Source organism: Sceloporus undulatus, chromosome 7 (assembly GCF_019175285.1).
Source record: "Sceloporus undulatus isolate JIND9_A2432 ecotype Alabama chromosome 7, SceUnd_v1.1, whole genome shotgun sequence".
Lineage (NCBI taxonomy): Eukaryota > Metazoa > Chordata > Lepidosauria > Squamata > Phrynosomatidae > Sceloporus > Sceloporus undulatus.
The window spans coordinates 28,256,900-28,381,997 of record NC_056528.1 but is presented as its reverse complement, the minus strand read 5'-3'; the positions used below and the strand labels follow the sequence as shown (position 1 = coordinate 28,381,997).

Below are 125,098 nucleotides of genomic sequence, written 5' to 3'. Positions count from 1 at the left end.
TTTCTCTTCAGTCTGCATGTCAGAACTGATCTTTTTCAATCTGTTTCCTTGAGCTCGGATGAGGTCGGATTAAAAGCAGGAGCGGAGGCCCGGGAGGAGGGGAAATTAAAATTAAAATAGATGCCTTGTCATTTCAACTGGGATAGCAGCGTGGCTCTGAAAAGAGCCAAAGTGGGTTTTATTCCAAAGTCTGGCCCGGCTTTATTTTCCCCTTTCCGTAAGCTTGGCGGAAAAACCAGAGGTATAGAGAGCGGAGCAAGGGGGGAATATTGATCTAACTTTAAAATTTCAACACTTAAAAACATCTATACCAATATCATCCAACCGACATCTAAAATGTTATCATCAACGTATTGATCCAAAAATTTTGACGAGATTTAATATCGAGAGTGAATATCGGCGCAGGAACATTCTTTTTGGCATTGAAAATTTTGGCAGGTATTTCGCTTGGGACTTGTGCCTTTCCAAATGGTCATAAAATCTGCATGGAATTGAACCGAGTAGCTTTGCAACATCTATATTCACGTAGGAGCTGCCGCGAAGTAACAATGTGCAGGTGTCCATTATTACAGAATGACTGGTGATGTGCCATGGTTTGGTGTGCAACGGGTACCAATGATGCTCCAAAATGTGCACCAGGACACTGGGAAGTGGTGGAAGCACCCAATCCACACCAAAAGGGCTTGATGCTCACCAGAACTGTCCCATGCTTACCAAAGGTGTTGGATGCATACCAGAAGTGCCTGGTGTGCACTAGAAGTGCCCAAGACAGCACTTATCAACGGTGTCTGAGGTGCAATGTAAGTGCCCCATGCTTACCAGAAGTGTCTGATGTGCACCAGAAGTATCTGATGTGCAGCAAAAGTGCCCTATGCTTGCCAAAGGTGTATGGTGTGCACCAAAAAGTGCCCCATGCTTACCAAAGGTGTCTGATGTGCCCCAAAAAGTCTGGAATGCTTACCAGATGGGTCTGATGTGCAGCAGAAGTGTCCTATGCTTGCCAAAGGTGTCTGAGGCACACCAGAAGTCCCTGCTGTGCACCAAAGGGATCCTGTAACCCATCTGAGACTAATTGAAAGAGAAAAGTTGGTCTCAAAGGTGCTTCAAGATCCCTTTGCATACAAATTTCCCCAACTAATGTGGCTATGTGTTCGGATACAATTTAAAACATACAAAAAGTGAAGATTAAAACAGAATTAAAATCATCGCAGTATCACAAGAATCCAAACCTCAAGTGAAAGAGTTAAATGCACTTAGGTGAAGCTGTCATGGGGTTTTCTTGGCAAGGCTTGTTCAAAGGAGGTTGGCTATTGCTTTTCTCTGCGGCTGAGAAATGGTAGCTGGCCCAAGGTCACCCAGTGAGTTTCCATGGCTGAACAGAGATTTGAACCCTGATCTCCCAGTGTCCTAGTCCACCACTTAAAGCACTACTACACTATGCTGGCTCTCTCTGACCTATGTTACCTATCCTCAGTTTACAATCTGCAAATCCATCAACAATCATATTTTGTGCAATAAGAATTCTGGCCCCAAATAATGTAACTTAGTGATGCTTTGACCAGGAGTGGCTTCCATGGCATTGGGGCAGGGGATCCACTCTGGGGTTTAATCCAAACTGTCGAGGAATAGATCCTGAGGTGCTCTGCTTTGGAGAAAACAGGCAAAGGGTTGGCGTTATCCTCCGTTAAGTTACTATAGCAATGAAACTGAATTAAGTCATGGCCTGTGGCAGCTTGGAGGTCATTGGCTAAAAAGGAATCCGCTCTGGGATTTAGTCCAAACTGTCAAAGACTTGATCCAGAATGGTCCGTTTTGTGCATAAGGTCCAGTGTCTTGGATAACTCATGATTTTTAAATTGCAAATCTTAAATGTGTATTGTTTCAATATGCAAATAGTTTCTTTCTCCTTTTAAACTGATGTGTGTTTTAACTGGTGTTGCTGTCAATTGTTGTTGTTACCCACCTCGATCCATGGGGAGAGGCGGGTAAGACATTGTCGTTGTTGTTATTTCTTACCGCCATGGACCGAGACGGGGAACAACGACAGTGAACCACAACATCAATTAAAACATATCCGTTAAGACACACATCTGTTTAAAAGGAGAAAGAAGATGTACACGCATTCAAAACAATCCACATTTAAAACTCTCAATTTATAATCATGATTATTTTTGTGGTTGTTGTGGTTGTTGTTTGGCCCAAACCCCAGAGCAGATTCAGCACTGACTGAATTGGAAGTCACCAGCATTGGCTTTGGCAATTTCAAACAGGGACGGATTGGAAGAAATCCACACTTTGCAATGCATCAGATTGCATCTTGGCCACTGTTCGAATAATCTGCTGGTTTGGGGAGATCTTCACTGGTGCCCAGCATGGCGGGTGAGTTTGGGGCATGGAAGCTTAGTCCCATAGCCTGACCCAGGGCCAAAGGGCATAGCTGAAGATCCCCATTTGCACCGAAAATGTGCCCCAAGAGAAAAGCAATTTCCCCTTCTCCACCCGCACAATGCAACAGCAGCTTCCATTGGATCCCTTGAGAAACACACTCAGGAGGAATACCTTCTCCATGGATGGATTTTTCAAAACCAGTTGCCTTTTGCAGAGCAAATCCATAGCTGTGGGCACATTGCCCTCTACTGACAGCATCCTTCAAATGCTCCTTTTCTGCCATGCACAGAAAAGCCCTTTATAAAATGTTGTCAAAGTTCGCTTCCCAGTTGATCACGCTGGGGCTAATTTCGGCATTGAAGCGAGATGAAAGTGCATTTAAAGCATCCGGCAAATAAAGCAAAAATGGTGAGCAATTGCACAAATGATGATCACACGCAATTGCACAAATAATGTGATATCGGAAATGCATTGCTGCTGAAATCCTGAAAGTAAAAAGTGATACATTGACTTTCTTTGTGTGACTTATCCACAGCCACCCAGTGGGTTTACATGGTCAAGCAAGGATTCGAACCCTGGTCTCCAGAGTCATAGTCCAATGTCCAATGTCCAAACTACTACACTATGCTGGCTCTCTCCACTTCTGTACAGCTACACAATGTACATCTCAACACCGCCAAACTGATCACTATACATGCCTCCAGTTTCCACACTGGACACACCACCAGAGCCATAGTTTACCCCCAAGCCCTCTGACACAACTGCATCTGAGTTAAAGTACATGACTTACATTGACCCATGGATAAGGTGACCCATGTTTTTGGGTCAATATTTTGACCAACATGTCTAGATTTATACATGCGTATATACAGTACAACAAGCATTCCTCAAACTATGGCATCCACCAGGGAAACAAATGGGAAAACCAGTGCAGACCGGTGTTATATGGTCTCTAAAATGCACACCCAAAACCACTCTGGCCACTGCATTTTGCGCCAGCTGCAGCTTTGAAACACGTTTCACAAGGGCAGCCCCACAAAGTGCACATGGCAGTAATATAACCAGAAGGTTGACCCAACCAGTACTGTATTGGCCATTCAAGTTGCGAAAGCAAAGAGGTTTTCATACGTGTCAGGATTTGGACAATCTGTTATTTAATACAAGGAGGGAGCCCACCCGGAATACTGTATCCAGTTCTGGGCACCACAATTCAAGAAGGATGTGGACAAGCTGGAGTCTTGTCCAAAGGAAGGTGACCAAAATGGTGGATGGTCTGGAAACCATAAAGCTCTATGAGGAACGGCTTAGGGAGCAGGATATGTTTAGCTTGGAGAAGAGATGGTTAAGAAATGAAATGATAGCCCTGTTTAAACATTTCACAGGTATGTCCTACTGAGGAGGGAGCAAGGTTGTTTTCCACTGTTCCAGAGACTAGGACCCAGAGCAATGGATTCAAGCTACAGGAAAGAAATTCCACCTAAACCAGTGGTTCCCAACCTTCCTAATGCTGCGAGCCTTTAATACAGTTCCTCATGTTGTGGTGACCCAAACACATGAGATTATTTTCGTTGCTACTTCATAACTGTAATTACATAGGTGTTCTCCAGTGGTCTTAGGTGACCCCCATGAAAGGGTCATTCGACCCTCAAAGGGGTCCCGACCCACAGGTTGGAAACCACTGACCTAAACCTTAGGAAGGACTTTTTGTGATGGTAAGTGATGTTCAGGAGTGGAAGACGCTGCCTCGGAGGGTGGTAGAATCTCCTTCTTTGGAGGTTTTTAAACAGAGGCTGGATCGATTGGGAGTGTTTTGACTGTGTCTTCCTGCACGGCAGAATGGGGTCCCCGCATGGCCCTTGGGATCCCTTCCAACTCTAGGATTCCATGAACTTCAGTTAGCCACGGACCATATATCATGGGGCACACTCTGTGAGCTTCACCGTGCTTGGAAATGTTTTTCCCCCTGCAAAACAAACCCAGAATGGACAGAAGTCCTGGTTTTCCTTTGAACCTGGACAGTGGGAAGGAATTGGCTCGTGTTTGGAAATGAAATGCACACAATTTTTTAAGATAAATCATCCCGGGAGGGATTCATTGAGAAGATTTTGCAGGGCAAAAAAATATCTGGGGGCCATTGGTGGTCCACAAGCCCCACTATGGCCACCCCAAGGCAGACGCAGATGGCCCAGAGGAGAAGCATGAAAGAGGCACCAAAGCATCACCAGCCGTTGTTGTTCTCCTTGGGTTCCTCTTCAAGTTAAACAAAACTGCCATGTTGGCGACAGCGTTCTGGATCTCTGCCTCCACTCCAGGAATATGTTAATGTTTTCTCTCCCCCTGGAGCCTGCTGTACAAGTCTGTCTGCACACGTTCTTCGCCCTCCTTCGCTGCCAAGAACCTGGAATGCACCGCGGTGGCCAGGGCCTTTTCCAAAACACCATCTCTTCCCCTGAGCAACTTTGCCTTCTTCTTTTGAAACTAGCAGATCCCAAAAGAAATCATGTCCAGGTTGCCGATTTGGCATCTCCAGCCGAATATATCCAGACCTTTTGGCTCTGGCTTGAAAAATCCAATCATCCCATGTCTCTTGTGTTACTGCTCAGCTACCAATAGTTAGCTACTTACAGGCATACCTCAGCTTTAAAAGTCTCTGGTACATATATACACTTGTCCCTCCGTATTCGCTAGGGTTAGGGGCACAAGATCCCCAGGAATATGGAAAAACCACAAATAACAAAAACACCATGTTTTTTACCTGAGAGGACATCTCTCTAGGAATCTCTAGGTCCTCCAGCGCAACTTTGTGGTCAACGTCCGATAGACACTGGCCATAGAGTTGCGCTGGAGGAGCTCCAAAGGCCTAGTAGAGCATTCTCTCTAGGAATCTCTAGGTCTTTCAGTGCAACTTTGAGTTAAAGTTGACCATAGAGTTGCACTGGAGGACCTAGATATTCCTAGAGAGGACATATTAATCAAATCTGTGAATAATCAAATCCACAAATATGGAGGGATGTGTGTGTGTATGTGTGTATCATATATGTTTTTAAAAGTCTTTTTACACCTGTTGCCATCTTTCCTTCTTTTCCTCTGTCTAGCTGGAAAGTTGGGTTTTTAGCAGCGTCAGCATTCAGAGCCTAGTGATAGAGGATTGGAGAAAGACAAACTTTGGCTGCTGGGTTGCAGCATCCTCTCTGCACAATACAATAAAGCTTGAGTTGGGAAATAATGGGATTTTCCCTCTAGCCAGTCCTCTTGTATTGCAACCGGTCCTTTATAGTCCCTAGTTGAGGTGGAAAGAGGCGATACAGGTTTTAAAATTCCATTATTTACTCTTCTCCCACCCTTTCCCACTCTTTCCCTCGCTCTTGGGATGACTCCCTTGTTCTTTTTTAAACAAATATGTCATGGGCAAAACATCTCTGTTAATGGGACGCTGTTATAATAAAGCCTCCGAGAGAGGAAAATCCGATGCAGCGCTATCCCTCCAGGCTCCAAGCGAATAGCAAGAAAGGACTTGAATCAGCGAGTCTTTAAGGGAGGATAGACATTTCATTTTAAAGAGGAAAACAACCAAGAGAAAAAAGTAAGAACTGTGTAAAAAGGGGCCGGAGATCCAACCGTGCAAATAGTCCACATATTTCGGCAGTGCTTTTCAATCTCTGTTCTGTTACCTTCAGTGTGTGTGTGTGTGTGTGTGTGTGTGTGTATATGATGTGTTGTTCTATGCCGGGGTTTTCTTGGCAAGGTTTGTCCAGATTGGTTTGCCTTTGCCTTCCCTAAGGCTGAGAGAGTGTGACCTCCCCAGGTTCACCCAGTGAGCTGGGAATCAAACCCTGGTCTCTAGAGAAATAGTTGGGCTATGACTTTGGAGACCTGGATTCAAATCCTTGCTCGACCATGAAAGCCACTGGGTGGGCCTTGGGCAAGTCACATTCTCTCAGCTTCAAGGGAAGGCAATGACAACCCTGCAATAGAGTCGCCATGAATCAGAATCAACTTGAAGGCACAAATAATTTTTATATATGTACATTTATTTAATCTAGATCCTGTTCTCCCCGGCTTAAAGGAAGACGATAGCACAACCTGAACAAAATTCAGCAAAAACCAGTCAACTACAAAATCATTTAGAGAAATGATCCTATTAAAACGAAACACTGAATTTACAAGTTTGAAAACAGAAGGAATTCAAGACATATATACACACACACAGGTTGTGTTTGCACTGCAGAAATAAAGCAGTTTGATGCCGCTTTCACTTCCATGGCCCAATGCTATGGGATTTGTAGTTTGTTGTGGCCCCAGAGCACTCTGACCAAGAAAGCTAACTATCTCGCAAAACTACTACAAATAAATTGTGCCGTGGCAGTTAAAGTGGTGCAAAACTGGATTGTTTCTGCAGTGCGGATGCAGACACAAATAGCATTAAAAGACTCTTCTGTAGAGTTAATGGCCAAAAGCTCATCTGAAATTAAAAAGGTATCTTCCAACCAGCAGAAGGAAAGCAGAAAAGGAGTCAGCTTCCTGCAGCAGGGTTTGAACATTAGACAGTGACTCTGGTGATGGGTTCGAATCCTGGCTCGGCCATGTAAACCCACTGGGTGATCTTGGGCAAATCACATGCTCTCAGCTTCAGGGGAAGGCAATGGCAAACTTGCCAAGAAAACCCAATGATAGGTTTGCAATAGGGCCACCATAAGTTGGAAAGGATTGGAAGGCACACAACAAAAAGGGCTTTATAGGCCATGAGCATTTTTTAAATGGAAGAGACAGTGGAATTGTTGAACAAAGAAATAGTGGGGACTTGAGAAAGAGTATTAAAACAATATGTATGTTCTATTGCAATTCCAAATTGCAATAACAATACATGAATTGGGGGTGCGGGTTTTGAAGTTAAAAAAGAAAGAAAATCATTATATTGCTGATCAGAATTTGGATGCACACAGGAATTTAAACACATATTGTTACATGTGTGGAATGTTGTTTATCGGATGTTTGGAAATCAGAAAAGTATTGAAATCCCTAGGAAAACTCCCGGGGTTAGGAAGCAATTGTTGTCGGGTGCCTTCATTGCGTTTCCGACGTGTGGCAATGGGGTTTTCTTGGCAAGATTTGTTCAGAGGGGGTTTGCCACTGCCATCCTCTGGGGCTGAGAAAGTGTGACTTGCTCAGAAATGATATGTAGGCACTCAACAACCATAGCTTCCTCTGAGCTCTTAAACCCTGAGCGTTTTCCAAGGGATTCCAAGTGGCTGTCCAGGGCTGAGCAGGGATTCGAACCCTGGTCTCCCAGCTCAATGCTCAAACCACTACATCTCTCTAAAGGAGGCAAACAGAACCCTAAAAAGCTGCCTGATAGCCTCAAGGCACCAACTGAGGACCTTTGGGGTTTAGCATGCCCTTCGTTGGTACATGTTAACTCTCACATATTATTCAGAGACATAGCCATGTTAGTCTAGACCAGTGATGTCCACACTCTGGCCCTCCAGGAGTTTTGGACTTCAGTTCCCAGAAGCCTCAGCCATCTTGGCTAATGGTCTGGGATTCTGGGAGTTGAAGTCCAAAACACTGGAGGGCCAGAATTTGGACATCACTGGTCTAGAATATCCATATGTAAAGGGATCTTTTGCTCAAAAGATCCCTTTGCAAGATTCTCAAAGATTGCTTGTTGCAATGGGTCAACCGTCCCACCGATAAGGGATGTCGATCTGGCAAACAGCGGGAGATGAAACAACTTGAAAACACACAACACTAACCACAAATCATGCCTCAACTTTTTCCTTCTTAGCACACCAGTCTCAAAGGGTTGTTAATTCTTCCTCTTCGGAAAATGGCTCCTTGGATCATGTTGGTGCTCTAATAATCACAATCAAGATAATACAAGGAATAAATAACCCAGGTGCAGGGATGATGGTTTTCTATTTTATTGTATTGTATTAAAAATCCCATCAATGCAAAACTCAACTCCGACAAAGGTGCTACAAGATCCCCTTGCGTTTGGAGGGTGAAACGTGGGATCCGTTTTAATGCAAGTCGGGATCTTGTTGCTCCAAAAGGCCACCTCAATCCACTCTCTTCCTGCCTTCCCATCCTGGACCCAGTTTTCAAATATTTAGACATTGTAGGTGTTTATAAAGCTTTGTGATGTGACCCATTTTCGCACCCAAACCCAGATTTCAATCAAGAGAAAAGGAACATTAGAGTTACTCTGCGTTTTAACTGCCTTGGCTCAATGTAATGCAGTTCTGGGGGTGGTAGTTTTGTGAACCTTTGAGCCTCCTCTATCAGAGGACTCTGATGTCGCAGCAAACTACAAATCCCAGAATCCCCTAGTATGCAGCTATGGACGTTAAAGCGGTGTCAAAGTGGATTAATTCTGCAAATGGAGCAGAATAGAGGTGGTGAATCTTCCCAATAACCCTGCAACATACATAAATATCTGATAATGTCCAGCTCCATTGAAACAGACCTCTGAGTGACTCCAATCCCATCAGCCCCTGCCACCTAGAAAGGGTTGGGGATGATGGGGATTGTAGTCCATTAACATCCAGCTGTGTTAAAAGCTAGGTTTCAGTTCGCTTCAAATGCAAACTGAACTGAAAACGATCCCCGACAGGGATGCCTCTCTTTGGAACAGAGCTTGGAAAAGTTACATTTTAAAGATCCTAGACTCCCCCCAGGTCTGATTTCCTGCATGGCTGGCTGTGGCCATGTTGACTGCACGGCAAAAAATAATCCAGTTTGACATCACTTTAACTGCCATGTCTCAGTGCTATGGAAATCTGGGAACTGTAGTTTGTGGTGGTGCCAGAGGTCTCCGACAAAGAGAGAAAGCGATGCTCAGAAAACGACAAATCCCAGGTTTCCAGGGCATTTAAAGTGGTGTCAAAGTGGATTATTTTTGCAGTACAGAACTTTCTTGTAATCCAAGAAAGTAACTTTTTTCCAAGTTCTCACCCATAAAGTTTTAAAGCACACGCACACACATCTTTGCATATATATATATAGATACCCACAGTCTGTGAAAAAGTGATAGTGAATTCCCACTCCTTCTTGAATTAAGGGAGGGAATAAAAAGTCCAAAAAATACACCATGCAGTTATACAGGGCACAATAATAAGACATAAAGAAAATCTTTTTAAAAAACGCACACAAGGATGGAAGGAAGGACCCCACCGATCTCCCATTTGTTCAGGCAAGTCCAAAAACGATGTACAAACTCTTGCTGGGAGAGGAGTTAGAAGATTTTTTCGGGGTCATCGGCAGTTGTGTTTCTCTCCATCACAAAACACACACACACATACACACACAGCAGTTCAGGTAGGAGAGCGGTAGCTGTAATGGTTGTGATCCGGTTCGCTCAATGAAAGAGGGATGCTGGCTTTGTGTCCGACGGCATCCTTCTCAGCGCAAGGCAACGGGGGGCGCTCTTTGAAGAAGTCAGAGACGTAGCGGACCTGGGTGCAAAAAGAAAGGAGATCAGGAAACGCTCTGCGCATGTGCGCATGACCGTCTTTGCAGTAACGTACACTTCCGACTCATGGCAATCCTAATTCCAGCGGATGTTGACCACAGAATTGCACTGGAGGACTGAGAGATTCCTAGAGAAAACACTCCTCTAGGCACTTGTAGGTCCTCCAGTGTCAGTCTATGGTCAAATTCCAGTGGATGTTGACTATATATAGCCCTGAAGTGTGTACACACACACACACACACACAGAGTTGTAGTGAATACAGGACTTAATAGGAGATCTTTCATAGATAGATAGATAGATAGATAGATATAGATATATATGAGACCTCCTCCTTTCATATTATGTCTTATTAAGTCCTGTATAACACACACACACACACACACACACACACACACACTTGTCCCTCCCTATTTGCTAGACCCCCATGAATATGGAAAAACAGCAAACAACAAAACGCCATGTTTTTACCCAAGAGGACACCTCTCTAGGAACCTCTAGGTCCTCCAGCACAACTCTGTGGTCAATGTCTGACAGACACTGACCATAGAACTGCACTGGAGGAATACAAATGCCTAGTGGAGTGGTCTCTCTAGGAATCTCTGGGTCTTTCATTGCAACTTTTAGTTAAAGTTGACCATAGAGTTGCACTGGAGGACCTAGATATTCCTAGAGAACATATTAATCAAATCCGTGAATAATCAAATCCTCCAATATGGAGGGATGAGTGTACACACACACACACACGTACACATGCATATATATATATATATATATATATAGTGGTGTGCCTATAGTACACTTGTCCCTCCATGTCTGCAGTTTTGACTTTTCATATTTGATTATTCACAGATTTTATTAGTGTGTTCTCTCTAGGAATATCTAGGTCCTCCAGCGCAACTCTATGGTCAACTTTAACCAAAAGTTGCACTGAAGGACCTAGATATTCCTAGAGAGGACACTCCACTAGGCATTTGTAGCTGCTCCAGCGTGAATCTATGTCAATGTCGGGCAGATGCTGACCACAGAGTTGCACTGGAGGACCTAGAGATTCCCTAGAGAGTTGTTCTCTTGGGTAAAAACGTGTTTTTCTTATTTGGGTTTTCCCACATTCATGGAGACCCTGTGCCCCTAAACCCAGCAAAAGTAGAGGGATGAGTGTATTTACTTTTCCTTTGTTACTTATGGGGAAAGAAAACACTAGAAAGTTACAATAATGTTGCTGGCTGTAGTGTGCACGAATATGTGTGTGTATATATAAAAGAAATGGCTACGGAAACTACAACTACAACCTAAATCCTGGTTGTAGCCCTGACCCAATTGCACCTATTGACTCAGTTGGATTTCCCTATGTACGGATTCATTGAGTTATGGTGGGGTCATGGGATGTTCACAAACTTTCTACCTAATGAGGCGGAAGCCCTTTGAAAAAAGAGGAGGTTACTTTGGAGAGGAGAAAAAGGATTCACAGGAGACGGAGACTCGGGGGACCAGGGTTCGAATCACCGCCTGGCCATGAAACCCACTGGGTAGCCAAGTCACACTCTGGACTAAACTGGAGACTTCAGAAATCGGAGGCTCGGGTTGAAATTCAGCCCCCCGTGTTCCCATGTTTAATAGGGTGTTGGAGATCTAGGGATCCCATGCCTACTTGGCGGAGTTTACGTACCACAAGGATGGCGATGAGCGCCCCCTGGAGGAGGCCCACCAAAACGTCGCTCCAGTGGTGCTTGTAGTCCGACACGCGGCTGTAGCCCACGTAGATGGCGAAGGAGATGAGGAAGAACTGGATGGTGGGGCGCACGAGCCGAGCCCATCTCCCAACCAACCGAGCCTGGATATAAAGCTGGAATCAAAGCCGGAAGAGGAAACGGGGAATTAGACTCAGAAACAAACGACGTTCTACCGCCTGATTCCAGGGCATCTACTTGGACAGTCGTCCCTCCACATTCACAGCTTTGACTTTTGCGGATTTGATTATAATAATAATAATATAATAATATTTATACCTTGCCTCTCCAATGATATCGAGGCAGCTTACGGCGTTAAAATATAATTACGATACAATAAAATCTCCCACGAACCCATCCATCCATCCAACATAAACCCAAAATTAATAACATTAACTATAATAAATAATACAATTAAAATTGTTTTTCAAAAACCTATGTCCTCTCTAGGAATCTCTTAGTCCTCCAGCTACCAGACGCTGACCATAGAGTCATGCTGGAGGATCTAGGGATTCCTAGAGAAAACACTTCTCTAGGCATTTGTAGGTCCTCCAGAATGAGTCTATGGTCAAGTTCCAGTGGATGTTGACCATAAAGTCGCACTGGAGGACCTAGAGTTTCCTAGAGAGGTATTCTCTTATATTCGGTTTTCTCACTTTCATGGGGGTCCTGTGCCCCTAACCCCAGTGAATGTGTGGGGCCCGTTGTATTTAGTAATAATGCCCCCCTTCCAACGGTGTATGCAGCAATTTGGAAAGAAACAGCCCACATACCGCTAGGAACATCATGCAATACATCCCGAACGAGGAGTGCCCCGAATAGAAAGATAACCTGGAATGGAGAGAGCAAGAGAGAAAGCATTGATTTACATTCCATTGTTTCAGCCCATCTACTCATAGTCTAACAGCACAGGGAACTATGGCATGGGAATGAACCTTAGCTGCATCCACACTGCAGAAATAATACAGTTTGACACCACTTTACCTACCATGGCTATCCTACAACACAACTCTATGGTCAATCTTCACCAGATGTTGGCCATAGATTTATGCTGGAGGACCTAGAGATTCCTAGAAAGAACACTTCTGTTGGCATTTTTAGGTCCTCCGACATGATCCTATGGTCAGTTTCCAGCAGATGCTGACCATGGAGTCATACTTAAAGACCTAGAGATTCCTATAGAGAAGACTTCTCCAGGCATTTTTGGCCCTCCAATATGATTCTATGGTCAATGTCCACTGGACATTGGCCATAGGGATGTTGGCCATAGGGACGCAGGACCCCTAACCCCAGTGAATGTGGAGGGGTCCCATTTTGTTAGCCCTTTTCTTGGGCTAATGTGGCTCCTAGCCTCCCTAGTTGAGAGTCAGCTTGGTGTAGTGGTTTGAGCACTGGACTGTGACTCTGGAGAGCAGGGTTCGAATCCCAGCTTAGACATGGAAAGCAAGCATTGGGCAAGACATACTCTCTCAGCCTCAGAGGATGGCCATGACAAACCCTCTCTGAAGGTACTTGCCAAGAAAACCCTCCAATAGGTTCTCCACCTTAGTCGCCATAAATTGGAAACTTGAAGGCACACAACACTTGAAGGCGCACAACAAAGCCTCTCCCAGTTGACCGCCACTAACACAAACCAAGAAGGAGAAGGAACGACAACGTAACTACAACAGAGATGATATTGAGCGTTTCCTGACTCCCAGTCCCTTCATCCAAACCTGGATTCAGTGATGTTCTTGGCTTCGCCCCGGCACAGTCCTTCCAGCTGGACATAAACCGAGCAGTTGACTTTCGACCAGTCCGGATCGCAGACGGCCAAGAAGTTGGGTCTCAAGCGGCCGATCATGTACTTGGCGAGATCCGTCAGAGACTGGCTGACGGCACCGCCAAAAAGGAAGGTCCCCACGACTTTGTAGAGAGCGGCCAAGTAATTGTTAAACTCAGACCGCGAGTAGAGACGCTCGGTGTAGACAAGGTAGGCCTCTCCGGCGGAAATCTGCAAAGGAAATTTATCGAGACTGAATGAACGGAGGAAGGACGTCAGCTTCACTTCTGGGGACAAGAGCACCCAAACGGAAAGAAGATTTGGGAAACAAACCCAGACAAAAAGGTTTCCAGCTATTGGAAGGACTGCATCTCCCCGTATTAGGGTTTTACGATCATCTGGAGAGGGCTTTCTTGGTGGCTGCTCCCAGACCTTGCAGCTCCTTCCCCAGAGAGACCAGCCTGGTCCCAACCTTGCTTTTATTCCGATGGCAGATTAATTTTTGTGCCACCAGGCCTTTGCAAACTTGCGTTTGGGCTCTTAATGTCGTATGATGCTGGTTTTGAAGTTTTTTAAAGGTCTGTATATAGTTTCTTTAAAATTGTTTTCATGCATTTTAGTATTCTAATTGTTTTAATATAGATCTATAGGATATACAGCTGGTCCTCCACATTCACTGGAGTTAGAGGTACAGGACCCTCATGAAAGAGGGAAAACTGCAAATAAAAAACCCCTGAAAGAACCCCTCTCTAGGAATCTCCAGGTCCTCCACTGCAACTCTATGGTCAACATCTGCCAGACGTTGACCACAGAACCATGCTGGGGGATCTACAAATGCCTAGAGAAGTGTTTTGTCTAGTAACAAGTCCTCCAGTGCAACTCTATGGTCCATTTCAAGCAGAGTTGCGCCGGAGGACCTAAAGATTCCTCGACAGAAATATTAATCAAAACCGCAAATAATCAAATTGGCAAAAGTCAAAGCTGCAAACATGGAGGTCCGAATGTAAATGCTGATGATGCTAAATCATCATCATCAACAACAACAACAACAACAACATCATCATCATCTCATTGTTGGTTCTTGGAAAGAGCACATTACAAGTAATGATGTAGCATGTTAACCTGGGGATAACAAGGAGAATAACAATTTTCCTGTTGAAAATAGGAAACTCTTCAGTCTAGCTAGGGAAATTGTGAACCTCAGGAAGCATGAAGAAGATGAAACATGCAAAAAATCTCTTCTGTCTGTTTCTACCATGCTCTGCAATGAACTCTGTCTTCCCTAGCCCTGAGCGCCTTGAAGGAAGGGAAAGGTTAGTAATGCAACAAAGATAAGATATACTGCTCTTAGTCATGGAAGCTCTCCCTTTTTTGTGGGTTCCTTACAATGATAACAGTGCATGGGATGGTCACCCCGGCCATCACTCCGTGCGTAATGGTGTCCGGCTTGTACGGGTAGCGGATGGAGTCGTCGTCACAGTAGAAACCACGCTTGTAGGGAGAGTTCACCAGGGTGAGGACGATGAACGGCAAAGAGGCTGGAAGGCAGAAGAAAGAGAGACGGGGCATTCAGATTTGAACCCCTGTAAAAACAAAACCGAGCCCCTGGTATCTTAAGATGGTGGTTGCTTGACTCCCCAATTGGTTGTTTTGGAGGCATGTTTTCATTAACTTTTTCTAAGGGTGACCATGAAGATGGCAAAGCTGACCTTTTTAATGCAGAGGAAATAAGGGATGGTTTCTTAGAGGGCAAGCAAACAGTTACCATCACTTTAACAGAATCACAAAATTCAAGGATTGGAAGGGATGCCAAGGGTCTAGTCCAGCTTCCTGCCAGAAATACACAGCTATAGTATTCCCAGTATATGAGATTTTGATGATGGTGATCATCATCCTTTTGGGTGATGGCATGATAATGTTCATTCATTCATTCATTGGGTTTCCATCCTGCCTTTCACTCACTCACTTGACTGATTATCTTGCCTTTCTCCCAATCATTCAATCAATCAATCAGTTTATATCTGGCCTTTCTTCCAAACATCATTAATTAAACTGCTTCTTCAAGCTATATTCTACCTTTCTCCCAAGCATTCAATCAATTAATCAATCCTCCAATCAATTTATATCTGGCCTTTCTTCCAAGCATCATTAATCATTAATTCAATTGCTTGATCAATTTATATCCTGTCTTACTCCCAATCAATCAATCAATATCTGGCCTTTCTTCCAAGCATCATTAATCACTAATTCAACTGCTTGATCAATTTATATCCTGCCTTTCTTTCCACTTGTTCAATCAATTGATCACATCAATCCATTTATATTCTGCCTTTCTCCCAACCATTCGTTCAATCAATCTATATTCCAACCCTCTCCCGACCATTCAATGATTCAATCAATCAATCGAGCAATTCATTTCCCACCTTTCCCCAACCGATTGTTTAATCAATCACTTGATTTATCAATTCATATCCTGCCAATCATTCACTTGGTCTCTCATTCCATCAAATTATATCCTTGATGGGCACTCTGAACTTTAGGAAAGAGAAAGGTAATTTTTTGATCGCTCGAGGATTTGGGGCATGCAACTCTTTCAGGGCTTGCCATCTTCTGGAGAGGCGAGTCTTGAACCCAGATCCATGTTCCAACAGAGGATCTGGGTTCAAGGGTCACCTTTCCTTTCCCTAAAGTTCCAAGAGCTCTTCAAGGATATATATTTGATGGACTGATAGATCAAATGAATGATTGGGAGAAAGGCAGGATCCATATAAGTGGATGAATCCATAAATGGATAAATGGATGAATCAAGTGATTGATCAAACAATTGGTTGGTTGAATCATTGAATGGTTGGGGGAAAGGTGGGATATAAATGGACCGATTGGGAGAAAGGAAGGGTATAAATTAAGGCTATAAATGGATGAATCAAGTTATTGATCAAGCAATCATTTGGAGGAAAGGTGGGCAATTAATTTCTCAACTGATTGATTGAATCTCTGAATGGTTGGGAGAAAGGTGGGATATAGTTTGATTGAACAAATGGTTGGGGAAAAGCTAGGATATAAATGGACTGATTGGGAGAAAGGCAAGATATAAACTGAGGATATAAATGAATAAATCAAGTGATCGATCAAATCATCGGCTGGGGAAATGAAGCTGGGAAATGAACTGCTCAAATGATCTGGCTAAATATTTGAATGGTTGGGAGAAAAATAGTATATAGCTTAATTGAACGAATGATTCGGAGAAAGGTAGGATATAAATGGATTGATTTGATCAATTTGGAGAAAGGTAGGGTATAAATGGATAGATTTGATCAATTTGGAGAAAGGTAGGATATAAATGGATTGATTTGATCGATTTGGAGAAAGGTAGGGTATAAGCGGATCGATTTGATCAACGTAGGATCTGCCCCCTTCTGCAGATTTTTCCTTGTTCCGGTCACCAAACCTGGCAGAGCCGAAGGCTCCCGTATCACAGCAAAGATCTCTCTGGTGCTTCCCACCCACTTTTATGAAGGCTCAACTCAACCCTTGCGCTAATGTACTTTGTGCCCTTGGAAAACTGGAAGAACTGGTTCGGTACAGAAGAAGAAAGGGGAGCGAAGCCAGACTGATGGTTTTACTTTTGCTCAGCAAAGGAGGCTGGGGTTTCTTTTTGCACTTCCTTCCCAAGGAGTTGAGGCAGTGAAGGTGGAAAGAAAAATGAAAGCAGGGCCCTTGCAAAATAAAAAAATCTGTCCCCTTGGATTAAATTTCCCTCCAGTCCACAAATTTCCAGCCTTGCAGGAACTCAAAACATTAGGGGGTGCGTCTACATTGCCAAGTTAATGCAGTTTGACACCAATTAAACGGTCCCGGCTCAAACTCACCTAAGAGTTTGTTACACTGGGGCTAATTTTGGTATTAAAGAGACATTAAAGCACATTGAAAGCATCCCGCAAATGAAGTGGAAATGGCGAGTAATGGCGCAGATTATTATCACACGCAATTGCGCAAATAAAGTGATATCGTAAATGCATTGATGCTGAAATCCTGCAAGTAAAAAGACACATATTAATGCTTCTTTGTGACCACTTCAATGGTGGGTTTGGTGCGACGTCATGTGAAATTGTTACACGTAATTACGCGACTTTTCTGAAATATTCGCAGGATAGAAAGCAGCTCTTTACCTACTTTTTTTAAAGGTCAGTTTTGTAGACTCAGAGAGCGGGAAGAGACCGCAAACCTCGGCTTTTGTTTCTTAATCTGTCCCCCCAAAATTAAAAATACTACAGATACCGGCAAAAAGTGTGGGGTGGACCATCTCGGTTGTAAATGCCCACCTTTTTTTGCGCCGGATTTAGGTGCAAAAAGGGGGTGAGCCAAGGAGGCGAAAGAACCGGTTGGCTCTTTTTAAGGAAAATTAAAACTTTGGAGTTCTTTTTTAAGGACAACGATGGTGTTTTTGTTTAAATTGCGGACTTCTCAAGGGCTATTTTAAGGGGGAAAGAGAGAGGTGTCTGGCTTTTTGTGTGTTTCCTACTTGGGTGGAAAAGGGTTCGAGGTGATTGTTTGGGAGAGAGCTAAAAACAGAAATAACATTTCTAGCCAACGTTTTCTAAGGACGGTGTGGATTTTGCAGGAGCGAAAACCCCAAATAAGAAGATGACATAGTGCGAGAGGCCATGGAGAGGAAAGAAGAGCCCTGTTTCCCCAAATGCAGGCCAGGTGATCAAATTTAGCAAACCAATGTGAAGTCGAATACACATATACAACAATACATATGCAAATCACTCCTGCCTTTCCAGATCACACAATATATACAGTATAGCCAAGTCTTTTCCAGGCAAACATTCTCTGAAGATGCCAGCCACAGATGCTGGCGAAACGTCAGAAAGAAACTCTGCTAGAACATGGTCACAGAGCCCAAAAACCCCACAAATAACCAAGCTTTGGGCAAGTCACACTCTCTCAGCCTCAGGGGAAGGCAATGGCAAACCTCCTCTGAGCAAAACTGGCCAAGAAAACCCCAGGATACCTTTAGGTCACCATAAGCCGGAAATGACTTGAAGGCACACAACACATACATGGATTCAAACCCATCCCACGGCTTAAAATAACGGGCGCCCACGTTATACGCAGCGTGCTTTATGCGGACTTCAGCGTACGTGCTCGAGCTGCAAGGAGTGCGTGGGGCGCAAGGGGCGGCCCGTTCCATTCAAATGAATGGGGCTTGAGCATAGGCGGAATTCGCCTTACGCGGGGGGGGGGGGGGTCCGGAACGGTTCCCCCGCGTAAGGCAAGGGCCCACTGTATTTTGAAAAAATAAATGAATTCCCAGAAGCAAACCTTGATTTTGCCATTTGATATAAAAGACACTATTTTACTGTCTTACATAATGCAACTTGAACATCTGGGGATTGTGGTATCCACTGGAGATCCTGGAACCAAATCCCAGCAGATGCTGAGAAATACCACCTCACTTCCAGAGAGAAAGAAAAAAAGAAAGAAAGCTAGAGTTGGAAGAAACCCCAAAAGTCATCCAATCTGCCCCCCTTCTCTCCCTTTCTCCTGAATATATTGAAAGCAAACTCCTTTTGCACTCTGAATTCAATGTGCAGCAATGGAAGTAAGCTGAGGACCAAGGAGGGAGGGAGGAGAAAGAAACCGGGACGTTTTAGCAACAGCTGGAAAAAGTAGGACAGTATAGGATTAATCAGGACTTCTTTCTTTCGTTATTATTTATATATTAAAACTCTGACTATCCTGACCTATTGCACAAGATCTCAGGATAGATGCAAGCATGTTGGAACCACTTAGAAGGATAAAAACAGTCAGAACAGACCGTAAACATTATTCATTGGCAAGTTAAAACAGGAGGAAAAGGTGCAAAGAGCTTAGAAATGTGGTGCATAAGCATTTAGATCAAAAGCAGCATTTGGGAGGAATCCACCCCAAGACTCCTTCCGAGAATGACGCTGTTGGGTTGTCATGTTTTGAAATCTATTTCTTCCCCTCTTTCTCCTGGGCATATATTTACGCACCTTTATTACGTCTTGCCTTTTCTTTCCAAGGCTAAAACGGGGCCAAAAATTGTAACCCTTCTTGACAGAGGAGCTGTTTAAGGCTGTGGTAATTTTAGCTGCTCTTTTTCTACATATTTTGCAATGCTTGTTTTTGTTTTGTTTTTCAGTTGCTGTTCTAGAAGCGAACACAACACAACTTTGACTTTGGCTGCATCCGCACTGCAGAATGAATGCAGTTTAACGACGCTTTCACTGTCATGACTCAATATTATGGACTCCTGGGATTTGTAGCTTGGTGAGATGTTTAGCCATCTCTGTTGGAGTGCCCCTGACAAACTACAAAATCCCACAAATGTGCAACAACAGAAGAGCAACACAATAATTTATTGTTGTTGTTGTTATTGTTGTTGTGTTCTTTCAAGCAGCTTCTGACGTATGGCAACCTTAAGGCAAAGCCACTATAGGTTCAGCTTGCTACTTCTTGGCAGGATTTGTCCTGAGGAAGTTTGCCCTTGCCTTTTTTGAGCCTGAGAAAGTGTGACTTGTCCAAAGTCACCCAGTGGGTTTCATGGTCAAGCTGGGAATCGAACCCTAGTCTCCAGCGTCCAACGCTCAAACCACTCACAAGAATACATTGATGCAAAACACAAAGAGAACCATGGTTTCTTCTTTTTGCTATCTTTTCCAAAAAGCAACATTTCTGCAAAACTGAATGAAACATTGCCATTGTTGCATGGGCCACATATGGCCCACAGGGCCGCCCAGCAGCTGACCCCAGGATCAGAAAGCAGGGAATTGAAATCGCTATCTTTTGCAAAAGTGAGACATTAATCCAACTTTCTCAGTCTATTTTTTCCCTTGGCAAAGAAGTGGATTCGCATAGCAGGCGGAATGAAAGTGACAATCCTTACTCAACCCAAGTAGAATATCTTCATTCCTTTATACCGGCCCAGCCAAATTTCTTGCAGAGCAAAGCCGCAAGGTAAATTTCAACCTAAAAACAATCTCCGTTGGAGCTTCTTAGCCGTAGCCGAAAAACAAACCGCGCCCTGGCACACGATGGGCCGCGGTTGGGACGGGCAACGCTGGATCGGAACAAAACGGAGAATAATGCACTTTCCTGCTCTAAACCTCTTCCTATAAAAGCAAGTCAGGAAACTTAGTGTTCATTTCCATCTCTGATCTGGTCTCTCCGACTTCGTACTCTCAAAATGGCCGCTCTGGAAGCAAACGAGGGCTGCATCTGCACTGCAGAAATGATGCAGTTTGGCACTGCTTTAACCGCCATGGTTCAATCCAATGCAGTTCTGGGATTAGTAGTACGGTGGGCGATTTTGCATTCTCTGGTCAGAGAGCACTGGTGCCACAACAAACTGCAAATCCCAGGATTTCCTAGCATGGAGTCATGACAGTTAAAGCGGCGTCAAACCAGATTCTTTCTGCACTTTTGCTTCTCTGCAGTGCAGAAACAATACAGACACCACTTTAACTGCCCTGACTCCATCCTGCCGGATCTTGGGATTTGCAGTTTTGTGAGCTATTCCGCCTTCTCTGTCAGAAAGCTCTGGTGCCAACAACAAACTACAAAACCCAAGATTCCCAAGCATGCAGCCATGGCAGTTAAAGCAGTGTAAAACTGCATGCATTTTGCAGTGCAGATGCATCCTTTCACTGCCATGGCTTCCATTGGATGGCATCCTGGGATATGTAGTTTTGTGCGGTATTTTGAATTCTCTTCCAATCTACAAACACTAGGATTCTGCAGCCATAGCAGTTAAAGTGGAATCAACTATAATTGTGGCCTATAAGAAAAAGCTCAATAAGCATAAAAATCACCATATATATAACTGAAACTGAAATCTTTCTCATTAGGCATCCTTCCAAGCAAACGCACAAAAGGATGGAAGGAGTAACCAAATGGTTAAAGATTATAGCCAGATCATTGTTAATATTAACCAGAACTGGTTTCCAACCCTCCCTTAATGGAGACTGGGAAGGAAATCAAGGCATTTTCCCTCTGCTGTATTAACCTTACGACAAACGTACAATTTTAAACATTTTCTTTTGGACCACAAGCCGGTTTAGGGTAACGTCTGGCTTGGAACGGCCCCAGAAAAGATGTCTAAACTAGAACAAGACGAATAAGCCCCGTCTAAGAGAACATTCCTTTTTGTATTTTGCCTAGTAAGGATTCAAATCCGGATCTCCCGGAAGTCTTAGCCCAGCGCTCAAACCATTACACCACACTGCCTCTCCTAAAGTTTTCTTGGTAAGGTTTTTTTTTTCTTCTTCCTTTCCTGACAGTGCGTTTTGTCCCAGAAAACACACACAGAGACACACACAAGTGAATTATCCCTTTCCAAAGAAAACCTGCCATTTGCAAACACACTTTTAATTGTTTGGTAGTAAGGAGGTATTCTGAGTACAGAGGGCGCTACCCACCTACGCATCCTCTGAATATATATATATATATATATATATATATATATATATATAATTACTCACCCCTGACTTCCCTCTAGGTTAAAAAATAAAAGTAGCATATACTTAACTTTCAGGAAGGAGTGGTATTTTTAAACCAAAGTTCGGCCAGAGAGTGGTCACAGGACCTAAAAGGTATCCCTCTCCAAATCTGCAGAGTATTCTATATATGCATGTGTGTGTATATGTGTACATATATATGCGTGTATGTGTATATATATATTGGATTATGACTCTGGAGACCAGGGTTTGCATCTAAGCTCAGGTGATCTTAGGCAAATCACACTCTCTCAGCCTCACTGGAAGGCAATGGCAAACCTGCTCCGAACCGTTCTTGCCTAGAAAAGTTCGCTTGCGTGTCTGCGCTGTGTGCCTTCGAGTTGCTCCCAACTTATGGCAGCTCTAAGGTCAACCTATTCTGGGGTTGTCTTGGCAAGATTTGTTCAGAGGGGGTTTGCCCTGGCCTTCCCCTGAGGCTGAGAGAGTGTGACTTCTTGCCAAAGGTTCCCCCAGTGGGTTTCCATGACTGAGGCAGGATTCGAACCTTGGTCTCCAGAGTTGTAGTCGTAGCTGTAGGGAAAAAACTGACTTTCGTACAAAACTGAGCGGACCTTATCTTTCTTTGAGTCTCTTTGAGCATCGTAAACGGAGAGCTCTTTGCAACAGGGCAAAGGTAGATAACCGATTCCCATCTTCCCAGGAGGAGAAAAATATGGTCTTTGTTCCGACGTGCCACGACTTCCTTCTCCTGGCAAACGCAAGCGGGCAGTGCCAACCCCCAAAAATGGAGGCCAAGATTTCTATCTGCTTCCCCAGACCCCATAGTTGTGTTGTTATTGCTGGCCAAATTGAGTCCTGCTTATGGCAACCCCAAGCCACACTTTCTCAGCCTCAAGGAAAGGCCACGGCAAACCTCCTCTGGACAAATCTGGCACAGACAACCTCACGATAGGGTCAACATAGGTCGGATATGACTGGAAAACTGACCACCGCAACAAAACAGCATTATAGCAGAGTGCCAGTGTGGTATAGTGGTTGGAGCATTGGTCTATGACTGCAGCGCCGGGTACAAATCCTCCCTCAAACCCACTGGGTGAGCTTGGCCAAGTCACAATCTCTCAGCCACCAAGAAGTAAAGCCACTGGCAAAGAACTCTGGCCAAGAATCTCCCAAGATAAGTTTGCTTTAGGGTTGTGGTAAGTTGGAAATTACTTGAAGGCGCACAACAACAACAACAACAACAACAACAAGCATTACCGCAATAAGATATAAGACACCAAATGTCTGAATGTAAGGGTGCATCCATTTTGTAGAAATGATGCCGTTTGGCGCCACTGCAGTTGCCATGGCTCCATCCTACACAATCCTGGGAGTTGTAGTTTGGGGAGGTAGAGGCGGCCATGGAGCTTGTCAAACTACAGATCCTGGGATCCCACGAGACAGAGCTCCAGCGCTTAAAATGGTGCCTGACCGCATTCTTTCTACATTGTCAATGCACCCCAAATCTCCGAATGTAGGTCTGTTTGTAAGTTGGGTCGAGAGATCACTCCGGCTGATGCGAAGCCATGTTAAATCTACTCTCCATTCCTGGAGATGTCAAATCTGGGTATGGTGACACATGCTTGGATTATATAGCATTTCAGTTACTTCAGGAAAGATAAGATCCACTCAGATATTGCAAAATCTTCCTCAACGGGAATCTATCAATCTGGAATTTGGTCTTCCTTTTTTCCTATTGCCTTCTACCTTCCCAGGCATTACTGCCTTGAAGGACCAACATTTGAGAAGCGGTCTCAATGAGGGATGACCCACTTGTGGCCAGGCCTAGCCCACACAGCCATAGAGATGAATCATGGGAGTTAGAGTCCAATGATAACCAGAGAGCCAGAGCTGAACCCCCAGAAATCTATCTAAAAAGGAGTGGGAACCCAGTAGTCTCCAACCAAATTTTGTTAGACTGCAACTCCCAGTGTTCCTCACCATTGTCTCTGCTGGCTAAGGATACTTGGCGTTGCAATCCAACAACATTTGGAGCTCTGTCTCAGAAACCCAGAAGGCTGGGCCATACTAAGTATTTAATGGAAAAATAGTGAGTTATAGTGTCGTGGGGGGGATTATGGTTGGTGATGGGGCATGTTTAAACTCCTGGCTCTCCAAACGTTCCTGGACTCCAGTTCTCATCATCCCCAGTTACACAGCCTTCTAGATGTGGCAGATGAAAATCAGAATCCATGTGGCCCAGTCACATCAGAATGCGGTTATGATGGTAAAAGCAAGGAAGATGAATAAACTGAGACCATAATACTTTGAACGTATGATGAAACAAACATGACTCATGGGAAAAATGATCATCTTTGGTCAAGTGGAAGACAGTCAGAGAAGGGGAAGAAGAGACTCAATGCACAAAAAAGAGCTGGCATGGTATAGTGGATGTTGGACCAAGAGTCCTGGGTTCGAATCTCTGCTCAGCCATGCCCAACTCCCTGGGTGACCTCAGGCAAGTCAAGCAGCGGTTCCCAAACTGTGGTCCTCCAGGTGTTGCGGACTTTATCTCCCAGAAGCCCCAGCCAGCTTGGGCAAAAGTCAGGAATTCTGGGAGCTGGAGTCCAAAACATCTGGAGGATCAAAGTTTGGGGACCGCTGTCTTAGAGGAATGGAACGACGAACCCCAATCTGAACAGATCTGGCCAAGAAAACCCTGTGAGAAGTTCGCCATCGGGACGTCCTAAGTCGGAAACCACTCAAGATCAACCAAGATTTGAACAAGGAAGCCCTGGTTGGGGCTGATGGGTGCTGGAGTGCAATACCATTTGAAAGACTGCAAGTTTCCCAGCTTTGTTTTAGGGGCCAGGGAGCACCCTGCAGCCTTTATATCTATTTCCAAACACTTTATTGATTGAAATCAATTTATTGATTAAAATGTGTCAGCGTGCGGAAAAGGCAACCGTGTGCGATTGTGTCCTCTGAGTGGGAAAAATGTCACCCTTCCTGATTCATGCATGACGGACCGGTCAGACCTCATCTTCAAGGACTCTGTGGCCTTCAGCCCTCAAAACCACCCAAAGTTCATGGAGCCTCCATGCATAAAAACAACAACGACGACAACAACTCAATTTAAATTGTGCTGGGACCACAAAGTGAAGAGAAGGCAGCAAAGGTTCGTCTCTAGATTAATCCAAACCTAGGTTTATGAGTAGGAAAAAACCAAGTTCTGGCTTCAATCCTGCTGGGTTGTGGTGTCCAACCTGTAGACAAACCATGGTTTGTGAACTCACAATCCATGGTTTGTTGAAGCCATGGCTCATTGCCACTTCAAAGATCATGGGTGCGACAGATGGGATGGGACAGAAAGGAAGTAGGAAGAAATTGCGATTTGGCTTAAAATCTGCTTCGTTGTCATGTCCACCCAACTCCTCTAGACAAACCATGGTTTGTTGACCCACAAACCATGGTTTGTTGTTGGTTTACAAACTCTAGTTGATTTACGCCAGGGCTCTTTGTCACTGTTTGAACCCAGAGCTGTGACTTTTCCCTGGTTTCTTTCCCTAACCACCACCCTGAGATTGGACAGAAACAAAGTGAAAATAGGGGAAACAGGTATCAGTGGAACAATTCAGGGCTAAAGCAACAGACCATGGCTTGCATAAACCATGGTTTAGCGTGACATGTCAATGCAGCCAATGAGTTTGAAAAAAACAAACGCTGCAGATGCTTTGTGTACTTCATAGTACTGGCACTGCCAAACATTTTATAGTGCAGTCTTCAGATGTTTTGGACTACCATTTTCCAGAATCCTTGGCTGTTGGCACAGTGGACTGGGGATGATGGGAATTGGTCCAAAACACGTAGAAAGTACCATGTTGGGGGATGCTTTCGTAAGGTGTATGTCTTTTTGTGAGCATGGAAGGAGTGGGCCATTGTTTCAGTCATCCATTCCGGATTATTGTCATGGTATGGGACCAGGGTTCGATTCCCAGCTCGGTTGGCTGAGCTTCAGCAAGTCACACTCTCTCAGCCTCGGGGGAAGGCAATGGCAGACCTCCTCTGAACAAATCTTGCCAAGAAAACCCTGTGATATGTTTGCTTTAGGGCCGTCGTAGTCAAAAACAACTTGTAGGCACACAACAACAACAAACTCCACTGCTGACACCTGCATCTACACTGTAGAAATAATGCCGTTTGATACCACTTTATCCGCCATGGCTCCATCCTCGAAAATCCTGGGATTTGTAGTTTGGTGAGGCCCCTATCCTTTTTGGCAGAGAAGGCTAAAGACCTGGTAAAACTACAACCCCCAGGATTCCATAGGATGGAGAGACAGCACTTAAAAAGTGGTGTCAAACTGTATTATTTCTACAATGTAGATGCTCCCCAAGTCTGTTTTTTGTAGCTTCACAACCAGCCAAACATGTTTAGCATCGGTCTAACCACACAAGAGTTGTTACCAGAGGCATAAACACAAACCAGATGCAGAAAAACCGACTTGGAATGAGAAGCAAATGGGAAAGGAGGCTTCAAGTGAAAAAAATGTTCATTTTAAATCTTGTCTTGGGTTCAAATTCTGAACATGACAGTCTGGATCCGCTGTGATCAACTTTGTAAATCTTTATATTTGCAATAGAAAAAAATATAGATCACATCTTGAAAATTAATCCACAAACACAAATTAGGACTACTGGAAACGCCAAGAACGTGGAAAGTTGCATTTCACAGAATCCGAGAGTTGGAGGATACCCCAAAAGTCATCTATTCCAACCCCCCTGCCATGCAGGAATACACAATCGCAATTGGAAAACGCATTAGCTGTACGTCAAAAATCCAAACATTCATTACTCTGCCTTTTTTGGGAATCTGGTGACATTTCCAAATAAAGAAACGTTGGGTTGCAACTTTGAACGAACGTCTCTTTTCCTGCTTTGAAAGCAACCGAAACGGCGATGTTTTTGGAAATCTTTAAAACTCTATTGTAGCCAAACTGATACAAATTGCATTATAGATGCACCTTGGATTGATTTCCACAAGTCCTGGGATCAAATCTTCTGTTTCCCCCCAGTAATATTTTCCTAGCTTGGGGTGAACTTATTTTTAGGAGAGGATACATGGGGGGGAATTTAAATTTGTACGGTACAAGGGTGTCGACGGTTAGGTTTTGAGAAGCTTTTCTTCATTTTCTGGGGGTTTTATTCAAGGAGAGATAAAATTGGGGAGGTCCAGAAGATGCTGAGAAAGGTGCGAAAGGGGGTTGTACCCCCCCATCATCCACTTATAGGGGGGATGAATAACAATGTGGTCAGGACACCCCTCTCACAACGGAAATGATGGAAAACATTCAACTGGTTTGTACTGGGGCCGCGGAACGGAGGCCTGTAGCCGTGAATCCCTGCATTGCCAAGGTTTCAGTTAGATTCATTTATTTATTATGGTAGTTATAGATGACCTTTGGGGGTCCCTTCCAACGCAACTTTCCTTCCAGCTGGTATCAATAATATGTATTTTAAAAATGCTTGCGGGCGGATTTGTGTCAGCAAAGAAGACGTCTAAATTGGTAAAATATGGGGTTTGGGTACCGACGTCGTCGCTGGAAAGAATGGCTCCGACTTTGGAATTTGTATTTTGCAACTGAGGCACAAAGCCCAGAAACGGGGAGCTGAAATAAAATTGGCAAATGAAATTGGCAAATAAAATTGGCCGAACTGTTCCTCTCTTTCCCCTTCCCGAACCCTATGCCACGCAGTTGCACAGATTTCCAGGGGCCCCGAGCCAGCGATGGAGGAAAGATTGCAAAACAACAAAATGAAATACATAAGGTACATAAAATAAAATACAATGGGGTGACCTCCCAAATTTTGCTTTCCATCCCCTCCAAAAATTGCATCCCCAAAGTTTGGAACAGAAGGCCTTGGAAGAAATAACAAGCCCAGAAAGTTTTTAAAAACCACGATCCCTGTTTAAATCCTGGGTCAAAATTGGGGTACTTTCAATTTGGGAGTGCTATTAAGGGAATTTTAAATTCTAGAGGTACCAATGGTTGACATTTCCATTTCCGTGGATTTTGGACTCAATTTTTGGAGATTTCGGACTTCGGGGAAAGATAAATTGAGGGAGAAGGAGGCTGAAGGGGTGTTTTGGGGAGAAAGTGGGTGTACCCCCATTTTATCCACTTATAAAGGGATTGGATGAGGGGCTTCACCACACTTTTGGGGTGTGGGTCCTAAATTAGGGGTGTTCTGAGCAGAAAAGTGAGGTTTGTTGCCTCTCCCTCTGTGACGGTTGCTTTAAAAGGACTCAAAATTTGGGGTGCCTTTGAGGGAAAAGTAGGGGTGCCATCCTGTTATCTGTTTATAGGATGTATGATGGGAATTTGGGGTGTCACCCCATGCCTTACAAATCTGGGAAGACAAAACTTTGGAGTGCTTGTGGGGGGAAAGTAGGGGTGCCATGCTCTTTATAGGGTGCTATGGGAGTTGGGATGTCTATTGGGTGCAATGGGGTGTCTATTTAAAATAGAGGTGCCTATCCTCTTCTCTGTTGATGGGGTGCCATGGGAATTTGGGGTGGCACTTCTTGCCTTACAAATCTGGGAAGAGGGTGGCAAGGGAGACTTAAAATTTGGGGTCCTTTGTGGGAAAAGTAGGGGTCCAATCCTTTTTATCTATTTATAGGGTGCAATGGGAATTTGGGGGTATCGTCCCTTGCCTTATAAATATGGTAAAGAGGGTGCTAAGGAAGACTTCAAAGGTCTGCTCAGTTGAGAAGGGCACTCTAAGTAAATGTGGGGTGCGCTTTTTCAAAATCTACTTATGGGGTGCTGTGGGGCTTGAGGAACTCTCTCCTTGAGGAGATCTGGAAGGGGGTTACTAGAGAAATTTGGGGGTGCTTCTTTTGGAAAAATTGGGGTACAAGCCTTCTACGCACTGGATGTGGGTTGAAGCGGTGCTAAAGAAGCCTTAAAATTTCGGGGTACCTACTCGACTTAAGAGGGGTACTTTTGGGGGGAAACTTGGGAAACCTTTTTACATTTAAGAGTATTACATTTTGGGGGTACACCTTTCACCTTTGGGAGAAAGTAGGGCTTCCCCCTTTCTCCTGTTTATTAAGGTCTTAGGAAAAGGGGGTTCACCCCTTTTACCCCCCATAAATAGGAGGAGACAGGATGAAAAGAGACTTAAACTTGGGGGTGTCTTCATTTGGGAAAAAGAAAAGCACCCCCTTTTTTCTGCGGCAACGGAAGTGGGAGAAGGGCATGCAAGGAGGGGTAAAGCTTTTAAGGATGCCATCCAGAAAACTTGGGGTACCACCCCAAAAACTACCCCTTCCCCATAGATGTGGGATAAAGGTATTCATAGAGACTTAGATTTGGGGGTACACCAAACGTTTGGAGCTTTAGCCCTTAGAAGAAGGGCCTCCAAGATGGAGTAAAGGGTTTTGGGGTCTCAGCTAGAAAATCTGGAGTGCCATCATGAAAGTTCCCTCTTCCCCATAGATATGGAATAAAGGTATTAATAGAGACTTAGATGTTGGGGTACACCCAAAGTTTGGACTTTTAGCCTATGGAAGAATGGCCTCCAAGGAATAATAAAGGGTTTGGGGTGTCACCCAGAAAACTTGAAGGGCTCACTCCCTCCTCCCCACAGATGTGGGATAAAGGTATTAATGGAGACTTAAAATTTGGGAGTACACCAAATGTTTGGACCTTTAGCCTTTGGAAGAATGGCCTCCAAGGAGGGGTGAAGGTTTTTGGGGTGCCACCCTGAAGACTGGGATAAAGGTATTAATTGAGACTTAGATTTGGGGGTACACCAAAGGTTTGGACCCTTAGCCTTTGGAAGAATGGCCTCCAAGGAGGAGTAAAGGTTTTTGGGGTGCCATCCTGAAAACCTGGGGTGCCACTCAGACAATTGAGATAAAGGTATTAATGCAGACTTACATTTTGGGGTACACCAAAGATTTGGACCTTCAGCTTTTGGAAGCATCTTGAAAACTGGGGATAAAGGTGTTAGTGGAGACTTAGATTTTGGGGTACACCAATTGTTTGGACCTTTAGCCTTTGGAAGAATGGCTTCCAGGGAGGAGTAGAGGTTTTTGGGGTGCCATCCTGAAAACTCCCCCTTCCCCACAGATGTGAGAGAAATTCATTAATAGAGACTTAGGTTTTGGGGGTGCACCCAAAGTTTAGAGCTTCAGCCTTTGGAAGGCTGGCCTCCAAGGAGGGGTGAAGGTTTTTGGGGTGCCATCCTGACAACTTGGGGGGAGGGTGGGGAAACAAAGGGTGCCCCCTTAGTTTAGGGGGGGAAGGAAGAAGAAGCAGAGTCTTTTCCTTACCAACCACCAGGCAAAGGCAGTCCAAAACCACGAAGATCTTAATGCGCTCCATGATGGGGGGCTCCTTGGTTTTGTTTCCCCGGGTCCTGGGTTCGGATTGTGCGCAGCAGGGCTTCACATCCCAGCCCCAGCGATCCAGGCGGAGGGGAAAAGAAAGCTTCCCCAAAGAGTAGAACCGAGGCAGGCGATCCTGGGAGGGTCTGGAGGAGGCTTTGGGTTGGGAAGAAGGAGGAGTTGCTTTGGATGGAAGGAGGGAAGGAGGGATGGATGAAGGAAGGAAGGGGCCGTCCTGGGCTGGGCTCGGCTGGCAGCCACCCTCCGCCTCTTCCCCCGCCTCGATTGCATCGGGAAGGCCTCTTGAACCCAGGACCACAGAGCATGTGCAGAGTGCCTCCAAGTCTGCAAGGCAAAGGCCTTCCAGGAGGAACGAAAAGGTCGGATTGGCTTGAGCTGGGGGTTTCCAAGCTGCCCTTTCAAAGAATTTAGCCTCTTTAGGAACCAAAAGGGTGGGGATGGATGACCTCGAGGAGACCCTTCCCCAAAAAAGAAGGCTCTGCAAAGGGAAAAGCATGCATTTTTGTGCATTGAGGGCAAAGCCTTTCTCTGACCCAGAGATCCAGATGGAGCTTCCACCCAGGTCTTTGGACAATCCTCCTTTCCAGGACTGCAACTCCCCAAATCCACAGACTGAGGGGGGATGCTGGGAGCTGCAGTCTGGAAAAAACACTCCCACTTAGATCTAAAAATGCTCAACAAAACAAGTCCTTCCTTGTCAATAGGTTTATCCAGAAATCCTTATGGAGTTTCCACTCGGTTCTTTTGAGCACCTTCCTTTCCATGACTGCAGTTCCCCAAATCCAGAGACTGAGGGGGATGCTGGGATTGGCAGTCTGGAAAGAAACATTTCGATCCATTCTTTTTTGTCTAATAAAACACTCAACGAAACCTTCCTTGTAACTAGATTTATCCAGAGATCCAGGTGTAACTTTTACCTTGATCATGACAATCTAATAACAATAATGACTACAAATCCACAGAGCGAGGGGATGCTGGGAGTTGCAGTTTTAAAAAACTACTTCGATCTATTCTAAAACACTCAACCAAACAGGATCCTTCTTGTCACCAGATTCACCCAAAGATCCAGGGTCTTGACCCTCTTCCTTTCTAGGACTACAACTCCCCAAATCCACAGACTGGGGGATGCTGGGAGTTGTAGTCTGGGACAACAAATAAAACCTCCCAAACTCTGCTTCTGCATAGCCATAGCCTCAAACATTCAACAGAACAGCTTCCTACAAACAAGTCCATCATCCCTGATCTCAAGCATTTCGATGTTTCGTTCCTTCCAGAAATTAATAAAATTGAATTAAAATAGTCATTTCAGGAGACAAATAGACCTCTTAGGATTGTTTGTAGATTTACTCAATGTTTATGGTGGTTGTATTTTGGAGGGAGGAAAGAAAACATCAGATTTTGCCCAAGCTTGCAAGATTTCCTTGGTTCAAACCAAAAAAGATGTTTTTGTTACAAAAGGATATGAAAGGCTGTTTATCCAACTCCAGGGTGTAGTTTAAACAAACAGAGCCCTTTCCCATCACAAAAGCTGGTTTCCTTGTTCTTTCCTTAGGCCTCACGGTATGAGCAAGATGGAAACCCATGCGGCGTGAAGTTGGGCTTTGGGAGTCCTGGGTTCGAATCCTGACTCGGCCATGGAAGCCCATGGAGTGACCCTGGACCAAGTCAGCCTCTCTCTCAGCCTCAGAGGAAGGCAATGAACCTTGCAAAGTAAACCTAGGAGAGGCCGTGTGGGGTAGTGGTTTCGGTGGTGGCTAGGACTCTGGGTTCGAATCCATGCTCAGTCATGGAAAGGTGACTGTGGGTAAGTCTCACTCTCTCAGCCACAGAGGAAGGCAAAGAAAACCCAAGAATAAAGGGGTCCTCAGACTCAGAGGGGCAGGGCAGCAGAGAAAGAGTGTGGCGTAGTGGTTTGACCATTGGACTACAACTCTGGAGACCAAGGTTCGGATGTCCATTTGGCCACAGAGACCCACTGGGGCAAGTCACACTCTCTCAGCCTCAGAGGAAGGCCATGGCAAACCACTTCCGGAGACATCTGGCCCAGAAAGCCTTAGGAGAGGGTCACCGCAAGTTAGAATAGCTGCCATCAATCCCTATACTAAGAGGAAGATGGATTATAACATAATACTACTACTACTACTACTACTACTACTAATAATAATAATAATAAATAATAGATACATATTTGGATGGTTTGGATGCTGAACTTGGACTCCAGGAGGGGAAAAACAAACCCCAACAACCTGAAAGCAACACTCTTAGATTTCATGATTCCTAGTCACCGATCTTCTGGGTTGCAAAGGGTTCTTCATACATGCGAAATTCCAATTAAAATTGAATTAAAATTAAATTTGCACCACAGTGTGAAAAATGCAAGGTGAATCTTGTTGCAGAGGCTTTGAAATGGTCACCTGTGTTGCTTTAAGGCCCACATTGTGGCAGGGGACCCAGAATGTGGATGCATTTCCTTTCCAAGCCAATAAGCCTTGCCATGCAAAGGAGGTTTCTGAACATTTGGGGGGATTGCTGGGGAAGAAGGCAAAACAGAGATGGAGCAGGGGCTCCCCCTAAAGGCAAAGAGGTAGAACTACAAGAGAGAGAGAAATCTGCTTTGAACCCAAAACCACCACCACCACCACCACCACCATCATCATCATCATCATCATCATCATCATCATCATCATCATGCCTCTCCCCATTGATCGAGGCAGGGAACAACAAGAAATCCACAGTCACAGACTCTCAACCTTAGAAAACCCAAGACAGCTTCACGTTAGGTTGCCGTAAGTCGGAAATGACTCAAAGGCACACAACCGTGACAACATTAATTCTAATAAATGGGGTATTAAGTGTAGTGTAATGTAGTGGTTTGAGTGTTGGGCTAACTCTCTGGGAGACCCGGGTTCGAGTCCACGTTCAGCCAGCGAAACCCACTGCAAGACCCGAAACACAATGGCAAACTCCCCTGAAAGACTTTTGCTGTGGATTCTATAGATACATTATAGATTACAGTTTACAGATTGTTATGTAACTTCATTTCTTTTACTATAACCTGCCTCAATCCGTAGGTTATTATTGATATATAGATTCTATAGATAGGTATAGATATTCTGTAGATGGTGTAGAAAGGAGTGTTGTATAGTGGTTGGAGAGTGTTCAAGTAGGATTCCAGGAAACCAGGGTTCAAATTGTCGCTTGGCCGCGGAAACTCACTGGGGGATCTTGGGTAAGTCACACTCTCTCAGCCCTCCAAGGAAGGCCATGGCAAGCTCCCTGTGAAGAAATCTGGCCAAGAAAACCCTAGGATATGATATAGGATAGGACTACCATAAACAACAACAAAAGTTGTTGGAGGAAGAAGAGGGGGAGAAAGAGAAGGAGAAAGAGAAAGAGGAGGAAGGGAACAAGGATGGAGGAGAAGGAGCAGGAAAAACTAAAAACCATGATAACAACAATGATTCTCAGTAACACCAGAAGTGATGGACTGCAAAGATGTAAGGTCTTATTAAAAAATCTTGCGAGAAGTGTGGCCTTGTTCAGTTTTTGCTATTTATTTTTGGATTGTTGGCTTGCAATATGGTGACGATGGTGACAATGACGATGATGATGATTCTCAGTAGCACCAGAACTGCTGGCCTGCAAAGATCTAAGGCCTTATATCTTGCAAGGAGTGTGGTCTTGTGCAATCTTTGCTATTTATTTTCAGATTTGTGAAGTCGAAGGCTTTCATGGCCGGTATCCATAGTGTTTTGTGGGTTTTTCGGGTCATGTTCTAGAGGCGTTTATTCCTGACGTTTCGCTGGCATCTGTGGCTGGCATCTTCAAATAATGTTTTCAGATTGTTTGCTGGCAAGATGATGATGATGATGATGGTTCTCAGGAACGCCAGAGCTGCTGGACTGCAAACATCTAAGGTCTTATAAAAACCTTGCAAGAAAGGTTACGAGTTTTGCAAGTTATCTCTGCATGGGATTTCAGCTGGATGGAGATCTCTTTCCATCGCCATCAGACTACCCAGGAGCGGGAATTCGCCGGTGGATTTGAGTGCTCTGTTTTGCACCACAACTTCATAGGTCAAATTCTGAAGCCAAACGCTTTGTCCGAACAGGGTTCTGGAATATACATTTTGCGGATCCGGTGCTTTGGAAAAGGAATGGGAATGATGAGGACTCCTCCACGATTCTTGGAGCCCGCGGCTGTTATGGACCACAACCACTTTCGAGTAGTCCACCTCATTGGCGGCTGTGGATTTGGGGGGTCCTTCTCCATCTTCCCACAAGGTGCCCCTCTTTCCATTGATGGAGATGGTCTTCTGGAAAGTGCTGGGGACCTGAAGCAACCACTGGTCACCGAGAAACTTCCTTGGGTCGGATCCTTCTTGTTGGGAAGTATGGACCCCCAAGAGGTCACCGATAGTCAGAGTGAGATAACCTTGGCTCCACGTTTCTGTGCAACGCGAGGACGGATCCTGAGGATTGCAAATGGGGAAGTGATCAAGACATTAGTAGCAGTAGTATTTATTATTGCAGTCCAATGACCCATCAATACAAACAAACAAATCATTGCACAACATCGAATAGGATACAACTTAGTATTTGTGAGACATTTAGCCTTCTCTGTCAGAGAGCTCTGGTGCCACAATAAACTACAGTTCCCAGGATTCCCTAGCACTGAACCGGAGCAATTAAAGAGGTTTTTTTCTGCAATGTGTTTTGGACCATACTCAATTAAAACATTTTCTAAATACGCCGGCCAATTTAGAAGTTTCTTTCTCTCCAATCTTAATTACCGTATTTATTATTATTATCATCATTAATTTATAACCTGTCTTCCTCCCAGTATGGGGACTTAATGATTACCTATATTAGTTGCTTTTATAGTAATGTGCTTTACCTGCGGAATTTGTTATAATTATTGCATAGTTTTATATTTTATTGCTCCTTAGATTGTACGCCTTTGGCAGGATTTGATGTTTAGAATTGATTGTATCTGCAAAGTGCCTTTTTTTTTTGTTACTGTACTTGCTTTGTTGTTGTATATGCATATGTATGCTGTAAACCGCTTTGATCGTAGGAAAAGCGGTATACAAATAAATCATATTATTATTATTATTATTATTATTATTATTATGTAAACTTATGGCACTATATAAAATAATAATAATAATAATAATAATAATAATAATAATAGGTTTGGCCAGGTTGTGGTGTTGTGCAGTGTGCGACTGAAGTGTTGGACTAGGAGTCTGGGCTCAATTCTAAAGAAACCCATTTGGTGACTTTGGACACGTCTCATACTCTCAGCCTAAGATGAAAGCAATGGCAAACCTAGTCTATGGAGTTTATCAAAGGGGAATTGGAATCCAATGGCAATCTGAACGCAATCATGGGGTTTAACGTTATTGTGTGATAGACTGCCACAAGCAAATTCGGGCAATGGCATGCTATTTTCGGGCAATGAGGAGCCAGTTCGAATGCAATGCGCATTCACGTAATTGCACTGAACTAGCGACTTTAAGTGAATGCATTCTGGCCTCACTGTCTTTTCATATATTTTAAAAAATCACTCTGTAGCCACAGCAGCTAAGATACTCACAAATGTATTATACAATTGCAAAGATGAACAGAGGAAGGTTAGAATGGGTATATAAGTTTTTTAGGGGGAAAGGGCAGTCTCACAAATGTAAAGACTAGCTTAGATAAGAGGTGGACGGACTAAGGAAATCTTGATCAACTTTCTAGAAGAATATATTTTCAATATCGAACCGCTCTATTAGAAACCCAAATGAAAAGTGACATACAATGGAGGTAGAGGGGTTTTACATTGGAGAAAAGTGATAAAGCTTGGATTGTCATTACTACTGACATGCAGATTTGATCGGAGAAAAAGCTTGGATGTTGGCTTATGTATGTAAACTATATATTGTTAAATAATATCTGCTTTGCTGCTTATAAAAATTAAAAAAGGAAAGCAAAAGGTCCCCATGAAGGTACACAACAACAACAACAACAACAACAAGGGTGGCTAGTGACTTCTGTATCAATGGGTTGAGGAATCCGTTCTCAGTGTCATATTGAACTTTTAAAGGGGCGCTGACCACTATTTCCTATTCAACCCCCCAAAAGAGGTTTAGCACCTTAGATGGCTCCTTTCTGGTTTAGTCTAAAATCCGGGCCAGATTCAAAGCCCCGCTGACATGGGAGTCACCAGTCCCCTCTGGCAATGCCGTCTACTAACCAGACACATTTTGGGTGGCATCCATGTGGCGAGGTTGCTTTTTGCTGGATCTGGGATTTGCGGCCAGAGGTATTTCTGAACCCTGAAAAGTGAATGAAAAAGATTCAAAATGCAATTTTAAAAGGAAAGAGAGAGAGAGCGTAACATTTGGCTTGCCAGTTATCCATTGCATTGTTCCAATCAATAAATATTACGGCTGGAATCCAGCATGGGATTTCCATCTTTATGAATAGATTTGCATGTCTAGTGTCTAGGTCGAGGGAAGTAATATCGCCGCTCTATTCTGCTTTGGTCAGACCTCCTCTGTGTCCATTTCTGGGTACCACGATTCAAAGATGGATGTGGACAAGCTGGAGCATGTCCAGAGGAGGGTGACCCAAATGGCGAAGGGTCTAGAAACCACCAAGGCCTATGAGGAATGCGTTAGGGAGATGGGTATGTTTAGCCTGGAGAAGAGAAGGCTAACAAGTGACATGATAGCCATGTTCAAATATTTGAAGGGAGGTCATGTTGAGGATGGAGCAAGCTTGTTTTCTGCTGCTCCGGAGACTCTGACATGGAGCAATGCATTCAAGCTGCAGACAATGCAAGGAATGCTGGAAGTTGCCATCTGGAGGGCCACATGATTATTATCATCATCATATCTGCCATTCTCAGGCTTAATGGGAAGGTTTTCTTATACACTCATCCCTCAAGATGCCACATTATAGCCACAACTGGAAAACCCTAAAGAAAGATTCAGTGGGACTTTACTATTTGAGGTTTCTGCCTCCAACAAAGGTAAAGCATTCCCCCCCCCCCCAATATTGGGACTGTGTTGGCATGTTTAAACTCAAAGGCACTTCAGGTTTTCCTGATGCAAAAGCATGAATGCTCTATGAGAGATTCAGTATCCTCTGCCTAACAAAGGGGCCTGAGACCTCACAAAGGATGGAGACAGACTGCATTGCAAAGGAAGTATCTTTTTGTGTTGCAAATGGATGTTAACATTCAGGGGTAGCTGTGTTGGCCATTTAACAAATACAAACAGAGATCCATCAGTGATACCTTTATTGGCCAACCAACATGCACAATATATGTGTTGCCATGGATGCTAAATTTGAGAATCTCCCAGTTGCCACATGGCCAGAAGAAGGAGGTAACTACTACCTTGCAAATAATACCCCTCCATACCATCTGAACTAAGAACAGAAAAAAGCAAAATGCTGGCCTATGACTAACATAGTCAAGTTTCTTCTTCTCCTGTATGGTATGTAATACCTTTCCTGATGAAGAAGCCAGTGGAGCTCTGAAAGCTTGCAACGTGGATATTGTGCATTTTGGTTGGCCCAGTAAAGGAATCACTGTTGGGTGGATTATTTGTTGTTGTTGAAGTTATTGGATTTATTACCATCCCTTTTGTAATGTCCATATTCCAGTCTGTTTATAATCCTGACTACTTTTTGAAAAAGACATACCACCGATGTTTCCAGATGCAAGTCAAAGAGCCGGCAACAAAGAGGAGGAGGAGAAGGAACCCCACGCAAAGAACGGATAACAAAGTTTCGGCTTCTCCGTGACCTATGGAGGAGAAAAAGAAAAAGATAGAGAAAAGGAGAGTCTGGAAGATCTGATCGGCTGCATTGAGGCTGGAGGTTCAATTACTGTACTTAGAAAAGGAATCTTGGCCAAGATCAGCCAAAGAACCTCCTGAGAGTTAGAGGTGTTTGATAATGGAAGATGCTTCCTTGGAGGGTGGATGAGCCTCCTTCTTTGGAGGTTTTTAAGCAGAGGCTGCTACCTGTTGGGAAGGATTGGATTGTGTCTTCTTGCATAGCGGAATGGGGTTGGACTGGATGGCCCACGTGGGTACCTTCCAACGCTATGATTCAGACATTACCAGTCCCAAAGTGTTGCTATGGCAGTTAAAGTAGAAGCACAGTGCTACCACTATGTAGTGGGGAGGGGTCTCCCGGAGTCTTACTCACCGTTGCTCTTCATTCGGATGGACAACGCTGGTCCCCGGGTGCTCCCTCCTTCGGTGGAGGCAGCAATGGAGACCCTGATCATGGATCCGGGTCTAAGGCCTTTGATGAGATAACTCTGCACTGAACCCTCTACAACCACCGCTGTTGAGAAACAAAGCAGAGGGCATCACCACAAAGGCAAACCAAAGGCAACCTTAAGGTGAACCTATCCCAGGGGTTTCCTAGGCAAGATTTGCTCAGAGGGGGATTTGCCATTGCCTTCCTTTGAGGCTGAGAGAGTGTGACTTTTTATCCCCACTGTTTGTTGTGGTTGTGTGCCTTCATGTCATTTCGGACTCATGGCGACCCTAATAGACATAGCTATCATGGGGTTATCTTGGCAAGATCTGCTCAAAGGAGGCTTGCCTTTGCCTTCCCCTGAAGCTGAGAGAGTGTGACTTGCCCAAGGTCACCCAGTGGGTTTCATGGCCAAGCTGGAAATCAAACTCCAGTCTCCAGAGTCCAATGCTCAGTATGCCATGCTTTCAGAATCATGGGATTAACCTAATCCCCCCAAATGCTGCCCTTACTCTGCTCATCCCTTCCGTCTTCTTTGTAGCAGATGGAGTAGTTCCGGATCACTCCACCCCGGTCCTCCAAAGGGAGTTTCTCCCACAGCAACTTAACCTGGGATTTCCAGATCTGGACAGGATACAAAGACGGTGCCCGAAGTGGAGCTGGAAAAGAGTACACATTAGCATCAGCAAAATGCAACTATGACACCAACGTAAAGCAACAAGGAAGCTCAGTGGTTGGTGTTTCCCATGTCAGTGGGGCAATGAATCCAGTCCAGGTTTTCGTACTGGTTATAGGTGAGCTGTCCAAGGCTCTGAATGATATTCCCAAATAGGTCCAGCACCTCCGAGAGCTCCCTCCAAAGCTCTCTCTTGCTTCTCCACCTCTCCCTTCAAACTTGGCATGGATCCACTGCCCCACTGACATGGGATCCATAAAGCTGCCCCTACCACTTAGTTATTGCCCTTGTCAGGATACTCTTTGGTGCTGCAGAAACCTAACCCTATTCTTCCCATGTTATCTTTGCCTCTGGTACCAGATTTTCTATTAGAAATGCAATGCCCAGGAACACACTGACTTTGTTGACTGGGATATCCATATATAAGGAATGGCATGCATAATAACCAGCATGGTGTAGTGGTTTAAGTGCTGGACTATGACTCTGGAGATCAGGGTTCAAATCCCTGCTCGAGCATAAAAACTCACAGGGTGACCTTGGGCAAGTCACACTCTCCCAGCCTCAGACAATGGCCATGGCAAACCCACTCTGAATAAACTTGCCAAGAAAACCCCATGATAAGTTCGGCCAGAGGGTCGCCATAAGTCAAAAAACGACTCGGAGGCACAGAACAACAATGCAGAACAAACAGAGGGAATGATAAAAGGTCAGAAAGTGTTTCTTGAGATCAGATTTATTCTGGTCCACATACCAATCTGTTTCGAGTAACTGCTGGTAGAACCCGAGGCCCAAATGGTGCCATCGATGAGGGCAAAGAGCTTGAGATTATAGAGATGTCCTGGCTCAATTGCTTCTGCAGGGAAAGAAAACAGAATCCATAGTGGTGAAATCCATGCAAAACATGAACGCACCGCACTTCCCTTCTGATCTTTCAGGTCAGATTTAAGGAAAGTTAACCTTATTTCTCCCCTAAAACAGAACTAAACAGGGCTTGCAATTTATCCAAGGTGCTGCTGCAAAAATCTCATGGGGTTAATCTACATATTAGTGTATTATGCAAACTGCTGGTGGAGGTGAGTGGCCAAGGATGTATTTCTTGGGATGGATGGGCACCACCGTCCCACCGGTTGTTCAATGCACTCTGATATGTCACTCGGTTTGGTCCGCACCCCTTGCACCCCCCTAGTTACATATCAATTTAATGTAAAAATCTCTAGCAGCAAATGAATCCTGAGCTCTCCATAGAAGTTAAGATGACTAAACTGAGCCTTTTGACATATCAAGGCATGGCTCACTAGAAAAGACAATAATGTTTGGCAAAGTAGAAGCCAGTAGGAAAAGAGGAAGACTTCCTTCCAGGTGGATAAGACTCCGTCAAGGAAGCCCTGAGTTTGCAAGGCTTGAGTAGGATGGATTAGGGTGACTTGCAAGTCTCCCATTTAATAGGGTTGCTATAAGCCAAAATCAAGTTGATGGCAGTTAACAACAATAACAACCAAGTCTGCAAAGGGCAAGGAGATCCCTAGGACAGCTTTGTCTATGGAGTTAAATCTGATAATCCAGACTGTTCCCCAGCTATCTGGACTACTGTATGTGTGCTGTTTGCCTTCAAGTCATTTCGGCAACACTAAGGCGAACCAATCATGTGGTTTTCTTGGCAAGATTTGTTCAGAAGAGGTTTGCCCTTGCCATCCCCTGAGGCTGAGAGAATGTGACTCGTCCAAGGTTGCCCAGTAGGTTTCATGGCTGAGCTAGGAACCGAACCCTGGTCTCCAGAGTCCACAATGCCACGCTGAATCTGATCTACTGGCTCACCATTAATGACCATGTGGTTGACGTTCCCAGGCTGATGGCGCCAGAAAATGTTGGCACCCTCTTTCTCAGGTAAGCGGCCCCACTCCAAAATGTAATGCATCTGCGGGAAGCTGGGAAGAGACCACTGAATGAGGAGGCCCTTTTCCCCCACTGGTGAGGCGAGAACTGGAAGCGGGGAGGATGGATCTGGAAGAAAATAAAGCTTAGTTAGTTACTATTATAAAATAATTACCTGTAATTAGAACTGGAAGCTGGAGGAGCAATAGTTAGTTCCTATAAGGAATCTTACTTTTAAAAAGTAATTTGTCCTGTTATAATTCACTGCAATTACTCGTTGGAATGCTTAGAAAGTCACTTATTGCAATACTTACTATGTTCTTCATTGCTTTTGCATTATTCTTTTGGAGGGTGGAATTGGATAAATGAAAGGCATGATGAAATGGCATTTGAAAAAGCCATACCAAAACGCATCTGAAAATATCTAGAAATAGCCTCCAAAATAAAGTTAAAAAGTAGCTATGTGACATCCGTAAAGCAACTTAGGCTGCCTGCTGCACTGCAAAAACAATGTAGTTTGGCACCGCTTTAATTGCCATGGCTCTGTGCTATGGAATTCTGGGACGTGTAGTTTTAGCCTTCTCTTAGCAGAGAGCACTGGTGCCACCACAAACTACAAACCACAAACTACAAACCCCAGGATTGTATAGTATGGAGCCTTGGCAGCTGAAGTGCTGCCAAACTGCATTATTTCAGCAATGAAGATTCAGTCTCATTCCCATTCTCCAGTTTTTAAAAAATGATATTGAATTGTAACGTAGCTATTCATTTACGACTGCAAAAACTAGCGCAATTGCAAGTTCATTGATGAGTTCACCCCATCGATGAAAAGGGCCACAAAGGCAAACCCCTCTGAGCCAATCTGGCCAAGAAAACCCCATGACAGGTTTGGCTTAGTGTCGTCGTAAGTCAGAAATGTGTTGAAGGCACACAAGAATGCCGAAGGAAGTATTGGAAGATGAAGGACACAAAGAAAGCCAGTTATGTGGCAGGGGTTAAAAAAGGAACAAGAGATAGTGAAAATAAGGATACATTTGGGTCCATATCTATGTCAGGACGTCTGATTCTGGCATGTGTAGCATTGCCAGCACTCAAGACCTGGCCCTGAGTCTCCAGTTTTTATGGATTGTGTCCAAGCAGGAGATGATGATGATGATGATGCAGATTCTCCAGGTTTTTGGGGCGAGCTCAACAACAACAATAATAGTAGAAACAGTAATAGTAATGCACTCTTTCACTGCCATGTCCAGAGCCAGTCTTGGCAGTTGCATGCATTTTTCCAGCCACAGAATCATAGAGTTGGAAGAGCCCCCAAGGGCTATCCAGTCCAACGCCTTGCCATGCAGGAACTCACATTCAAAGCACCCCCAACAGATGGCCATCCAGCCTCTGTTGAAAAACCTCCATGATAGGGTCAACCTTTCCGACAATGTGCCCTTCCTCATTGATGCACAGAGCCAACTCTGACAACTATGTGCCCTTCCTCATCCATGCCTAAAGTAACCTTAGTTACCATGCGCTCTTGCCTAGTGAGAAGCTGAGTCCATCTTGGCAATCCCTTCTCCAACCTGGCTCCCATAGAGGTAACCCTATGCATTTCCCAAACATGGGCCAATTTGGAAGGCTTACCTTCTTGGCCGCCGGATGGTGGGACCACAATTTTGCTCGAGGGAGAGACCCCCACAGCATTGCTGGCTGCAATGAAGAAGGTGTACCCGACCTGAGCTGGGAGAAAGAGGGTACATTGAAGGTCTTTAGTGAGGCACTGCAGGATTGCGGGCTCCCCCTTCCTTTGAGAGCGGAGACGGTATGCCAAAATTTCTCCATTGGCTTCCGTTGGCTTCAAGGGCTAAACAGAAAATGGAAAGGAAAAGAAGAATTGGGCCAAAACTGGTGCCATGTCCTATTCCAAGACTTAAATTACAGTCAGCCCTCGGTAGCCAAGGATTATGTTTTTTTCTGTCTTCAGAGTCAAGCATCCACGGTTTGAAAATATTTTTAAAAAGATGTACATTCCAGAATAAAATCATGGATGACATTTTTTTAAAAGTTGTTTTTGTTTTAGACTTGCTAGTGTTGCAATGCAACAGACATCTGAATCCCAAACTTAACTTACTTAAATATATGCCCCCTTAAATGCATTGAATTTGGATTTTTGGAAAGCTCCTAAATGATCATGCTCAACCTTTCCTATCTCTAGTCGTGGCATGCGAGGTTTCCTTCCTTACCTTCCACATCAGGACAACGGATCTCTTTCCATAAGCATCCGGGGCTCCTAGTTTCCTCCAAAGGGCCGGTCCTCTGGAAGGAACTGCAGAAGAAACCAACAGATTCAAGCGGATAAAAAAACTTGAAATCGTACATTAAAACTGTAGGAGCAATAGAGACAAAAGTTAGTTTATCAACCAAGTTAGCTTCCTATCACTAGGTTGATTGGGGAGCTGAAACTTTTATTGGAGGCCTAAGAAAGAGAGCTTCCCCCCTTGAAGAAGCTGGTTTTATGCTTTTTAAGATGGGCTTGAAGTTACTATTAGTGCCAACATGGTGCAGTGGTTTGAGTGTTGGACTATGACTCCGGAGACCTGGGTTCAAATCCCTGCTGAGCCATAGAAACCCAAAAGATGGAGAAGGGACGATGGGAGGGGGATAGGGAGGAAGGAATGAAGGGAAGGAGGGAGGGAGAAAGGAAAGGACAATGAAAGGAGGGAGGAAATGTGGAAAGAAGGGAGGAAAGAAAGGACAAAAGAAGAAGAAAGGAGGAGGGATAAGAAGAAAGAAAAAAGGAAGGAAAGGAAGGAAGGAAGGAAAGGAAGGAAGGAAGGAGGGAGGGAGGGAGGGAGATAAGGAGGAAGGAAGGAAGGAAGGAAGGAAGGAAGGTCAAAACATGTGACACTTCTGCCCTGACCACTGCTTAAGGCGACTCAGTCTTCTCACCTGCAGGCAGTGTCCTTACAAATCTCTCTGCGCTCCATTCACTCCAGACGGGACCTTCATTGCTTTGGAGAGAAGAGCTGTGCAGGTATTTGGCTCGCACCCGGACAGAGTAGTTGGTGAAAGGGGAAACGCCGCAGATGTTTGCAAAGGCTGCTGCGTTCTCCACCACTGTAAAATTCACCTTCGGAGGAGGAAAGACGACAAACCGGGAGAGAGGAGTTTGCATCATTTCTTCTTAGAGTTGCAATGAGCAATCCATAAGATATATTTCTGTTAGGCTAGGAGTCTGAGACCAGGGTTTGTATCCCCACAACTGGGTGGCCTTGGGCTAGTCACTCTCTCTCAGCCTCCGAAAAGGCAATGAAGAAATCTCACCAAGAAATAGAGACAGTGTAGTACAGTGGTTTCAGTGTTGGACTACAATTCTAGAGACCAGGGTTCGAATCCCTGCTTGGCCATGGAAAAACCAAGGGGAAAACCTCCCTCGGAGCAAATTGCGCCCAGAAAACCCCATAAAGAAAACCTAAGATGGTCCTTTGGGTGCCTTTCCAGCTTCATGGTTTGCCATGACCATCCTCTGAGGCTGAGAGAGTGTAACTCACCTGATGTCACCCAGTGGGTTTCCGTGCCAAACCAGGATTCGAACCCTGACCTCCAGCATCATAATGCAACACTCAAACCACTACACCACACTGGCTTTCGTTGTTAGACTTAAATTGCTAAGAGAAACACTAAGTTACAAAGGTCTCATTCCCACTTACAAAAAAAGTGGTTTGCACTCCGAATCAATGGATTGATTCATTCTCACTACATTTGCCCCGATTGCATTTTCCCCCTGTAAAACAACCCACTTGTGGTTTGCATTCACAAATGAATCGGTTCAAAATGGACCCGCTCCAGCTGGCCAAAGGGCAAATTTAAATCGATTCCGATCCGCATCTGGTTCACACTTGCGCAGAATCGATTTATCCAAAAAGACACAGAAAATGTCATCGTCAAAAAGAGGCGGGTTAAATGAGCAGAGCGCATGGCCCCCCTCTCCGAATCGCTTCAGCGAACCAGTTCAAGTGGGAACCAGGGTCATGTGAGCTGGTTCAAACGAATTTGTGATCCGGTTTAAAAGGTAGTGGGAATCAGGCCAAAGTTTTTAAAAAATGAACAAATGAAAGAAAATATTTCACTCCAATTTCAACCCTGATGAAAAGAACTGATGCAAAAAAAAACCAGCCGCTCACCTGTGTCCAGGAGGTCTCTGCCAAGTCCCGGTAATGGATCTCATACTGGGCCTCCGACGCAGACAGGATCTCATCTCCTGGTAGGTCCCATTCCATCTGGAAGCAACGGCTCTGGTTCGCAAGGATCGCACGAATCACTGGGGGACTCAGTTTTACTTGGGTAAAAGTAAATGGGGAGAAGAAGAGAATGCAGCTCTCAAAGGCAAGGGACAAAGAACCCACCCAACCTCTTCCATGCAGTGGCTACCACTTTAGAATAATAGATTCCTAGAGCTGGAAGGGATCCCTAAAGATTATCCAATCGAACCTCATTCTGCCATGCAGGAATACACAATCCAAGTACCCCCAACAGATGGCCATCCAGCCTCTGTTTGAAAACCTCCAAAGAAGGAGACTCCTTGGAGGCAGCCAATTCCACTGTTGAATAGCTTTTACCATCAGGAAGTTCCTCCGAATGTTGAGGTGGAATCTCTTTTCCTGTAGCTTGCATCCATTGCTCCATTGCGTCCTATTCTCTGGAGCAGCAGAAAACAAGCTTGCTCCCTCCCCAAAATGACCTCCCTTCCAATACTTAAACAGGGCTATCATATCACCTCTTAACCTTCTCTTCTCCAGGCTAAACATCCCCAGCTCCCTAAGCAAGGCTTTATAGTTTCCAAACCCATCGCCATTTTGTTCGCCTTCCTCTAGACATGCTCCAGCTTCTCCACATCCTTCTTGACTTGTGTTGCCCAGAACTGGACACAATATTCCAGGTGATATTTCCCTTTCAATATTCCACTTTGCTCCCCTTAGGGACTAGAAACCTGAACCGACCATCAAAGGTCCGACCTGCTGCCTTTACTCCAACTCTCCGTGTGCTAAACCTTCCCCTTATTTTATTATTCAGTAAATTGCCAATAATTGGAAAATGCATTAATTTGTTTTTCAAAAACTGGGACAGAGAATGGAAATGAGGCTGAATCTGCACTGCAGAGATAATGCAGTTTGACGGGGCTTTTAACTGCCGTGGTTCAATGCTATAGCATCATGGGATTTGTAGTTTACCATAGTCTCTGACAGAGAAGACTGAGTGCCTCACCAAACTACTACTACTACTACTATTAATGTTAATTTATACAGCGCCATAAATTTGCATGGCACTTTACAGACATCATCAAAACAACCTATAACCTGCCAATGGCGTACAATCTAAACTACAAATCCCAGACTTACTTTGCATTGAGCCAGGGCAGTTAAAACAGTGTCAAACTGCATTATTTCTGCAGTGCAGATGGAGCCTGAATCTCACAGCTCTCCCAAGGTTTAAGTATAATAATAATAATAATTATTATTATTATTATTATTATTATTATTATTAGCCCCCCCAGTCACAAGGAATCCAGGCGGGATACAGCAATAAAAATACAGAGAATACAATAAAATAAAATACAATAAAATTAAAGAGAGCGACGTGAGTTACAGAATCGTATGTTTCCCCCCTCCCCATCAAAACTCAGAAAAAGTTACTTTTTGGGACTCCAGCTCCCAGAATCCTCCAGTGACCATGCTAGCAAGGGAATGCTGGGACTTCGAGTCCAAACCAGCAACATTTCCGAGGCCTGCTCCAGTCTGTATCCAAAGCGATTCGACAAACGTTGTATTACGTAGCCGCCATAATTGTTCCATTTCATACAGCTGTCTATGTCTAATATAGCCTTCTCCAACGTTTCATCTGCGATCTGTCCTTCAGACTAGTCTATAAAGCCTTTTCATCTGCAGATCGCTTTTGTCTCCTTTTCCATTTTGCATCATTGTTTTATACATTCACCCCGACCTTTTGGTTGTGGGAGTCACGGATGCGTTTATCCCTTTGCAACCATTGTTCAATCTTGTCTTTTGAACTTTAAAAAAAGGCATGCCTCTTTTTAAAAACTGCTTCCTCCGGAGAGCTCCACCGTGTAAGTCATCCACTAAGCCATTTTTATATATACATAAAGGAAATTGAATTACAGTATTGTTCTTTTTTAATTGCATGCTTCACCTTTCCGCAAACGCACTTGCGGCAACAGATTTCCTTCTCCCCCACATATTTTTATTCTTACACCAACCCTGTCTGCCCGGTTCTCTTTCCCTCTCATATTTGATCCTCACAACAACCTTGTGAGGTAGGCAGGCTGGGACAGAGAGGAGGACTGCTCTAAAGTTACATGGTGAGTTTCATGGCTCAGTAAGGACTAGAATCATAGAATCATAGTTGGAAGAGACCACAAGGGCCATCCAGTCCAACCCCCTGCTACTCAGGAACTCTCAGTCAAAGCATCTCCATTGACAGATGGCCATTCAGTCTCTGTTTAAAGACCTCCAAGGAAGGAGACTCCACCATAATCTCTGAGGAAGGAGTGTGTTCCACTGTCGAACAGCCCTTAATCCCCAGCTCCCTAAGTCGTTCCTCATAGGGCATGGTTTCCAGACCTTTCACCATTTTAGTTGCCCTCCTTTGGACACACTCCAGTTTCTCAATGTCCTTTTTGAATTGTGTTTCCCAGAACTGGACACAATATTCCAGGTGGGGCCTGACCAAAGCAGAATACAGTGGCACTATTACTTCTCTTGATCTAGACACTATACTTTTATTGATGCAGCCTAAAATTGCATTGGCCTTTTTAGCTGCCGTATCGCACTGTTGACTCATGTTCAACTTATCGTCTACTTGAACTCCCAGATCCCTTTCACATGTAGTTTCATTCAGCCAGGTGTCACCCATCCTATATCTGTGCATTTCATTTTTCTGCCCTAAGTGCAGTACCTTACATTTCTCTGTGTTGAATTTCATTTTGTTAGCTTTGGCCCAGCTTTCTAGTCTATTCAGGTCATTTTGAATCTTGATCCTGTCCTCTGGGGTATTAGCTACTTACTCCTCCTAATTTGGTCTCATCTGCACATTTGATAAGTATGCCCCCAATTTTGTCCTCCAAGTCATTATTAAAGATGTTGAATAGCATTGGCCCCAGGACAGAGCCCCACTGGACACCCCACTGGTCACTTCTCTCCAGGATGAAAAGGAGCCATTGCTGAGCATCCTTTGGGTTCAGCCGGTCAACCAATTACAGATCCACGTAACAGTTCCTTTGTCTAGCCCACATTTTACAAGCTTGTTTGCAAGAATGTCATGGGGAACTTTGTCAAAGGCCTTACTGAAATCAAGATATACTATATCCACAGCATTCCCTTCATCTACCAAGCTGGTAATTTTATCAAAGAAAGAGATTAGGTTTGTCTGGCATGACTTCTTTCTCTGAAACCCATGTTGACTTTTTGTGATTATGGCATTGCTTTCTAGATGTTCAAAGACTCTCTGTTTAATGATTTGCTCTGGAATCTTTCCTGGTATAGATGTCAGACTAACTGGACGATAATTGTTGGGATCCTCTTTTTCCCCCTTTTGAAGATGGGGACAACGTTTGCCCTCTGCCAGTCTGCTGGGATTTCTCCTGTTTTCCAGGAGTTTTCAAATATGATTGTCAATGGCTCCGATATTACATTTGCCAGTTCTTTTAAAACTCTTAGATGCAGTTCATCTGGTCCTGGAGATTTATATCTGTTTAGATCAGTCAATTATTCCTGTACTATCTCTTTACTTATTCTGTGCTGAAATTCCCCTATTCTGTCCTAGAACCTTGATCCCCCTCAAATCTCAGTCCAACACTTTAACACAGGAGTGAATAACTGCATTAGGTCTGGAAACCAGTTCTACCTACCTACATACCTATCCATCCAACCCCAACTCTAGCTCAGAGGTGAATAACTACATTAGGACCTAATAACTAGATTAGGCCTGCCATAAAGACCTTCCAGGGGGCGGGCAGTCAGTCAGTCAGTCAGTCAGTCTGTCTGTCTGTCTGTCTATCTACCATCTGAACCAAGACCAGAAACAGAAAATGTAGACCTATGACTAACGTCTTCAATTTCTTTCTCCTGTTTGCCTGACGAAGAAGCCAGTATGACTTCGAAAGCTTGCAACATGTAATTGTGCATTTTGGTTGGCCCTATAAAGGTATCATTGTTTGGATGTTATTTGGATTTACTATATGCCCAACGCGGCTACTCCTAGATACTCTAACCCAGGGTAAGTAACTATGTTTGAGGCCAGTTCTCTGCCCCCAAGATCTTCCGGGGGCACTCTATCTATCTATCTATCTATCTATCTATCTATCTATCTATCTAATCCATCCAATCTATCCATCTCCAGCACTCTAACCCATGGTGAGTAAATAGATTGGAGGCCAGTTGTCTGCCCCAGAGACCTTCCAGGGGACAATTATCTATTCATCTGTCTTATTTATCCATCCATCCATCCATCCATCCATCCATCCATCCATGTCCAACACTAAACTAGGACTGAGTAACTAGATTAGGAGATCAATGATCTACCCCAAAGGCATTCCATTAGCTGCATGCTCCATCTATCTATCTATCTAGCCATCCATCCAACTCTAACCCAGAGCTGAATAACTGGATTAGGTCTGGAGATCAATTCTCTACCCAAGGCACCTTCCACAGGGTGCCTGCTCTATCTGTCCGTCCATCCATCCATCCCCAACTCTAACCCAGGGATGAGTAACTAGATTAGGTCTAGAGGCCAGTTCTCTGCCCCAACATCCTTCCATGGGACAATTATTTATCTGTCTTATCCATCCATTCGTCAGTTCATCAGTACAATACTCTAAACCAGGATCTACTGGTGATCTACCCCAAAGACCTTCCATTGGGTGCCTGATCTATTCATCCATCCATCCATCCATCCCCAACTCTAAGTATCTAGATTAGGCCTGGAGTCCATTTCTTTGCCCCAACTTTCAGGGGGCACTCTATCCATCTTTCTTTAAAAACATCACATCTTATCCAATCTTCACTTTAACCACATGAAACTATGTACACATGGATACACTTAGGCTGTGTGTATGATATTGTCATGTAAAGGTCTAATTTTAATGCTGATAGCTGTTTACATCACAACTATCACCACTACATTCAGGGATGTACGGAAACGACGATTCACGGGTAACATCAGTACAAAAAACATTCCTAAGGATCTTGTATGGGATGGGATGGAAGGAGAGGTCAAGTTACAACACTGGGTGACACCAACCCTAGTGTCACCATTGATCCTACGATGTGGTTTTTGCACATCTTCAACTACATCTACATCACACATTACTGGGAAGGGAGTCTAGATTTCCTGAACAAGAGCTTGCATGCTGCTTAGTACTTACCAATGTTCATTCCATGGATGCATTTTTCCAAAGAGCTAAGCCGGACTTGTTGGTTCTCTGCCGTGAGTTTGATTTTGTAGAAAGCAAAGAGGTTCTCAATGGGGATGCTGCACCAACGCTCTTCCGGCTTGGCAACGCATTCCGCAGGGGCCCCAAAATCTCTCCGGCAGTGTCCAGATTCCCTGAAACGGGAGATTATCGGCAACAGATCCCAGATGCAGATTCCCTGTTCCACTGACATGGAACCCACCACTACCATCCCTGCCATATAGTGATAATATAGGAATATAATACAATAATAAATACAGTATAGTGATAATAATATGCAAAATGTAAGAATAATATTATGCAAAAATTAGGAATAATATAATAACAGAATTATGCAAATATATAATATAGGGAAAATATAGGAATATAGCTTGCAACCTGTATAATGTGCATTTTGGTTGGTCCAATAAAGGCATCCCTGTTTTGTGGCTTTTGAATGATACTATGTACTTTGTTATATGGCCAACACAACTATCCCTGGTTATATAAGAGAGGAATATATTATTCCAGATTTTTAAATGTATTTATTTATGGTATTTATATCCTTATGTTGGAGCACTCCTTTTCCCTATTTGGAATAAAACCCAGAGCGGATTCGAAGACTAAAATGGAACAAACAGTGTTATGGCCTGAATTATGGATAGTGCTAACTAGAGCAGATTTCTTGAATTAAACCTATCCCCATAAGTATTGATTTATTAGTTAAAATTGATTTGATGATCGTTCTCCAGTCGGGACGATGGGAATCATGAAGTTGCTTTGACCGCAGCTCCCAGCATTCCTTGCTCCTGGATGCTGGGACCTGCAGTCCAAAACCACATAGAGAGCCCTATTCAAGCCAACAAGTAACACAACTCACTCTGTAACATGGAGGGTGTATGTCATTGGCGGATGCGTCTCCGGCAGAAGATCCCAGTAACATGTGATGTTTCCCCCCCAGAAAGTGACACAATATTCAATTTTCGGGACTCGTGGTGTCACTGCCGAGAAAGGAAAAGAGACACAAACCAATAAACAGCTATCTTTCAATAGCTTGGGCTCATGATAATACAGGGAAAACATTATTTTGCTCAGTGAGTCTCAAAGGCACAACAAGGTCCCTTTGCAAACAAACACACAAAACACAAACCATACAACACAATTCTGCCAGGCCTGTTCCTCTTGGGCATGAACTTTCCATGCGGTCACAACAGTTCCCTCAAGTGGTGTTAGCATCACAGTATTGCAGTATCTTAAGAGTCAGAAGGTACCCCAGAGGTCATCTAAACCAACCCTTTGCTGCCCACAAATATACAAGTAAAGCACTCCTGGAAGATGTCAAGGGCCACGATATAGAGCTCAGTTAAAGAGTTGAAAGGGCCAATCTCCATTCATGAGACTCATAAGCTCCATCTCTTGGAACATGGGAATATTTAAGCGACTGAGTGCCTAAGCTTTTGGTCAAGATTCATCTCTCCATTATTGCAAATGTAACGCATGTTTTCAACAATGTGGATTATGAGCAATTAATAATAAATTGGAGGGATGGGTGTTTTTTTAGCTGTATCCCGGATCCTTTGGAGGCCTTGTGACGTTCATCGACAGGACAGATGGAAGGATTAGGAGCTCTTTGCTCGCAGGAAAATGTCAGAGCCTCGCATGGTGTTCCTTGGGGTCCCCAAAGCATAGAGGGACATGAATTCGGAACATTAAACTCACCCACCACAGCCGGCGTCTAACGCAAAGAAGCGAAGATGCAACAGCTTGCCAATGAAGTGGTGATTAATCCTGGGCAGACACAAAGCCCGCTCGCCACAAAGTGTGCATGTTTTGAACGCCACCAGGGAACACTTTGGCACTGTTCGGTGCCAGCAAAGAAACTGGCACTGCAAGCGAGGCCCGTGTGAGTCATTGAGAGGGAGTGCGATGCCCATCACTCTGTTCCTCTCCTCGAAAGGGTGGTCATTTTACTCCGCAGGTGAATGTGAGTTGTAAAAGTCCTCACTGGTGTACAAGGGGCTGGATCTGCACTGCAGAAGTAATCCATTTTTGACATCGCTTTCACTGCCATGGATCAATGGGATACAATTCTGGGGTTTGCAATTTTGGCCTCATTCCCACTACCTTTTAAACCAGATCACAATTCAGTTAGAACCGATTCAAACAACCCTGGTTCCCAATTAAATTGAATCGATGAAGCGATTCGGTGAAGGGGGCCATGCACCAGACCCATTTAACCGGCATGTTTTTGGTGCTCATTTTCCGCGTCTTTTTCAATAAATCGATTCTATGCAAGTGTGAACCACAAGCAGATCGGAATTGATTCAAATTTGCCCTTCAGCCAGCTAGAACCAATTCATTTTGAATTGGTTCATCGTGAATGCGAGCCATGAGTGGGTTATTTTGATGCCAGAAAATGCGATCAGGGCAAATGTAGTGGAAACCACGCTCCGATGTCGAATTGATCCATCAATTTGGATCGCACACCGATTTATCTGTAAGTGGAAATGAGACCTCAATGAGCTTTTCAACCTTCTCTGTCAGAGAGCTCTGGTGCCACAGCAAACTACAAATTCCAGGATTCCAAAGGATGCAGCCTTGACAGATAAAGTGGTGTCAAACTGCATTCATTCTGATGATAATCCTGATGTAAGCTTCCACTGAGCTCAAAATTGTTTGATGGGATTTTTGGGTCAGATCAGGCAAAAGCAAGCTGTTGCAGCCTTTTCTAAACTTGTGTGTATTTCCTCCTTAATAACTTTTGTCCTCTTGACCACGTGCCGATGATGCTTGGGCACACGAGTGCCAATATCTAGCTGTGAAGTGTGAGACGGTATGCAGCCTGGGCTTTCCCAGATCAAGATCAAATGATGGGACTGTTTCTTCTCAGGGGAACAGGGAACATTTAACCTATCCTGCTTGCTTGTAGCCAGATGATGGATACAGAGCAGAGTGGAGGGTGAGCCCTGGCTCTACCATGATTGTGGGAAGAGGCCTTCCCTCTCAATCATGGTAGAACCAAGGTTCACCTTCCAACTTGTTCTGTCTCCACCATCTGGTTTGATAAGTAAATATACAGACCTACTAGAGCAGTGGTTCCCAACCTGTGGGTCGGGACCCCTTTGGGGGTCGAATGACCCTTTCATGGGGGTCGCCTAAGACCATTGGAAAACACCTATTTAATTACAGTTATGAAGTAGCAATGAAAATAATTTCATGGGTTTGGGTCACCACAACATGAGGAACTGTATTAAGGGGTCGCGGCATTAGGAAGGTTGGGAACCACTGTACTATAGTGTCTTTGCAACTTGCAGTAAAGCATGAATTAAAACTTGCAAACCATATCATGGAAAATAATAGTCCCATTCTATTCTGTTTTAGTCAGACCTCATCTGGAATACTGAATCCAGTTCTAGGCACTACAGTTCAAGTAATCCGTGCAAAAGGGATATAGGGGCCTTAGTAGACCATACACTGAACATGAGCCAACAGTGTGATGCAGCAGCTAAAAAAGGCCAATACAATCCTGCTCTTCTAGGTGGGATGGAGTTTGGCATGTGACCTTTTTTCTCTTGCTTGGAGCTGAATGCCCCAAAACTGGAACATTTGCATCCTTGTAATTTTGCCTAGAGATTTTCCTTGAAAGCTGGAGACTTGGAGCTAGACAAGATCTGGCAACCCTAGAGATGATGCACCATGCAGTTTTGAAGAGGTTTGGAGAGGTTTGGGCTTTGCTTTCTCACCACTAGAAACAATGCCTTGGAGCCCTCTTCCTCCCCAAGGATCTGGGACTGACGAAGGCTGCTTTTCCCCAAAGGCTCCGAAAGATGAGGTTGGACTGTTCTATCAATTTATCCGGCCGCGGACACAATGTTCCCTCCGCTTCCAGAAAGCGAACCGGGAACAAAATAGAGACGTGGATAATTCGAAATGGACTGGGCCGAGGAGTAAAAGGAGGGGACAGAGGGTGATTTATATATGCACACGCACAGGTTGGCGGGCCAGAAACAATATGTAAGCAGATCGGATTACAAAGTCTGGAACAGAAAAACACAACACAGATGAATCTCACCTGGTCAACAAAAGGCTAGGAAGGAGTCAGAAAGGGGATCTGAGGAGAAGGCAGCCATGACAAAGGTCGTGCCTCTTGGCTTCTCCTACCTGCTTTGCAGTACGGAGCATTTTACTTCCAACTGTGTTCAATTTTCACCTTCCCGGCTCTCAGCCTGCTTTCGGACACAGTCAGACAACCTGTGGGTTTTTCTCATTATATGCAGGAAATCTTTGGTGTGGAAGGAGTCATGGCTCCAAATCAGCATTGAAAACAGGGGGTCATTATCTGTCTGCCTAGTCAACTACCTGTCCTCATCTCATCATAGAGTTGGAAGAGACCCCCAGGATCTGCCATGCAAGAACACCCAACCAAAGCAGCCTTGACAGATGGCCACCCAGCCTCTGCTGAAAGCCCCTCCAAAGAAGGGGACCCCACCATCTTGGCTTTCTGCTTTCTGCTTCATAGAATCATAGGATCATGGCAGAATGGGGCCGGACTGGATGACCAGACTGGCGATATGATAGCCCTGTTTGAATATTTGAAGGGGTATCCTACTGAAGATGGAGCAAGCTTGTTCTCTGCTGCTCCAGAGATTAAGGCATGGAGGAATGGATTCAAATGACAGGAAAAGCGATCCCAGCTCAACATTAGGAGGTACTTCCTGACAGTAAGCTGTTCAACAGTGGAAGACACTGCCTTGGAAAGTGGTGGAGTCTCCTTCTTTGGAGGTCTTTAAACAGAGGCTGGATGGCCATCTCTTGGGTATGCTTCGACTGTGTGTTCCTGCATGGCAGGGGATGGACTGGATAGCCCTCGCAGTCTCTTTCGACTCTAGGATTCAATAAACCTTGGGGTCATCTGGATTTGGCAAAGAGAACTGTGCCACCCTCAAGTGATGGTTTGGTCCAGATCACTGGATAAAAGAAACAAGCCCCCAAAAAACCATACTAAGTAACAGTTTATTCATAGGGTTAGTGTTGATCTTTTCAGCTTGGTTGGTGGAAGATGTCTCCCATTCAGAACTAGGAAAGGTTCTGAACTGGAAAAGATCTGAATGTGAAAAGGTTTCTTTTTTGGGGTGGTGGGGGGGTATTCAGCATTGACCTTGTCAACAGAGGACCTTTCCCATTCAGAGCGGGAAAAGTTACTTTGGGGGGGAATCCAGTGCAATGGCTGATCTCACACTAGCAGGGGGGTGAATCTACTCTGCGCCCAATGCAGCTTACAGTCAAAAACTAAACCTACAATTGCTTCATTGATGTATTCATTTGATTTTTATCCCAGATGGGACTTAAAGCAGCTTGTGACAAACCAAAGAGCCAGCTTGGTGTCAGTTTGAGCTCTGAACTACAACTCTGGAGACCCTAATTCCCAGTTAGCCATGGAAACCCAGTGGGGGATCTTGGGAAAGTCACACTCTCTCAGCCTCAGAGGATGGCCATGGCAAACCTCCTCTGAACCAATCTTGCCAAGAAAACCCCATGATAGGGTCGCCATAAGTTGCAAATGACTTGAAGGCACACAACCACCACAAAGTTCAGACTCAAAAGGGGAATGGATTCACTGTTCTCACTGACCTGGGATGCACCAGGCAACCTTACTTCAGCAACCAGCATCCCTCAACAGCCATATAGACGGGGGGATTTTGGGAGTTGTAGTGCAGTTCTGCCCCCGTTTATGTTTTGTAAAGACCCAACACAGGCAATGGATTTGAAAGGTAGGAAGACAACTCATCCCACCATGGCTCTTACCTGAACAAGAAGCAGGAACGAGGAGTGTCACGATCCACCCCAAAGCCAGCTGCATCCTGAAGGCCATGATGCTTAAGTCGCCTGGAAGGGGGGGAAAGGAAATTACAGATGAGTTTTCTTTTCCATCAAAAGGAAATCTTCTCCCTGTGCATGCTTCTTTTCAAACAGCATGGCTGTATGCGCGCATGGGCCTACCCACACACTGCACTTAGGCACATCTGGGGAAAAGGACAGCATATTACTGCAGTACCGCGTGTGGGCTCTTTTTGTTAAAGCGCAAAGATGTAAAAGAAAGAGCGCAACAACTTTCCTCCTCTGTTCCTCCTTCTCTCTTTTCTAAACCTTCCTCCCTCCAGACTGTTCTTCCTCTTCTGTTGGCATTGAAGCAACTGAGTTATAGCAATTCAAGGAAGGTGTGTGGCCCAGTGCATGCACAAAGTCCTGGGTTTAAATCTTGGCATTTCTAGGGCTGCAGAAATTATCCAGATTGACACTGCTTTAACTGCCCTGGCTCAATGCTCTGGAACTGTGGGATTTGTAGTTTGGATTGTGTGATTGTAGCTCTCTGACAAAGGAGGCTCAGTGTCTCCATGGCAAAACGAAACACCAGAAATAAACTCTTCTAGAAGATGGACACATAGCCCCAAAACCCCACAAAAAACTATAGTAACCTGGATTATTTCTGCAGTGTGGATGCAACCTGGATAGACCTGAAAACAGCCCCAGTTGTTAGCTCCATGTCAATGGGGTGGAAAATCCAACCCAGGACTTAAAGGAATTCTCCAAGGTCCTGAATCCTATCCCAAATATGTTCAGTACTATGGAGAGCGCCATAAAACTATGAAATGGTGTGGTGAGTTGGGCCTCTGCTGCCAGGCAGATGGGTTTTATCATCCTTGGTGGCATCACGACCAAATGCTAACACTGCTCCGGTGGCATGAAAGAGGTCACTTGCATGAATGATCTCACTGGATACTTTTTCCATTCACTATTTAGTTTGAGATAGGAAAGAAATATAAAGGCTGGGGACAGACTGGGAAGGGAATGTTTCTCTGTCGCTTGTTCAGTTTTCATAGCTAATGGAAAGGGAGATGGGTCACACTTGCACACTTTGTTTGCTCCTGTTACAAATAACCCTTGGGACTTCATCTCCCATCAGCCTTGCCTTGGTGAGGCTGCACCCCAGCCAAGGGTTCCTCATACCTCCAGCAACTCAGATTTGAATTTGATCCCTATCCAAGGGAGAAGAGCCAGCATGGTATAGTTGTTCGAGTGTTGAGACTAGGATACCAGGAGACCAGGGTTCAAATTACGGCTCAGCCATGGAAAACCACTGGAGTGACTTTGGGCAAGTCACACTCTCTTAGCCTTAGAGGAAAGCAGTAACAAACTTCCTCTGAAGAAAGCTGGCCAAAAAAACTGTAGGATAGGGTCATCATATTAAAGCCAACATGAAGACACATAATAGCAGCAACCACAGATGTTCATCCTATTTTGAGAAATCTATGCAGTGTAATGGTTTGAGGGTGGGACTATGAATCTGCAGTCCAGGGTTTGAATCCAAGCTGGCCCATAGCAACCCACTGAGAGACTTTGGGCAAGTCACACACTCTCAGCCTCAGAAAAACCCCAAATAGCTTCATCTTAGGGTTGCCCAAAGTTGAAAATGGCGAGAGCCAGTGTGGTATAGTGGTTTACACATTGGACTAGGACTCTGGAGACCAGGGTTCGAATCCAGGCTCGGCCATGGAAACCCACTGGGTGCCCTTGGGCAAGTCAGACTCTCTCAGCCTCAGAGGATGGCAATGGCAAACCCCCTCTGAAGAAACTTGCCAAGAAAACCCCATGATAAGCGTCTCCATCTCAGAAATGACTTGAAGGCACACAACAACAACAACAACAACAACATATTCTAATAAATGGGAGCATGCCACAAAAGGCCCAGTGTGGTGCAGTGGTTTGAGTGTTGGGCTCACATCTAAAAGGTCTGCTGATGCTCAGAGTTGGTGTCACTGAGTTAGAAGGACGAATGGTACAAGATCTGGCTTAAGGCAGCTTCTTCCTATTGAAATGACCCCAGAATCATGGGAACTAGAAACTAAAGGGATCTGAGCAGCAAATGTTCTGCTTTGCATGCAGAAAGATCTAAATCCAATCCCAGGCTGGGAATAGCTCATACCTGAAGTCCTGGACAGCTCCTGCCAGTCAGGGTTGGCAATATTGGCACAAATGGGCCAAGCATCTGACTTGGTCTTCCCATTCATTCCACAGATCTTTGAGGTCTGTTGAAAATTCACCAAAATGTCCCCTCTCCATACACACAGAGGCTTTATCCCTGCCATCAGGTTCTTCTTCCCAGCTGCTCTTGAGACAACACAGCAGAGAAATGCAAAATCCAAAAGGTGAAGCAAAGAGCAAAGCATCACCTGCTGCTCCAGAGACTAGAATATGAGCCGACGGTTTCAAATGATAAGAGATCCCACCTAAACGTTGGGAAGAACTTGACTGTAAGAGCTGCCTGAAAGTGGAATGGACTGCCTTGGAGAGCGGTGGACTCTCCTTCTTTGGAGGTCTTTAAAACAGAAGCTGGCTGGCCATCTTTCCGGAGTATAGTGCCTAGAAACGAACACCTTTTGTGCCATGATTGCAAGGGCAGGGAAGCGTCTGAATAACTATCCGTAAACCACTCTGAGAGCCTTTGGGGCTGAAGAGCCGGGTATAAATATTGTCAATAAATAAATAAAATACCTGCCCTTGAAAACAGTGCATGCACAAGGAATCTAGGAGCCGTAGGAGACCACAAGCCAAATCTAAGTCAACAGTGTGATGCAGCAGCTAAAAAGGCCAACATGATCCTATGAATATTGTGTCCAGTTCTGGACACCACAGTGGACAAGCTGGAGCGTGTCCAGATGAGGGCAGCCAAAATACTGAAGGGTCTGGAAATCACCAATCTCCCTGAGGAGCAACTTAGGGAGCTGGGGATGTTTAGCCTGGGGAAGAGAAGGTAAAGAGGGTGCCATGTTGTTGCTGTTGTTGTTGTTGTGTGCCTTAATGTCATTTTATGCAGCTTATAAGTCAACTTATGCAGTTGCGTCTCCCTGCATATTGGGAGGTTGGAATAGATGGCCCTTGTGGGTCCTTCCAGCTCTAAGATCCTACGACCCTCGGATTTTTCTTTAATGGTTTTAATGGTTTATGATATTTTATTATAGTATAGTTAGAGGGGGAAGAAAGTGGTAGCATGTTGTATTTTATATTGTATTTTATTTGGTGCTGTGAGCTGCCTCGATCCTGCAGGAGAGGTGGCATATTATTATTATTATTATTATTATTATTTAATTAAAAGTGGAAACTATATTTGGTGAGTTGCAGAGATTAAGCCTAGAGTCCTCTACACACATCTGCAACTTCCCAGGTTTATGTTCCATTTGCTATTTTATATGATGATAGCATCAAGATTAATATATACCCCCCCCCCCAATGGAAACAGATATAACAGAATGGTTCTTGAAATTATCTGACTATACGGAAGTTGATAATTAATTAGAAAGTCTAATTAGAAAGGATTCAATGGATAAATATAAGAAAGATTAGTCAAACCTACTTTTGGGGAGAGAAGGGAACATATGGAAAAGAGGATTGAGGCACCAAGTTTTAGAGAAACTACATCTGTAATACTTATGTATATAATATATGTACTTTTATAAAAGGGGTTAAAAGTATCTAAAATATTGGCAGTGATAATCGTATTACACAAACATACACACACACATATATATCAGGAAAGAGAAGTTTGATAAAGTATCAATGATATTTATGAGCTGGATGGAAAGAAGTCGTTTTAGTTTATACGTCTGGTGTTTGTGATGAACTGTGCAAGTGCAATTGAAATATTTCGTGTCTGTCTGTCAACGTCATTTTACCCTTTTAAGAATAATAACATTTAACAATAAAAACAAAGAAACAGAAGCCCTTCCAACACCTGCCTCCAGTTTCTGCTTGTTTCTGTTGAACGCTCCACTTTATCGGCTTAACTGTTCAGGAATAAAAAGCACTTACCTCTGATCCAAGTTCTCTGGCGTTGCTTTCTACCCAAAGTCTCTTTCCTGGTTACTTGGAAAAGGCAAATCTCCATGTGCAGAGAAAATAAAAGGATGTGTCCCCAAACCTTTGGTGAAGAGAAACTCTCTGCTGTCCCTACATCACATTTCTTCAATGGCCATCCACTCATTTAGATCCCTAATACTGAAAAATAAATCTGGTCCTGGGGCAGAGTCCTGTTATAAGTGAAGATCAACACACTCACAACCCACACACCTGAGCAAGAGATGAGCTTGGTCCATTATTTGGAAGGGAGCTTTGCAAAGTAAAACCTGTGCCTCCATCCAGGAGCATCCAAGGATGGAGGCAACAGGTGAGTGAAAAGATAAAAGGTGAGTTCAGAAGCTGCATCCCAAAGGGGTGTGGCCTGTACCTACTTGGCCAATCAGAAGAGATGAGGAGGAGGAGTCTTGGGTAAATGGGATGGGGATGAACACAAGGTGAAACTTACACACACACACACACACAGCTGTGTCCGCACTGCAGAAAGGATGCAGACTGACACCACTTTAACTGCCATGGTTCCATCCTATGGGATTTGTAGTTTGCTCTTGCACACCACACCTCTCTGACAGAGAAGGCTCAATAGCTCACCGAACTACAAATCCCAGAACTCCATGGTAGTTGAAGTGGTGTCAGACCGCATCATTTCTGCACTGCTAGAGAACTCCTGGATAATAAGAGACCCATTTGCGGTTTCTTCCAACTCTATGATTCTAAGTAATAACTCTTTTCATTGAGTTTTGATGAGCAATAAATAACAACAACAACAACCCCCATCTAGTGTGGGACCAGTGCTTTGGGGTATCATAAAACAACAGCAAATGTCATAAAACAACAAAATATGAGCCATATTTTGGTCAACTTGGTTGGAAGTAACACCAAAATGCAATTTTTACACCGAGGGAAAGGTATTTGTGTGTGTGTTTTTTTTCCTGTGTTAGTTGGCAGTTGGGTTTCAAGTTCTACTTTGGGCAGCAAAATGGCTTGGGCCCCCTTGACCATCCCTGCTATTTATTGACTAAAATAAGCCCTTGGCCACCGTTCTTTCTGGAGGGTCATCACTTCCGATGGGCACATTAAGGGACTTAAGTCTACTTCCTCCAACGTGTTGTTTCTAGAATGTTTGTTGTTGTTGTTGCATACCTTCAATTCATTTCCAACTTACGGCAACCCTAAGGCCAACCTATCATAGGGTTTTCTTGGCAAATTTCTTCTGGGGGAGTTTGCCATTGCCTTCCTCTGAGGGCAAGAGCTGTGACTTGGCTGTGTCAGAATTCGAAGCCGGGTCTCCCAGAATCCTTACGTCCGGACCATTACACCTGCTGGACCTTTTCTAGAACGTACTGATTAATTTTTCTAAATTAAAACCAGCTTGTGGTCCATAGTATCCGTAGCATCATCTCAAGTGGTTAAGTGTCGGGCGATATTTCCTAGCCACAAAGAAGGTTAGCCGGCCCATTTCTCCTCCAAAGGGACTCTAGGCAACTCAATGTGTTGCTCTGCCTTGTAGTGCCCCAGAAGTCAAAGCAGTTCAAAGGCTTAGTAAAGAACCAGAGAGAAGTATATACAGAGGGAAACAGTAGAACCATCAGGGCAGAGGAAAGAAGAAGAAAAACGGAAAGGGGAGGGATGAACGCAAAGCAGAGATGGGAATTAATTCATGGAGACCCGATATACCTGCTAGTAGATGCGTATATAAACGACTCAACTCTCCCTCTCGGTTGCAGGGTTCCCCCCCAACGTAGACTTTTAATTAAATAAATAAATGAAGGGTATTTCAAGGCAGTTTCACATCACAGTGGAGACCTTCCCTGCTTTCACAATGGGGAAGGATGTGAGAAATAGGAGGAAAGCAGCCTAAATGGAATCGTATCCCAAAACAAAATCCCTTCCCACCCACCCGCCTCTACCAAGGCAAATAAAATACGAGCTGCTAGTCCTTCCTCCGCTTCCTGGACACCCGGTTCCCCACACCCTTATCATTGCAATTCCCCCCTCCCCACCCCGAAAGGTAAGACCACTTCCTCACAAACTGTAAACAAACCCGGGGAATATACATATATAAATAAGACATATTAAAAACAAAATAGGCAAGATGAAATGAAACGGGTCCATATCTAAAAGGAAACAAATACTGTGATGCCGAGGAGAGGAAAGCAAATAAACCCTAATTGCCATTGATCCAACAAGCATTTGTTTTTTTAAAACGGGAGCAGCACTTAAGTGAGTTGAATGTTTGCTTCCCGTTTGAGAAGACCGCCAGGGGAAACAGAGCCTTGCTCAGTAAAGCAATGTAAAACCCAAGGGGCACTGGGATGCAACGCAGTGGGCATGATCCATTTTCTTCAAGGCGCCACCTACAATGCCTTTCGGTGCTAAGGAGCGAAAAAGGAGGTTCTGGTTGCAGTTTCACCTCACTGCCTCTAGGTGGAAACCAAGAGCAGTGGTTTATGCCATCTAGTGGCTGAAGATGGGAATGCAGAAAAACAAAAGGAATCTCTAGTTTTTTGTGGGTTTTTCAGACTATGGGGCCATGTTCTAGAAGAGTTTCTTCCTGACATTCTCTGAAGATGCCAGCCACAGATGCTGGTGAAGCGTCAGGAACAAACTCTTCTAGAACATGGCCCCATAGCCTGAAAAGCCCACAAAAAACTATGGATGCCGGCCATGAAAGCCTTCGACTTCACAAAAGGAATCTCCTTCAATGCAGAGCTTGCTTTGGCGACCTGAGAAAACGAAATGTGTGTACAGTGCCCCCACGTTTTATGCAGGCGCGGCATACGCGGCTTTCAGCATACGCTGAACTATTGTATCATTTGCTTCCTTTGTGTCGCTTGTTTCCAAAGATGTATCCTAGCATGCCCACACTTATTTATCACAAGATGGGGAAAAAACAATAGTTCTTTACCCCTCAAGACCCCATCCTGTGTGAAAGGAAATTAAACAATCTTAAAACTGTGATTGGCTTTCAAACTGACAGTTAATTCATAGGAAGCGTTAAGTATCTTGGAAGAAATGTAACCCCTGAGAGTTGTGAATGGATTTATCTGGAGCAGAGCATGGAAGTATGAATCTTGAGCCCCAAATGGCCTGGTGTACAAGTGGAAAAGAAATAGGGTCAGGCTAGATAAAAGTAGGACAGCAAGATTCCAGATGGGACTTTAGTTGCAAGATGTAATTTTGCTGTTAACCCCATGATGGCAGAGGACCCAGAGGAAAATGGGTCTTGTGATCTGCACAGTCCAGTAGGCAATAATCCGAATAGGATTTGCAGTCAAGAGGGTCGCAATGGGAAAGAACTGGACTGCAACCACATAACCCAGGATACCTTGCCATGAAAGGAGGTAGAACTCCACTAAAAACTAAAATAGCCCTAAAAACTATTTTCAGCTTCACAAAACATAGGCAAACCTTCATGAGGATAAGGAACTGGACATGTGCGCGTAGGGTATTTGAGCATCAGTTGAGACCGCAGTAGAACTGCTATCGTATCGGGACGAGTCCTGATTATGCTCTGCGAGGCCATAAAGTAGGATGAAGGTTTGATTACCAAAGCGCAACCTCTGACATTTGTCACTATCAGCTCTGTTTGGGGGCCTGTCACCTTCATGTCTCTCCTCGTAACTCCAGCTATGCTCCAGCACAAATCCCTTTCACCTTGATGTAACTGGCACGATCATCTGTAAGATGTGTTATTATTATAACAATGAGAACCGGTGCTGTAAGCAAGATGACAGAAAGCATTCAACTTTCAGTCGTATTCTCCCCATTCACCAAATGCCTCTCTGAAAAGTGGACCACAGAGTCAAGGAGGAGGAAAAGTAACAGCAGCAGCAGTTGTGCAGAAATGAACTTAGGGGGAAACAGAAGATGGTAGTGACCTTACCTTCCACTCTCTTTCACTCCATTTCAACCCTTGCCCTAAAATTTCAAATTATACAACCAGAGAAGAGCAAATAAATGCGTATAGAGCAACAGCAGAGGTAAAGTGGTTTTGTCAGAAGCCGGGGAAGGATCAGATTGAGGACAGAAACACTGCAACCCCAAAAAGGTTCAATTTAAAAAATATCGGGGTCGGGGAGAAAGGATATTACCAGTAACAAAATCCAGTAACAGCAAACCTTCACCTTGGCTTTGCGTACAATGGACAAACTAGGGAGAAGGAAAGTTGAGGATTCACCCTTAAAAAGACACACCCTTGCCAATTTTGTAATGTTCCTGGCAGGCCAAAAGAGCAGAGAAGTGGCTGGGGAAATCCATTTTTCGAGTTCTCTGTTCCTTTGGTTCCTAGTTTTGGCACTCTGAAACAGCAGTTCTGTAGCTGCTGGCATCAGACTTAACATTTTACAAGTCACTATGGGAAAAGCAAACACATTCTTCCATCGATTGTGAATTCCTCCTGCGTGCCCCTTCCATTTCTTCCTGCCATGGAATGTCATCTTAGGGGGCTGGAGGACAAAAGCAGCTGAAAGTCCACTAATGTGCCATCTCACATGTGGGCACATGAGCCAAAAGAAAGAGGAAACGCTATTTTCACAACTATGATCCCTTCCTTGCGGACACAGGACTCTGTGCCCATGAGACACTCAGGACAAGGGAACACCTGCCCTGAAAGGAGGTTAAGAACAGCGTAAGTAGGGGAAATGGTTTACAGAGCCTTCGTCCTCCTCACATTGTGAATTCCCCTACGACCATCTTTCCCTTGCCTCCTGTTTTTCCTTCCCAAATTCCCACTGAATCTCTTCAATGGCAAATCCTTTGGAAAACCCTGGCTTTGCCTTGAAAGGCAAGAACTCTGGCTTCCTCATCTTGCCGGACACAAGTATCTCCATCCTGGGAAGTCACCAATGAGAAGAAGCCAGAGGAAAAGAGCAAAGAAAGAGGACCAAACGGTGCCCCATTCCACCCCTAGAAATACAGGACGCAACTACCAGATTTGGCAAGAATTCACCTCCTAAATGTGCAGAGAAAACCAAAAATTAAAAAAAGAAGAGGTACCAGTTCCTGCTGTTACAACTGAAAACTTGAGGTCGTAATCTCCTTCCGGCTTGTTCCTCGCCTTGATGGCCAGCTGCTTTCTGCATCCATTCTTCTGGAACAAAAATACCCCACAATCCACTCTCCTTGCTCCCTTAATAAAAGTGCTTAGGGCAAACCTTTCTCTCTCCACTGTATCCCTTACAATACCAGAGTTACATTGGCTGGTGATATTGGCTAGCATCCCATTAGTAGCATATCCAGGCGTAAGTCAACCGTACACCTGTGCACATTTCTTTTTGGTTGATATTCCCGTCTCCCTCTGCACTGACCAATGCCTCTTCTGGGACCTAGAATTATTGCATCTCTCCTCCAAGTAGTATCTGGCAGAGTGCAGTGCGGGATTGGTGAAGTGCCTGGCTGTGTTTCTGTAGCCAGACGCAAAATGATTACACAACTGACTGAAACTGCCTAAGGACCTCAACAGAGGATGTACCCATTCCGTAACTGGCTACAGAAAAATGGCCACATGTTTTCCCACTCTTCCACCAGACAGTGAATAGTTATTGGGTGGTGGAGCCAGATGTTTTCCCACTCCTCCAATGGACAGTGAATAGATATTGGGTGGTTGTCCTACTTTAGCATAGTTTCTCATGTGGAACTACTACGCTACACTGCACTACACAGGATGGGAGCCAGTGGATGTTCAAGTGAACAAGGGGTTGAATGGGGGAAGATTCTACCTGCCCCTGAATGGCTTTGGCCTCCTTGTCTGCAATGACCCCACAGGGGTCACAGTTTCCCCTCTGCCGGCTTTTCATGAAGCTGCATGAGAGAGAAAAAGAGATATAACCCTACGTAGGTGTTTGGTTTCGCTGGAGAGATATCGAAACATCAGGGGCAGGGCAGGAATGGCGGTGTATGCTCCTGTGTTTTTTGGAGGGAAAAGGCGAGGTCCGAGAGGTCTGACAATTCTGACCCGTCCTCATGGGCCTGGGGAAAAGCGGTAGGTTGACCAACTGCCCCAACCCGCCTCCATGCCCCCAAAGGGAACTTGGATCCAGTCCCATCCGAGTCAACGTCCAGCCTACAAAGAGACCCGTCGACGGTCAGTGTCACTGAGACAAGGAGTCCAAATGGGCTGTCGGTGCTGGGCAGGCCGGCTGAGCAGCCAGGAAGCTATTTACATCTCCGATGCCAATGATGCTGAAATCGGGGACAGATAAGGACACTTGCGCAGGGGCCACCAACGTCTCTGAATCCCTGTCCAGTCCCACGTGGCCAGAAATTAAAGGCAGCCTCTCCGTGACATTCCTAGGGAGGGTGAAGTCCATGGCAATGGCTTCCCCCGAACACTGCAATGGCTCCTGCTTGCCTGCTGCCGCCATCTGGTAGAAGCCACTTTCGGGGGGATCTGGTGGGTGCTGCAGAAAGGGTGGCGCCCGGCCTCCCATGGGCACTTCCTCAGCAGGATCGAAGGAACAGTTTGTTTCTGAAGGAGTGCTGCACTCGTAGCCATGGCCCGACTCACTGGTGCTGCCCAAACTGCATGCGGCGCTTTCAATACTTAAGGGCTCTATAGAAGAAGGGGGCAGTGGGAAGAAGATGAAGAAAAAAGTCTGGTTGGTATATTTGAAGTACATTTTCATAGAAGCATAGGCTCTTAGTCAGAAGGGGCCGCAAGGGCCATTTAGTCTGATCCACAGCCATGCAGGAATACATACAACTAAAGCACCCATGAAAGATGTCCATTCAACTTCTGCTTAAAGATTTCCAAAGAAGAAGAGTCTACCACTCTCCAAGGCAGTCTATTCCACTCTAAAACAAATCTTACCACCAAGCAGTTCTTAATGTTTAAGTAGAATTCTTGCTAAGTCTGGAAAAGTTACCTGCACCCTCCATCGTCAGGTGATCTGGATTAAAGCGAGAGTCGAGGCAACCGGTAGCCGACGGGATGGGTGGAGAGCCATGGGCACGGCTGGCATTTTCCCCCTCGCTGCCATCCAAAAAATTATCCGTGTAATCCCTAGGGAGGGGTGGGAAGAAAGAAACAAATAGATCCAAACTTGGAGATGCAGAATATTTCTGAATGCACAGCTTAGAACAGAGGTAGGCATTCTCTTTCGGGTTATGGCCTTCCATAAGATTAAGAAAAGTTAAGCTTCTGCAAACAAGCAGAATGCATGAATTTTTTTTCTTCCTACGATGATGGATGAACATGTGGTCCCTCTTTCTGAGGAAGGGTTTAAGAGTTACATTCAGGACCCCTTCCCCAATCCAGAACAAGAAAGAAGGAAGAGAAGGACAACAGGGGGCCAAAAACCCAGACTTGTGCATATACCGTCCATATGTGCCCCTCCCAGTTTAAAAGGTATCCCAATTTCAGTATTCATTATTTTCTTTGTTAGCTTTTCATTACTTAAAAGCACCCCTTAGGATTGAAAAATAGAATAACATTCATATTTTTTTAAAAAATCCCACTCATAGTACCTCTCCCCACCCCCATAAGTAACTGGTGAAATAAGAAAACCTTACTTGTTACAGCAAAAGAACTGTCTTACTTTTGCAATGTTAACTTGGCTAGCACCACCATGCAAAAACCTTTGAGGGAGTAGGTGTGTTACATCTTCCTGTTGCATCAAGTGCCTTCAAGACCAATATGTTTTATCCTGGATAAGCTTTTGCAGATTGCAGCTCACTTCATGGCTACTGATGAAACTGGGCTGCAATCCACAAACCTGACCCATTGGATCTTGCCCTGGCAGTCAAGGTCTGGTGCCTCTAGGATCTGTCCATTGGCTTCCTAGGTGTTCAGCCACCTATACAACCCATTGCTTTCACACGCTAGCGATCTTAGCCCACACACAAGGTGAGCAACATACTTCTTCTTCCCGAACCGTGTCTGTTGGGTGAAGTAGTCATAGCGCTCCGACTTCTTCCACATGTAATAGTACTCCACACACTCGCCCACCGATCGGGTGCGGACCTGCGGGCATAGGAAAGGTGAGGTCAGGGCAAAGTTTAGAAACACCATGATTGATGGAGAGAACTTTTTTTGAGAGTGAATCTGGAGTGAATCCCAGAATCCTTTGTAATGTGACAGATCCACAATGACCATCTCTTTGGTGGATTTTTGACAGAGTACTCAGTGATGTCAAGATGTCATCATAACAACGATGATGACAACAACCACCGCCTCAACCTCCTCCTGAAGAAGGACAAGAAGGATGAGAAGATGTATGGAGAACATAATACAAGGGGCAAGGATGAAAAAGTGGGGCATGCCCAGCCTGGTAAAGAAAGGATGGAGGGGTGACGTGGCCACACTCTTTAAATATCTCAAGGCCAGTCCCAGAGAGGGAACAGGCCTGTTTTATGCTGCCCCAGAACCAGATCTAATTGCAATTAAACAATCTATAAAGTTAAAACAAATTAAAATTCTTTGAAAGACAGTGTAGGAGGAAAAATCAATCCAAAACTGAAAACCATCCCTAAAAGCCTGAGGGAACACGAAACTTTGCTGGTTGATGGAAGGCAAGGAGACAACTATCTTGGCATCCCTAGGGAGGGAATTTCAGTCTGGGAGCAGCCACTGAGAAGGCCTTGTCTCCCTTGTTCTCACCAAACATGCCTAAGAAAGCACTAGGACCAAGCCTGACGTGAAGATCTTAAAGCTCAAACAAGTTTTTAAAAAACATTTTAAACAAAAAGTCCAGTAGGAAGTGGAAAACCCCACTTTTTGCCAACCCTAAATAACCTAAAAGAACCAGATCCCAACTGATCTTGGAAGCCAAGAAGGATCAGCCCTAGGGAGACCACCACGAAATACCAAGTGTAGACTCAATTTCAGATGAAGGAACTGGCAAAACCACCTCTAAGAAAACCCTATGAAATTGATGGCCATTGAAGTCTCTACCAACTCTATGATTCCATGATTCTGTGTCTTTACTACTTGTCATGCATTTGAGTTAACAAACCTGCCATGGATGTTCCCAACTTACCTTGTTGGCTTGAATAAGGTGGAAGTTTTTCCCGTGGACCCGAAACCCATGCTCAAAGTTCCTGCATTCCTCTTCACTCCAGGCACACAGTTCATCTGCCAAGAAAGCACAATTAAGAAGAGGGGAAAAGTTTGCTTTAATAACAAAAACACTCAAAATAAAAATGAAAATAGGGGTGGAGGAAGGAACAGCAGTCCCTTAAATACTGGATTACTTCACTGTATACTTTATTTACAGTTAACAGTTAAAATCCCTGCTTGGCTGTATTTGGGGGCAGGTAAGTGGGACAAAAAGAAAAGAAGACATCTCTCTGAACTCTGGAGGGCAAAAAGCAAGCTACAAAATGGATCTCTGGAACCTCCAAGAAGGACCAAAGGCCTCTGTTGAAAACAAAATGATGGATATATTTTCTCTCACCTCGAATGACCTTTACATTGAACCGGAGTCTCCGGAGGGCTTCTTCTGGATTGAAGTTGCATTTTACCAATTCATATAAGGCCTGTGGAGAATGCATGGACAAATGGCACACAGCTTGTTAGACAAGGAGCAGAAAGTAGGATGCAGAAGGAATAGTAAAATATAGGAAGACCTCGCCTAAAGGACCGTCATTCCATCCAGACCATCTCACATTACCATGAGGGACTATGAAGAAAACCAGGCACGAGGAAACAACTTTCCTCTTCTGGAGACTCTGGACAGCCTTTAAACTAATTTATTTCTGGTGGCACACTGCCCACTTCCTAACAGCATCCATGTGATGGCCTTTCATGCTGTCTGGGAATAGTTGCCATGCTCACCTGTTCGTTGTCCTTCACCATTTCTCCTTCCGGAAGACTGGCATTGGAGACTTCATCCCGCCTCCTCTTGATGGCTCGGTAAAGGAACTCCTCGACGTCTTGTTCAGGGAGGATATTTGGATCCCAAAGCAACTGATCTTCATTCTCATAGACTGCAGGAGAAAACATCTGGAGTGTGATCTCATATAACTCCACTGGCATAATCATGTGTGTCCCACCAGTGGGAGAAATATATTATGTGAGAACATAATGTGGCACCCTGTTGTGGAAAGCCATTCCAGGTCTACATTGTGCAAACCTGGTATAACCAGGTGATGCTGGAGATTAGAGATGTGAAGTCTTGGGAGAGAGGGCAGAAAAAAAGGGGGGTGGGAGGGAATTGTTTTCTGGTTTTCCCCGCCTATCTTTCAAGTATACCCGCACCCATGCATGGAGCATAAACCAATGCAAAAACATTACACTGTGCCAACAAGGAAGTTCTCTTACCTTTTTCGCTATGCATGTTCAAGCTGAGAAGGGGAACAGCTGCCTGGTACTGAGGCCCAACCATAATCTCCTGCAAAGAAAAATAAATTAAGAGAAAATGGGATCATTCATTTTCTACTGGCATGTGCTATTGGCTTCTGGGAATCTCTCACCAGGCTACCCATACTTCTCCCAAACGGTGCACCCGCCCAGTGCGTTTGACTACAACTCTCATCCCCTGCAGATAACATTGCTGTTGTTAATTCCCATCAAATTGGCTTTTACTTATGGAAACCCTATGAAGGTGAGACCACCAAGCCACCTCCACAGCCCTGCTCAGCTCTTGCAAACTCAGGGCTGTGGCTTCCTGGACAGAGTCTGTCCAACCATAATGCAGTCTCTTTTCTTTTGTGCTTCTCCCACCTTATGATTTATTTAAAGCTACAGCCATGTTAGTATGTAGAATCAGTACGTAAAGAAACCTCGTAGCACAGGGGTCGGCAACCTATGGCCCGCGGGCCGGATCTGGCCCGGCAAGGCCTTGGGACCGGCCCCAGCCTGGTCCTGCCGCCGATTGCCGCCCCCACCGCAGCTTCCGTGCCGCTCCGGACGCCATTTTGAGTTCGGCCCCACAGTTGTCTGAGGGACAGCAACCCGGCCCCCGGCTCAAAAAGATTGCCTACCCCTGTCGTAGCACCTTTGAGACTTACTAAGCAAAAGAAGTTGTAGCATTAGCTTTCATAGATTTGGTCTGCTTCTTCAGATACTATAACTTCTTTCGCAGAAGAGGAGGCACTGCACCCTCTTGCTAATTTTTTGACAGCAAAAATTGCTTTGGGAAGAGAATCAGGGTAGATGCAAGATCTGAGGAAATAGTCTTTCCCACCAACGTTTCACAGCCTCTTATCCTTAGTCACTCTATGTCCTCTCCAAATGGAACATGGAATGATAATGCCAGCTATGGATTCCCAAGACTTACCTTCTTGCAGTCATTTGGGGGGAGAGAGTCTTCTTCAGAGTCCTCAGCTGAGAAGGAAGCAGACGGGGAAGAGCAGGGACCCTTGTCTTCATCAGCAAGAAAGTTTGCTTTTGGAGAGATAAAAGTAAGATTTTATTTTTTTAAAAAACTGCAGACTCTGAATGATGATACAGAGAACATGCTTTACTTCATAGAATACCATTAACAGAATGTGGACATTAATGCCAAACTTAACTATAGCTTGTTTGTAGTTTGTAAAGACCCCTTCGCCTCTTTCTTACAAATGTTTGCTTCAGCTCTTTCCAAAATGACGCTGGAGACTCTGAAGATTGAAAACCACTTGTCCTTTACTTATATGTAAGATGAATGTGGGCTCAATCTGGAGAGGATTCACTGCTCCATTAACATGGAGATACCATTGGCACACACACACAAAATACCACAGCTCTGCTCTTTCCCCTCTGGAGCCATGCATGCATCTCAGCCAAACACACTGTTTGTGCTTTGGTCCAAGTGGCTAGTAAGAGGCCCTCCTTCCATATTCCAACTGCCATTGCTCTGGCTTCTGAGGGAGAGAAGAGAAACTAGGCACATCTCCATTTTGTATTGGCCCCAGCAGCTGATGAGCGGCCCTCCCTACATACTAACTACTACTGATTTGGCTTCTGAGAGAAAGAAGAAAAGACAGCATTTACTGGATTTATTCCCCTCCGCTACCATCATCCTTTTTGCTTGCATTTTGTGTAAGTCTGAGGTCAGGGAACTGTCAAACTATTTGTAAATCCTCTGGGAGCCTTTTTGGCTGAGAGGTGAGGTATAAATACTCTAAATAAATAAAATAAACTTACAGCCAGTTTGGTTGGGAAAAAGATCCGACGCATCATGGGAAGTGACTGAAGGAGTGAGATCGTCAGCCGAAGACTGCGTCTCCTCTTCCTCTTCCCCAGAAAGCAGATCCTTTGCTATTTGTTCCTTTAAACAGCAAGTGGAAGGAAAGAGGAGAAAGACTGTAAGAAATTATTGGTTAACCTACATAGTATTTTACTGTTCCTGACCAGGAAAGTCTTCAAAGGCTTGGGACAAGGTTGCAAAAAGGACTTCCTCTACCCAACACACTAAAAAGGACTTATTTCACAAATGCTTAATATAATATATATAACAATGTTTAATACATCCTTGAAAACAAATCCTTAACAACATTTAAAAAGACATTTCCTTCACATCGCAACTGTGTCACAGGTACAACTGCACTGACATCTAGAAGATGGCTTTCTGTAGCCTTGTGAGCTGTGGAACTCCATGCCATAGGAGGTTCATCCTCTTCTTGCTCATCATGATATCTTTTTTCAGACAAGTATCTGACCTGAAAACAGGGCTGTGTGGGTGTGAATATGCGAAGTGTATGTGTGTGAGACACAGAACATGTATCCACATGACAGAAATAAAGAAGTTGAACACCACTTTAACTGCCATGACTCTATTCAACAGAATCTTGGGATTTGTAGTTTGGTGAGGCACCAGAGCTCTCTGACAGATCAGCCTGAATATGACACAGGATTACAAATCCCAAAATTCCACATGGAGCCATAATAGTTAAAGTGGTGTCAAACTGCTTTACTTCTGTGGTGTGGAACAGCACACACACACGGGGGCGGGGGGGTGGACTGATTCTTCTTTAAAGCTGTTTTTATCTGTTGTAACAGTCACCTCTTTTACTGTATCTAGAAATAAATACATCTAAATAAATAAATACATTCTAATAGATTTTTGAAGTTTCACTTTTTGCAAAAATTGACACAGTATTGTGATGCAGAAGGGTGGAACACAGACAGACAGGGTTGTGCACTGGTTACAGCAGGGGTTGGAACTGTGTAGCCCACTAGATATTGTTAGACTTCAACTCCCAGTATTCCTTACCACTGATTATGATGGCTAGGGGATGCTGGAAGTTGCAGTCCAGCAACACACCAGCCCCATGTGATAGAGCTGGAGAGGGACTCCATGTAAGCCATGATGTTCACTGGGAGTCCCTGGATCATTCTCTCTTCCACAGCCTGAGCTACTTCACAAGGCTGCTGTGTGCATAAAGACACGGAGAAGGAGGAGAGCCACGTATGCTGCCTTTTTGCTTTTTGGTAGTGGTTTGAATGTTAGATTGCTCCTCTGGAGACCAGGGTTTGATCTTCCGCTTGGCCACAAACCCCACTGAATGGTCTTGGGCAAGTCACAGTTGCCCCAGATGATCTCTTACCTTATCTAGGGTCATGTCCGGGAGGTTGGGAGCAGCATCATTGCTCTCGCTCTCTTGCTCAGAGATGGGGTCAGAGGCCTCATAGCCATAGAGCGCCAACAGTTCCTCAAAGGGCATTTCTGTGTTCTGAAGGAGAAGAAAGAGAAACTGGTTCAATAGCTATGGAGGACTCCTCTAAAGCAGCAGCACCATTAGCTTGGCCATTTGAGGTTAGAAAAAAGATATGGGAACAGACCGAGGGAGTCAACTTTTCTGTTACTATCCTGCTTTCAAAAAGGCTTTCAGCCTTACTGCTGAACATAAAGGGAAAAAAATACTGACCACAGAAATACATAAATGCAACCTAGAAGATGAGGAAATCGAAACAGTTAAAGGGTTCCCATACCAGGTATCAAACACTGATCAGAATGGTGACTGCAATCAAGAAAAAAAGATGAAGACTAGGAATGGGAAGAGCAGTTATGAAGATCCTAAAATGTAAAGATAGACAACTGAGCACCAAAGTTAGAATTGTCCAAGCCATTGTATTCCCCATCACCAGGTACAGAAGTGAGAGCTGGACAGTGAGGAATGCAGATAAGAAGAAAAGCAACTCATTTGAGATGTGATGCTGCAGAAAAGTGCTGAGGATACTGTGGAGAGCCAAGACGACAAGCAAATGGGTCCTAGAACAGATAAAACCTGAACTCTCCCTTGAAGCCAAAATGATCAAATTGAGACTATCATACTTTGGTCACATCATGAGAAGGCATCTGGAAAAGACAATAATGCTAAGAAAGGTGGAGTGACGTAGAAAGGGAGGAAGATAGATGGACTCTGTTTAGTCTAGATGGATGGACTCTATTAAGGTGACAGGTATGAATTTGTAGGACCTGAATGGAGCAGTGGAGGATAGGGGTTCTTGAAGATGTCTCATCCATGGGGTCGCCATGAGTCGGGATCGACTCGACAGCGGTTAACAGCAACAATCCTGCTTTCATAGTTTCCATAGCTATGAAGGGAGGGAACAGGTCATGCTTGCACCCCCTGGACGTTCCTTCTTTGCTTCTGCTATAAAATGTCTTTGGGAGTCCACCTTTCATAAGCCTCACCATGGAAGGAGTACACCCCAATCCAGCCCCCCCCCCTACAGCCAGCAATGGGGATTGAATATGATCACCAGCAGGTGATCATCTGGGTACAATTTATGGTCTTCCACTGGCTGTGAGGGGATGTTGGAACCCATCCACAAAAGGTATCTCTGCTGTAGAACATCTGCTGCAACATTTACCACCAATAAAGCTCATTTGATATCAATAACTTTTATCTGTGTTTGTGATCAAGGGGAGACCAAGAATTACACTGGGTTCTGGCACAGAAGTCATGGGAATGCTGAAGGGGGCAATCCAGGCAACTGAAACAGCTGCTGGTCCAGTTTATCCCAATATTGTTAACACTGGCTGGCAGCTATTTTCCAGGCTTTCATGCAAGGGATTTACCCGTCTTACTTCAGATGCTGAGGACTGAACTGGGACTTTTTGCACGCAGATGGAAAATTCCCTACCTGGGAGGCATTGAAGCTCTTGTCTAGTTCTTCAAAAGGCTTTGCTTTCTCCTCTTCTCGATGCTCCTCCTCGTCTTCCTCTTCTTCCGTCTCTTCCCGCACCCCGTAGTTTTGCGACAGGATCTCAGCCAGGTTGAAGCGATGGTCAGCTGAGCCCATAGAAACCACTGCGTGGAGTGAAGGGGAGGGGGTGAGACAGAAGAAATAGCAGCTGTAACCTGTGATCCCATCAACCACTCTGACACTATTAATAATGCTTCAGCAGACTCCTCTAGCCAATGCAGAGTTTGACACTAAAACTTCTGGATGGCACTGAGGTAGGGAAGGTGTAGGATAGTGAATTTAGATGGGCTGCAGTGGCCGGAGAGTGGCATAAACCAATGGGTAGATTCAAGTAATACTTACCTGCCGTGGTATGAAGGCTGGGTCTCCCAGGACATAAGTTACGGGCAGGGAAGGATACAACCCTTGGGCTTTGCCTCCCAACCGAGGCCTTAAAAAAAGAAGAAATGACACATTCTTATATGTTTTTCACTATTTCCAGCCTTTTTAACACCTTCCTATACAACAGGGCTGAAGAATCAGCAGTCTTCTAGATGCAAGAGAACTCTAGGTCCCATCAACCTTTGACAGCCTTACCAATGGTGAGTATAACCAGAGCAGTAGTTTGTTAATACAGTCCTACCCTCACATTCCGGGGACTAGTAACCAGTTTCACTTACCTGCACTCAGAAAGAAAAGATCTCTCTAGGCATCTGGAGGCCCTCCAAGTTGACTCTATGGTCAACTTCTGCTCAAAGGTGGAAATCCAACGCATAGCAAATGAGTTGCGCTGGAGGACCTCCTCATGCCTAGAGACTACCTCTCTAGGCACCTGTAGGCCCTCCGGGGTGACTCTATGGTCAACTTCCAGCACAAATATAGTGTTTGTCACTAACTTGAGAAATGTGGGTATCCTAAAAACAACTGCAGAGAGAGATCTTTCTGTCCAGCCATCCTCAATACATCCAACCCCCAGGTTTAGGAATGCCTTCCCTTGTGAGATCGTTTGACCATGTAGACTAATGCTGTATTGTGTTTGTTGAATGGCAGTGACTCCCCCACATTCTCAGGCAGAATGTTTCCCCCAGTCCAGTAAAAGCCTAGGTAGGTTCCTGAATACAAAGCACCAACCCTTTGAAATTAATGCACTTCAATCTCTGACTGCTCCACAATGGATAACACTGCATTTGGAGACCCAGGCTGCATCCATACTACGGGAATGATGCCGTTTGACACCGCTTTAACTGTCATGGCAAAATGCTATGGAATACTGGAATTTGTAATCTGGTGAGATATTTAGCCTTCTCTCTCAGAGATCTCTGATGTCACAACAAACTACAAACCCCAGGATTCCCTGGGATGGAGCCATGACAGTTAAAGCGGTGTCAAACAGCATCATTCCCGTAGTGTAGATGCAGCCTGGGTCTCCAAATGCAGTGTTACCCATTGTGGAGCAGCCAGAGATTGAACCTCAGGCCTTGTGCATGAAACAGATGTGCTCCATCCCACCATTTTTATACATCTAATTCCGCCTCATTTTTCTTCTGCCCACTATATCGGTCTATTCACTCCTCTTCCCCTGAACCTTTCTTATTCTTCACCAGCTTGATATCAAACCCTAACTCTGGCCATTAAAAATAAAGAAGCAGAATAAGGATAATCACCTTATTGTGCAACAGAAGGAAAACCTACGGACACTGAAGGTAGAAGAACCCATAATTAAATTGTAGCTGACACACAATGCCCTCTGAAAGAATACCAAACTTTAGGCAGTGCTAGGGCACCGAACTGAAAGACACAGCCCTGGAAATACCAGTTCTTTGCCTACTAGGAAAACTGCAAAGAAGATTCCTTCAACTTAAAAGCTATGAGCACATGTGCTGCAATGCGCTGGTCCCTAGTGTCTTATTAGTGACTTAGGAGATATTCTCACTAGAGATCGCCATGTCTGCTTGCAGAAAGAATCCAACGGATGCCAGATGTGGAAGCGAAGAACATAACCAAGCCCATTCAAGAGAAAACACCAGACTTTTCCATATGAAGGAATACATGCTGGCGAAACGTCAGAAAGAAACTCTGCTAGAACATGGCCACATAGCCCGAAAAACCCACAAAATACTAACTTAAAGGAACATTTTAGCTTTTGTGGCATGAGTTGGAATCATACAGATGATGATGATGATGATGATCATTATAACATTAGTCCCCCTTTCGAAAAATTAGATTCTTTTCCCTGCTCCACATCTGCAACATTCAATATGCCAAATTTACTTTGATCTGCCTTCAAGTTAACTCTGATTTATGGCGACCCCATCCCAGGGTTTTCTTACCCAAATTCATACCGAGGGTTGCCATTGCTTTCTTCTAAAGCTGAGACAGCTTGACTCACCCAAGGTGGGTTTCCAGAGTCTCCCATTCTACAATGAAACCATTATGCCACAATGGCTTTCCCACTGCCTCTGACACCAGTGAAAATAGATAGCCTTAATTATACCAGGCATTGATAGTCTTGTATTCCTGTCATCACAAAATACATTAAACGAAAGAAAATGCTGCCTATGGAGACAGGTACTTGTTGCATCCACACTGCAGAAATAATCCAGGAAGACACTGCTTTAGCTGCCATGGCTCAATGCTATGGGATTCTGGGAGTCGTTGTTTGTTGTGGCACCAGAGCTCTCTGACAGAGAAGGCTAAATGGCTCACAAAACTACAGATCCCAGGATTCCAGAGCATTGAGCCAGGGCTCAAGTGGTGTCAACCTGGATTATTTCTGCAGTGAGGACAGCCAGTGTGTCATAGGAAATAATGTTCCTGTATTTTGGGTAACATTTTGTTCTTTTTACTTAGGTCGGATACCATTTCTGGGAAAGTAAGGGATAGTAAAGTATATTTTTAGAAAGAAAATTGTGTAAATAAAAGTGTTTATTTCTCTGGGTGATTTTGTTTGCTGCCATGTGTGACTTCTGGTGACGCAACTAATTCTTCTGGGCGCACGGGTACAAACGCGATTCCCAAACCATCAACAGGATTAACATGCATCAGTGTGAAAACCAAATGTGTGTACTACCCTCTTTAGTAATGAGCCTCTAACACGTTATTGTGTTCTGCGTGTGAAAATTATTTGCACACTTTTACGGGATGTGGACATTTTAATCATTATCGGGATGCAAGTAAAGTACATATGGTCCCCGTGTGATAAACTCCTTGGGGAAGAGAAGACTGAGAAGTGACATGATTTAAACAACTGAAGGGATGACATGTAGAAGATGGAGCAAGCTTGTTTTCTGATGCTCCAAAGACTGGAACACGAACCAATGGACTCAAAGGACAAGAAGAGAGGTTCCACCTAAACAATCTATACTTCTTTGTAAAAAGCACTTAGTTGTTACATCGGAAAGGCCTCAGGACTCAGGACTCCAACAAGCTCTGCAGAATTACAGGCTTGGGATGTTTGAAAATAACACGAGGTTCAACCAAACAGGGCCGTGACTAAGTTCCAGCCACATCTCTAGGATTTGGCCTTAGTATTATGGCAATACTTTGGTGTTCATCGGAGCTGTCATACCTTCCATAGGCAACATCTTCCTGAGTAGGTCCACCTCCTCCAGGGTTGGCTCCAGGTTTGGGCTTCCCAGTGGACCTTACTTTGGGTGACTCCATCTCCTTCTTACCACCATTGCTGCTGAGTTTGATCATGTAGGGACAATGCTTTGTCAACACGATGACGATGACACTCAACTTCTAATTTTCCATTTTGGTGGAAGCAGCAGGAGCCATCTTCCTTAAATGTGCATCCAATAACAAACTACTGGAAAAGAGATTCCACCTCAACATTAGGAAGAACTTCCCGACGATGAATGCTGTTTGACAGCATGCTTCTTCAGAAAGTGGTGGAGTCTCCTTCTTTGGAGGTTTTTAAACGGAGGTTGGATGGGAGTGCTTGGATTGTGTCTTCCTATGGGGCAGAATGGGGCTGCACTGGATGGTCTTTGATTTGAAATGGCGGTTGAATCCAATGGCTAGGTACAACTCTTTAATAGGGCTGTGATCCGACTCTGCATCCATGAAGCTTGTCCTTTGCCTAGAAATGCCAAGTCTAGATTGTAAGACACTCCAATCCGCTTTTTGATGGACAAGTATAAAAGTGTTCTAGACAAATAAAAGTAAATATACTCTTCGACTGAGTATTGGTCCATTTCCAGGCACAATTAAAAGTGTTTTTATTCAGACCTTTATATCCCAATATGACTTGGGCCCAGAATATCTGAAAGACCGTATCTCCTTTTCTGAGCCTGACCAACTTACACAATCTCTGGGGGAAGGCTTTCCTGCATTTGGTGAAGACAGAAGCATCTTTTCAGTGGTGGCTCCAAATCCATGGCAGGTTCAGTTGGTTCCCCATCTACTCTCTTTCCACCGGCAGGCAAACATCTTTTCACTCAGACAGGATTTTGGCTTTTATGTTAATGTGTTAGATTTTTTTAGTGGCATACATATCCTAAAGGCACCAGAACTCATCTGATCTTAAGGCGCTAAGCGGGGTCAACCCTGGTTAGTCCTTGGATGTGAGAATCCCAGCTGCTGCAGACTCTATTTCAGAGGAAAGAACTGGCAAGATCAGCTCTGAGGATTTCTTGCCTAAGAAAACCCTATAAAATTCATGGGGTCGCTTGAAGACACACACACACACACACACACACACATATATATATATATATATATATACACATAGAATTTAAAGAGGACCCCAAATCCAAGGAAAGCCAATAGGAATTTAAATGTGAAACATGTTGTCCTCTGACCTTCACTTTGCTAGTTTGCTTCCTGAAAAGTTCCTTACACTTACATATACATAAAGACTAACTTTCCCTTCCACTTGATCCTCTTCCTCTCTACAACCACAGAGTTGGAAGAAACCTCAAAGGCCATGCAACCCAGCCCCATTCTGTCACGCAAGAAGACACAACCCAAGCCTTTCCTGTGACAGAAGGCAGCATCTCCCGCTGTCAAACAGTCCTAAATGTCACCAATTCAACCTTTCAAAAGCTCCTACAGGTTACCACAAAGCTAACTTGGACTTCATCTTGGGTAAAAGATTGGATATAATTCAATAAACACACAAATATATAAATAATCACATCTTTGTACAACGTGGCTCTTCACTTGTTTTGCATTACAACCCCCATATCCCTCTCCAGCATGGCCAGTAGTAGCAACGACAACTGGGGATGATGGGTTTCAAACACATGCAGAACACACCAAACATGAGCTACAAGGTTTACTTCATTCGTTGTGCCATTGATTCCTCAATGACCCCCCCATTGATATTGGCCCAGAATTGCAAATTCTTCTTATGTTCACCTGTATGTCTCGGATGCTGTTTGGTCCAACATCGCTTTCCATCAGACATCTCAGATGTGCCTCTGCCTCTTCCAAAAGTTATGGCTTGTTGTTCTTGTGTGCCTTCAAGTCATTTCCAACTTATGGCAACCCTAAGGCGAACCTATCGCAGTGTTTTCAGGGGCTGAGAGTGTGTGACTTGCCCAAAATCACCCAATAGGTTTCCGTAGCCGAGCGGGGATTCGAACCCTGATCTCCAGAGTCGTAGACCAACGCTCAGACCACTACACCGCCTCAAACACCTTGGTTAATAGCTATTTCCAAGCCCTTTCTTGGTCAATTTCCCTTCTACTTCATCTCCCTCTAAGTTATCGCCTTGATTCCAGCTGGACCTCTTTCACAGCCAGGATTCACAACTTCACTCACACCAGTTGCACGAAAAAACACACACACTGCTCCAATTTCCACAGCCCAAGTTGTGTCTGAGCGCCAAATTTCTGAACTGCACCCGCATCCAGCACTTCAAAAGTTTCTTTCTTTGCTCTCACCAACTTCAAAATGTGCACACTTTCGATAAAATATAACACAAACCCATTGCTCCTGTATCTGTTAATCTTGGCTGATTCAATCTGCTTCTCCTCATCCTGCCAAACTTTAGGGGTTAATATTATTATCTCTGTTGTTGTTGTTGTTGTTGTTATTGATGCTGATATTTATATTCCACCTTTTCCCCAACTCTGGGACTCAAGGCAGCTTACCAAAAAAAAAACAAACCAAAATTAAGATGCAATAAAGGTTCATATCACTAATAGAAAAACCAAACTGGAGCCCCAGACAGACACTGTTGGGGTGGAACTCCCATCAGCCCCCGCCACCCATAGCCAGTGGGCAGGAAAGATGGGAACTGTAGTCCAACAAGGTTGTCTGCCCAGACCTTATGATCGCACCCTAATAACAGCTTCAGGTCTTCCTTGTCGGCCCCATAACTAAACAACTTGGCTGTCTCTCCCCAGATTCCCAGAGGAATCACAAACGGTTCACAAGTTTTATGGGATGCTCCCCCCAAAAAATTCACTCTCGCTGCTTCACATCCTTCCCCATCAAAGCATTAAGTCCTGTCCCCATTGAAGTGTCTTGGCACCCCTTTCTTTCTGTTGATGTCCCTTCAGAACAGAGGGAACCCCATGATCACTGTTACCCCCCCCCCAAAAGAACCCTACAGAACCCATCTTATCTCCTGCATCCCAGTCCCTTGCAATGCCCCTCAGAATGACCAAAGCTTCAGGGACATCAGTTGCACCTCCAAATTATTGCTTTCCCTCTCCAGACTGAGAGGGATAGTCTAGAGGACCCACAGCAGTCACACCTCCACAGCTGCACCCCCAAAAGACCTTAAACCTCTGTGAACATTGGGTACACTCCCTTAGGAAAAAGTATCCCAGCTGGTAGGGTGAATGGTTGAGGGGGTGTCTGGGTTTAGAGGGGGAGCAGTGGAGGGGGAGTAGTTGGGAAGGGGGGGGGGGTTAGGGGTTAGAGGGAAGGAGTTAGGGGAGCCAAGGGTTAGGGGAAGAGTAGTTGGGGGGAGCCTAGGGTTAGGAGAGTAATAGTTAGGGGGAGTAGTTGGGGAGGAGCCTAGCGTTAGGGGGAATAGTTTGAGGGGGGAGCAGTTAAGGGGGAATAGCTTGAGGAGAGCCTGGGGTTGGGGGAGACTAGTTGCAGGGAGTAGTTGGGGGGAGCCTGGGTTTAGAGAGCGAGTAAGACCCCTAAGTTTACTCCGGGAACCCCTCAAACCCTTCCAGCCCCCCATTCCCCAAATCCCCCAGGAAAAGTCCCAACTGAGCCCCCTAGACTCAGCCCCACACCTTCCCAGAGTGACCCCCAAATAAGCCCCACCTGCTTTCAGGGACCCCTCACCTGCCTGAGGTAGGTCCCACTTGGGGGGCTGCCCCCAAAGCCCTGCCCCACTCCCTCCTCCTCCTCCTCCCCCAGGGGCGCCCCCAACGCAAGCCCCGCCCTGGCCCTGGAGGGGAGGGGGGGAGGGAGGGAGGGGAGCCCCACTTTCTGGGGGGAGCCCTCCGCTGACACTCTCTCACACACTCACCTCCGCCATAGCCGAGTGCGAACGGCCGTGCGGGGGGGGGGGGGGGGGGGCCCCGGGGGGGGGGCCTCCGCTGATTGGCTGGGGGGGGGGGGGGGGGGGGGGGAGGGGCATAGGGGGAGGAAGGGGGGGGGACTGAGGTAAAAGCTGAGGGAGAGGTAGGAGCAGATGGGGAAACTTAGGAAGAGCAGGTTGCAGAAACTGAGGTAAAAGGTGAGGGGAGATACCTGAGGCAGCCAGGTGGGCAAAACTGAGGTAAAATGTAAAGTAGATAGGAGGAGGAGTATATGGGGAAACTGAGGTAAAAGGTGAGGCGAGGTATTTGGGGTAGGTGGGGAAACTGAGGTAAAACTTGAGGAGAAATACCTGGGGCAGGTAGGAATAACTGAGGTAAAATGTCAGGAGGAGTATATGGGGGAACTGAGGTGAAAGGCGAGGCGAGGTATTTGGGGTAGGTGGGGGAACTGAGGTAAAACTTGAGGGAGGGGAGGTGGGGAAAACTGAGGTAAAATGTGAGGGGAAATACCTGGGGCAGATAGGGAAAGCTGAGGTAAAAGGTGAGAGAAGATATTTGGGGTAGGTGGGGGAACTGGGGTAAAACTTGAGGGAGAGGTAGGAGCAGATGGGGAAATGTAGGAAGATCAGGTTGGGGAAACTGAGGTAAAAGGTGAGGGGAGATACCTGGGGCAGGTAGGGAAAACCAAGAGGTGAGGGGAGATATTTGGAGTAGGTGGGGAGAACTGAGGTAAAATGTAAATTACATAGGAGGACCAGGTGGGGTAAATTAAGGTAAAATGTAAAGTAGATAGGAGGAGCAGCAGATGGAGGAAACTGAGGTAAAAGATGAGGGGAGATACCTGGGGCAGGTAGGGAAAACTGAGAGGTGAGGGGAGATATTTGGGGTAGGTGGGGAGAACTGAGGTAAAATGTAAACTACATAGGAGGACCAGGTGGGGTAAATTGAGGTAAAATGTAAAGTAGATAGGAGGAGCAGCAGATGGGGGAAACTGAGGTAAAAGATGAGGGGAGGTATTTGGGGTAGGTGGGGGAACTGAGGTAAAACTGGAGGGAGAGGTAGGAGGGGAGGTGGGAAAAACTGAGGAGAAATACCTGGGGCAGGTAGGAATAACTGAGGTAAAATGTATGGAGGAGCAGATGGGGAAACAGGTAAAACGTGAGGGGAGACATTTGGGGTAGGTGGGGGAACTGAGGTAAAATTTGAGGGAGAGGTAGGAGCAGGTGAGGAAACTTAGGAAGAGCAGGTTGAGGAAACTGAGGCAAAAGGTGAAGGGAGATGCCTGGGGCAGCCAGGTGGGCAAAACGGAGGTAAAATATGAGGTAGATAGGAGGAGCAGGTGGGGAAAACTGAAAGGTGAGGAGAGATATTTGAAGTAGGTGGGGAGAACTGAGATAAAATATAAACTACATAGGAGAACCAGGTGGGGTAAATTGAGGTAAAATATAAAGTAGATAGGAGGAGCAGATGAGAACTGAGGTAAAAGATGAGGGGAGATATTTGGGGTAGGTGGAGGATTGAGGTAAAATGTGAAGGAGAGGTAGGAGGGGAGGTGGGGAAAACTGAGGTAAAATTTGAGGGGAGATAGAAGCAGAAGAGAGGGAAAACGGAGGTAAAAAGTGAGAGACATAGGAAGAGCAGGTGGGAAAAACGGGGGTAAAGAATGAGGAAAAATGTTTGAAGTAGGTGGGGGAACTGAGGTAAAATATGAGGGGAAATACCTTGGGCAGATAGGGAAACTCATGTATCAGGTGAGGGAAGATATTTCGGACAGATAGAGGAACTGAGGTAAAAGGTGAGGGAGAGGTAGTAGGATCAGAAGGGGAAGCTGAGATAAAATGTGAGGGAGATAGCAAGAGCAGATGAGGAAAATGAGGTAAAATGTGTTGGGAGATATTTGAGGCATGAGGAACTGAGAATATGTGAGGCACATAATAGGAAGAGCATGTGGGGGGAAAACTGAGGCAAAAAGTGAGGGGAGGTACCTGGGACAGGTGGGGACAACTGAGGTAAAATGTAAGACAGAGGTGAGGAGCAGATAGGAAGAACCAAGGTAAAATGTGAAGAGAGATAGGAGGAGCAGATAGGGAAAACTGAAGTAAAAAGTGAGGGGACATATTTGGGGCAGGGGGGGGAAACGGAGGTAAAATGTGAGGGAAGATACCTGGGGCAGGTAGGGAGAACTGAGGTAAATGTAAAGTAGAAAGGAGGAGTAGATGGGGAAAACTGAGGTAGACGGTGAGGGGAGATATTTTGGGTAGGTGAGGGAACCAAGGTAAAAGATGAACTGATGTTTGGAGTAGGTGGGGGAAGTGAGGTAAAAGGTGAGGGATAGATTAGAAGGGCAGGTGGGAAGAACTGAGGTATAATGTGAGGGGAATAGGAGGAGCAGATAGGAAAAACTTAATAATAGGATTTATTTATATGTCGCCCAATCACTGGGAATCTGGGTGGCTTACAACAGAGGGGATAATAGACGGTAAAAGGTGAAAGGTAAAAGGTGAGGGGAGATATTTGGGGTAGGTGGTGGAATGGAAGTAAAAGGTGTGAGAGAGGTAGTAGTAGATGGGGAAACAGGTAAAATGTGAGGTGAGAGGTAGGATAGGCAGGTAGTGTGAACTGAGGTAAAATGTGAGGAAGATAGGATAGGCAGGTAGTCTAATGTGAGGTAATACATAAGGAAGATAGGAACAGCATGTGGGGAAAACTGAAGTAAAAGTTGAGGAGAGATACCTGGGGAAGGTGGGGGAAACTGAGGTAAAATGTAAGGCAGAAGTGAGGAGCAGATGGGGAAAACTGAGGTAAAAAGTGAGGGGGGAATATTTGGGCTAGGTGGGGAGAACTGAGGCAAAATGTGAGAAGGATACCTGGGGCATGTGGGGAGAACTGAGGTAAAATGTCAGGGAGAGTTAGGAAGAGCAGGTGGGGAAAACTGAAGTAAGTAATAGGGGAGATATTTGGGGCAGGAGGAACTGAAGTAAAAAAAACTTGGGAGAGATGTAGGATAAGCAGGTAGGGAGAAGTGAGGTAATATGTGAGGAAGATAGGAACAGCGTGTGGGGAAAACTGAGGCAAAAGGTGAGGAGAGGTATCTAGGGCAAGTGCGAAGAAGTGAGTTAAAACATGGGGGAGAGATATTTGGGATAGATAGGTAAAAATGAGGTAAAATGTGAGGGAGAAATAGGAAAGTTAGTGAGGAAAACTGGTGAAACATGAGGAATTGGTGGAGGACCAGTTGGGAAGAATGAAGTAAAATGTGAGGCAGATAGGAGGAGCAGATGTGGAAATCTGAGGCAAAAGGTGAGGGGAGATAATTGAGGTAATTCTGATTGTTTAATTCTTTCTTAAGGGGTGACATGGCGTATATATTTGTATGATTTTAAATGTTGTACTGTATGCCGCTTTGATTGTTTTCACAAAAAGCAGGATATATATAAATAAAAATATGTTTAGGACTGGGGAGAGCTTTATGTTGCCTTCTCAGTATTATTAAACTTCAGGGCGTTAGAAACCCTTGCTGGCTTACTGCAAATCAAGCAGAGATGTACCCATTGGTCTCCACCTATTTTCCACCCACTTCTAAAGTAGTGCATGGCAAGGGATCTGAAGTCAGGCACAAGTAATATACAGTGAGCCCTTTTGTGCCCACTTGCAACTTTCCCCACCTTCTTTCCTGGAAACCTGCCATGGACCAGCACTGGCCTTGCACCGCCACTTTGAATAACACTGATCTACAGTTCAAAGATGTAGTTGTGTTAGTCACTTAAATCAGTACGAAAAGAGATCTTGTAGCACCTTTAAGTACAGTAACTGAAAGAAAGGGGTTGGTAGCATGAGCTGTCGTAGACTTCAGCCTACTGCCTCAGATTTGTTTGATGGATCTACAATGGCCAGACAGTGCTCTTGCCATAAAACAGTAGATGCCTTGCAGAACATTGTTGAGAATGCTTGGTAACGTAAGGCAGAAAAGAGTAACACCGCATTAGAGAACATAGAGCTGGAAGGGATCCCTCAAGAGCCATCCAGTCCAACCCTATTCTGCCATGCAGAAAGAAACAATTAAATCCCTCCAAACAGATGGTCATCCAGCCTCTGTTTAAAAACCTCCAAAGGAGGAGACTCTACTACATTCCAAGGAAATCTATTCCACTGTTGAACAGCTTTTACTATTAGGAAGCTATTTCTAATGTTTAAATGAAATCTCTTTTCCTGTAGTTTGCATCCATTGCTCTGTGTGTTAGTCTCTGGAGCATCAGGAAACAAGCTTGCTCCATCCCCAGTAGGAGATCGTTTCAAATATTGAAGCATGGCTATCATGTCGCCTCTTAATCTTCCGTTCCTCAGGGTAAGCATACCCAGCTCGCTAACCCGCTCCTTATGGGGCATGGCTTCGAGACGTTTCACCATTTTGGTTGCCCTCCTCTAGACATGTTCAAGCTTGACAATATCCTTCTTCAATCGCGATGCCCAGAATCATAGGATTTTATCATACGAAGGAGTTTGGGAGTTTATCCCGTGAATATCCTGGGGAAATCGCACAATTACACAAAATGATTTCACACAACGTTGCACAAAACCTGCCGTTAGAGTGGTTATAAAGAAGCATTAATGTGCATCTTTTTTTCTTTGGGGATTTCAGCAACAGTGCATTTCTGATATCACTTTATTTGTGCAATTGCGTGTGAAAATCATTTGCGCAGTTACTCGCCATTTCCACTCCACTTGCGGGATGCTTTAAATGCGCTTTAATCTCTCTTCAATGCCGAAATTGGCCCCAGTGTGATAAACTCCATAGAGTTGGAAGAGATCCCAAGGGCCATCCAGTCCAACCCCATTCTGCCACGCTATGAAACCCCAGAATCCCAATGCATTGAGCCATGGCAGTTAAAGGCGAGTCAAACTGCATTATTTCTTCAGTGCAGATTGGGCCTAAGAGTCTAAAACATTTACATGTACTGCTGTATCTTGTTTTTAGATCCTAGAGAACCACATAGTTGAAGACAGAATCTAGTCTTCTTAGGACATAATCCATATTCTGATCCACATAAACCATTTCGCAGAGCATCAATAGGATGCCTAAAGAGTGGTACTTCAGGTGGAGGCTGAGAGGAGACTACTACTACTTGCTTCTGCAATAGGCAGCCTTGGGTTGCTCACCAGAAGGGGTTCCTATCGCATACACAGGTTTTGGGTTGGAGTCCTGGATGATTTTGACTAAGGTGGTAAGAGAACTACAAAGGAGAAGATGGTGTTGGAAAGTCAGGGGGATCTATCAAGGAAATAAGGGAAACTAGATGGTCCGTAGAGCTAAGCTTGGAAAGATACTGGGGGAAATCTGTTACAAGACAGGGTCAATAAAAAGGAAATTGCACGATGTAGTGGTTTGAGCATCGGACTATGGAGAACAAGAACCCCAACTCAGTAATTAAATCCTACTGGGTGACTTTAGGCAAGTCACAATCTCTCAACCTCAGACGATGGCAATGGCAAACCCGTTCTGAAGAAGCTTGCCAAGAAAGCCCTGTGACAGGTTTGCCTTAAGCGCCACCATAAGTTGGAAACAACTTGAAGGCAAACAACTCACATAACCCATGTTTATTCTCAAGACAGAGGAGCATTTCCAAGCTGTAGTAAAAGTGACACCCGCGACCAAGAGCTGTGTTGGGCTCAACATTTTATCCAACCCACCACAATGCTAACCAAGAAATTATTTCAAAATGACGACACATCATGCCCAGTTTTTAGGTCTGAGATCCTTTAATCAAGTTTTCAGTCGGACCAAAGTCAAGGAAGCGCAACCCCTACATCATGTGAGACACTTTGCCTCTTACTCTCATCGGACGGCTGATTTCAAGAATGCGAGGGCTAGGAACATATTCGAGAGCCGCTCTGGAGATCCTGGGTGGACGGGGGGCCTCAAAGGCGTAGACTCGAGGTTTGGAGAGTTCATTAAATTTTTCCACTCCAACAATGGGACCATGGATGCTTTTTCTACGTATCTCTGGAAGGGCAAACCAAAAAGAGAAGAGTTTGGGACCAAGTTCAGCACAGACAGCCCTTTCCTAAAGAGGGAAACGCTGGAGGTGTAATGCTTCTAATATACCTTCCAATGAAGGTGTAGGCCTCCGTTTATTCCGCCCCCCGCGTTGTTTCTGATCAGAAATGTTTTGCGCCTATTTAAAGTGCTATCAAAAACCAGGGATGGGAAATAATGGGGTGAATATACACCCCACGTGGATGGTATATTTCTCCTATGCCATTTTGGTTCATTTCAACTTTTCTCTCTCTCTGCGTAACCAAGATTCCCCCCAAAATATTCTTTATTTACACACTTGATAAAATACATTCTTATTTAACCCGTATTCTTTGCATTGTTATTCTTTGCCATTCCCTCCCCACTCCTTCCGTAACCTTTTCTTCTTCAGTCCATTAAGTTAGCATCCTTCTTTACAGCATCATTATATATTCCTCTTTCTTCAAAATCATTCTCCATCTCATTAATTTATATCCATTATTCTTTCTTCTCTTAGAACTATGTCTCTTTTTATGTTTCATTTACCATACATTTTTAAGAAACACTCGTTTCCCATTCTCTAGGCAACAAAACTCCTCATCTCTCTGTTTCTAATCGCAGTTTGACCATCTCTTTCTACAATACTTCAACAATGGATCCCATACTGCTTCTCCTTCTTTAGTTATGTTATCTCTCATTAACGTTGTTAATTTATCCATTTCCATTACATCTAAGGCTTTTAAAAGCCACATCCATCAATAGCTGGGGTCTCTGGCTCTTTCCAGTGTTTTACGTAACCAAGATTTTTATAGTGTTTCAAATAAGGTGTGACTAGAGAGGATCTTGGCACAAAAAAAATAGACTAAGGGCAACGAAGGCTTCTGGATTCATGTCTCTTTAAATACAATTGTGTGTCCAAATACAATGTTGATAACAACCTTTTTTCTCAGCTTGGAGGCAGAGCGAGTAGTTTAACTTTCACTGGAGGAACTGAGGATAGTCTAAAGGTATGTCTTGCTGTCAAAGTTACTATCAGAGGAAACTACCTGACTTCTGGGGGGGAAATGTGCCAATGCACATCTGAAGTGGTGCCCTGCCTCTGGGTAGAGGGGGAAAGCCTTTCAAGTAGGCATCTGGGATGATTCCTTATGGGAACCGCTTCCCCGCTTGGCTGTGGAAGGGGCATCTTGGGAACCATGTTAGCAATGCGCAGAAGCCCTTGTGTTTGTACAGCTCTGTTCCCAGGCCGATCGTCTGAAAATGGGAATGCGCTTCATTTAAGGAGCAGCATGGGACAGCACCCCCATGCCAGGAGCTCCCCAAGGAACCACAGCTAGACTGGCGTGAAAAGCAAGTTACGACACTTAAGGAGAACGATAACACAAGTTGCTTACCCCTTGAAGGGGATGCCACATGCTTTGGTTCGGCTAGAGCAATGATCCGTGGCGTTGCAGTAGCTGTCAGGGCTCCTTTACTCACCTAAAGGAAAGAATGCAACACTTCTATGAAAGAGCTTGGTTTCCCCATCACTGTTTCTGCATCAAGCAGAAACAGACACCACCAAAGAAAGGAATTAAAGGGGCACACAGAGGTGGTACCTCTGCTAAACACAGTTCGGGCGACCAGCCAAACGCTGATCTCTACACAGCTGATAGAGACACCGCGCCAATTAATAAGCAAGCAAAGTAACAGAGCAGCTTACAGCTCAGCATTTATTTAGGCGTTTATCACATTTGGGCTAATTTCAGCATTAAAGGGAGATTAAAGCGTGTTTAAAGCATCTCACAAATAGAGTGAAAATGGTGAGTAATTGCGCAAATGATTATCACACGCAATTGCACAAAGAAAGTGATATCGGAAATGCATTGTCGCTGAACTCCCAAAAGTAAAAAGATGCACTTTAATGCTTCTATGTGACCACTTTAATAGTGGATTTTGTGCGACATTGTGTGAAATCGTTTCATGTAATTATGCGATTTCCCCAGGATATTAACAGGATAAACTCCTGATCTCCTTCGTGTGATAAACTCCTTAGCAAACCAGAAAAAGTTCATTCACAAGTTTCTGGTCCAGCAAGAGAGTTATTCAATATCCAAGACAGGTAGACAGTATCCAGCGTCTACAAACACAGTCCAGGTCAAACACACAGGTTCAGGAACATGATGGAGAGCAAGGTAGGCTAAATAGTCTCTGAAAACTACAAATTTATAGTTAACACCGCTGCTGCCTAATTTATGGCTGCTTCCTATAAATCCTCTGAGACTTCCCCAAGCTCTCCCTCTGCTATCTCTGCTTGGTTAAGGTCGGTAGAGGTAAGTTGCTTTCTGTATCTGAATGGGCAAGACTCTCTGCCAGAGCTGGTTTCCAGCAGATCCAGTGCTTCAGTCTTAGAGTCAAAGCCCATTTCCATGTTCTGAAAGCAGGGCATCACAATACCAACCAGTTTTTATACCACTAAGAAGAGCTGTACTGGACCAACTAATGACTTTACTCATCTATCACCCTACTTCTCACATTGGTCAACCAGGGAAACACGCAAACATGCATCCCCCAGAGCATGGATGCCATAGCAGTTTCTCACTCATCTTTCCCATCTGACCAATTCTTAGCAAGTCACATAGTGCTTCTGATTCAGCAGCTAGCCATTCTGGTTGGTAGTCATTGGTATCCTTGTCCTTCATGAATTTGTCTAACCTCCAAGTCAGTGGCCATCCCCACGTTATGTGGCATCAAACTATGTGCTGTGTGAACAAATCTCTCCTTTCTGTCCAAAACCTCCAATATTCAGCTTGACTGGATAATCTACATTGGTTTATGAGAAAGTGGAAAGAAATAGTTTTATATTTTCCTGTGAAACTCACTGAGTAACCTTGGGCATCACATGCTTTCAGCTTCAGAGGAAGGCAATTGCAAATCTCTTCTGAGTCAGAAATGACTTGAAGACAAACAACATCAACGCATGATATCCAACGTCTTACTCATTTTCTGAAATCATTCCACTTTTCTGCCATCTTCCTTTGACACACCTTAGCTCTTCCCTGGCTTCTGATCTATTTAAAGATTGTAGTACAGTGGGCCGTTGGTATCCCCTGTGTTTGGTTCCAGGACCCCTATGGATACCAAAATGTGTGGATGCTCAAGTCCCACTACGTACAATAGATAGTAAAATGGCATCCCTTATATAAAATGGCAAAATCAAACTTTGCATTTTGGAGTGTGTGAGTGTGTGTGTGTATTCAAGCCATTGACAGTTGAATACATGGATGCAGAATTCATAGCTATGGAGAGCTGACTGCAATAATTTTCACAATAATGTGAATTTGCTATAACAGACATAAAACAGTCTGCCAATATGGTTCAGCGACAAGGTGCTATGGCATCTCAAATGCATGGAAGCATTATACAGTCACCATTGTCCTACAGCAAAGGAAGAAGCTGGTGAACAATCCACATACCATCAGAGACCGGGGCCGGCTTAATTCCCAGACGTCGGCGTAATGGCGAGGCTGTGCCAGTTCCCTCAACCTGGGCGATGCCTCCACTTTCAGAGCCGCCCGCGAGACTGGCCACATAGGAGTGGGCCTGGATTTGGCAAAGAGAAGAAAACAGCAGCAACTTACAAAGACTGAAATACACTACCCAAAGTAAGCATTGTGACGAAACTTTTATTAAGCCAACTAAAAGATGCAAAAATACATCCCATTAGCTTTCAAAGATTTTTTCATCTTTGCAAAAATGGCAAAAAGCAATGTAGCAGAAGCAAGGCAGTCCTGTTAGAATCATAGTCTGCATCTTCTTAAGATGATCGCTTAAGGTGGCACTAAGGAAAAGCCTACACTGTTAACAAAGTTATTCCACCCTGTCATGAAGTGATGGAAACAAAAGAAGTAATGGATTTTGTTTTGTATCCATGAATTTATCTATTAGGAGTAAAAACACACAGAGTTCTCTATAGAGTTTATCATACGAAGGAGATCGAGAGTTTATCCTGTGAATATCCCGGAAAAATCGCAAAATTACACAAAATGATTTAACACGACGTCACACAAAACCTGCCATTAAAATGGCCACAAAGAAGCATTAACGCGCATCTTTTTACTTTCAGGATTTCAGCAACAATGCATTTCCGGCATCACTTTATTTGTGTGATTGTGTGTGATAATCATTTGCGCAATAATGTGTCATTTTGTGTTTTATTTGTGGGATGCTTTAAATGCACTTTAATCTCTGTAATGCCAAAATTTGCCCCAGTGTCATAAACTCCTACAAATGGTGGCTAGGATTCCTGGAGGGCAGAGCATAGCAAAAAAGTCTGCAGGTTAAGATTTGAAACGATTTAAAATACAACGTTTTTAATAGATCCGATTCAAAATAACCCTGGTCTTATTCCGCGTTCCGAATCGCTTTTATTCTTCGTTCCCATCTGGTTTTTTAAATCGAAGTTTTTACCTGCAAGCATTCCTACTTGGCATGAATTCGGTGTTTAAATAAATCGATTCTTCTCCTCCATACCTTATTTGGAGCTGTCAATCAATAGTACGTCAGAATGACGTAACGTTAATCCAGAATATTTGGAAGCGATTTATCTTTTGGCATCGTTTCCATTTCATTGACAGCCAGGGAGAATCCCTTCAGAGAGCCCAGAGATCAATGGGAGAGGCTTCTGACAAAGCGAAGCTCTTTCCAGAGGAACTATGGGAGAATCCCTTCAGAGAGCACAGAGATCAATGAAGGAGGCTGCTGGAAAAGCAGGGAGGGAGCACTCTTCCCAAAGATTCTCTTTCCAGGGTTGGAAGAGAAGGCAGATTCCATTTGGGGAGAAAGGCTCTATCTCCCCCCCCCCTCCATTGATCAGAGCCCTTCCCTGCCTGGGCGAGATCAGATGTCTCCTCGCGAGGAGCCATCCCTTCCCTGCCTCTCCTCCGTTAGAAATGGGCTCTTCCCACACAGACTAGGCAAGGGGCCGGCCCACTCGCACTTGACTCCTCCCATACAGGTAACCCGATTCACCTCCTAACGTTCCCATTTGAAATACATCGATAACTATCCCGGATTAAAGGAAAATAGAAGGTTCGACCCTTCTATTTTTTTAAAGCGGGTTAAAGGCATTTAACGTGGTTTAAAAAAAGGACGAAAAAAAGAATCGATTTCAAATGGGCACGCATGCGGGGTGATCTAGAACCGTTCTAGGTTTAAATCGGGTTCAAATGGGCACGCCTCTATCTGAATTCGATTCGTAACCCGCGTTAAACCCCAGTGGAAACAAGTGGAATCTCTTTCGCTTTCCCCTCTCCAGACTCATTCTGCCACTGCACCTCACCCATGGCCAATAGTAGAGAGCAGGGGAAGGATCAGAGAAACATATAGCGACGTCCCTGTAGGCAGACACAGAATGATGGTATCATCTGCTGAGATCTACTAGTGTTTTCCAGAGGTCTCAGTGGACCTGGCTATGTTACCGTATTTTGCATCCGGCTATAGGAACACAGCCAGACATGTCTTCAGTTCTTCCCTTCACCAGCACTGAATGGCCAGTGTGTGTATAGTGGCTAAATGGTGGTTTTGGTTACTGCAGAGTAAGGAAAATAACACCAACCTTTGCAACGTACCCCAAAACATACACCAAAACCAAAGCCCACACATGAAAGCCAACCTGTTCAGAGAAGCATTCCCAGGCACTGCGTGACTATTGCTATTTGACGTTTTTAATTTGTTGCCTGTTTTATTGAACCCTTTCCTGTATTGTTTATCTATCTATCTATCTATCTTTCTTTCTTTCTTTCTTTCTTTCTATCTATTATTTCTTAGATTGTATGCCATGGGCAGGTATTTTATTGTTTGTATGTACAGCGCTGTGCAAATCTACAGCACTATATAAATAAAGCATCATGATGATGATGATGATGATGATGACATAAGTTGGGCTTAAACCCATATATGTCACTAACAGGATATTAGCTGGTCCATCTATTGGGCAGAGTGGTATCCACCACCTCAGTCTTTGCAAGGACTTTAAATGTTTGGCAGACAGAACTGTATCTTACCTGACCTGCCCTGCAATCCCTAATTTTAACTTCCCGCATTCAAAAAGGTGTGTGGAGGATCCTTGTGCACCACCAGCACTGAGTCAACTGCAAGTGCAGTCACTTTCTGTATATGGAACCAGGAACTGGGACACATGTTGTGCTTTGCTTCAGGCACCAAGACATCTTGGGAAGGTTCTGACTGGCCTACCTTTTTATGGCTAGATCAGTCCACCTATTTTCCCCCCCAGGCTGGTCATGTTCTCCCTCACCTGTCTCCTCTGAAGTCTGCATTCACCTTCTTAATTTGTGAGAGCTCTTCCTGCCTGGAAGTTAAGACTGCAAAAGAAAAACAGGGAAGGGAGAATCATAGAGCTGGACAAGATTCCCAAGGACCACCTATTCCCAACTCCCTGCCAGCGCAAGAATCCAGAGATAAAGTAACGCAACAAGTGGCCATGCAAACATCTGTTGCAAATCCTGCACTGGAAGAAAGTGCATCACTTTCTGGGCCAATCCATTCCACTATCAGGCAGTTCCTCCTAACATTTAGTCAGAAGGGTCTAGAGCAGTGGTTCCCAAAGCAGGTGTATTGTACTGGAGGCAGAAGAAAGATCTAAGGGGTCAGTGAGGGAAAAGGGGGTAGAAGGGGGCCTTCAGTCAAAGAACTGGAGTGCAAGAAAGACCAGGGGAACCAGTAGCATTTAGCTGTTCAACCAGCTGCTCAGTTGCTGCTCCCAAGGTGACTGGGTGCAAAGGAAGCAGCAACCAAGCAGCCAATTTTCAGTAGCGACTGAGAAGTGTGTTGTCCATGCCAGCTTTTATTGCAAGAAAAAGGCACAGGGGGTACTAGGGTTGTCACCCAAGAGGAAAAGGAGCGGTAACTCAAAAGGTTTGGGGACCACTGGTCTAATGGGATCTCATTGCAGACAGACGCCTTTCCCCCTTCTTGACCATGTGGGAACTGGGGATTTAGGGGTGCACTTTGCCCACCCTTGGATTCATGGGAAAAGGGAATGGAGAGAGAGAGAGATAATGATTCATACAGTCTAAAAAGCCATTCATTCTAACTACTTGCCAGAATGCTTGGAAAGTTCTTGTAAGCTCTAGCCTGCAAAGCCACAATTGTTTCAACAATTAAAGCTCTTTCCTTATAAACAATCAGTTCCCAAAGGCTTCTGGAAACAAAGTCTTCACCCGCCACCCAAAATGGAAGAGGCCAGTCCAGCCTCTCTAGAAAGAGAATCCCAAAGCCCCAGCCTTCCCCATGAAAGTCCCTGAAAGGTTGGGGGGACAGAAAGAAGGCCTTTCCCTGCAAGATCTCAAAATCCAGATGGGCTCATAAGATGTGTTTACACACATTTACACACACCTCCTTTGTTAGATCGTCCTTATTATTGAAATGTTATATTCTCTACAACTAAGTGTCTAATGACTTTGCTAGGGGCTGCTCCTTGTGATATGACCCTTGAAACGTCACCAGGACCTGTCACCTAAGGCAACAAGGTGATGTCCCTAGGTTTCAAATTTTGGCCCTGAAATCTCGGGGATAGTCAGAACCTGGCAACCCCATAACTGGACCTGAGCCATATAGGGCTCTATAGGCTATGACTCTAAAACCTATAAATGGCAAGGTATACCTTTACCTTTTATAAACTACCTGTGACCTGTTAACTATAACTAAAACGATCCACAACTTGCCTGGAACGGTGAACCTGGGCTGTTCCTTGGGTATTTTATCTACCCAGTAGACAGTCGGCCTACAGAGGAGGACAGAGAGTGTTAAATGATGTATTATAGTATATCTTCATGCCAATTTATCTACCTTTCTGTTCCCTGCTTACAGCACGACCAGCACAATACCAGAACCTGAAAAGTTTTCCAAAAATACATTTTCCCTTGTGCATTGTTTTAAGTCAGGGATGGGGATCCCATACCCTCCAACATTTCACACATGAGGACCAAGACACGTGTGACCAAGCAACACCAGAGTGTGGTCAAGACAGCAAAAGTTTTAATGGGAAAGAATAAACCATCTGCGAACAGCTGCAGCGGTTTGCTTTTGCCTGCGCAGACTGGGAAGGACAAGCTTTTGCCCCATGTTCTCCTCTCCCCACTGCTGAGTTAACTGAGTGCAAACTACTTTGAACTCATTTTGCAGCAGTTGGAGCAAGTTGAGGAGAACTGGGAGGAAGAGAGAGAAACTAGGACCTTTTAAAAGCAACTGAGAAAGTGAGATGGCAAAGGATTAATCAGGGCTGTCTCAGCCAAACAGCTAAAGGGTATGGTGTCCTGCAGTTTCCAAGATCACACAGATCTTATTGGACTGCAGGACCCAGCAACCTTGGTTAACATCTTTTATGTACAGTATTACATTCATTAGATTCACACCTTTTGCAAACATAGCCAATGGCTAAGAAATGCTGGGAGCTGCCAAGCCAACAACATCTGGAGGCCCACCCTTGCTCCAGATGTTTTTGGGACATCCACTCTCCTCAGCCGCAGCTGGTATAGCGAATGGTAAGGAATGCTGGGAGTTGCAGCCCAACAAAATCCGGAGAACCTAAGCCTTACAGGTTTGTTTGGTGAGGACATTGCTGGAGGCCTTCCTGGTTATTCCATGTGCTGTCATTTATTTTATTTTTTTGCATTATTTGTTATATATATATATATATATATATATATATATATATATATATTTGTTACTTCTTTTCATTTGAATAAAAGTCCTTAGAAATGATGAGTTAATGGCATAAAGCATGAAAAACGTGACTCAAATATATCGCCAAATGTCCTGTAGACTGAGTGGAACAAGTAAATTGAGGAAATCCTGTGGCCCTCCAGATGTTGTAGGACTGCAGCTCCCTGCAGCCCCAGCTGTAAGGAATGCTGGGAGTTGCAGTCCAACAACATCTGTGCTACCCACACTGGTGATGCACCAATAAAGTGACTTGGCACCACATACTGTTCAACTGTTGAGAGGGAATTTTATATTAAATCTACAGCACAGAAGGCCCTTTCCCAGGTCCTTCCACAGCATATTCCTCTGATGGATGGGACACAGAGGAAGGGCTCTTCCAACAGGCCTTAAATCTCAGGCAGATCCATATCCAAAGGCACTCCTTCAAGTATTGAGAGTAGAAAGATGACCTACCCTACCATCTAAAATCATCTACTGTATATGAAGAAAGTGAGTGTATCTGAACAAAATCAAACCAGGCTCTTCTCACCTGCAGAAGAGGAGCTGGTGGTTAACCTTTGGCTGGGCAAGGATACTGGTCCGGTCTTGTTTCTGGTTCCATCGTGGAGTCATCTGTCACTTGCATAACCAATTCCAGAGCCCTTCTGGTCAAAATGGTAAAATATATTCTCGACCAAGGATTGGATTACCGCTACCATCTGGCAGAAATGGCACACTGATATCTTGCAGTGTCCCGGGACTAAGAAGGGTATGCAGGGTGGTGGAAGTTGGGCAGAATCATCCGAAAACCTGAGGAATGGTGTATCTCAGTTGTGGCTGTAGCCAAGATCCAAATATATAGCGATCACAGTTTTTGTTGGTACTTTATGACACCAGCTGCAGAAGAAAAAGAAGAAAAGAAAAGTGGGAAAATGCACTTGATCAGAGTTTCTGCGAACTTTGCTTCTTTACAACATTCTGTCCTTTCTCTTATGTTTATGCTATTCTAAACAACGGTCACTCGATGCATCTACACTGCAGAAATAATCCAGTTTGAGACCGCTTTAACTGCCCTGGCTCAGCGCTAGAGAATCCTGGGAATTGTAGTGTATTGTGGCACCAGAGCTCTCTGACAGAGAAGCCTAAATGTCTCACAAAACTACCGTTCCCAAAATTCCCTCGCATTGAGCCAGGGCAGTTAAAGTGGTCTCAAACTGGATTACTTCTGCAGTGTGTTTTGGACTTGTATTACTTTTACCTGGAAACCAGTATGAAATGGGACCATTTAAAAATCAATACCAACCATCGCCACCTGGGGGCACCCTTGTCATAAAAATAGGCCAATAGATATTTATGACATTAGGGAAGCTTTGGCCAGAAAGTAGACATGAGATGGGATCTGTGGTTTAAAATTCTTTTACAGGATTCAGTCTTTGCAAATTCTCATGCAACCCCCCCCCCCAAAAAAAAAAGTTGGGTAGAGCCCAACTATCCCGTGGTAGGAAAAAATACATAAGCTGAGAAATCTAGATCTATGCACAGAGTCCTCATGTTGTTATACAAGCAAACCACAATTCAATGGTTAGAGCTCCTGGTTTGCATGCAGAAAGCCCCCAGCTCAGTCTTCGCAAAATCCAGGTCAGGCTGGGAGAGAATCCGGCCCAAAACACAGGAGAGTTGCTGCCAAAAGGTGTTGACAACATTGGGCTGCATAAAATACAATAAAATGCTGATAGCAATGAAATCCCACCAGTGTATTTATACTGGAGGAGAGTGTGTCATAGTGGTTTGGGCTAGGACTCTGGAGACCAGGTTGCACCTTTGAGACTAACTGAAAGAAAGAAATTGGCAGCATGAGCTTTCGTAGACTTCAGTCTACTTCCTCAGATGCATCTGAGGACGTAGACTGAAGTCAAAGCTCATGCTGCCAATTTCGTTCATTTAGTCTCAAAGGTGCTACAAGATCTCTCTATGAACTGATTCTACAGACTAGCACAGCTATATCTTCAAATTCTACCACTCTGGAGACCAGGATTCAATTCCCAGCTCGTCCATGAAACCCATTGAGTGATCTTGGGCAAGTCACTCTCTCTCAGCCTCAGGGGAAGGCAATGGCAAACCTCCTCTGAACAACTCTTTGTCAAGAAAACCCCATGACAGGTTAGGGTCGCCATAAGTCGGAAATGACTTGAAGGCTCACCACAACCATCCCCACAAGATGTATGGGAAAGCTCTCCTGCCCGACCTCTCTTCTCCAACTACTGTATATACTCATACTCATACATATACTTATACATGTCTAGAAATTTTAGTCAAAAAATTGACTCCAGAACCCTGGATCGACTTATCCATGGGTCAATGTAAGCCCTGTACTTTAATGTCTATGAAAAAAGGGAACCATCCCCTGGTGAAAGGCAAGAGCATAATGTGTCCTGGATGCACTGACCCCCTTCTATGCTCTCATCCATTCAGCCTTTAGTGTGATCACAAACAGTGATGCCTTCTGGAATTTTGTAAGTTCTTCGGCATTGTTTTCCTTTTCTTCATTCTTTAGATCCTTTGCTACATGCCACTAAGTTTTACCCTCGACTTATCCATGGCCCAGATCAAAATCTGTAATTTGGGGCCCAAAATTTGCCCTCGACTTATACATGAGGTCGACTTATGGTTGAGTACATACGGCAAACACCCCCAGTGCTCTAAGTTAATCTCTCCTAGGTCTTGGTTGCCAGACCTTTGACCATCTTGGTCATCCTCCTTTGAACATTGGCACTTGTGCAAAGAAAAAGTGAGGCCTCCTTGTGCAAAACTGGAAGATCTGATTGCAGGCAAAGTGCTCCGTTTGGATCCCAGCCTTAGTATGAAGGCAGATTCCTGGGAAATGGAGCCTTATTTTGTGTTTGTAGGGGACAGATCACAGCTCAGGGGTAGAATTCAGTGTCTGCATGCAACACCATCCACTCCCCAGCATCTCCAGGTAAGCCTGGGAATGCAACAAGGTCGGATGTGTAGTTTAAAATGCTTTTTGCAGGATCCGGTCTTTGCAAATTCTGATGCAAAGCCATCAGAATGGCGGCTCGTGTGCATCTGAAAACCGGGAGAGAGAGACCCTCTGAAAACCAGTGTAGACAATATAGATCTACATCAGTAGTTCCCAAATTTGGTCCCCCGGGTGTTTTGGGCTTCCAAAACTGTTGTCCAAGCTAGCTAGGGCTTATGGGAGTTGAAGTCCAAAACACTCAGAGGACCAAAGTTTGGGAATCACTAATCTACATGGACGGCTGATCCGACTCAACACTAAAGCATCTTTCCATATTCAGAGGCATCTTGGTACTCCAACACCACTGAGGGTAAGGGATCCGTTCTGGGGGTTCAGTCCGAATTGCAAAGGAGCTATTCAAGATTGCAGGACCCAGCCCCACAAATGGATTCAACTGTTCAGAGAATCATAGAAGTTTATCACACTGGGACTGATTTCAGCATTAAAGAGAGATTAAAGTGCATCTTCCAAATGAAGTGGAAATAGCGAGTAAGTGCGCAAATGATTATCACACGCAATTGCGCAAATAAAGTGATATCGGAAACACATTGTCGCTGAAATCCCCAAAGTAAAAAGATGCGCGTTAATGCTTCCTTGTCACCACTTTAATAGTGGGTGTTGTGTGATGTGTGAAATCGTTTTGCAGAATTACACAAGTTTTCTGGGATATCTCCTTTGTGAGAGAAGTTTGAGACACCAAGGGTCACCCAGACCAACCCAAATTCTGTCATGCAGGAGTTCATAATCCAAGCACTCCCAACAGGCCCTCCAGCCTGTTTCAAAACCTCCAAAGAAGGACAGTCCACCACAGACTGAGACAGCGTATTTCACTGTCAAACAATGCTCCTTCAAAGTTTGGATCCAAACCCAGAGCGGACTCACTGTCCCATTAGAATCAGAGATCCCAGCTGCCACCATCAATGGTCCGGTCTTCTCCTGGTCCTCTCCCTAGCTTTGGTTCCTTTCCATGCACCCCTTGCCACTCATAACTGGTCCCCTCCATCTAATACCTGTCCTGAGTCTCTCCTGCCTGGCTTAACAGAACACATCCTTGCAAGCATCCGTTGCCATGGGGACTGTGGCCGCGTCTCCCGTTGCCAGGGAAACCCCCTTTTGGACCAAACATCCAACATCTTGGCAGCATCACTCTGAGAATGCCTCAAAGGGATGCAAGAACAGGGGCAAATGTTTGGTACTACATCTAAGCAAGCAAAATTAAATGCACAAATTATAGGATGGGCGACACCTGGCTGGAAGGCAAGATATGTGAAAGGATCTAACGGGCTTAGTAGGCCCTAAGCTGAACATGAGCCAACAAAGCCAGTGCAGTTTTGGGCTGCATCAATATGCATTTAGTGCTCAGATGGAGGAAAGTAGTTATGCTACTCTATTCAGCTTTGGTCAGACCTCACCTGGAATCTTGTATCCAATTCTGGGTGTCACAGATTAAGAGGGATCTCAACAAGCCAGAAAATGTCCAGAGAGGGGCAACCAAGATAGTTAAAGGTCTAGAAACCAATTCTTGAGGGAGCTGGATATATATAGCTTGGAGGGAAGAAAAGGGAGAGGTGACAAGATAGCCATCTTTAAACATCTGAAGGGATATCATCTAGAAGAATGAGGAAGCTTATTTTCTGCTGCTGCAAAGACTAGGACCAAGTGATCGAAGTGATAAGAAAAGAGATTCCACCTAAGCATTAGGAAGACCATAAGAACTGCCTTAAAAGGTAGTGATTTCTCCATCTGTGGAGATCTTTAAACCAAGGTTGGGTGGGCATCTTCCAGGAGTGCTGTAGATATATATTCCTGCATAGAATGCATGACTAAATGCATCTGAGGAAGTAGACTTGTGTCTACAAAAGCTCATGCTGCCAACTTCTTTCTTCAGTTAAATCTCAAAGGTGCTACAAGATCTCTCTACATACTGATTCTACAGACTAACGCAACTATATCTTTTAATTCTACCTGCATGACAGAGGGTTAGTCTAGATGATCCTTGGGATCCCTTCCCACCCTATAAATCTGAATTCTAGGAACCGTACGCAGCTCCCTTAAAGCTGTTCTGGGGACCTCAGACCCTTCAGCCATTGCACACTGCTGTTTCTTGGTTTTTTGGCCAAAAGAGAGAGCAAATTGCCTCTGCAAGAAACCTAAAGGAGTGCCATTGTTTAACCATTTAAAAAAAACACATTTTTTTCAAAACCAGAATCGTCTTCCATTCAACCTGCATCATTTCTGCAGTGCAGATTAGACCTATGTTTAATAATGTTATTATTAATGAATTTACAAAGATGTACATCTTTAGTTGAGATGAAGCAGGGCTGCTTGTAATTCCCTTTATAAGCCTGCCTGGGTTCCAAAAAACGGCCGTTGGCACCACAACAAACTAGATATCCCCAGATTCCACAGCATTGAGCCACAGTAGTTAAAGCAGTGTCAAACTGGGTTATTTCTGCAGTGCAGATGCAGCCTGTAATAGTGTGGATTTACGGCACCAATAAAAAAAAGACTAAATTATCCTAATGTTGAGCTCCCTTTCTTTTATTATTATTATTATTATCATTCCTTTCCCATAACCTCAGGACTGGAGCCCAAAGGCTTCCTGCATTCCCCATCTGTGTTGAATATTCATGGAGTCAACATGAATATTCAGATAAGGAATTTGCCAGAGCAGAAATCTACAGCGGGGAATTCATTAAAGCAATGAAGTTCCTCCCTGAAATGGATTATGACAGCTTGTTGGGGCAAAAAATCCACAGGTAGCTCATGCAGATACGGAGATAACCCCGACCAAGAAAGACCTCCCAGGGTAAATCTGTGCCTGCGTCTAGGAAGGACAGAGGGATTTGCTTGGCTCACGTTGCATTAAGTTACATTTATATTCCACCTTTCATATGGGCTCAAGATCCGTTCCCTTATTATTGTTGCTGCCACCGTCATGGGTATCGATACCCCACCTTTCTCCCAGACTGCGGCTCAAAGCAGCTTACCAATTGAAACGATACGGTTAAGAACACACCAAAAATAGAAGTGAATGATGAGCCAAAACTAACAAAATGAATTTCAACAGGGAGAAATGTAAGGCAGGGGGGGGGAAAGGAAATGCACAGATATGGAACGAGAGACACCTGGTTTAAGAAGACTATGAAAGGGATCCAAAGTCCTAGTAGGCCACAAGTTGAACACGAGTCAACAGTGTGATGCAGCAGCTAAAAAAGTGAATGTAATTCTTGGCTGCATCAACAGAAGTGTATAGCATCTAGACGAAGGAAAGTAATAGTGCCACTTCACCCTGCTTTGGTCAGGCCTCACCTGGAATACTGGGTCCAGTTCAAAAAAGGATGTTGAGAGAAGGTGAAGTGTGTCCAGAGGAGGGCCACCAAAATGGTGAAGAGTCTGGAAACCACCAAGTCATAGGAGGAGAAATTGAAGGAGCTGGGTATGTTCAGCCTGGAGAAGAGACAGTTAAGAGGGGATATGGTAGCCCTGTTTAAGTATTTGAAGGGGTGTCACACTGAAGATGGAGCAAGCTTGTTTTCTGCTGTTCCAGAGAACAGGACCTGGAGCAATGGATTCAAAACAGAGGAAAAGAGATTCCACCTCAAGATTAGGAAGAACTCCTTGACAGTAAGAGCTGTTGAACAGTGGAAAACACTGCCTTGGAAGGCGGTAGGGTCTCCTCCTTTGGAGGTTTTTAAACAGAGGCTGGATGGCCATCTGTCGCATGCGGGGCTTTGAGGGTGCCTTCCTGCATGGCAGAATGGGGTTGGACTGGATGGCCCTTGGGGTCTCTTCCAACTTTAGGATTCTGTGTATTCCTGCATGGCAGAAGGGGGTGACTGGGTGGCCCTTGGGGTCTCCTCCAATGGATACGATAGACCACAGAAGTTTGGTCCCCAACTGAGTGAATGCTCTCAGCCTTCCATAGCTACAGACTTTTTATTTCCCTCCCTGGAAAGAATGAATGTTATTGACTTGGGAGATTCACCTCCTCTTGAACCAAATGGCTTATCCTCTCTTACAGAACCTCTTCAGGAATACAAAGCTATAGCCGCATTAGTCTGTAGAATCAGTATGTAGAGAGATCTTGCAGCCCCTTTGAGACTAAACTGAAAGACGTTGGCAGCTTGAAAGCTCAAGAACACTCTTCAGGAATAGCCTATCAGTGTGGTACCTCTCGACAATCCTTCACCGGGCCACAAGGGGGCGCCACCAGCTCATCCCAAAATTTGTTGTTAACTGCCTTCAAGTCAATCTTGACTCATGGCGACCCTATGGATAAGGCATCTCAGACTCCAAGACCCTCTGCCCTCCCCTGCTCTGCTTCATTCCTGCAACCCCATAAAATTCATAATGACCTCCTCCAAAGAGTCCACCATCCATCTGGCCTGTGACCTTCCTCTCTTCCTCTTCCCCTCCACTTTTCCCAGCATCATTGTCTTTTCCAATGGGTCCTTCCTTCTCATGATGTGTCCAAAGTACGACAGCCTCAGTTTGGTCATTTTGGCTTCTTCCAGCTTGATCTGCTCTAGGACCCATTTGTTTGTCCTTTTGGCCGTCCATGAGATCCCCAGCACTCTTCTCCAGCAAATCTCAAATGAATGGATTTTCTTCCTATCTTCTTTCTTAACTGTCCAGCTGTCACTTCCATTCGTGGTAATAGGGAATACAGTGCCTTGTATGATTTTAACTTTTGCGCTCAGTTGTATATCTTTGCAATTTAGGATCTTTTCTAGTTTTTTCATAGCCACCCTCTAATTTCTCTGTTTCTATCCATGTTTGATCCCAGGTATGGAAAGTCTTTTACTGTTTCTATTTCTTCATTGTCTAGGTTGAACTTGCAAAGGTCCTCGGTGGTCATTATTTTTTACATTCACCACGTGCACTTTCTTCTTTGATCTTCCTTAGCAGTTGTTCCAAGTCTGTGATGTTTTCTGCTAGTACTATGGTGTCACCTGCGTTTCCTCCTATTTTCACTCCTTCTTCTTCTGTGTCCTAGAAGCTTGCTTTTCTTATAATATATTCTGCACACAAGTTGAACAGATAAGGTGAAAGGATATAGACTAGTCTGACCCCTTTGCCTATTGGGAACCATTCCGTTCCTCCATGTTCTGTTCTGTTAGTAGCCTCTTGTCCTGAGTACAAATTCCTCATCAGGACTGTCAGATGTGTTGGCACTCCCATGTCTTTAAGGGCCTTCCATAGCCTTCCATGATCTACGCAGTCAAAGGCTTTGCTATAGTCCATAAAGCACATGCCGATTTTCTTTTCGAATTCCCTGGTGCACTCCATTAGCTGCAAAACAGTGTTCCAGAAGATGGCGCTGTGGTCACAAGGGCGCAGAGAGTGGCATGTTTTATGCATTGCCCCCAGGGCTGAGACAGGATTCATAACAATCCCACCCAACCATTTTGGCAGCGTGTCAAGTCTCAATCTCTTTTTCATTAATTTTTTGACACCAGGTTTGGAAAAATAAAAACAAGATGGGCTTCTTTGTTCACATTGCCCCCTACATCAGCTCTCCCGATTAGTTTCATTAGCAAACCTGTAATCTTATTGACCACATAGCATGCCCATGGATTGGAGAGACCCACCCATGGGAATGTACAAAGCAGCGCCATCCCGACTGGTCCTCGCCAACTTCATTGTACGGCTAGATGACTGGCGCTAGGCCATAATGTGGCCTTGGGCCTTTCGTTATGGCAATCCTGACTGGTTGGGATTTCCAGCGTGGGTATTTTTGCAGAAAGCAATGGGCTTAGCTTGGACTCTTTGAGGTATTATCCAGCATGATAGCAAAGGGGATGCTGTGGCATTAGCCTGACATTAGCCCCTTCACTGTGTGTTCACGGATTGTTTGGCATCACTACCAACATGATGATAGGTTCAGGAATCCCTTGCCCATTTTGGCCTTCGAGGCCACAGTGAAGGGGCTAATGTCAGGCTAATGTGGGAGCCATTTTATGCCCTGGGATGTTCTGGACATTGCACAGAACACTGGAAAATAAAACCAAAGCCCCAGAGCGATGAGGAGTCAAACCTTGGGCAGAGAAACCCACTGGATGAACTTGGCCAAGTCACACTCTCTCAGCCTCATGAGAAGGCTAAGGCAACAGCAAGCCCGCTCTGAACAAATCTTGCCAAGAATACGATGTGATAGGTTCGCCTTAGGTTAGGTTGGAAATAATTTGAAGGCACACAACAGCAGGGAGGCCTTGCAAATGATTTAAAAGATCATTTGGAGTTTATCACACTGGGGCTAATTTCGGCATTAAAGTGAGATTAAAGCGCATGTAGAGCATCCCGCAAATAAAGCGAAAAGAGTGAGTAATTGCGCAAAAGATTATCACCGGCAATTGCGCAAATAAAATGATATTGGAAATGCACTGTCACCGATATCCCAAAAGTACAAAGATGCACGTTAATGCTTCTTGGTGACCGCTTTAATGGCGGGTTTTGTGCGATATTGTGTGAAATCATTTCGCATAATTACGCAGTTTTTCCAGAATAGTCCGATCTCCTTCGTGTGATAAACTCCGTCGCTCTTTTAAAGATCAGAGATCAGAGACGACAACTCTGGGGGCCAGAGTTCAAATCCCTGAGCAAGTCACCCTCTCTCAGCCCCAGAGATGGCAATGGCAAGCCTCCTCCGAAGCAACTTGCCAAGATACGTTCACCTTAGGGTTGCCATATGTCAGAAAAGAAGGCACACAACGACCACCAGAGTTGGGAAAGGCCACAAGGGCAATCCAGTTCAATCCCCTGCCATGCAGGAATACACAACCAGATACACAAGATAAATAGAGATGCCTGCAGGCTTCCAGGAGGGAAAAATGGCTACAAAATAGATCAGTATCAGGATGCTGGGAGGGTGGTGGCCCACAGAAAGATCCTTGGGGACTGTGTGCGGATCCCAGGGCTGCGTTATCATGACTCTTGTAATACAGATGTTTTACTATGGTATTATGATACTAACCAATGGCTGTCCCTAATTGGTTGGCGTTACGGTATTAATCCATCCATGCTTTGGTTGGGACCATCCTTATAATTAATAATCTAGACAGGAAGGAAAACCAACCAGCCAAGAATAAACATTGGTCAGCACACAAACGAAAACAGGAGCAAAGTTATATATTAACACAACGAAGGGTGGAGGGAGCATAGGAGGGGGAAACCTGCCTCTTTTTTTGCCACAGGTTTTTTAACCTGCACATTCAACCCAAAAGAAGTACAGACAATACCTTGCTTTTCCAACAAAACGCTCTCTTTTGCAAATGATCCTGAGCCCTGGGAACCGGCAAAAGAGACGTCTAAATTATTCAGAGAGGTGCCTGCAAATACTTCGCACCTCTGGCAGACAATGTGCTAAACCCAAGTCACTTCTGACCAAAGGTGAACGCAGCAATGAACAAAATGCACTGGTAACTTTTGCTGGAAACACAAAAGGCAAAACTCTAAGGCGCTCTCAAATCCAGCCGAGGAGTGCATTAATTAGGCATGGAATTAAATCTTGCCTAAAATAGAAATATATCACACCAGGTTCAGCATTTTCAGATATTGTGCTCACCCAGGTGGGGATGTAGAAGAGGGGAACGGAGGCCACTGTGGTTTGAATGTAGGACTAGGGTTTTGAAGACCAGGATTCAATTCCTATGGAAGCCCACTGGCTTGCCTTGGACAAGGCACGCTCTCTCAGCCTCAGGGGAAGGCAATGGCAAACCTCCTCTGAGCAACTCTTGCCAGGAAAACCCCATGAATTAGGGTTACCATAAATCAGGCATTATCCCATGTCTGGAGATAGGCTGCAGCCTGAATCATGGAATTGGAAGTCATCCATTCTGTCATGCAGGAATTCACAATCAAAGGATCCCTGAAAGATGGCAATCCAGCCTCTGTTTAAAAAGCGCCAAAGAAGGAGGTGCCAACACACTCCAAGGTGTGATTCAGGGTCACGGATCTGGAAATGGCCATCTTCTAACAGATTAGAGAGCTGGGCCAGGACTGATAAAATGAATTTCAAAAAGGAGGAATGCAAGCTACGAGACTTTAAGCAGAAAAAGTGAAAGGCTCAGATATAGGATGGGGGACACTTGGCATGACAACAGGACATGAGAAAGGGATCTGGGGAATCTTAGTAGACCACAAGCTGAACATGAGTGTGATGTGACAGCTTAAAAAGCCAATATGATCCTAGAATACATCAATAGGAGTTTAGTATCTAAATCAAAGGAAGTAATAGTTCCACTCTATTCTGCTTTGGTCAGAGGTCACCTGGATTATTGTGTCCACTTCTGGGCACCACGATTCAAGGAGAATGTGGACAAGCTGGAGTGTGTCCAGAGGAGGGTGACCAAAATGCTGAAAGGTCTGGAAGCCAACAAGCCCTATGAGGAGCAGCTTAGGGAGCTGGGTATCTTTAGCCTGCAGAAAGTTAAGGGGGAACATGTAGCCTTCTTTAAATATTTGAAGGGATGCCATATTGAAGATGAGGCAAGCTTGTTTTCTGCTGCTCCAGAGACTAGGAGCAATGGATGCAAACTACCAGAAAAGGAGAGTCCACCTCAACATTAGGAAGAACCTTCTGATAGTAGGAGCCGTTCAACAATGGAAGACGCTGCCTCGGAGGGTGGTGGAGTCCCCTTCTTTGGAGGTTTTTAAACAGAGACTGGATGATTATCTGTGCAGGGACGTAGCCGGGGAGGGGGTTCTTGGGGTCCAGACCCCCCCTTCCGTTAGATAAAATGAATGGTGTGTGCTGCTGCACCGCCACACCCAAGCCCCATTATAATGGTGGCACTTAGTCTGGCCCCCCCCCCCCCTTCCCAAAATCCTGGCTACGTCCCTGATCTGTCACAGGGAGGGCTTTGATGGTGTCTTCCTGGTTCCTGCATGACAGAAGGGATTGGAATGGATGGCCCTTGAGGTCTCTTCCAACTCTGTGATTCAACCTCCAGGGTCTCTGGTGTCCCTGGCTCAAGATCTTTAGCCCTCCAGTACTGCTCATATCTTCAGTAATGCTGCATTGGCTTTGGACTAAACTGATTCAGCGGTGGAGCAAGGAAGGGAGGATGCAGAATTTCCCCTTCCCGGGACCTTATCGCACACACAATTTTCAATGTTCTGGGGATGGAAGGAGGACGCTCGTGTGTGCGCGCACTCTGCAGAAAACGGAGAATATCGCACACGAAGACGCCCTCCAAGAGGCCCCGTTCCATCCCCCGGCGTGCACCCGTTCGCATCCAGTCCTGACGGGCGCCATTTTTTGCCGACAGAAGGTAATCCGTCAGGCAAAAATCATGCCCGTCAGGACTGGATGCGAATGGGTGCACGCCGGGGGACAGAACGGGGCCTCTTGGAGGACTGAATTGTGTGCGATAAACTCTTTTCTGCAGAGCACGCATGCACACAAGCGTCCTCCTTCCGTCCCCAGAACGTTGAAAATTGTGTGTGCGATAAGGTCCCTAGTTGGTTCAGGCAAAAGCAAACTGCAGCGGCCTCTGCTAGCTTCTTCTTTCATAACGTTCACTGTCTTGACCACACTGAGATGTTGCTTCGCCCCACGCATCCCGGTTTTCTTCTATGAAATGTTGGAGGGGAAGAAAGTAGGGGTGACTCTGAGTGCCAGTAGACTCGGTAAACATGATGAGAATCCAATTTCAGTCTTCACAGAAAGACATCTTCTCTACTGCAGACAAAATTACAGATGAGTAGCTTGGAGAAGAAGGATATTTCCTCCTGTATGTTTTGACTTCATAACATACATCCATGATCCTCCAAGATTAACATACAAGGTTTATTATCCCCATATCTCCCTCTGTCTCCTTCTTTCTCTCACACACACAGAGGGATGAGTGATCAAACCAAAGGAGAAATTTGATAACCTCGAGGGAAAAACACAAACACAAAAAAATATACCCTACACACAAAGCGGCAGAGCAGCTGGCTCAGTATCTGCAGAGGCAAAAGCAGCTGATAGCAATCTTAATGGGTTCCTATAAGCATCCTAAAGGACAGCTTTCAACCTTAGACTGAATCCACATTTTTTTTTTATTTGCCTTTTTAAGTGCACAAATGAGAACGCGTCGAAGTGATAGCTGCTGGAGCTATTTTGCAAATAAGGTTCAGCCGCTTAGATATTGACTTTAAAGTTCAGATGAAAACCCCGGGACAAATTCATCATGCTACACCTCCTCCCCGACATGGAAGCCACCAGTCAACATAGTCTATTTGTACAGTGGTACCTCGGGATACGAAATACCCAGGTTACGAAATTTTCGGGATACGAAAAAATCCCATAGGGAATCATTGTTCCGGGTTACGAATGTTTTTTCGGGTTACGAAAAAACTTTTGGTGCTTTTTTCGGCTTTTTCGCACGGAATCGCGGCTTTTCCCCATTAGCGCCTATGGCAATTCGGCTTACGAAGGCTTTTCGGGTTACGAAAGCGGCCGCGTTACGAATTAATTTCGTAACCCGAGGCACCACTGTACATCTGTCTTCATTTCTACTTTGGCTAGCTACTTCTGTTTCTTCTTCAACTGTCCAGTTCTTCAGAACAACGAGGACCAGCATCTTGCATTGCATTTAGGAAAAGAATACAGCGCCATTGTTTTAAGATGAGCATTTTCTCCCCTGCTGAAATGGTAATCCATGAAGTAGAAGAGGGCTTGCCCCGTGGTATAGTGGTTTAAGTGTTGGACTTTGACTCTGGAGACTAGGGTTCGATTCCCAGTTTGGCCGTGAAACCCGCTGGGTGACCTTGGGCAAGTCACTCTCTCTCAGCTTCAGGGGAAGGCAATGGCAAACCTCCTCTGAGCAAATCATGCCAGGAAAACCCCAGGATTGGAGGCCTTACAGTTACTATAAACCAGAAACAACCTGAAGGTACAGAACAACAAGAAAGTAGGACAGGGCATGTGTGTGAGAGAAAATGACACATGTGAATAATGTTCTACCAACCCAGTGGTTCTCAAACATTAGCCAGCATTGTGTATAGAAGCTACAGATTTGTAAACTAGAGTTGTAGATCTGTAGCAGCTCCGTATTGAGTAATATTGTGTATTCACTATTGTGGCACTAGTGACATAATTGTTAATGCCTCCCCCCCAAGAAAAACTTACCTTAACAGCAACCAGTCTCAGTAAGCAATGCAATAGATGGCCATCAGTTGGGGGTGCTTTGATTGGGATTTCCTGCATGGCAGGGGTTGGACCGGATGGCCTTTGAGGTCTCTTCCAACTTTCTGATTCTATGGTCCTATGATGATTCAAAGTCTGTTCTGCCGGCGATTGGGGTACTGTGGAATGACATTTCCAGCCACCTCTTGCCAGTGACTGAGGCCGGGATGAAAAGCAAGACCCCGTCACTCAATTCTGCTTTGGTCAGACCTCACCTGGAATGCTGTGTCCAGTTCTGGGCACCACAATTCAAGAAGGATGTGGACAAAATGGAGCACGTCCAGAGGGCAACTAAAATGGTGAAAAATCTGGAAACCACCCTATAAGGAGCAGCTTAAGGAGCTGGGTATGCGTCGCCTGGAAAGGAGAAGGTTAAGAGGTGATATGATAGCCCTTTTAAAATATTTGAAGGGATGTCCTACTGAGGATGGAGCAAGCTTGTTTTCTGCTGCTCCAGAGAATAGGATACGGAGCAATAGTTTCAAGCTACAGGAAAAGAGATTCCACTGCAACATTAGGAGGAATGTCTTGACACTAAGAGCTGTTTGACCATGGAAGACGCTGCTTTGGAAAGTGGTAGAGTCTCCTTCTTTGGAGGTTTTTAAACAGAGGCTGGATGGCCATCTGTCTTGGTGCCTAGAAGTCTCTTCCAATTCTAGGATTTTAACTCCTCATTGCAGCTTCACTTTCTGGACACATCATTCTCCTGTATCCTGATCTTCAAATGAACAGATCTCCTTTGCTGCTGGTTTGTGGGACAAGCGACAGACAAGCGACAGTTAAAAACAAACACTCCTGTTTTGTTTTATCGATTCTTCTTTCTTTGTCTCTTTTCTAAAGTCTGGCTGTAATTACTATTTTCCAACCCTCTCCTCGGAACGACGACGGCTCTTGGAATTTAAACATTTTAACTTCCGCAGTTTATTGACAGTGGTTCATTGTCAGACCAGCATCCCGTGTCAGTTGCTTCTTTTTAATCACTTTATTTTAACGGGCAAGAAATGCCGCTCAGAAACAAACCCTTCAATTAACATAAGTTCAACCAAAACAACTTTCTTTCAAAGGGCACTTTTAAAAAGAATAATTATTAGGGAAGGTTGTGGATGTAACATCAGACTGGCATTTCGCTACTTAATTTTCTGATTTACCCTTTTATTGGTGTAGTAACCCTACACTTTAATGGGGGGAATGTTGTTTTAAAAATAAAGATTTAGACACACACAAACAAAATACCCACTGGATTTGGTCACAACTTGGTGTCTGATGTAGGATATCAACAGTTGTCTCTCCAGACATTAATTATTTTGCAATCCAAATCCCAAGAAGCTCCAGCAATTCATGCCAAAGGATTCTGGCAGCTGAAGTCCAATGGCATGTAGAGAGTGTGAAACTGGTTAGAGAAGACTGGAGAAGATGCTGGAGGTATTCGGCCCTTTCACATTACACAAATGCAGCCCTATGATATGAACCCACATTAATGGCCATGCATCCTATGGAATCCTGGGATTTGTAGTTTGGGAAGGCGCTAGAGCTCTTTGGCTGAGGATTCAAAATGTTGTTGCTGCTGTGTGCCCTCAAGCCGTTTCCAACTTATGGCAACTTGTGGGATTTTCTGTGGCTGAGAGTATATGACTCACCCAGAGTAACCCAGTGGATTTCATGGCCGAGCGGGAAATCGAACCCTGACCTCCAGAGTCATAATCCAATGCTCAAACCGCTACACCAAACACCCTGGACTTTTGTTATTCTTATTTAATGGGCTGTGTTCTACCAAGCTTTAATTTTTACTATTGTCTAATTGTTTTTTAATTTTTCTGAATTTTTTAACGTTGTTGGTATTGACTATTGCAAGCCACCTTGAGTCTCAAAGTGGCGGGGGGGGGGAAGAATATTGATATCATCGTGATGATCAATAATAATAATAATAATAATAATAATAATAATAATAATAATAATACCCCAAAGTAGCTTCTTCCCAGGTTCTTCTTCGTTTTGGCCTGTCAGCTTAATTCCCATTGAACGGCATCCTGGTAGCCCAATTAATTTTTTACACTTTACTGACTTGATGTGAAATGCCAGCGATTTGCGGAGCCAAGGATCAAGGATAGGGCTTCTAGATCGTGGGATGTTAGGAACAAGAAGACAAGAATCGACAGCACACTGTTCAACCATGCTGCTGTGTCCTGAATGTGTGTGTGTGTGTGTGTGTGTGTGTGTGTGTGTGTGTATATATATATATATATATATATATATATATAGAGAGAGAGAGAGAGAGAGAGAGAGAGAGAGAGGCATCACAGAGAAGCATCACAGACTGGCATCTCAGAGGGCATCCAGTCCAACCTTCCACCAAGGTAGAAATGTAGTATCCCTTTGACAGCTTTGCAAGGGGAATGGTCTTCAAAGGCTGTTTGGCAGTCAAGGTTTTGGTGAGTTGGGCAGCATGTTGCCGTAGTCAAGGTTTTGGTGAATTGGCGGCACCCTTGGTCAAAGGCCAGAAGAATGAATCACAAAGAAGGCAGACAACTGTATGCTGGAGTGTGTGTGCGAGAGAGGCCAGATGATTCCTAGAACCAAATGAAAGCCATTCTTTTCCTGCCTGTTGTACGCTTTTCGTGAATAATAAAAAATAAAACTCACTCCCACTCCATCCTCTTTGGTGTTTTCCAAGCCCAGCCGTGCTTTGATTGGGAAGCGCATGGGCCCCGCAACCATTGTGACGGGGACAAAAGACCTACCCTGTCTGATAAGCGCTGTGGCAATGCTTTCTTCTTCTTCAAAACCATCGGGTGTTCATTTCGCCCCCACGCCAGAACCACCGAGCGCTTTTTCCTCGGGGCACCTTGCTGGGGAAGAAAAACACCCCAACTGTCCCCCATGCAGGGTTGCAGCCATGGGGCCATAATGAAGGCATTGTCCCCTATGAAATTTTCCTTCAGCTCCCACATTTCTAGCACCGCAGCATGAAAATGGTTCACCTCTCGAACTTTTCCCTTCGCTGTGTTCACATTCCCCTGGTCGCTTTGCTTGCCTCTCTCTTTTTACCTTGAATGCCTCAACTTTCTTTCTAAATGCTCAGCTGTAGAAACTTCTACGTTGTTTCTGCAATGCTAGAAAATTGGGCCGTGAAGGAAAATGCTGTTGAGAATGGCAGGAGTCTGATTTGGCCAAGCAGTGCCTTTTATGATGCCTGCCCTTCCCCTTGGCACCTCTTCTGGTACAACCTCAGCCCTAATGTGAACTAGAAACTTGACCTTTCAGATCCAGAAGTTCATTGCTGGAGCTGGAGTTGGGTGGAAGGTGGTGCCCCAGGTGTGGTTAGAGAAAGTGGTGGTTCCTAGGTGCAGAAGTACAATGCTGGGCCTCTAGATGTTTTGAACAATGGATCCTAGAGTCTCTTACTATTGGCTGCTGGTTCTTTGTTGTGAACTGCCTTCAAATCAAGTCCAACTTATGGTGACCCTATGACTGAGAGACCTCCAAGTCCCTGAATCCTTAACTGCCCAGCTCAGCTCTTGCAAATTCATGGCCGTGGCTTTTCTGACTGAAGCCACCCATCTGTTATACAGTTGTATGTTTGAGAAAGCTGGACAGTGAAGAAAGTGGAACACACTCCTTCCTCGGAGTGTAGTGGAATCTCCTTCCTTAAAAGTCTTTAAACAGAGGCTGGATGGCCATCTGTCAATGGGGATGCTTTGATTTGGATTTCCTGCATGGCAGAATGGGGTTGGACTGGATGGCCCTTGCGGTCTCTTCCAACTCTTCTATAATACTATTCTATGATTCTATGAAGGAGGAATTACTATTGGTTTTTACTGGTCATTGATCAAAATAAATGCAGTTGGCCCTCCACATTTGCAGCTTTTACTTTTGTTGATTTGATTATTGACAGATTTTATTAATATGTTCTCTCTAGGAACCTCTAGGTCTTCCAGTGTGACTCTATGATGAGCTTCTGCCAAAAGTCACGCTGGAGGACCTAGAGGTTCGTAAAGAGAACACTTCTCTAGGCATCTGTAGGTCCTCCAGTGCAATTTCATGGTCAACCTCTAGAAGATCTTGACCAGACAATTGCCCTGGAGGACCTAGAGATTCATAGAGAGATGTTCTCTCAGGTAAAAAGAAATAGTGTTTTTTTATTTGCGGTTTCCCCACTTTCACGGGGGTCCTGTGCCCCTAACCCCAGCGAATATGGAGGGTCCGCTGCCTATGCCTGTATGTCTGTACTGTTGGATTTTGTGGCAACGGTAGCACACAGGATTCAGCGTTGTTTGGCAATGTCTTGGTTAATTTTATTCTTCTTTTGTACTTCAGGCGGGGAGGGTGGTCTAGATTTTGGAGCAGACGCTGCGCAGGTAGAGGAGGAAAAGCAACAGATCAACACAACCATTCTCTCCACACGACCCCAAAGAAAACCAACCAACCTGGGGAGACAGAACGAGAGAAAGAGAAAAAGGAGGGGTGAGCACATAAGGCTGGGGGTGGAAGCCGGCTGCCATCTGGAGTACCTGTTAACCTTTCCATCTTGTCCAGCTGCATTTTTACCATTCGGAGCCTGAGACAGAACGCACACACAGGCTCTCCGGCACGCAAAAAGTTTCGTCCTGTTCCTCGTTCCCATGGAAACAAGCCATTTACTTCCTTTGGAAGTTCTGCCCAGTGTCTGAGTTGGGAAGCTTCTCTTTTGGCTTCAAAGGCCCCCTCGCTCAAAACCTCCACCTGCGCAGCTGTAAGAAGTCCTCCTAAAGCTAAAGAAGGAAGATAATAGCACAGGAATGGATGCGTCAGACTTCGGGTCTTAGAATCTGAGAGCTGGAAGGGGCTACAAAAGCCATCTACTCCAACCCCATACCATTGCAAGAGCACATCATTGCCGCAGATGCCCAAAAGATGCCCATCCAAACTCTGTCTAAAGACCTCCAAAGATGGAGAATCCACCACCCTCCAAAATAGTTTACTCCACTGTCAAACATCTCCTATCAGTTTTTAAATAAACTTCTTCCTAATGTTTAGGTAGAATCTCTTTTCTTATAAATTGTGTTCTAGTCTCAGGAGTAGCAGGAAACAAGCTGGGTCTCTCTTCTCCATGACATCCCTTCAGATATTTAAAGATAGCTATGATGCCATCTCTCAGTCTTCTGGTCTCCAAGCTAAACATACATGGCTCCGTAAGTTGCTACTCATAAGGTTTGGTTTTGTTTGATAATAATGATGATGGTCATATTGCACTTATATCCCAAAATGGGATCCAAGACATCTTGGCTTGTTGATATCCTTCTTGAACTGTTGGTATAGATTGTGGCAATCTTCTTGAACTCTTGGCTTATATTTTTGATATCCTTCTTGAACTGCTGGTGTAGGTTATTGATATTCTTCTTGAGCTGTTGGCTTGAATTGTTGAAACCCTTCTTGAACTCTTGGCTTGGATTGTTGGTATCCTTCTTGAACCTTTGGCATGGACTGTTGATATCCTTTTTGAACTGTTGGCCTGGATTGTGGATATCCTTCTTGAACTGTTGGTTATTGATACTCTTCTTGAACTCTTGGCTTGGATTGTTGGTATCCATCAAAAGGAGGGCAACTAAAATGGTGAAGGGTCTGGAAACCATGAAGCCCTATGAGGAACGACCTGGGGAGCTGGGGATGTTTAGCCTGGAGAAGAGACGGTTAAGAGGTGATATGATAGCCCTGTGTAAATATATGAAGGGATGTCATATTGAGAAGGGAGCAAGCTTGTTTTCTGCTGCTCCAGAGACTGGGACCCGGAACAATGGATACAAGCTCCAGGAAAAGAGATTCCACCTTAACATTAGGAGGAACTTCCTGACAGTAAGGGCTGTTTGACAGTGGAACAAACTCCCTCGGAGTGTAGTAGAGTCTCCCTCCTTGGAGGTCTTTAAGCAGAGGCTGGATGGCCATCTGTTGGATATTCTTTGATTGAGAGTTCCTGCATGGCAGAATGGGGTTGGACTGGATGGCCCTTGCGGTCTCTTCCAACTCTATGATTCTATGAGGTTTATCAGACAAGGGAAATTGGAAGTATAATCCAATGGCAATCCGAACGCAATCATGGGGTTTAACATTATTGCATGATAAACTACCACACGCAATTTTGGGTAATGGGAAATCAGTCCAAACGCAATCATGGGGTTTCACGTTATTGTGTGATAGACTACCACTCACAGTTTTGGACAATGGCAAGCTATTTTCGGGCAATGGGAAGTCAGTTCGAATGCAATTTGAATTCACGTAAATTGGCTGAACTAGCCAATTCACGTGAATGCGTTCTGGCCCCACTTTCTTTTCATTCAAAATTAAGAGAAATTCCTGCTGTGTGATAAACTCCCATGATTCTTGAACTGTTGACTTGAATTATTGCTATCCCTCTTGAACTGCTGACCTGGATTGCTGCTATTCTTCTTGAATTGTGGCACCCAGAGCTGGGCACAGGCTTCCAGTGGAGCTCTGAGCAAAGCAGAATAGAGTAGTGCTAGTATTTCCCTTGATCTAGAGCAGTGGTTCTCAACCTTCCTAATGCCCCGACCTTTTAATACAGTTCTTCATGCTGCGGTGACCCCCCAACCATAAAATTACTTTCGTCTCAGTTCCTAAGACCATTGGAAATAAGTGTTTTCCAATGGTCTTAGATGACCCCTGTGAAAGGGTTGTTCGACCCCCAAAGGGGGTACTCCTGTTAGTACAGCCTAGAATTGCATTGGCTTTTTTGTCTACCAGAAGTATGGCAATGTTTCCTTGCCTGGTTGGATCTAGGCTTCTTCATAGCCTCCCTCAGAGCGGACAAATAGGATTCCTGTGTCAGGGTGGCTGGTGGCTCCCAGGTCAGTGGGCAAACCTTAGGAATGAAGAAGGACAGACAAGCTAGGAGAAGACGCAGCAGTTTGCTTTTGCCTGTGTCTCCTGGTAAGGGAAAGAAAGACCAGATTTTCTCATCTCTGCTGAGAGAATGGAGCCCACACTACTTTTCCAAACTCCATTTGCAGAGACTGGAGTCAAACAAGGACAAAGAGAAAAAGTGAGTTGGGGAAAAGAGAAACCGGGACATTTTTAAAACATTAAAAAAAAGGAATGGCAGAGGATTGATGCGGACTGTCCCAATTTGATTTAAGGGTATGCATTTCTCATCCCAATAGCAATGAAAATCACATTGGTTATGCAGTTCCCAGCCTTGAACTGCTAAGCCAAACACAAATTCACCCCTTTCCCCTTCTATGATGTGAAATGCCAGGATGTCAAGAATCAGAAAACCGCTCCAGTAGCGAAAAGGCCTAGACTGTCCAGCAGAAAGTGATGCAGGGCTAAATCCAGAAGACAAACATGGGACTGATGTAAGCCTATGAATATGTTCCTTCGTAGGCTCTCTAATAATCATGCAGGGTAGGAAAATGCCCCCTTTACTGACCTTTATAAAAATTTCATTAATTTTGCCCTTCTCTCTCTCTCATTCTCTCTCTCTCTCATGCACACACACACACACACACACACACATAGACACACACACTCTGGTCCTCCTGCTTCTACCAATTATCCCCTCTTTGGCAATAATCTGCCAAATAATATCGCTGCTAATTGGACGCTGTAAACCTATTTATGTGGTAATTAAAACCCCATGAATAGGGAAACTAGATCCTCCAGCACTGGCTGAGAAAGTGGCAAGCAAAGCCAGGGGTGACGTCTAAAAGATCAAAAGTCTGGCCTCACGATCATCTCTGGATAACCTCCGGCTTTGGTTTGGCACTTCAGGAACCAAGAGACACAGCTGGCCTGATCTTCCTCACCTCTTTGTCTCTTTGGCTTCCCTGATTCAGTTGTTGGGTTGTCACTAATAAGTGGACAACTCCTCCCTTTAGCTGCCAGCTCCTGGCACCATCTGCCCAATTCCAGCAGACTCCACACACTATGTACCTGAGTCTTCCAGGCTCCACCCACTACACACCAGGTTAAATCAGGTTCCACCCACTCCCTACCCAGTTCCATCAGGCTCCACCCACTACCCACCAGGTTGAATCAGGCTCTACCCACTCCCTACCCAGTTCCATAAGTCTCCGCCCACTACCCACCAGGTTGAATCAGGCTCCACCCACTCCCTACCCAGTTCCATCAGGCTCTGCCCACTACCCACCAGGTTCAATCAGGCTCCACCCACCCCATACCCAGTTCCATCAGGCTCCACCCACTACCCACCAGGTTCAATCAGGCTCCACCCATTCTCTACCCAGCTCCATCAGGCTCCACCCACTATCCACCAGGTTGAATCAAGCTCCACCCACTGTCTGCCCAATTCCACAGGCTCCGCCCACTATCCACCAGGTTCAATCAGGCTCCACCTACTAATCAGACTCCACCCTTTAACCTTCTCTTCTCCAAGCTAAACATACCCAGCTCCCTAAGCCACTACTCATAGGACTTGGGGGGGGGGGGGTTCCAGACCCTACAGTGCACCATATAAATAGAGGAGTGCTGCAGTCATTACACGTGTAGTTCAGCCTCCTCAGAAATTATCAGTAGTAAATTATCATTATTTTGCTATTGCTTTCATGATACTCAGATGGTTACCAGCTTCACCTGGAGGATGTATACCCTCTAACTGTCCTGATTTGGCTGGGGCAGTCCCAATTAATTCTCTGCATTCCAGTTTTTTCCTCTGATTTTAAAATGTCCTAGTTTCTCTCTACTCCTCCTCCTTTCACTGAGCTTACTTCAGTTGCTGCAAACAGAGTTCAAAATGCAAAAAGAGATTGCCCTGAATTAGCTCAGTGGGAAGAGAGGAGGCATAGGCTCTTGCCTTTCCCTGTAGACCCAGGCAAAAGCAAGCTCCTGCAGCCTCTCCTAGCTGGTGTGTTGTTCCTTATTAAGACCTTCTACCATCTTGACCACATTCCTATGTTGCTTGGCCACACATTTCCCAAGTTCTTCGGTCAAATTCTAAAGGGTATGGGGTGATGAAGAGGCCAGCATGGTGCAATGGTTTGAATGTTGGACTAGGACTCTGGGGAGATCAGGGTTCGAATTCGGACCCGGCCATGGAAACCCACTGGGTGACCTTGGGCAAGTCACACTCTCTCAGCCTCAGGGGAAAGCAATGGCAACCCCCCCCCCCCCCCCCGCCCTAAAGAAACCTGCCCAGAAAACCCCATGCTAGGTTTGCAGGCAGAAACAATTCAAAGGCACATCACAACAACAATAGGATGAAGTGGAGGGTTGTGTTATTCCGTTAGAAACCAACCAGAGTGGGCTTTAATTGCTGCGCGGGGCTCTTTTTAAAGGTTCGCATACAGTCTTTTAATGATTTTTAATGTTTATAAATTGAAACATTGTTGAATTGCTTTTAAAATAGCTTTTATAGTTATACTTTTATGGATGCTTTTGCAGAGTTTTTTAAAAGATCGCTCTTGTTTTTCAGTATGTTGTTACCAGCAGCACTGAGTCTCATTATGGGGAGAAAGGCAGATAATGAATAAAACAGGAATAGCAGCCAGAATCTTATTGGGGACTTCCGAGTGCACAAGCGACATAGTTAATGCTGCTATGTAGTGAATTCCACCCAGATCCTCCAAAGCACTCATTTACCGGCTGCAGCTGCTGCAAGCAACAAGGATCAGTTCCCCTGTTGATCGGAAAGCCACTGGTTGACGTTTGCAACTCTTCCCAAGAGCGGATCTCCAATGAGACAAAAAGCAGGGATGTCATATTGAGGAGGGAGCAAGCTTGTTTTCTGCTGCTCTAGAGACTAGGTCCCGGAACAATGGATGCAAGCTACAGGAAAAGAGATTCCACCTCAACATTAGGAGGAACCTCCTGACAGTAAGGGCTGTTCAACAGTGGAACACACTCCTTCCTCGGAGTGTAGTGGCGTCTCCCTCCATGGAGATCTTTAAGCAGAGGCTGGATGTCCATCTGCCAATGGGGATGCTTTGATTGAGAGTTCCTGCATGGCAGAATGGGGTTGGACTGGATGGCACTTGCAGTCTCTTCCAACTCTATGATTCTATGGTTCCCCCTCTTGCCAAAGATCTCTTGCATGAGAGGACTGGGACTGTCAGCCAGCTGCTTCCCAATTGACAGAAGAATGGTCCCCTCTCCAGACTCTTACTTCACAAGTCCATAAGAATCAGAAGAGACCCCAAAGGCCATCCAGAGCAGCCCCATTCTCCAGGAAGACACCATTAAAGCACTCCTTACAAATGGTCAACCTTCCTCCGTTGAAGAACCTGGAGAGCATCCAAAGGAAGATGACCAAAATGGTGAAAGGTCTGGAAGCCACCAAGCCCTCTGAGGAACGTCTTAGGGAGCTGGGTATGTTTAGCCTGGAGAAGAGAATGTTAAAGGGTGACATGATAGCTCTGTTCAAATATTTGAAGGGATGTCCCATTGAGGATGGAGCCAGCTTGTTTTCTGCTGCTACGGAGAATAGGACCCAGAGCAATTGATTCAAGCTACAGGGAAAGAGATTCCACCTCAACATTAGAAAGAGCCTCCTGATGGCAAGAGCTGTTCATGAGTGGAAGATGCTGTCTCAGAGGGTGGTGGGTTCTCCTTCTTTGGAGGCTGGATGGTCATCTATTGAGGGTACTTGGATTGCATGGCAGAATGGGGTTGAAATGGATCGCTCTTGGGGTCTCTTCCAACTCTATGATTCTATGAATCTTAGGCAATTCCACCATTCTCCAAGGGAACTTCCACTATCTGACAGTACTTATCATCAGGAAATCCATGGAATCTCTTTCCCTGTAGTTTGAAAACCTTTATGCAGTAACTAGAGCTCTGCACCAGAGACATTTGTTGCCAAAACAAAACCACAAGAATTATCAAAGGCTAATTAAACCATGCGCAGTTTCAAAACACTGGCGGGCTATTTTCTCATTCATTACGAAAGCAAAAATAATCTTGTTCCTCTTGGTCCTCATAATACCCACTCCGAGTCCTCATTTCTTCTGCTTGCATTCCCAGGGAATTGACCTCCAGCATAAAATCCCACACTCTCTCAGCCTCAGGGGATTGTACCTTTGTAATTATTGTTTCTAGATTGTATGTCTCCTGCATGTTTTTATTTATTTATTTATTTATTTCAATTAATCTGATTATTCTGTACAGACAGTGCTGTGCTTTATAAAATTTAATAATTATGATGATATCCAGATTTCAAACCCCAGGTTTGCAAATTGCCATAATGACTCCGAAAGGTGACTCACATCTGTCTTGACTGTGGTCTTTCTCTCTCTTTTTGCAACCGTCATGTCATGTCGCATCTCCAAAGGAGAATGGAGGTGGGTGGATAAGAAAGGGAAAAGGGGGAGTCTGATTCAGATCCATTTAAAGTTAAGCCTGAGGTGGAGAGAGACTTTTATTTCCATTTCCCAGCTGGCCCAAAGCGGTGTCATGCCAGGAAAATCACTCCCATTGAAGTCACCTCTAGAGCACAAACTTACATTTTTGTGGAGAAAATGGCCACAGCGTCATGTTTCATTCTGGGTTCACATACGTACTTTTGTTAGCTGATGGGACAAAGAGAACCTCACTGTGGTGCCTGCCAGGCTGGACCTGTTGAATGCCTGCCTGTTTGTGGTGCAAAACCTGTAACGCCTTAGGAACTTCTCTCAGATCTTGTCTTGCTTCCTAGTTTCAGATCCAGGAGGCAAACCCCTTGCACCTTCGACAGTTGCATCTATATTGTAGAATTAATGCAGTCTGGCATTGCTTTAACATCTATGGCTCAGTGCTATGGAATTATAGGATTCGTATTTTAATGAGATATTTTTGCCTTCTCTGTCAGAGCACAACTACAAATCCCCAGATCCTATTGGATAAAGCCATGGCAGTTGAAGCGCTGTCAACTACATTAATTCTACACAGGTGAATATGGACCTTGTGAAACTGTGCATGTGTGCCTTCAACTCGCCTGTCGACTTATGGCAACTCCATGAATTTCAGAGGGTTTTCTCAGGCAAGGTGGTTTGGCCAGTTCCTTCCTTGGAAAAATCGACCTGGTATTTGTTGAACGTCTCCCACCCAAGGACTAACCCGAGCTGACACTGCTTAGCTTCCAAGATCAGACAGGATCTGCTGCCTTTAGAGTATATAGTCCCCACCTTGCAAAAGTACTCAATTCAATTTGCACAGATGCAAATCCCTTTATGAAGACGGAAGTCCCTAGCAGAATGCCAGCCGTTGTTTTATTTCTTCCTTTTAATGGCATGGCTGGCTGGGGGATTCTGGAAGTTGCAATTGGAAGGGGGGAAAGTCCCTTTCCAATCTCATCTCTCTCCACGCACCCCTGCGCATGCGTGCATGAATAAAAAGAAGGTTGGGGGAAGGTCAGAGAAACCCACAAGTGTCCAACGGCTGTGATAAAAATAAATGAGACGGGGGAAGAAGCAATGTAGGCCCTTCAGTAATGAAGCTCATTTGCACCTCTGTGTTAATCGACTTCCGGCCGGGGACTGAGCCCAGCGGAGGCTTAATTGGCAAAAAACTGAAGTAGAAAAGCATCCTGGCTGCATCCATCCTTTGTTCGCTCCCACAAAGGGTTTTCTATTAATCCTGCCCCACCTTTCAATGTGGGTGGGAAGTCATTGCTGAACTGGGGGTGTGATGGGTGAGCACTCATTGGTGTCATCCAGAAGGGATCTGGTTCCTGCACCCGTATTAATTTATTGGATTTATATCCCACCTTTCTCCCCAAATGAAGTGATGGATCTGCCCCAGTTTCTATTGCGAACACGAAAGGAGCCACCCAAGCTACAAAGCCCTGTTGTTGTGGTTGTCTTTACTACCGCGATTCCCAAACTTTGGTCCTGCAGGTATTTTGGACAGGATCAACATTTAGAATGACCTGAATAGATAAGAAAGATGGGCCAAAATGAAACAAATGAATTTCAACAAGGAGAAATGCAAAGTACTGCACTTAGGCAGAAAAAAAATGAAATGCATAGATGGATGGGGGACACCTGGCAAGATCTAGGAGTCCTAGTAGACAACAAGCTGAACGTGAATGTGATGCAGCAGCTAAAAAAGCCAATGTGATTGTAGGACGCATCAATAGAAGTATAGTGTCTAGATTGAGGGAAGTAATATGCCACTCTATTCTGCATTGGTCAGACCTCACCTGGATATTGTGTCCAGTTCTGGCCACCACAAAAAGGATGTTGGCAAGACAGAGTGTGTCCAAAGGAGGACAACAAAAATGGTGAAGGGTCTGGAAACCATGCCCTATGAGGAGAGACTTAGGG

General features: G+C 44.8%; 4 protein-coding genes across 7 annotated transcripts; all 4 read right to left on the bottom strand.

The window, feature by feature from the left end:
• Positions 1 to 8,293: 8,293 nt before the first annotated feature.
• PLPP2 (phospholipid phosphatase 2) lies at positions 8,294 to 30,383 on the bottom strand. 2 transcript variants are annotated; one of them, XM_042480532.1, is made up of 7 exons: positions 30,158 to 30,383; positions 29,763 to 29,816; positions 14,736 to 14,887; positions 13,303 to 13,580; positions 12,361 to 12,418; positions 11,527 to 11,703; positions 8,294 to 9,842 (listed from the first exon to the last, which is right to left on the bottom strand). In XM_042480532.1, exons 1-7 carry the CDS (start codon positions 30,207 to 30,209, stop codon positions 9,702 to 9,704), a joined length of 912 nt encoding a protein of 303 aa, XP_042336466.1. In that variant the 5' UTR covers positions 30,210 to 30,383; the 3' UTR covers positions 8,294 to 9,701. The 2 variants fall into 2 exon arrangements, with proteins under 2 accessions (XP_042336466.1, XP_042336467.1); XM_042480533.1 differs by lacking the exon at positions 29,763 to 29,816.
• Positions 30,384 to 33,667: 3,284 nt separating this feature from the next.
• Positions 33,668 to 56,604, bottom strand: LOC121936948 (interleukin-6 receptor subunit beta-like). Its single transcript, XM_042479673.1, has 14 exons — positions 56,301 to 56,604; positions 51,376 to 51,496; positions 50,469 to 50,650; positions 45,214 to 45,368; positions 43,979 to 44,159; positions 43,273 to 43,355; positions 42,674 to 42,893; positions 40,988 to 41,173; positions 39,924 to 40,025; positions 39,009 to 39,155; positions 38,440 to 38,580; positions 37,930 to 38,032; positions 36,473 to 36,554; positions 33,668 to 34,703 (listed from the first exon to the last, which is right to left on the bottom strand). The coding sequence occupies exons 1-14, from the start codon at positions 56,365 to 56,367 to the stop codon at positions 34,176 to 34,178; spliced, it is 2,298 nt and encodes a 765-aa protein (XP_042335607.1). The 5' UTR covers positions 56,368 to 56,604; the 3' UTR covers positions 33,668 to 34,175.
• A 5,099-nt stretch (positions 56,605 to 61,703) lies between these two features.
• MIER2 (MIER family member 2) lies at positions 61,704 to 82,942 on the bottom strand. 3 transcript variants are annotated; one of them, XM_042479724.1, is made up of 13 exons: positions 82,907 to 82,942; positions 75,826 to 75,913; positions 75,421 to 75,587; positions 73,878 to 74,003; positions 72,475 to 72,598; positions 71,627 to 71,733; positions 70,669 to 70,738; positions 70,183 to 70,334; positions 69,803 to 69,884; positions 69,386 to 69,480; positions 68,267 to 68,370; positions 67,274 to 67,410; positions 61,704 to 66,960 (listed from the first exon to the last, which is right to left on the bottom strand). In XM_042479724.1, the coding sequence occupies exons 1-13, from the start codon at positions 82,913 to 82,915 to the stop codon at positions 66,500 to 66,502; spliced, it is 1,722 nt and encodes a 573-aa protein (XP_042335658.1). In that variant the 5' UTR covers positions 82,916 to 82,942; the 3' UTR covers positions 61,704 to 66,499. The 3 variants fall into 3 exon arrangements, with proteins under 3 accessions (XP_042335658.1, XP_042335657.1, XP_042335656.1); XM_042479723.1 differs by lacking the exon at positions 82,907 to 82,942 and adding an exon at positions 80,827 to 82,286; XM_042479722.1 differs by lacking the exon at positions 82,907 to 82,942 and adding an exon at positions 79,771 to 79,791.
• A 5,778-nt stretch (positions 82,943 to 88,720) lies between these two features.
• On the bottom strand, positions 88,721 to 101,721 carry THEG (theg spermatid protein). Its single transcript, XM_042478887.1, has 7 exons — positions 101,686 to 101,721; positions 98,186 to 98,532; positions 96,657 to 96,715; positions 95,228 to 95,294; positions 92,388 to 92,514; positions 90,327 to 90,411; positions 88,721 to 88,920 (listed from the first exon to the last, which is right to left on the bottom strand). The coding sequence occupies exons 2-7, from the start codon at positions 98,266 to 98,268 to the stop codon at positions 88,721 to 88,723; spliced, it is 621 nt and encodes a 206-aa protein (XP_042334821.1). The 5' UTR covers positions 98,269 to 98,532; positions 101,686 to 101,721.
• Between the last annotated feature and the right edge of the window lie 23,377 nt (positions 101,722 to 125,098).

What these genes read in the sequence shown, in the direction of transcription:
- PLPP2 (XM_042480532.1), bottom strand. Translation starts at nt 30,209, where the DNA reads ATGGAGCGCATTAAGATCTTCGTGGTTTTGGACTGCCTTTGCCTGGTG. An exon ending in TCCCATGCACTGTTATCATT is followed by an intron (nt 13,581 to 14,735) that starts GTAAGGAACCCA and finishes TTTCCTTTGCAG; the next exon opens with ATTTCCGCCGGAGAGGCCTA. An exon ending in CGCTCATCGCCATCCTTGTG is followed by an intron (nt 9,843 to 11,526) that starts GTACGTAAACTC and finishes TTTTGCACCCAG; the next exon opens with GTCCGCTACGTCTCTGACTT.
- LOC121936948 (XM_042479673.1), bottom strand. Translation starts at nt 56,367, where the DNA reads ATGGCCTTCAGGATGCAGCTGGCTTTGGGGTGGATCGTGACACTCCTC. An exon ending in CATCCATGGAATGAACATTG is followed by an intron (nt 45,369 to 50,468) that starts GTAAGTACTAAG and finishes CTTTTACCCAAG; the next exon opens with TAAAACTGAGTCCCCCAGTG. An exon ending in TGCATCTGGAAACATCGGTG is followed by an intron (nt 36,555 to 37,929) that starts GTATGTCTTTTT and finishes TTCACTTTTCAG; the next exon opens with GGTTCAGAAATACCTCTGGC.
- MIER2 (XM_042479723.1), bottom strand. Translation starts at nt 80,868, where the DNA reads ATGGAAAGCGATGTTGGACCAAACAGCATCCGAGACATACAG. An exon ending in CGGACATGACCCTAGATAAG is followed by an intron (nt 72,599 to 73,877) that starts GTAAGAGATCAT and finishes TGCTGTTTAAAG; the next exon opens with GAACAAATAGCAAAGGATCT. An exon ending in CCTGACGATGGAGGGTGCAG is followed by an intron (nt 66,961 to 67,273) that starts GTAACTTTTCCA and finishes CTTCTTCTATAG; the next exon opens with AGCCCTTAAGTATTGAAAGC.
- THEG (XM_042478887.1), bottom strand. Translation starts at nt 98,268, where the DNA reads ATGACTCCACGATGGAACCAGAAACAAGACCGGACCAGTATCCTTGCC. An exon ending in GCCCAGGTTCACCGTTCCAG is followed by an intron (nt 95,295 to 96,656) that starts GCAAGTTGTGGA and finishes TTTCTTTTGCAG; the next exon opens with TCTTAACTTCCAGGCAGGAA. An exon ending in GCCGGCCCCGGTCTCTGATG is followed by an intron (nt 90,412 to 92,387) that starts GTATGTGGATTG and finishes TCTTTCCTTTAG; the next exon opens with GTGAGTAAAGGAGCCCTGAC.